Raw genomic sequence first — 144,179 nt, 5'->3', positions numbered from 1 at the left:
TTACCAGATAAGACTAAAATAAAAATATAATAAGATGAGAAAGTAGTCATTGAGATAAATTACCAGATAAGACTAACATAAAAATATAATGCAGAGGAAGGAATATGAAACGCCAAAGTATCCTACATTAATTTGAAATAAGCACTTTTTTAAAAAAAAATGGCTAAAATATCTCAAAATCAGCCATTCCCATGAGATTTCAGTAAGATTCTGAATAATCTTTCTGATAATTTTAATGGAAATTTGATGAAACTTGGCAGCATCTGAACACTGTTGTGCTGTTGCAGCATCCATCCTAGAACCATAAAACCCCTGGAAAAAACAGCATCCAAATAAACCTGTTTCTATAAGCCTCCATCTTACTGAGCTATAAAATCTAAGTGCTTTCTCAGTTCCAGGCCCATAGCTATCAAATAAACATGTCATCACTTCCCTCCATTTTTCGTGATGTAACCCATGGAAACATCAAGTGCAAGCCATAATTTGCTTAATAGCCTGTTCCATACCTTTATCTCCTCTAGAGCCATTTGAAAATAAATCAATCCTTCCCTCTCCTTCTCCTTCTCCTTCTCCTTCTCTTTCTCCTTCTCCTTCTCCTTCTCCTCTTCCTTCTCCTTCTCCTCCTCCTCCTCCTCCTCCTCCTCCTCCTCCTCCTCCTCCTCCTCCTCCTCCTCCTCCTCCTCCTTCTTCTATTTTGTGTATTTAGAGAGAAGTTTATGCTAAATGAATGAAGTCTACAACTACCTGCAAACTTATGTACCTATAAGGTACATAATCTCACACCCACAGTGTGCTATGGTCTGTGAATGTCCTATCATTCACTGTTCAATGATCTCTCCAATGTTTTACATCCTCTCTGGTTTATTTTATAAATCCAAGGAACACCACAGAGGGATTGCTCCATTTGTATCTCCATAGCTAGGGAAAAGTGGGCGGACTGGAGACAATGACACCCAGCACTGCCACCCTCTGCCACCACTAATAACAAAATGACCTCAATAATTCCAAGATAAATCACTCTAAGAATAACCCAGTATGAAGAAGAAGAAACAAAGAGAATCTGATAAATTGCAAGTATTAGTATCCCCTCTGGGCAACTGCTTGGGATGTGTGATATCTAGGGAGCAGATATAAATGCTTACAGTGAAGATAAATAAGTACTTATTTCTATATCTGTTTTCGTATCTTTTTAGCAATACAGTATCTTTTGCTCTCTGTGTATTTCCGAGAAGTGGACAAGAAGATGATGCATTTCCTTAGGTTAATAGTATGTAACTTGCACCTCATCTCCCCATGGGTAGCTCGAATGCACAAACCATGTGCAAAGGCTTGCAGGAGACTAAGTAGCTGTTTATATACAGTATTTCTCTAGGACTGGAAACCTAAGCAGTCAGACACCCAAATGTAATGTCAGGCTCAAACCCAGAGACAAGACTGTGAGATCCAGTTAACTCTAAATCTTTATTTGCCTATGCCTCATAGACAGAATCTTGCCCAGCTAAAGTTATAACCTTCTAAGTTACTAGACAGATTCTAGGATATGGCTATCTTGAAGCACTTCCTCCTTCACCCATCCAACTCAGGACTGCTTGGTCTCTTAATTCCAGGCCCCTTTCTGGGAAGGTTCTGAGTCGGCCAAATCATCCCCCAATACTGCTACAGATGTTACTCCATCACATCTGGGGAGGCTTTGTTGAAAATTCAATGAACAACCCTCCAATCTCCAAGTTTTGCTGCTCAGCAGACCAAAGTACTTGGGGTACCTGAATGCTCAGAATTATTGAGGGAACAATGAACATGCCTTCATTCCTATCACAATTTTAACCTTGTGTGCTTGCAGGCTAAACAATTTCAGAAGATTGATGTCAAGTTTAGGATGATTTATTTGGCATTTTATCAACCTTTGAAGAAATTAAAATGTTGGGCATTTGTACTAGTATTGTCTCAATGAGACTGTGTGAACCTGAGACTTCTCAGGAAACAACAACTGAATGAAAAACTGCTGGTGACCTTCTACCGCTGCACTATAGAGAGTATCTTAACTTCCTGCACCTCTAGATGGTTTAGCAATTGCACAGAGGCAGATAGGACAGCACTCCAGAGGGTTAACATCATTGCCCAGAGGATCATGGGTTGCCCTCTCCTCTCTTTGGAAGAGCTTTATAGCTTCCATTGCCTTAAGAAAGTTCAAAACATTCTCAATGATCCATCTCATCCTGAGCACCCCTTTTTTTGAACTATTACCATTTGGCAGACGGTACAGGATAATAATAAAAACAAGGACAAATAGGATGAAAAAGAGCTTCTATCCCAGGGCAGGAGCTCTTTTGAATTCTGCTGTATAGTGCAGTGTTGGTGCGGTGTTGGGGGTTTTCAGTTCAATGTATGGAGGGTGAAGGATGTGTGTTTGTGTTTATTTTCATGGTCATGGTCATGATGTGCACTGAAGATGGTGTTTGATTTCATTGTACGAGGTGCAATGACAATAAAGTAAACTAAACTAAACTGAATCAGGCAAACTTCCACTGAAATCATTTATTGGATTGATTCTGGTAGCCAAATTGCATTATCAAATCCAATCAATCTAATTTAGATTTCTCAACTGATTTGGAAAAGATTCTTTCTGTGTGTACCTAAATGCAGTCTAATCAGTCCATAGACTTGTGATTCGACAATTTGAACACTTCAGTTTGGAAAGTTGACTCCGTTTGGACATTGGATCAACCTACCTTCAGATGAACTCTTCAGGCTAATTGTCTGCAGAATCCTGCCCCAGATGAGATGGAACATTTACCTAAATCTTCACAAAAACATAGTCAAATTAGCTGGAAATCCTGGAAGTTAATCCCAAATTGATATAGGCTGTGTAGAATTACATCCCATTCTAGTTTATTTTGGCAGCTGCTGAATAGAAGAAATAGTATATATGCTATAGGACCATTAGCTTATGTTTTCCATATTGTGGCTTTGTTTCATGCTCCATTAATGCATGTGACAGTGTGCCATTGTTCAAAAGCTCTCCATCCCTGGATTTTGTCTTAAATCATTCTTACACCTGCTCACCTGATCCAATTTTGGAACACCCTACCTTGTACTCATTGTTATTAGCACAGATCGCCATCAATTTTGAAAGAGAGGGTTGCGTAGCACTAAAGGAGATGATGAAAAACGATGAAGAACGGCTGCCAGTTTTGGCAGGAATTCAGAAGAAAATGGTGGGAGATTTTTTTTAAGTATTATATGTCTCAAATTAGGCCAGGAAAAATTAGGAGGACTTGGCTGAAGGCATAATTTTAATTGAGAATAAATAATGAGCATAATAACACGGTGCTGACCAGGAAAATGACAGAGAGAAGGGTTTTGAAAAATCTTCTTCTCTTAAATGTATTCCTAAAAGTTTGGAACTCACAGATTCAGGTAATGGGTAATTTCTACTCTATACACATGTTGTGTATAGAGTAGAAAAAATGTACAATTGCATGAATGTGGAATTGCATAATTCCACCAGAATTATGATGACCTCAGTGCATGAAACATTATATGCATCCTGTGTTTGGACATAACACTTGAACCAAGTTCGATGTAACTTATTTTTTAATGGGCAGAGTTGTTCACTCAACATTCTGCAGATGTATAGGGAAAAGGAACCATCTAACTCAGGGATAATGACCCATAGGTAACACAAACTATGGCATAGTAAATGTGTGAATCCGCTATTAGACTCTCATTGAATATCATAAGGAAAATGTAATCAAAATTAGCATGCTTCTCTTATTCATTACTGATTTTTCTCTTCTTCCTTCTCCTTCTCCTCCACCTTCTCCTCTTCCTCCTTCCATTTTGCACTTCATATTTCTATCCATACCTATCAAGGTACTCAGACTGGATAATAAATATGGTTAATTGCTAATAAAAAAGAGTCAATGTTTTGGTGTGGATATATTTGTGAGCATGATACATACCTTTTTGTGTATTTTCATTCATTTGCTCTTACTTTTTTCTGCCAAGTTTGTAGAGTCACTGTTTTCATGATACACTTGAACATGACTCATCCAATGGTCTGCAAAGGAAGAGGTAGAATTAGTCATAAATAAACACACAGATATAATTAAGAAAATTGTGATCAGCAGCAAGAGGAAAAAGAGTAAAAACATGAAATGAATATATATTTTTCTTCGTAGTAAAGAAACACAGTGCAAGCAGTGAGACATATCTAGAAAGCTGTAAAAAATGCTTAATATCCCAAAATTTTAACATGTACTTAAAAAAACTACAGTGTTCTTTAAAGATGAGGTTTTAATTTGCAGTATGTAAGCATGTTGATATAACTGTTAATCTTGATGTGGATTGCATAAATCTCAATATTTTGGGAGGGAGGGACGGAGGGAGGGAAGCAAAGGTGGTATTCAGCAGGTTCTGACCAGTTCTGGAGAACTGGTAGCAGAAATTTTGAATAGTTTGGAGAATCAGCAAATCCCACCTCTGACTGGAGATTTTACAGTATCCTTCCCCTGCCATGCCCACCAAGCCACGCTCACAGAACTGGTAGTAAAAAAAATTTGAATCCCACCATTGCAGGGAAGGAAGGAAGGAAGGAAGGAAGGAAGGAAGGAAGGAAGGAAGGAAGGAAGGAAGGAAAGAAAGAAAGAAAGAAAGAAAGAAAGAAAGAAAGAAAGAAAGAAAGAAAGAAAGAAAGAAAGAAAGAAAGAAAGAAAGAAAGAATTAGCCCTCTCATGTAAACCAGACAGGAAACACAACCAAATGTGCTAATTCTACTTTATTCTAAGGTTATATTAGCAGAATCTCGCAAGTCTGAAAATTCAAACTTCCTGCCACCACTTTTAACCACCCAAACAGTTAGAAAGTAAGTTATTTTCTCTGAGCATTATGCCACTCCTTTCTGATTCTTTTCTACAGGGCATCTTTTCCCCTTTCCCCTAAGGTCATTCACACATTCCATTATAGGGTGGGAGGGATGAAGAAGAAAGAAGAAAAAAGGAAGGGAGAAGGAAGGAAGGAAAAGAAAATAATTTGAGGCAAAGTGAATCCATTTTTTATTTTTAAATTTATTTTATTTTTTTATTTTATTTGGTTCATCAATTGCTTACAAGATAATAGATATAAGTAAAAACAGGGATGGTAGGCACGTTGGTGCGCTTATGCACGCCCCCTACAGACCTCTTCGGAAAGGGGTGAGGTCAATAGTAGAAAGTCTAAGATTAAAGTTTTGGGGGTTTGGGGAAGAAACCACAGAGTCAGGTAGAGTATTCCAGACATTGACCACTCTGTTGCTGAAGTCATATTTCCTGCAATCAAGTTTGGTGCGATTAACCTTGAGTTTGTATCTATTGTTTGCTCTTGGGTTGTTATGGTTGAAGCTGAAGTATTCATTGACAGGTAGGAAAATGTATGATTTTATATACTATACTTAGATTGGACCGAAGGCGGCGTAGTTCTAGGTTTTCTAGGTCTAGAATTTCAAGTCTGGTGGCATAAGGTATTCTGCAACGAGTAGAGAAATGGAGAACTCTTCTTGTGAAATATTTCTGGACTTTCTCAACTGTGCTAATATCAGATATGTAATGTGAGTTCCAGACTGATGAGCTGTATTTGAGTATGCTCTAGTTAGTAGTGTAATATTACCAGAGAAAAAGCTACGTAAGATTAGGTTAACAACTCTTAATGCCTTTTTGGCTATGTAGTTACAGTGGGCTCTAGCACTTAGATCATTAGAGATGAGTACTCCAAGATCCTTGACAGGGTTTGGATCATCAACAAGGTCTTAACTATTCAGCTTGTATTTTATTTTCTGGTGTTTTTTTGCCAATATATAGAACAGAGCATTTATTTGTTGAGATTTGAAGTTGCCATTTATTTGACCATTCTGATAAATAGTCGAGGTCTCTTTGAAGGATAGCAGTATTGTCTGGTGTTGAATAGCTTTACATCATCAGCAAAGAAAACACGGTTGCTCTTAATATGATCACAGAGGTCATTTATATAGAGTATGAAAAGAGTTGGTCCTAGAACACTGCCTTGGGAACACCACTGTTGACAGGTACAGAATTTGATGGGACGCTCCCAATTTTGACCATTTGTTGTCTGTTTGAGAGGGATGCTTCTATCCAGTTATGCAGGTGTCCAGAGATACCATAAGATTTTAGTTTTAGGAGTAGTTTGTCGTATACCACTAAATCAAAGGCTTTACAGAAGTCTATGTAGATTGCGTCTATTGCTTTGCCCTGATCAAGTTGTGTAGTCCATATGTTTTTGCAGTGTAAGAGGTGGAGATTACATGATAGTTTTTTCCTAAAACCAAATTGTTTATTAGAGAGTAGGTTGTTTGTTTCTAAGTGGAGGATGATAGATTGGTTAATTCCATGACTTTACAGGTGACACAGCATAATTTTCAACTAGGCTGGAGTCTCCCTTTTTGAAGATGGGGACGACCGTGCCTTGTGACCATAGTTTTAGCAAGGAGCTGGTCCTGAAAGATTTTTCAAAGATTATGCTTAGAGGTTCTGCTATGGCAGTGGATAGCTTTTTTAAGAAGTAGGCACATATTCCATCCAGTCCAATAGATAGAGATGGTTTTAGATTGCGTAGTGCTTTTTCAACATTGTCTTCTGTAAAATCAATATGTATTAGATCATTGTAGTTGTCTGTGGTTCGACTAGGAAATACTGGGCATGATCCATTGCTGTTTACAAATACTGAGCCAAAGAATGTGTTAAAGAGGTTGGCTTTAATGGTATCATCATTGCAGTCTTTACCATTACATCCTTTCAGGGGTGGGATGGACCTTGCATCTTTTAGTTTGTTGTTTACAAAATTGTAGAAAGCGCGGGTGAAATTGGTGCATAGAAGGTTCTCCTCTTGTTTAATGTGATAATTGGTGCTTTCAGTCTTTATCTGGTGGCATAAGTTTTTGTATCAGCTTTTGAAGTTGGCAATATGACCAGATTTGTTTTTCCACCAAAGAGATCTCTTTCTGGATTGAAGCTTCCTTATTGTTATGGGTAATCTGTTTTTTCTGGTTTTTGGAGTTGTTATTGGTACATATAGTTTGATGACTCTTTTGACTTCAAGTAAAAATATGTTGTAATGGTCTTCAACAGTATTGCATCCAGTGAATAGATATTGCCAATCAAGGGATGAGAGATCATTGTCTATAAGATCATAGTTGCCTTTTTTGAAGTTATAACTGGGGATCACATCATTGTGTTGATTTTTGTGTGGATGTATGTTGAGGCAAAAGTCAACAATGCAGTGGTCACTGTTGGAAAAGAGTTCTTTCATTTGTATTCCGTAAATTGAATTCAAACTATTGCAGAAGATGCGATCGAGGCAGTTGTTAAGTCAAGAATTGTTGGTTACTAGTTGTTCCAGTCCCAGGTTTGTTATAGCATTGTAGAAGGTTGCATGTATGGGTTCAGTTTTACATTTGTTTAGGGTCCAGTTAATAGAAGGTAGATTGAAGTCACCAAGAAAGAGAAAAGTGTGTGGGCAGGATGTTGCGCATGTTAGTAGTGAATTTAGCTTGTTTACATGTTCGATGTCATAATCAGGGGCTCTGTATCATAATAAGAATTGAAATGTGATATTTAAGGACAGTTCACAGACAATGGTCTCAGGAAGAGCAAGCTCTTGGGTAACTTGGATGTTTTTTACATGTAGGGACTTTTTATAGAAGATAGCAACACCACCTCCTCTACGGATTTCACAATCTGATCGGTAAACATGATAGTCTCTTACTGTGGTAATGGAGTCAGGGAGAGATGCATTGAGCCATGTTTCACAGACAAATATGATGTTGAATTTAGCCATATTTAGTAAGAGGAGAAATTCAGGTATTTTATTCACAAGGCTTCTTGCATTGAGTAGCTTGCATTTAAGGCCAGTTGTAGTTGGAATTGAGGTAGTTAGGGGTGGGCGTGCCTAGTTTTGAGTGATGGTGGGTTGGATGAGGTAGGATTGGATATGGAGTTATGGGTTGTGTGACTTACTTTTGATACAATCAGTGTGGTAGTCAATGTAGAGATCCTTCTCTCCATTGTCTATACATCTTTTGAGTTCTTCATGGAGTTCACGGGAGCGGATTCTTTGCAGTATGGATAAGTCTGGTCTTGAGCGAAGTTTTTTGTGGCTGGGATTGGTTTTTGCAATGGTATTTGTTGTATGAATGAATATGCGTTTGCTGGACTCATTTTTGCAAACAACTCTACAAAATTTTGGGGCCACCGAGCCATCATTGTATTTGAACTCAGGACCATCTCTGGTTATTTCAATGATATCTTCAGGACAGATGTTTGTTGTATTTGAGTTGCTTATGATATTACAAACTTTGGTGATGTCATCTGATTCATTGGTGTCTTCAAGACCAAATAAGATGGCATTTGGACATTTCTGATCACATTCAATGGTGTCTCTGATGAGTAAGGAGATATCATTTGTGGATGGGATAGTAATTATTTGTGGTTGTGGTTTCGTGGTTACTTTTGGTTGTAGTTGTCATTGTAGTTGGGATAGTAGTTTTGGTAGTGGTTGTTTGGTTGGGATTTGATTTTGAGCTGATAGGTAGTTGCTTATCAGTGCTGTATTTTTTTTTTCAAGAGAAATTAGGCTTTCTTGTATAATTGTTTCAAAACGTGTTGCTAAGCATTTTCTATTGAGTGCATGAGTGATTCTATGCTATCAACTCTGTCAGGCAGGGTACTTTGTTTGTTTAGCTTTGGAAAATATGATGGACATAGACAAGGGAATGTATCTGATGCTTTTAGGAGATCAGCTACGTTTTTGTTTAAGTTTAAGCAGACAAGGTGGGCTTGATTATCACATAGGTAGCATTTGATGTTATTTTCGCTTTCATTGATGGTTTTAAGACATCTGAAGCATGTACAGGAGTCTGGGAGGTCATTGGTAGAGATATTAATTTTTTGTTGTTTGGTAGTGGAGGATTTGGAGATTCTGGAGTTTCTGGCTGGCATGGTCAATGACAATAGTACACTAAACAATTACAATAGCTAATTAATGTGATAGGTAGACAGTTACTTAATGAATGTTGGTAATTAATAAATGTTAATTGATAAATTAGAGAACAAATCAAAAGTAAGGTTACGTATTACTAAAAATCAATCAATCAACTTATTATTAAGAATCAATCAATCAATAGACTAGATAATCAATTATACATATTAAATCTCTATCAGTTCAATGAATCAGTAAATTAGTGGTCATTTAACAATTAATTATTATACTATTATATGATAAATCAGGTATTATAGACAAAGCATTATCTATAAATATTTGGTCTTGAGGTACTGAAATAGTGGAGGTAGTGAAGCATTGGAAGTTTCTTGTGTAAAGTTCCTTTGTTTTTCCATGTTTTCCACGTTTTGGGGGTTTTGTTTTGTTTTGTTTTGTTTAAATCCAGGATTTTTATTTTAGCTGCTCAGTCCCTTTCTCCTGATCTCATCCCTACCCACTATCAGTTTTTGGCATTTCCCTGGTACAATTTGGTGAGTCATATGCCATTTCCTTGTTCTAAACAGTTGGGAGTCAGAACTCCTTAATGATCTGCAGCAGATCTGTTTTATTTTCCATCAACTTCAGAATAGTTTGAAAATACATTGATAAATAGGGCCAATCGAACCTAAGACAACTCTAAAAATAGTCACCCAAGTTCCACCAGAAGATGACAATCTACCTTCTATTTTCATGACCCACTTTTCCCCCCTTTTCAAACTATTTCTCTTTTGATTGTTTCTCTTCCCAGGAAAACCTTTCAGCATCCTTTGCGATCTCCATCATTGTGGATTTCTATATTTAAAACAACAACAATGTTGTATAGATGGGCCAGGGTTTTTCATTCCTTTGAGTAGATGTCTTGAGGACAAAACCAAAGATGGAAACCAGGACATCTTATGTACTTCAACCTACAACCACTTGAACTTACAATGGTACTAAAAAAAAGGGGATTTATGACCAATCTTCACACTCACGACCACACAGCATACCCAGTCAAAATTGGGGTACTTGACAACTGACATTTGTATTTACCATGGTTGCAGAATCCCAGGGTCATGTGATCACCATTTGTGACCTTCCATCTGGCTTCAAAAAAGCAAAGTCAATGGGAGAAGTAGGATTCACCTAAACACATTATTTATTTAACAACAGTAGTGATTCGCTTAATCATCTCCTTTTAATGACCCCATAATCCCTTGCGGGGTGGAGTCTGGGCAACTGAATGGAGATGAGCGTTTACTGGCTGGATGCCCTTCCTGTTGCCAATGCAGAGTTATATTCAGCAGATATATTCTCATCATGCCCAGAGTGAGAAATATTTGCCTCTACCTAGGATCGAACTCACAGCCTCCTAATTGTGAAGCAAGAGCTTCACCTGTAGGCCTCCACACCACCCAGTGATTTGCTTAATAACCATGGCAAAAAAATTAGGTGCAAATGACTGTTGCTTAGCAACAAAAGTTCTGGTCCCAATTGTGACCAGTCCAATAGTTAAGGCAACAGGCTAGAGATCTGGAGACCATGAATTCAAGTTCCATCTTAACCATGGAGAACACAGCAACTCCCCTTACAGGATTGTTGTTGTTGGGGTGGGGGTAGAAAAGGAGGATATGGTTGTCGCCTTGAGTTTCTTGTAAAATCATAAAATAATACAAATAATTAAGGCAGGATACAAATCAATAAGTTTATCTTTTCACATTTAAAGTTCCAGTGAGCCGTGATTAGCCTTAGGGATGAGAGAGTCATTCTGGTTTCAAGCTACACACCGGGATGCAAACAACGCAACTCTTTTAAAAGAGAAGTGACAAACTGAATAAGGAGGCAATGTGTGCCTTCTCGCTGACTACAGAAATGCCTTCAGATCCAATATTATGAGCTGAGCATTCAAAATCAGCTGCTTGAACAAAACAATCTATCAGTTGGTGTCCTTCCATCTTCTGAATGAGATCCTTCCTTTGCCATACATGAGGAAATGTGCCCATATTGATACGTTCAGATAAAATAGTGAACCAAATGAAATTCTCCGCTATTTTATACAGTTGTACACAAATGTCCTCTACAGTGACAAAATGCCATACCTTTTTTATGCATCCAGAAGGCGCACATTTTTTTAAATGTTTTTTAATAAAGGGAAGGAAGGAAAGCTTATGTTAGAGCTTCTTAAGAGAGAGAGAGAGAGAAAGAGAAAGAGAGAGAGAGATACCACTTATTTGGTGTTTACAAATATTGATTGACAGTTTCTATTTATACAGCAGGCTGGTGAGTTAAATGCAATCCACTTCACTGGTGCCATCGTACCTTAATGTGAAGAAAAGCTTTCTCCAGGCAACCTGCACATATAAAATTATTTCTGGATGTCTTTAAAACAAGACCCACTTTGATATAGGGGTTAGAACTTCAAGCTAGAAAACAGGAGGCCATGAGTTCTAGTTCCACCTGAGACACAAAGGCAACACATTGACCTTGGATTAGCCACTCAGTCCCAGCCCTAGGAAGGAGGCAATGGCCAACCACTTCTGAAAAAGCTTCCAAGAATATTACAGGGTCTAGAACAGGTAGTTGACAAGAGTCAACACTCTGCCTTCATGTTTGAGCATCCTTCTATGCAGTGGTGGGATTCAAATTTTTTTACTACTGGTTCTGTGGGCATGGCTTGGTGGGCATGGTAGGGGAAGGATACTTTAAAATCCCCATTCCCTCCCCACCCCACTAACCTGTTTTCCAGCTCCGTTCTCATGTGCAGGGCAACAAAAGAAATCTCAGCTCATCAGCTGGGACTCGGGAAGTAGAGAATAGATGGAGGTAGGGCACTTATTTATTGTTTGAAATGTCTCTCAAACTAATAACAAAAAATAGTCCAGTTGCAATGAATCCAGTTTCAGACAACTTCAGACAACCTTCAGACAACTCTACCTGGATGATTAAGAATCTTCATGCACATTCTATGTGTATTATTTTCATATACAGTATATGTATTTATTGCTTCTTGAATTCATGGCAGACATCTTTGTAGCTCCTGCTATAAATGCTATGATATCAACATCCTTTCTACCACTGAATTTTTTTACCTAACTATTTAACAAGCGGTTTTACCTTTTCTCTTTTTCATTATTTCTTTTTTTTAAAAAAAACAAAATTTGGTTTTTGTCTCTTTTGAGATGGATTTATCTTCCAAAGTAGAAGGGAAATAAGTCAGATTTCCCTGGCTATTATTATACGATTACTGAACTGGGAATTTCACTTGGTTTCTGTCTCCTGTCCTCTTTTTCACTTTACAGAAGAGCAGCAATATGTTTCATATGCATCTTGCCCATAATTGGAGCAAAGCACCAGGTAGAAAATCCATGGAAGAGAGATGGAAGCATGTCAGACCCAAAAACCAAGGAAGACACACTGAGTTTCTTCTAAACAGTTTATTGTTCCCCTCTTATAGACAGAAATCTTGCCAAACAAAGCAATTACTTGCACCGTTAATCATATACTTCCAGAACTATCACAGAGAAGAGCGGGTTAAACTATTCTCCAAAGCACATGAGGGCAGGACAAAAAGTAACAACTGGAAGATCATTAAAGAGAGATCCAGCCTAGAACCAAGGAGAAATTTCCTGACAGTTGGGAAGAATTGGTCAGTAGAATGGCTTGTTTCCAGAGATTGTGGATGCTCCAGCAATGGAAGTGTCAGGCTCCAAGTAATGCAATCATCATAAAATGAACTCGGTGGTGGTGGAATCATATGAATTCAGTTTGACAGGAAGTCTTCAAGAAGAGATTAGTCAACCATCTGTCTGAAATGGTACGGGGTCTGCTGCTCGAGCTGTGTGTTGGACTAGAAAATCTTCAAGGTCCCTTCCAACCCTGTTATTCTATATGCTGTAACTCTTAGGGAGGGATGACTTGACTCTCTTCCTCCCAACCAAACTATCTCAAATCTTGCTCCTCTGGAATGCAGCTCCTCCCTCCTGGGAATCCAGACTACATTTCACCACAGAACAACCCCAAATGATCAAGCTACCGCAGAAATACAGAGAGCAAATGTATGAATTTTTTTAAAAAGCTCTAGATGTTCAACTTTCCTTCTTTAATGGCTCAACCTCGCTGCTATATACGATTCTTAGAAGAAGCTATCCCTTGTTAGGTTTACAGAACACATTAAGCCAAATTCAGAATTTACAAGACTTAGCATGATGTCAAAACCCAGATTAAATGGCAAAATAGTGGTTAATAAAAGGAAGGGGAATTGAAACTGCAGAAGTAAAGAGAATGGAATAGAGTTTACTGAAAAATGTCTTGGTTGAGTGGATTCCTGGAGTTGAGTAAACCACTGTGCGTCATCTTGTTGGTGATATCATTCAAGTCTGTCTACAAAGGAAGATTTTTGAATCTATGCAATGAAAAGCTGTCTAAAACACAGCAACCTCTAATCATCTTTCAAAAATAATGGCAAAAACAACCATTAAAAATATTTATCTATTTTCAGTTTGCTATTGATCCATTTGTGCATGTTCCAAACTTGAAATCTGGAGCAGAATTCAACATTTGTGATGCTTTTGGAAATTCCTCTTAAACTTGTTGTGATTTTTAAAAGAAATAGACATGCTATTTATGTTTGGAGTACATTCAAGACTTGTATTTGGGGGAAGAAGTTGCTTTTCTTTATATATAAACAATTAAAAATATATGGACATTGCACGCTTCCCTCTGAATTAAAGTAAACATCACTATCTACGTTGCAAATGTTTTCCAGCCAAATTATCGACAATAAAATAGTTAATTTTGTAGCAAATTAAAGTGTGTGAGATGTACAAACTGTCCCATTATGAATTTCAGTCTGGATATTTGAATGTCTTTTGAATCAAAAATGGGGAGGAAATTCAACCCTCTTCAAAACCATGTACCATGGAGCCCAATCAGTTGTATCCATTTGGTAGTGATAGCTTCAAACTCAATAATCCCTTGTCATTCACGAATGAATCAATGAGTAAAGAAGCATCCCTTACTTGTGGAAAATATGTATTGAGGTTGAATGAAAAAAAAATGGGGTGAAAAAATCAGAAAGAAACTTTGCATTCATGTTTATGATATAAAGAGAAGAAAAAAGTAATCTCTCCATACTTTCTGATAATAGAAAAGCTGAGGTTGCCAAATATATAAAGGAAAAAGTTTGAGGAAAGCATATTGGAGACTAGGAAATATCTTTAAAGGAAGTGTGGCCATGATTATTGTTTTGTTTTATTTTGTTGCCTTTGCCTTTGATTTTGTATTGGGGAATGCACTGGGAATTAGTTGTTTTTAAAAAATAAACTAGGGTTTATCACTTCTGGGACCCTAAAAATAATGCCATAAGGAACAGTATTATTGAGAAATTGCTGGCTAGCCTAGAGGGAGGGGGTCAAGCAGGGACCCAGCTTGGAATCCTTGCGTAACTACAACAGACATAAGCTTGCTCTTCCCCAAGATCCATGAAGCCCTATCTGGTTGTTCCCAAGGGAAGGCCAGCAGCCTGAGGAAATTCTTATACCATAGGTAGAGACAATGACTTATTCTCACTGTTTATAAGTGGCTCCAGTTGCTTGCATGTACCCAAAGGTGAGGGATGAAGTGGAGACTAATCCAGAATGGAGATAAAGGAAGGAATCACAGCATGTAATTTACCTTGGAAAAGAGACTCTAAAATTTAGCCCAGAGTAAGACAATGAACAAACCAGTTCTCTGTTGTTGCCAAGAACTTTGATGGACATGACTAAAATATTTAGATAAGATTGAGTGACAGCTAAATGAGACTCCTAGGTTGGAAAATACTATGTAAGAGTTTGGAACTTCCATAAGAAAATCTAAAGGTGATCAATTGGCCAGAAGAGAAATTTTACAAGGACACATACAACTGGAACATGGACTGCTAGAAGCTTGAATCAAGTAAACTGTGAAAGTGAAAATGAAATGCAATGAATTAGACATTTCAGGACTAAATGAACAGGCATTGGCAACTTTAAATTATTACTATTCAGAGCATGAGTACACCCAAGTGAATGGAGTGGCAATCACTGAAAAGATCTAATGAGATTGAAGGGAGATAGAATGACTACCCTGAAACTCTTTACAAATGAGATTATAAAATGACAGAAACATTTACAGAAAGAGAAAATAGCCAGGAACTAGCAAGCAAGATATGACAGAAATAGTCCACTAGCAAGGGAGTTAATGACAGAAATAGCCCCAAGTAGCAGGTGCAGATGAAATATTCTCTAAACTGTTTAAAGTTATGGGGAGTAGAAGCAGTTAAAGTGTTAACTGATCTGTGTCAACAAATACGGAATACATTTGTGGATCTCCAGAGACTGGAAATGATTGGTGTAATATCTATTTAGGGGGAGGAAAAAGGAGATGCAAAGAATGTGCAAATTACTGAACCATTACCTAATTCCTGAAGCAAGTAGAGTAGAGCTGAAGTCTGAAAGAAAAACAAAGCCACACATGAAGAAGGAAATGTGTAAATTGAACAGACAAGTTTTAGAAAAAGCAGAGGGATACAAAATTCAAAAACTAGAATAAAATGGATAAGGGAAAAGGAGAAGAAAATAGAAGGAGCTGCACCCTTGTTTTATTTTTTTAATTATAACAAACCTTTGTGTAGACCATGCCTACATGTTCTGAAAAATCTTTATAATAAACAAGAAGTTTCTGTAATGTATTGGAAAAACAAGGCGATTCGATATAAGTTCCTCGCAGATGATATCCATGGAAATTTCTTTTAAAAGCGGGGTTGTCAACTGCTAATTGCAATTACAGAATAACAGAAAATCAATGAGTTTAAACTGATTCCTACTTGGATCAGCCTGTCTCAGTTTAGGGACTAAAAGTGTAGTTTTCTAGTGTCAGTTACTCCTTTATGACTTGCCACAATTATATTGTTTTGATTTATGCATGTCTTTATTCAATTCTACGTATTTCAATTTATTCTACCTGCTTTCTATGCCTTTTTAAAGTTTGATCTCGGGCCATAAATAAATAACAATTGTCTTTCCTCTAGTAATAGAGAAAGTGAGAAAAAGGAACAAGATACTTTCAAATTATAGATATGAAGACACTAAGACACTATATCAAAAGAAACATGAACAACCAGGAAACCTTTTCGGGCAATCCTGGATGAAAGAAAAGAAAAAAAACAATTCTTCCCTTAAGCAACCTATAAGCAGAGACTTAAAATACTTTGTGACGTGACCAGATGACCCTTTGGTGCAGGCTGATGGAAGTGGAAAGAGAACAGAAAAGATAAGATGGTGGTGGGGATGTGCTGTAAGAAATTGCATCACTATCTTTGGAGAAACTTCAAGAAATTGTTGGAGACAGATTGAAATGGTGGATAATACCAAGCCTTGTTAGATGGCATCTACCCTGAAATGGTTTAAATCATGCAAATTGTCACTGAATTTTGGTTGTTAAATCATGGAACACTCCAAAAATAACTCCCTAACCCTTTAAAAAAATGCACTAGAGGCTGTGGTCCCCAATTCCCACTCCTATCTTATGTCCTAAGACACATATTATTGCTGCTGCAAATTGGATAGATTTAATTCCATACTTCAGAGCTACGTTAATCCCCTTTCTCAACTTCACAGAGCCTTGGGAGGAATATTTATCTGTTGTTATTGACCAATGAAATTACTGCATCTTTCTGCATTGCTTTTATATTTACTCCAGATGAAATCCCACCGAGTTTCTTCTCGGACAGAGGTATCTAGAAGTGCTATTTTTGGCAAATGGTGCGGGGGTGGGGGTGGGGGTAACCATAGAGGACGTGATTATGGCACTCATCCTGTCAGGCTTTGCATTTCTGGAAATCATGCTGGCTATTGTCCAGTCCCCAAAATGAAACAGTGCCTTGGAAGAAAAAAAATCCCTACTGATGCTTATACAGTAAATGAACTGCACATAGCAATTTTGCATGGTGATGTATTTCCTTTTTATCATGTTAGGCAGCCAAGTTTCAAATGAACTTTTTTCACTGCAAAATTACTTCCTGTAGTAAGTTCAGCTGCTAAAAAAAAAAAAATCCTCCTTTCACAAGCCAGCTCTGTAGGAAACGGTCTTGCCCTACTTAGATATTTTTTTTCAATACAACTTACTTCCCTTTAGATTTTCTGAATTCCCTCTTCTAAATTTGAAGTTTTTTATTTGAAGGAGATTGCTGCTGAATATAAGGAATCACTGTTTCTTTTATTGTTTTAATGAAGCATTTCTAACAGAATTTATAGGCTACCTGATAAATGTTTACACTAAAATCATCTAAATCAAAATGAAGCACAAAGAAAAGCTTTCTGGATAAGGAGGAAGTTCAGTTTCATATGAAATACCGTGTCAAACTTCTTCATGAGTGTTTTTCAACCTTGGCAAGTTTAAAATATTTGGACTTCAAGTCCCAGAATCCCCCAGCCAGCCATGGCTATTGAAGTCTACAGATGTTAAAGTTCCTAAAGTTGAGAAACATAATGCCAAAATTTTAAACTTGCTGCTACGCATTGCCTGACACATATAAAGACCCATCTACCATAGTAGCCACTCATTTTGATATTTCTGAGAAACTTCCTGTGCATGGCTTGATCAATAGCGAACATACTTGTCTGGTTAAAGCATTTTTGCTGGAGATCTGCTGAGACTCTGCTGAATTAAATAATGGTTAAAACAAAGATTTGGAAATGAATCTCCAGCCTTTAGGCCAGATGACTTGGTTTTTGTTTTGCTTTTTTGTAAATTTTATTTGAGTTTTCACAAAGAGAAAAAAAAATACAAATAAAACATCTTTTTTGAAAGTAGCGTAATCCCGGGTTACATTTCTTCATACAGACACAAATTCAGGTTCATGCTCATTTTTATATTCTATTCCATATCTTATTACTATTTTACATTTTCTGCATAGCTTCTCCCCTCTTTTAATTTTCTCAATTTTATTTTAATTATCTCATCTCAATTCAAATCATTGTATTTATATTTTTTGTCTGTCCTGTTTCAATTATCTATTATCTTTTCTCATTAAACAAAATTTCTCTTGTAGTTACTGATTGGAGTATGACGCCTTTATATCTTTTCCCTAAAGTTGTAACATTCAATATAATACAAAACTTCCATTCGGATTCTGCTTGGTACATTCTTAAAATACACACTGTATTCTTAAAAAAAGAAAAAATTATAAATGTATAATATAATTAAAACAACATTCCATTCCAATTCAATTCTATCATTAATATTAATATTCATTAAAGTCTTAACATCTTTAACATTACTTTTCAATTAAATATCATACTTCTATGGGAACAATTATAAGCTTTCCATAGTTAATTTCCTCCCCCCCCCTTCACTTACATTTTATAAAACATTAACTAATTAAAATGTTCCCATTCCTTCCTAATTCAATTTTCTCATTTATTTTATTTCACTTATTTTATTCACAAACATTTCACTAAATTACACTAACTATTTTATCCCTCATTTTAATCATACGTTGTTTCCAATTTTCTAAAGTTATTTCTATTACTAATATAACAATACAATCTTATGTACCTTTACGGAATCCCTTTTTCAGTTAGATTTTCAACCATTATCTCTAAATAGGTCCTGTTTCTCTATATCTTGCTCCAGTCCTTTGTAACTTTGCCTTTCCTTCTTCCCTCTCTTCTTCTCTCTCCCCTTTTACCTCCTTGTCTCTCTACCTCTATTTCTCTCTTCTGTATTCCCCTTTTCTGTTGCTTTCCAGTATTATACTTATTTTTCGAATTATTTTTCTTTTCTTTGGTTGTTTTTTTAAGTCTTAAATTCTCCATTCTCTTTCTACCCTTTCCTTTTTCTTCCCCACATAAAATTGCTTGTTCATTAAAGATGGCTTCTTCTTTGTCCCAGTCTTCTTGTTTTGCAGTCGTTTCTTGTTGTTTCTCATAGCTCCAAATCTCCATTTCTAAGAATTGAAAAATGAAGCCAAAAGCACCCTTCCCTTCTTGTGCATCTTCTTTGTACTTTTTAAGTTCCATTTTCAATTCATCCAGAAGTGGTGCCATTGTATAAATTTTTAAACAACCACCCAATTGATTTTAGTCATTCAAATATAATAACCAAAAATCCAAAGATCACCAAATAATCCAAATACACGCAAGCTGTTTCTTTTTTGCTCTTTTTTTTCACTTTCTCTTCCTGGGGTTACTATTTATTTGCAAAGTTTCAGTTAAAATGTATCTTTTAGAAGTCTTGTTGAAGTTTTACTGTAGATTCTTTTTAATTCCATGAATAAGAACACAGAAAATAAATAAGATTAAATGGGGACAATAGGACAGATACTTCAACCAAGTAATTATTTATGTGTTATTATACTGTCCCCTGTATCATATCATATATGACATCTTACCCTCATTGCACCTAGACCAATTCCTAGACTAATACAATTAATTATGACCCAATCACATCATCACATCAACCCTTACTAAAAGTTGCTAAATTGGACCTTTTTTATAGTTAAATGTTTCTTTGTTGCATATGAAGTTTATTTACTATTTATTTATGGACAATTAACAAAAAATAGATTCCTGATGTCCAAATATTTGTCTATCATCTTCAAGCATTTAATTGGATGGATGGATGATTACTAGATTGGGGGGAGAGAGAGAGATGAGCTGGGCAGGTGGAGAATGGATAATTATATGTTTCACACTCACATTTTGGCCCTGTTAACTAAACATATTTTGTTAAGAACTCAATAACTAACCTATGTGAGTTTCAGTGTGTGTGTGTATTTATATACCATGCACATACACATATATAAATGTATTCTCCTTTGAATCAAGGAAAATTAAAAAAAATAAGGATTTCTCCTCCTTCCCCCCCCCCAACACACACACACACACACACATACACACATAATGAGCTGAAGGAGAACGGGCGAACAAAAACTTCAGAAGACTTTTTTATTTTGATTTTTTTGTTTAACCCTGTTTTTCTGACCAAAAATACTTTCAGCACAGCATTATGGAAATGAATGAGATACAGGTCTAAGAAAAACTTTCTAGAACAAACGAGCATCAGATCAGATCCCCTTAAGAAGAAATGAGTTATATTTAGATTGGATTTGACTTGGAAGGCTCATTTCCATATGAAGCTATGATGACAGGAGCTTTATTAAAGTTTGGTCAAGTTGTTGCCTAATTAAAGGGAGAAAGATGACAGGCCCAGCTATATACCCTACATTTTCTTCCTTGAAAGTGTGCCCACCAAGAAAAATTGAGAAGTGTGCCAATGTGCTGAGAGCATGCAAAATACATCCATCTGTGTCCAGAACAAGTCATCATGATTTTTTTAAGGGAATTAAAACCACTCAAGAGAAAGAAAAAGGGAAGGGAGGAGTGTGCTGGATCAAAAGGGTCTCCAAATCCTTTTTTTACAAGGATATTGCTCCTATGTCCCTTATGCTTCTCCTGTTTCTCCATTGCTCAATGTTGCTTGTTTATAACGGGAACTGAACATTAGAACAGGAGGGCCATAAGTTGATGGTCCTGAAGTTACAACCATAGTTGGAACTGGAATTTCCATTGCTAACCAAGGTGGTTGTTAAGTAACTTGCATCCAATTTTATGACCTCTTTTGCCATGGTTCTTAACTGAATCACTATGAGGATGCTGCAATGGTCATATGTGCGAAGGCCGATTTTAAGATACATTTTTCAATACCACTGTAACTTTGAACAGTGACTAAAGTGGTTGTAAGTCAAGGGCTACCTGTAATGTTCTACCCCAACCTAAACTTTAGCTTAACAATCCAGAGCTCTAAGTGTTCTGATTCAGAAAACCGTGAAGTCCACGTTGGTCAATATTTTCGATCCAGAAATAGAGATGTGGTTGGAACAATCATTAGTTATTTCCTTGGGGTGGTAGACCGGAGAAATAAAATCCAGTAATCAGGTAATACAATAAGCAGTTCATAAAAGAAAAAGATATAGCAAGACCATAAGGCCAAATTCAATGCAATGCTTCCTAATGATGATCAATATTGTGAAGAATTTAGCTGTTTTCCCAGAGATAACAGTCCACTAATAAAAATAGTCGGATCCACTAATAAAAAATATTACCTCCTCTTCTACTAGATGAAAAAATGAAGTGAAGGGATGAGTAGTTTAGAGGGTCAAATAGCATCAAAAGAACAGTGAAGCAACCCAGGAACAAATGTTTCAAGGGTTTCATATATTTATTTATACTTTTATTAAATTTATACCCCACCCGTATTGCCTTCAATGACATTCATGGATATAGAAAATGGAAAACATGACTGCAACTTCTAGCCTAGAAGGTAGAGATTCCATATGGTGCTCCTTGGTGCTCTCTGAGGTTGTTTGTTTTCTTGCAGATGTTTCATTACCCAAACTAAGTAACATCACCAGTGCTCATTTCCACCCGACAAATATTCTCCTTTATTAGAGATGCCCAATCTTAATGAGTAATCTTCTGCAATATGTATGTCATGCAATTTTTGTTTTAATATTCTTGCTACTGCTTTGGCTCAAGTCCTAAGGGACAGTCTTTGGAACTGGGGTAGTCCAGGAGCTGGATCTTGTTGTTTTGACAGCTGATACCAAGCTGAGTTGCATTTCCTTCCTTCCTCCCTGACACGGCAAGGAGCACAGAAATGCTTTCAAGATTTACATATTAAAGACAATCTGTTAGACCCAACTGTTCCAGGATTGCACAACAGAAATTCCACTGCTGAAAAACACAAACAGAGGCAAACAGTGGCAATTCTATTAGACTTCTTTCTGGGTTTTCCAATCCAGCAACTTGAGCAATAGATATCAGTATTCCCCAAAATAAATAAATAAAAACATTTATTGGGCTACAAATTCCCTGTAAGATGTAGAATAGCAAATCAAAGCTTTTCAGGTTGTGTGTTTGTGTATCTGTTTGAGTGTGTGTGTGATTACTAGTTGGATTCACACAATCCATGATTTAGTTTCTAAACTTCTAAATGCTGCTTTGATCCATAAATTAAATAAAAGCATAGGTTTGCACAACACACTAATCCTCATAACAAAACCTAAGGTTAATACTAGCCATGTTTACCATAATATATGAACACAGCTTCTAACTAACCTCATGAAACTAACCATAGTTTTAACTAACGTGGTCAGCCATGTTGGGCAAACCCAGCAACATGGTCAATGAAAATATATCAAGTGATTTTCCCATAGAAAATAAAATGATACCTGGTCTATAACTTTCATTTGTATATTTCCAGAACACATTTTCCATGCTGATGCGAGTTATGTTTTATAACATTTGGAAGTGGAAATCTACATACCGGGAGAGAAAAATCTGCTTGGAGCTATAGAAACGTACAGAGATTTTCAAAACTGATAGTGATGCAAAAGAAAGGAAACAGAAAGGATAAACATTTTAAATCAGACCTATTTATATACTTTTCCTAAAGGAAATCAGCCCTGACTGTTCTTTGGAAGGACAGATCCTGAAGCTAAAGCTCAGATACTTTGGCCAACCAAATGCGAAGAGAGGACTCCTTGGAAAATACCCTGATGTTGGGAAAGATTGAAAGCAAAAGGAGAAGGGAATGACAGAGGATGAGATGGTTAGATAGTGTCAATAATGCAATGAATGTGAATTTGAGCAAACTCTGGGAAACAGTGGAGAACCTGGGGGGGGGGGGGCTGGCATGCTATGGTCCATAGCGGGGTCGCCAACCTGTTGGAGCTCAGGGACCACCAAACTGATAATTTTAAATCCCAGGGACCACTAACTGGTTCTATGGGCATGGCCTAATTTGTGGGTGTGGCTTGGTGGTCATGTGACTGGCTGGGCATGGCTTGTATGTAAATAATATAAATATTTATATAAATATTGATTTTTTTTTATAAAAAAGAGCAACTTTTACCCAAAATCAGGTAAAGTAGGCAGGCAGATTGAATTGCTCACAGAATCACAGATTCATACAGATATCTGTCTATCTGCCATCAGCTAGCTCAGTCTGTCACATAAAATTTGCTTGCAAGCAAGCTCACAAATTAACAACACACCATGTGTGTAAATATTGATTTTTTTATAAAAAAAAGAAAAAGAGCAACTTTTACCCAAAATCAGGCAAAGCAGACAGGCAGATTGAGTTGCTCACAGAATTATTTAGTGATCTATCTATCTGCCATTGGCTACCTGAGTCTGTCACATAACATTTGCTTGCCGTGAGTCTGCACTGAATAATAGAAGCTTCAGTCCTAAGGGAGGTTCAGCTGTGCTTAAAAGCAGAGCCGAAGATCTAAAGACTAGCTAGAAGGCAAGAAATCCAACCATTTCCTGCTTTCTAGCTAATCTAAATCTCCTGGCACAGCAGAACAACTGATGGTCGGAAAAAGGAAAAATAGCAACTTAGCAGGCAAGTTTGCAGGGTAAGGAGTGAGTGGGCGGGGAGGGTTTCCGCTGGCCATGTGGGCAGCGCAGCCTTGTGTTTCTGCACAGCCTGGATTAATTGCTTTAGGGGGGTGCTCTGGGGGTGAGATTTCTCTGCCGCCCACCAACATTTTCTCGGGGCCCACCAGTGGGCCATTGCCCATCAGTTGGCGACCGCTGATCCATGGGATCATGATTTAATTTTAGCACCTAAACAACAACTTATATAACTGGACTTTCTGATTTTTCTTTGAAGACATTTTGCTTCTCATCCAAGAAGTTTCTTCAGCTCTGAGCCAACCAAGAAGAGCAACTCGACACAGAATTCTTGTCCTAGCTTTTTTTTCTCTTCTATTCTTGATAATAACTTGACAGATATCATTAAAAATAGAGATGCAGGTGCACAGCAGTTATTTTGGTGGAATGAACTGCACACACACACACACACACACACACACACACAAATACACAAGATGTGTTGCCATGAAATAGTGCTTCCGCATCTCCCAAAAATCTTCAAATATGTTTTTCCCCCATGCTAGCTTGCAGTTTCCTCTCACTTCAGGCACTAGGGTCATGTTTTGTATTATTGTGTTATTGGTGGTGTTGTTGTTTTGCAAAGTGGAAAATTCTCATTGGCACAGGAGAAGGAGTGGCAGAACGTGCAGATGGAATCAAAAAAGAAATCAGGCTAGAATCACTACATAGCAACAAGTATCCAAAACCACTTGAATTCTGTTGACTCTGATCTAAGTGCCAAAATAATGCCAACAATTAGTTGACCAGATTCCTGTACATAGGCATGATTAGTAATAATAAATCAGTTTAATTGAAACTTCACTTGTGGTCCTGGTCTTTCACACTTAACACCGCAGATGTCATAGAAGAAGAGATGGGTCTCATTTTGATTCCAGTGACTGGCTGACAGAGAGATGCATACTGACCAGCTAAAATATTTCTGCTCATGTATTTGGTCAGTAAGTCTCTGAAAATAAGTCTTTTTGGTTCTTAGCAAGAATCTGCAACAAATAAATTTTATTTCATATTTGTTTATTAAAGTTATATATTCTTCCCCTCTCCATCTCACTATCACCAAAGCTATTCTGGGCAACATAGAAATGTTTTTGAAGTTGGAGTGGTTCATTCAAACCTTTTCCTGTTTCAAAAAATGAAATGCAAAGGCAAAGGTGATAGAAAGCTTGTCATTTAAAAGTGCCCACAAATGTACAATTTATCATATGTTGTTATTATGTTGTTATATGTGTTAGCCACCCAGAAGCCCTTATGTGAGATGGGCAGCCATAGTAATCTAATCAATCAATCATTATATTTGCATTTCGGTTTACTCTGTCTGTATTATATAGATAAAATAAATTATTTTATAATTTATTTAGAACAGTATCTATTTATTTTGGATGGTGGGGAGATGTTGCAAACTGTGCAACTAAAGAGAAGAAAATACAGTGACCTAGCAAATGTCATAGTAGAATAAGTGCCTTTTATGTGGTGAAAGTTGTGAAGCTGGAGCAAGCAAAATATTTTATGAAAGAGTGAATATGGTACATGACACTTTGCTCTGTCTAGATGATATGTATGAGAGAAGGAAGATGAAGACAGTCTCTTCCTAATAGTTCACAGCGTATATTGTAGATGCAGGTAGTAGAGTCTTCAGACTGGCAAGATTTTGTCTACAGTTGTGAAAACAATAAGGAACTCAGCTTGAAAGAAACATCATATGTTATTCTTGAGTTTGCATCTGGCATCAATCATGCCAGCTGAGAACTCAATTCAAAATTCAGTCAAAAAAGGAATCAGCTGTAAGAGAAAAGCAAGCAGAGAAAAGCCTGGGTGAAGAGTCAAGCAAGTAATCAGACTAGAATCACTTCATAGTCACAAACAAACTACCTTCAACTCCTCTTGAATTCCATTGACCAAAATAGTGCTAGCCATTAGTTGAGTAGATTCCTGGGCAGAGGCATGTCTAGTAATAAAACAGTTTAACTGGAACTTCACATGAGGTCCTGGTCTTTCACCCCCCTTGACATAAAGGATACAAACAAATGGAAATTGGGGATTCAAAAGACACAATCAAAAGTAAGCAAGAAGTTTAGTTTAAGTCTAGTCTAGAGATTCTGAAGAGTAGGTGTAACAAGTAATTAAAAGCCAAGTCAGAGTTCAAGAGTCCAGATGGAGAGCTAAGGCAAGGCTCAGCCTTCACAAGGAAGATAGATAGATTTCAGGGAACTCACTGAAAAACTTTTGTGCAAGAAGATCCCATCTGAACTTACATTTGGTAAAACCTTCAATATCCCTACGTGTCCCAGTCTTAAGCACAACATCTTTCTCTGATGTTTAATGCACACTTTCTCTTCATGTTCTTTGCAACATCTGTCAGACTATGAGGTCACGTGCTTTGTAAGTTAATAGTGGCTGCAAATAAAACCTCTGAATTCTAATAACTTCTATTTAAATCCATATTTCCACTGTGAAACATTCCCCATTCCTAATAATTATGTGAATGATCTATAGACTCTGAAATGGTCATGTTTTTGGTAAGGAAGAAACCTCAACTATAGCAACTAGTGTTATTACACTCTAGTGTTAACACACTATGATTTTCTCCATTATCTTTTATTTGTTTTTCTTTTTTATTTCATATTTTCTGTGCTGATCCCTACCCTCCATCACAAAAGAATCATCAACTCCTAAAGGGTTACATAAATCAGAAGGGGGAAAATAGGGATAATTGTTAGCTATTTGTATCCCAGGTGTTTTGATATTGTGAGTAAAATTCATTGTTAGCTGTTGCATCTCAAATAGTTTGTCTGATTGCTAATCAAACAACTCATGAGCTAACCTACTGGATTAGGGGAAAGAAAGAATTGTTTTTTATTTTCATAAGCTTCTTCTTGTTTTTCCTCCATAGGATGGGAGTATTTGTAAATAGAAAACATTCAAAGCAACTAATAAACATGGATAACAGTAAATCTCCCTTTTAAGCAAAAATCCTGCTGCCTTTATGCAGAATGGTTCCCCAAAATGAAATATTCTGATCTGACTAGACACATAACTCACAAAGTTTTCCTGCACCCAAGTCAAAATCCTTTTCAGTTCAAAAGCTGAGTACAAAATATATTTAAAAGTTGGGGAAGTCACATCCAAAGATATCTATGATGAACAAGAATTCCACTAACAAAACACATGGGTTTTCTTAAAACAAACTGGGAGAATTTGATGGAAGTGAATCAATTGGAATGCCTGTGTAATGCTTTTCTGGAGCAATCTAGAATGATAATGCCTAATAAGTGTGGTACGGAACAATTTTCATGTGTTTCTTTTTTCTACCTATATATTAAAAGATGGTTTGTTTCTCAAATACCTTCAAAAGGAGAAAAGAATTTCACTAAACCTCTCCAAGCTGAACTCTGATATTTGTATACTTTTTGCAAATCACCCTTCACACTTAATAGAGCCCCAAGAGAGAAGGTAAGCATGTAGTTGAATTGTTAATTGTCCTAGCTCATTAATTCTGTGAGATTACATTTAGTGCCAAACAGGCACTGTCTTGTTTAGGACTAAATTAATTCACTTCCAGTCATTTAATTCTCCTTATGTCATGCAGAAAATGTATCTGAAGGTTAGCTGTCCATTCTAATATTCATGATTCTAATGATATGCTAGACAGACTGGTCAAAAGTCTTCTCTCAGTTCTATTTCTGTGCTCATTTGGGGGATTCACCTCCATAGATATCCAGGGGATTGAAAAGGCTACTTGGCATCAATTGGAAGGATACATGGCCACCAGCCAATTGGTAATGGGTAGTTTGCTCAGAAGGGTGAGTTGGGGAGAACTTCTTTAACTCTCATACAAAATGAGATGTTTAATGACCAAGGATTCTATGTAAAAGTCCTGTATTTTACTGAATGGTGAAAATAATTTTATATATAGTCTCATTCGTCATTTTCAGGCTTGTGTCTTCGGCTTTGTGCTTCTTGGAGTAATGTGAACTTGCAGCTACTTCTTCCTTTTAACTGCTAGTGGGGGTGTGACTTGATTGGGTGGGTGGGTGTTCTCATTAGTTGGGGGTTTGGCTGTGTTCTGTGAACACAGTTGGCTGTGAACACAGCCAAACCCACAACCAATGAGAACACCCACCCACCCAATGAGAACACAGCCAAGCCCCCACCCAATCAAGTCACACCCCCACTAACAATTAAAAGGAAGAAGCAGCTGCAAGCTCACATTACTCTGAGAAGCACAGAGCCGAAGACACAAGCCTGAAGATGATGAATGAGACTTCATCGAAACGTCACCTAGATACTTTCAATTTTACGTGGGAGAAAACCCGAATAACCAAAGATCCACATATATATATATATACACATAAACATATACATATGATAATATAATAGGAAATATTATTATAACTTATTATGTAAAATTATAAGAAAACAATTAGCAATGTCACCGATGCTATAAACAGCAGGCTTCACTCCAGACATCCATCTATTAGAATAGTCAGAAACTTACTAGAATCTAGATCAGGGGTCTCCAAGCTTGGCGACTTTAAGCCTGGGTCTTCAATTCCCAGCAAAGTTGGCTGGGGAATTCTGGGAGTTGAAATCCACTAGGCTTAAAGTCACCAAGGTTAGAGACCCCTGATCTAGATAACAACTTCAACCTGCTTCAGGTTTAGAGGCAAGAATAGTCCTCTACTCCTCCTCCAACGAGTCACAACATTCCCTGCTTTATAGCTGGACCAAAAGGAACCAAACTACCCTATAAGATCCGCTCAATCCTCAATAGGAGTAGGACTCAACATGGCATTAGTCTTCTCCATAAATGGGGAAAGTTCTCTTCTTCGGAAGGTAGCAATGGTGCTCCAAAGAAGACAGTGTAACATATTATGGAACAGTGGCCTCTGAGCCACATATCAGGGAAATGCCAGAGACCTTCTGTAGGCAACTCCATCCTGTATTCACTCAGGGGTGGACTGCTGGGGGTTCACAGGGGTTCGGGAGAGCCCCTTGCTAAGATTCTGTGCAGTTCAGAGAACCCCCAAATCCCATTCCAGACTGGCCTCACCCACCCTACCCCTCCCGTCCCCTCCCAGGAGTCTCCATGGGGGCCATTTTGGATGCTGGTAGGGTGCACGCGGAGGTTCAGGGAGGGTGAAAAACGGGCCTCCCAGAAATTCGGAAAGGCCAGAAATGGGCCTGTTTCTGGCTTCCAGAGAGCCTCCGGAGCAGGGGTGGGATTCAATTTTTTTTACTACTGGTTCTGTGGGCGTGGCTTGGTGGACGTGGCTGGGGAAGGACACTGTAAAATCACCAGTCAGAGGTGGTATTTTCCAGTTCTCCGAACTACTCAAAATTTCCACTACCATTTGTCCACTACTGGTCAAAAACTGCTGAATATCACCTCTGCTCCGGAGCCCGAGGAGGCTGTTTTCGCCCTCCCGAAGGCGCGAGGAAAGCCTCCGGAGCCTGGGTGATGGCAAAAACTGCCCCCCACCCAACTGTGGTGCAGAGGCTGACTAGGCCATGCCCACCATGGCCATGCCCACCAAGCAATCGGGCAGAGAACCCATTGCTAAAACTTTTGAAGCTCACCCCTGTATTGACTGTATAAATAGACTACCTTTGAACCTGTAAATAGAGTCAGTAGTTTCCAATAAATAAATAATTGACTTGATGGTCTTCTGATTCCATTAAAAACTAAGGAAAGGTGCCAGAATGGAATTCCTTGTGGATCAAGAAGAGGGAGCAGCCAGGGAGAAAAGTTGCATTACCAAAAGTAATAGAAACCAGGAATGTCCTCTACCACTTCCAAATCTTACTTGGTAAGTTTTATACCCCCCAAAAGTGGGCCTGTTTGCATTATTTTTCTTTCACTAATGCTCTACAGACTAGAAGTGTCATCTGCTAGAAGCCAAAAGCAGTGATATTAACAGTTTCTCTTCCAGGGTTATTCAATTTCCATCTGTTTTCCAGTATCTAAAGTGGGTTTGGGATTCCCACAAGTCCTGTTAGGTATTTAAGTGACATCAACCCATCCCACCCAATCTGGCAGAAAAACGGATGTTGCAGATCCCATGAATTAAAAATTTTTGACTGGTGAGATCTAGGGAGAATCCTCCTCTGCGGTTGCCTTTGGCCCTTCTCAAAGAGCGTTAAGACCTGGTTTTGCCAATTGACATGAACTATACAATTCTGGTGGTGGTTGGTGGCTTGAGAGCTCCCCCTCTAGCTTATTAACTTTTAACTTTCTTTTTCATTCTGTTTTTAACTCTGCTTTTCATTCTGTTTTCAACTTGTTTTTACATTGATGTGTTCCTTTTATCTGTAAAGTGCCCAGAGTTATTTAAAAGAGAGGGATGATGTAGCAATTGGGTAGATAACATGAAATAAGTAAATAAAGCAATCCTAAAGACTCAACAGGAATTACAAAGATTCTTCTTGAATTGTTCATTTCCCTGAATATTGGTGCATCCTGCCCTCCAGATGTTCTGGCCCAGGTCCCCAAAGACGACAAAAGATTCCTTTATTAGGAATGCTGGAAGCCTCAGCAAAAAATTTCTCTTGCAGGCTAACAAGTCTGGCCAGTTAGTTGTCTGCCACACCTATTCATCTCTGCTCCCTGCCTTTTATCCTGAGAGCTAGGGTGGGGCCTTGCTAGCAGCAGTGACTCTTCCGTCCCAAGAGCCGGCCCATAGATTTCCACTGCTCTCTCCTCTCCTCTGCCTTTTGAGCATCCGTGCGTCAGGCATTGGACCCAGCTGTTCCTCCTCTTTCTCATCAGCCACCTCCAGACCTGGGGGCTGTTGACTCTCCATCTGAGGGCTGACAGACAGCCCAGGCTTTACCTCTGCCTCTCTCTCTCTCTCTCTCTCTCTGCCAGCTCCACTCCCTTTTCCCCTCTCAGGTTGCCTTGACGCTGATCCTGGCTCCCACACCTCCTCCTCTGATTTGGCTGCTGGAGGGGCTGGCAACCGACAGGCCACAACACCAGAATACAACTGGAAATGATTCAACAGATCAGATGTGTGGTGACACAGAATAGAATAAGTGTAGCTCGGGATTGAACTATGGAATCCTTGGTGCTTCCTAAGCATGCTTGTTTTCTTGCAGACATTTCATTACCCAACTAGGTAACAACAGCAGTGTGAATATGTGCTAGGTAGATGTTACCTACGTGGGCAAGGAAACATCTTCAAGAAAACAACCAAGCTCAGAGAGCGCTAAGGACTCCAGAGCAGATGGATCCTGAATACCTTTTAAACTGGTTTCAGGAGAATTTAAGAGAGATGGAAATGGTGACTTCTTGAAATAATGCTGATAACTTACTGACAGTTGCATTTAAGTTTGGCATTTTGCTTCTTTGCCTTTGAATTATACAGTGGTGTATTTATGGATACGATGACTTGCAGTATATCATTTAAAAGAAACAGAATATAATCTGGGAGAACTAGCTGGGTTTTGTTCTCGCTGAACAGTACACATTTTATAGAAGAAGGGTTCTAAATGAACAAGCATTATTGTTAGTGACACTTCTCCAACAAGGAGAAAAACACAGCTGATTTTTTGATTCCAGATGGAGTTTGCAATTATGACAGAGTAGCAACCAAAAGAAAAGGAATGCGGGGAAAAAAATAAAGAACCCTTTCTGCTTGTGATATAATTAGAGTTTAATGCTACAAAGAAAGAAAAATAAACAATTGGCGATATTATGCTTCCCCACCCCCAACATTTAATTGTACCAAAAAGTGCAATGTTTTGGAATAAAATCCTTCCAATGGCTGCCCACTGAAGTCAAGATGTGGTGGGGGAAAGAGTTTAACTGAGTGTAGGATTTCTTCCCCAGCTATCAATTGGCTCTAAATTTCCAGGGACTGATCTGCAGGATCATGACCATATAATCTAGAAGAGTTGCATTGAATAAAGTCCAGCAATGTCGACTGTTATGTCCTGAGAACTCTAGGAGTTCTCACTCAGGTCCACTCATTTGGCGTGGGCGTTCTTCCCTTCACTCATTGGTTGGTTCTCCCCAGCAGCCAGCTATAAAAGCAGGCTGCGGGGTCCAACCAGTTGCTGATTGCTGCAAGCCAGTTCCAGGCGTGGCAAGCACGGTCAGCCCGTTATTGTTATAATAAAGTATTGTTGCACTCATGCTCTGGTTCAGCCTCTCTTTTCCCAAACTTAACACTGGCGACGAGGATGGGATGGCTACCAGAAGCACCATGCAACCGCTCAGTCACTAGCCGCCGATCTGCAGCCCAGAGAGAGTGATCGGCCGGCGATAAGAGAAACGCTGATCCGCAGCCAGAGAGAGCGGTCAGCAAACAAAAAGAGCAAACAAAAAGAGCAAACGCTGATCCGCTGACAGAGAAAGCGGCCAGCAAGCGATAAGAAGCGAACGCTGATCCGCAGCCAGAGAGAGCGGTCAGAATCGAAAGTTAGAAGCGTCTGTAGCCGCTTGTTAGCCCAGCTACAGGGAAAGTGAAGCGCTGCAAGCCGCAGCCGCTCAGTATCAGGCGCGAAATTCAAACGGTTGTCATTTGAATTTCAAACCTAAAAGGTACAGCACAGCGCTGTAGCCAGTCACTGACGCCCACACGGGCGCGAATCCAAACGCCGTCAACGGCTAACAGCCAAACGTGGTTAACCCAGAGAGAAAGAGAGGATTGCAAACAGCCTCTCCTGAGCTGAAATCATTTGCCCACCACGGACACTAAAACACTGTCTGCTGCCCCAGAGAGATTTTTTCCACAGGTTGTTCAACCGGTCCCAGCACCATGAGTTCCAATCCAGTTTTCCCGGCGTTCAAACCAGACGAGGAGAAGTGGGAATCGTATAAGAACCGCTTTAATCATTATATAGATGCAGTTGGCCTGGCGGATGCGGGAGAGCATCGGAAAAAATCGTATTTCCTAATCTACTGTGGAGCCACCGTCTACGATACTGCCACGGCACTTGTGGCTCCTCGTGAGTTGAAAAACGTTCCGTGGTCAGAGTTACTTGAAATCCTCACTAACCACTATTCCCCCAGGCCCTCACAGATTGCCAGGAGATTCACCTTCCGTATGAGGAAGCAATCGAGCAAGGAGACCATCAATCAATATATGGCCGCTCTCAGAACAGCAGCACTGCATTGTGGGTTTGGAACCTACCTGGAGGATATGCTCCTCGATCAACTAGTATGCGGGGTCAAGGACCTCCACCTGCAAAGGCGCCTTCTCGCCAAAAAAGACCTCAACCTCGCACAAGCAGTCGAAGAGGCCTTGGCAGCTGAGCTGGCAACGAACTCAGCCACCGAAATCCAGGGCCCAAGTGCCAAGCTGACATCACTTCCAGTCCACTCCGAGGAGGTGGTAGCAGAGGAAACCATCAGTGATGAAAGCGAAGTCCACCGCCTCTTCAACGACAGACGGCCACAGGTAGGAGCCAAACAAGAAAACATCGGTCCACCCAAGCATATCACCCTGTGCCTAGCCTGTGGGGGATCTCATCAGAGGGCCACCTGCAAGTTTAAAGGAGCCACCTGCAATAACTGCCATAAAAGGGGACACATCGTGAGAGTCTGCCAAGCCCCCCAAAGCGCAGCACAAAGACACCCCCCCTCGCACTCGGGACCACAGAGGCAAGTATTGAACTGTCGCACGCACCACCTTGCCAAGCACACTTGCCACACTGTTAGTAAAATTTCTCTCTCCGTTTCCCTAGAAGGTAAACCGTGCCGCATGGAGGTTGACACAGGGTCAGCGCTCTCAATTATCTCGTGGAACACCCTCAAGAGGTGTTCCAACCAAGCCTATCCACTAGCCGGCTCCAGAGATGCCAGTTTGGCCTGAAGGACTACCAGGGGAAGACCATTCCTGTAATCGGCAGAGGCAAATTCCTTGTCAGTTTTAAAGCTTTTAAAGGTCACCTACCTCTAGTGGTAGTTAACGGCAATCTACCCACCTTATTGGGGCTCGATTGGTTTCCCCATCTCGGCCTAGGGCTAACAGGAGTCCATGCTGTCTCAACCTCAGACACTGACTCCTTATTCGCTGATTACTCAGATGTATTCAGCGAAGAGCTGGGGTGTTATAACGGTACCCCCATCTCATTCTCAGTTGACCCCCAAGCAGTTCCAATCAGGCTAAAACTGCGTAGGGTCCCATTTGCTATTCGGCCAAAACTAGATGCGGAATTGGATAAACTGTTAAAACAAGGGGTCATTGAGCCAACAGTTTTCGCCAAATGGGAGACGCCCATTGTCACGCCCCTCAAAAAAGATGGTAGCCTGAGAATTTGCTCGGACTACAAGACAACAATCAATAAATTTTTACAAGTTAGCGCTTATCCGGTGCCCGTCATTCAGCATTTATTACACACATTCGAACCAGGCAGCATCTTTGCTAAATTGGACATGTCTCAAGCATATCAGCAGTTCCCTGTTGACAACCAAACAGCGGCGCTCCAGACCATTGTCACTCACAGGGGTGCCTTCCGATGCAAGCGTCTCCAATTTGGCGTAAGTGTTAACCCAGGTATTTTTCAATCCCTCATGGAGCGGATTTTGCAGGGCCTCCCTGGTGTAGTACCCTACTTCGACGACATCTTAGTCTCGGCCAGGGACAGACCCCAACTCTTCCAGAGAGTTCGAGCAGTGTTAGAAAGGTTCAGACAGCATGGTCTCAAGTTGAAAAAAGAAAAATGTGCCATTGCCACTAGACAGGTGGACTTTCTAGGTTATAAAATTGACGCCTCTGGCATTCACCCCCTGGAGTCCAAGGTTAAGGCAATCCACGAGGCACCCACTCCAACCTCCAAAACTGAACTACAGGCTTTCTTGGGGCTATTGAACTTTTACGCGTCCTTCTTGCCCCATAAAGCATCAGTAGCCGAACCCCTACACAGATTACTGGATAAAAAGTCGCCCTGGCACTGGGGGCACAAAGAAAACCAGGCGTTCCACGCCGTCAAATCACTACTCACGTCAGAGGCAGTACTTATTCAATTCGACCCCAACCTGCCTTTAGTGCTGGCAGCAGACGCATCCCCTTTTGGAATTGGGGCGGTCTTAAGTCACAGGCTTCCCAATGGCGCCGAGGCTCCCATCGCCTTTTTCTCAAGGACGCTCTCTGCCACGGAACGCAATTACAGCCAGATCGATAAGGAAGCCCTAGCAGCTGTTGCAGCCGTGAAGAAATTTCACGAATTTCTCTTCGGCCATTTTTTCGAACTGGTCACAGACCACAAGCCCCTCCTGGGCCTACTGGCCGGGGACAAACAGACCCCTCAAGTCCTTTCCCCTAGGATGACAAGGTGGACCCTCTTCCTAGCAGCCTACTCCTACAGACTTATACACCGCCCGGGTAAAACACTGTCCCACGCTGACGCTCTCAGTCGCTGCCCCTTGCCGGCTCCGGCTGAAGACCCTGCTCCGGTCCACGCTATTTTCGAGATCACCCAGTTGGACCTGCCCATCACTGCCCTTGACATTGCTGCTAAAACCAAGGCAGATCAAACGCTCGCCCAGGTGCTCGACTGGGTGAGGAGGGGGTGGCCAGGGGGCAATGTTGAAAACAAATTCACACCTTTCAAGACTCACATGCAGGAGTTGTCCAGTTTGCAGGGCTGTCTACTATGGGGCACTCGAGTGGTCATCCCGACCTCACTGCGTACCCGAGTTCTGGAGGCATTGCACGAGGGACACCCTGGCATTGTGAGAATGAAAGCATTAGCACGCAGCTACGTGTGGTGGCCGGGTCTCGACGAGGACGTTGTCAATTGGGTAAGTTCCTGCAGCATTTGCCAGGAATCCCGTCCTGCTCCCCCCATTGCCACCCCTACCAGATGGGAAAGCGCCAGCGCTCCTTGGTCCAGAATTCACATCGACCTGGCCGGCCCCTTGCATGGGAAGATGTTCCTAGTGGTCGTGGACGCCTATTCCAAATGGATTGACGTAGCACAGCTATCCACGACCACCACACTAGCAATCACCAGCGTGTTAACATGCCTGTTCGTAACGCACGGGCTACCCGATTCCATTGTCTCCGATAATGGCCCACAGTTCGCATCAACCGAGTTCAGCCGTTTCGCTGCCAACCTGGGTATCCGCCACATTTTCACAGCCCCATTTCATCCTGCCAGTAACGGATTGGCTGAAAGGGCCGTCAGGACCACTAAAGAAGCCCTGGCTAGGTTCAGCAAGGATGACTGGCACCACAAACTCTCGCGGTTCCTGATGAGCCAACACTCAACTCCTTGTTCAGTCACCAATAAGTCCCCAGCTGAGCTCCTGATGGGCAGGCGTCTGAGGACTGTATTGGACAGACTTCACCCACAATACTGCCCTGACTCTCCCCTCGCTTCCACATCGGGGGTTAGACATTTTATCTTACAGGAGCCAGTATTCGCGAGGAACTTCACTGGAGACCCCCTGTGGATCCCGGGCGAGATCGTAGCAATCACCGGGCCGCGATCGTACCGGGTCAGACTGGAGGATGTGTTCGCATCTGGGGGGGAAGGGGTGTTATGTCCTGAGAACTCTAGGAGTTCTCACTCAGGTCCACTCACTTGGCGTGGGCGTTCTTCCCTTCACTCATTGGTTGGTTCTCCCCAGCAGCCAGCTATAAAAGCAGGCTGCGGGGTCCAACCAGTTGCTGATTGCTGCGAGCCAGTTCCAGGCGTGGCAAGCACGGTCAGCCCTTTATTGTTATAATAAAGTATTGTTGCACTCATGCTCTGGTTCAGCCTCTCTTTTCCCAAACTTAACATCGACCATTTTCATAAGGGACAAAATATGTAACCCACAAATGAAGGTGAACATACATGCCCCGGGCTAATGGTGTAGGATCAAATCTGGGTGTCAGGGTTCCAAATCATAGGTTCGTTGCAAGTAAAAACTCCAAGGCAGGTGGATTCCTCAAATAATAACTTTATTGGAAATTCATATTGGTACATATCTGGTGAAAGCCAACTCTAAGAGGCCCCTTGGTTTTTGCCTAATTAAAAGTAGACGTTTTCCTCTCAACCCCAAACAATCAGTCATATCAGAGGTGGTATTCAGCCAGTTCTGAAGAACCAGTAGCAGAAATCTTAAGTAGTTCAGAGAACCGGCAAGTACTACCTCTGACTGGCTATTCTCTGACTCCCGAGTCCCAGCTGATTGGCTGGGTCTTCTTTGGTTGCCCTGCCCAGGAGAATGGAGCTGGAAAGCAGGTTAGTGGGGTGGGAAAGGAATGGGGATTTTGCAGTAACTTTCCCCCAAGAGTGGAGAGGGAATGGGATTATACAGTATCCTTCCCCTGCCATGCCCACTGAGCCACACCCACAGAACCAGTAGTAAAAAAAATTGAATCCCACCACTGAGTCACATGGCCCAATCACAGCAGTGTCTGCTGGTCTGGTGACATCACTCCTTCTTCCTCTGGCCAGGTGTGAGAACATCCTTGGTACCCAAGAGAAAGCCTTTTATTTTGACTATACAACCCCAGCTATCTCTCCCCCACCCACATCCCTCGCTCTATTGTGGCAGCACTGAAGGGTTGACACTGGGTCAGTCACCAGGAACAGAGGTTTGGTCTTCTGAGCTTTTGGATTTGTACTGGAGCCCATCTTCAGGAAACTTCAACAAGAGTCCAAAAGCTCGGATGACCAAACTTCTGTTCCTGGTGATTGACCCAGATTGTATCCCACCAATATGTAACCCATGGTTGGATGGTTGTGTTCTTGGGGTTCTCCAATATGTTTTTTCCCCCTCTGGACTTTTCATTCCCACCTAAGTAACATCATTAGCACCACTGGTGGGATCCAAAAAAAAAAGGTACTACTGGTTCTGTGGGCATAGCTTGGTGGACATGGTGTGGCTTGGTGGGCATGGCAGGGGAAGGTTACTGGAAAATCCCATTCCCTCCCCACCCACTAACCTGCTTTCCAGCTCTGTTCTCCTGTATAGGACAATAAAAGAAGACACAGCCAATCAGCTGGGACTCAGGAGGCAGAGAATAGATGGGGGTGGGGCCAGTCAGTGGTGGTATTTTCCAGTTCTCCAAACTACTCAAAGTTTCTGCTACCGGTTCTCCAGAACTGGTCAGAACCTGCTAAATACCACCTCTGATTAGCACATAGGGGAGTGTGGTGTTTATAAGGTTTATATATGGCAGTTTGTTTTACTAACTTTGCCTGGAAATCTATAAACGTCTTGACTTAGACCAAACCAGATCCCAAAATACAAGAGAATTCTTAGAGGCATGATAACCTAACAATAACCACATTGAAATAAGCTCCATTTTCAAACTACTGTAAGTAAAAATGAAGCAAGCAAAAGTCAAGGAAATAAGCGCACCAACGTGCCTACCGTCCCTGTCCTATTGTTTCTTTTATATTTTTTTAAATTTTTCTTATGTGTATCCATGTATTCATAACTATGTTTTACTTATACCTATTATCTTGTAAGCAATTGACAAATAAAAATAAATAAATAGGGAAATACACCTAAGAACACCCTTCCCCATTGCATATCTATTAACCTTTTATAGAGTCTCAACGTCTTTTTTATAAAAGATGTTGAGACTCTAGAAAAAGTACAGAGAAGAGCAACCAGGATGATGAGGGAACTGGAGACTAAAACATATGAAGAACGGTTACAGGAACCGGGCATGTCTAGTTTAGTGAAGAGAAGGACCAGGGGAGACAGGATAGCAGTCTTCCAATATTTAAGGGGTTGCCACCGAGAGGAAGGGGTCAAGCTATTTTCCTAAAGCACCCGAAGGCCAGACAAGGAATAGTGGATGGAAACTGAACAAGGAGAGATTTAACCTGGAAATAAGGAGGAATTTTCTTACAGTGAGAACAATCAATCAATGGAACAGCTTGTCCTTTGGAAATTGTGGGAGCTTCATCACTTGAGACTTTCAAGAAGAGATTGGACTCCCATCTGTCAGAAATGGTGTAGGGCCTCTTGCTTGGGTGGGGGGGTTGGACTAGATAACCTACAGTGTCTTCCAACTCTGATTATCTGTTTAAAAAAATCTGGTAAATCTGTTAATCAATACCCAGATAAGCAGGAAACCTGCACTAGATATATACAAGAGCAATCAAAGAAGAAAATACCCCAAGCAAAAGGCATTCAAGAAAGAAACACACAAGGATGATTTATGAACTACCTTAAAAATATTTCCTGGCAACTTTGAAGAATAAAGCAGAATAAACAAACTGACTATTTTTACTGGCAACTAAGCTTGATTGTCAAGTGGAAAAGACTGTCTTAAAATGGCGAGCTCAGAAATAAAATAAATGGTGCACTACTAAAATAATGTCATTATTTTTTACACTGCACTTCTGACACATTAGTTCTAGTTATATAAAATAATAATAAGGGATGGTGATATTTTGATTCCAGGAGAAAAAAAAAGCAAACATTTTGGAAGGCCTTTCCTTCCACTCTACTAAATTTTAGTTTTTCTGAATTAAAAAAGACATATATTTAAAACTACTAGATGGTGGATCTTTTAAAATATTGTGCAAGAATTGTCCTGTTAGTCAAATAATAAAATTCTTTTTTTTAAATTTAGCTAAGAAACTGACATCTCATCCTGTACAGTATTAATGCATCACATTCAGATAGTGGTGATTTATTAATTGGTACTTTATCCATCTTAGATGTTGTGATAATATTATAAATTTCCTGGAATCAGTCCTCTGAAATTGGCAAGACTACAGTTCTGGTAAATAGTTTGCAACAGTCATGGGAAGATGTCAAATTTACAGTAGTTCCAATGTATTCCTTAAGGTTTGTTTTTCTTAGAATTCTTCTTACGAAAAGCTCAAAATAATTCATGTTTTATACAAGGAATCTAAATAAAGTGATATGTTCCAGAAAGCCTTGCTTTCTCTGGGCTTTGAAGAAGAGGAAAGACAGGATGGAGAGAGAGAGAGAGAAAAAAGATGGTTTCACAAACCAATTTTGATAATTTTTCAAATGACTTTGGAATTATTTCAGATCATTTCCCTACTTTGTTATATGTATCCAACAATTTTCTTTATCCTTAGCAAATGTAAAAAGTGCTATATTTATTTATTTTAAATGTGTCTCTGTGTATGTTTGATTGTAAATCAGTGAGATAAAGCCTCCGTATGCATAATCCCTATCTTTTTTTAAAAAAATATCAAGTATACAGATACAGATTAATAGAGTTGGAGGGGACCTTGTAGGTCATCTAGTCCAACCCCCGGCCCAGGTAGACCCTACACCATTTTTTGACAGATGGTAGTCCAGTCTCTTCTTGAAAGCTTCCAGTGATGAAGCTCCCACAATTTTTGAAGGCAACTTCTGTTCCATGGGTTGATTGCTCTCTAATATATTTTTAATATGAGAAATCATATAGGTGTAGTTATGATCCTTAATACCAATTGTTGTTTTATTATTAATTGTACAGTCCTTAATGTTGTTCAGAATTAGAAATATAATAAATGTGTATTTAAAAAAAATAACAAAAACACTTTTCACACATCTTAGTGGTCTCCTTTTTCTTTATGATATTTTCTAAGGACTTGGGGCAGACTTTTTTTTTACAAAGCATATTCTATTGTGCTGAGTCATGCTTCTTCATCTTATTTTGCCTAATCCACATGTCACTGTTTTCCATGGATTGGATTCAGTCTTAGATAATAGCGCAGTCTCATTTTAATGGATGGGAACTGGAGGGGGAATGGGTTGCCTTTCTACATAACACTCTCCCACCAACACTAACAGGACAGGAAACCTCTTTTCCTACTACACTGAAGATGTTACCTGGTAGGGTAATGAAATGTCTGCAAGAAAACAACCAAACTGAAGGATCCCACTGTTCAACAGTGAATTACAAAAGTTGTCTTCTCTAGATAACTGTCTCATAAATCAAACATTATTCATCACAGCCCTATGCACCCCTTATATGACAATAGAGAATAGAGAATTCTTTATTGGCCAAGTGTGATTGGACACACAGGGAATTTGTCTTGGTGCAAATGCTGTCAGTGTACATAAAAAGAAAAGATACATTCATCAAGAGTCAAGAATCATCAGGTATAATACTTAATAATAGTCATAGGGTACAAATAAGCAATCAAATCCTACTCGGAAACAGTCAATATAAATCATAAGGATACAAGCAACAAAGTTATAGTCATTCAGTCACAAGTGGGAGAAGATGGGTGATAAGGAGTGATGAGAAGATTAATAGTAATAGTAGTGCAGACTTAGTAACTAGTTGGACAGTGTTGAAGAAATTATTTGTTTAGCAGAGTGATGGTGTTCAGGGAAAAACTGTCCCTGTGTCTAGTTGTTCTGATGTGCAGTGCTCTATAGCGTCATTTTGAGGGTAGGAGTTGAAACAGTTTATGTCCGGGATGTGAAGGTTTTGTAGATATTTTCACAACCCTCTTTTTGACTTGTGTAGTATACAGGTCCTCAATGGAAGGCAGGTTGGTAGTAGTTGTTTTTTTCTGCCATCCTAAATATCATCCCAAACATGACACCAATTGGATATATAGGAAGCAAAAATGCATTTCTTCTTACACCAAGAACAAAATTAAGAAATAGAAAATGATGGATTTGTCCCTCCAGGCAGTGGACTTTGGATGCTTCTCCCTTAAACATCTGGATCTGAATTTTGACTGAGTTTCTGGGGTCAGGTTTGACTTGGTCTTCTTTTCCCCCTTAACAAGCATGGCAAAATAAAAAAAGGCTTATAAATTGGGGAGGATTAACTTAACAATCACTTTGCTTAGCAATAAAAATTCTGGTTCAACTGTGGTCATAAATTGAGGAGTATCTGCATTATCCATGGGGGTGTGATTTCATCTTACACCTCTTACACCTGTATTCATCCCGGGCTTGCATTACAGATGCCTTAATGAAATCTATGCACTTCCTGCTTCCTTCCCTTTGCCTGGTTGCATGGGTTAATGCAAGAACCCATGGAGTGCTGATTTTAAAACCTTTCATTCATATTGTTTTGTTTCAGCTCCCTTGGAGCAATCTTTAATGACAGTGCTACATCAGTTAGCCTCAGTTACAAGGGCTCTGCAAAGAGCATTTTCATTGTATTGAGGAAGCTTCAAGCAAAGCTGTCATTCAAAGCTCTTCCATCAAGCAAAGGGTTCCGGCTTTTCAAGAAGGGGTTTGCCATGTTTCCCTATGTTTTTTCCAACAGCCTCCTTGTCAAGGAACATAAACCTGACTGTGGGAATCCTAAAGGAATGAACAAACCATAGCAGAAATTTTGTGTGTCTCTTGCCTCAGGGTGACCAGAAACAAAATCACTACCAACATTTACATTCTCAATCACTTGCACAAGTCCCAAAACACTAGAGAATTTCTAGAAGCCTGGCACATTGACCAATTAGCCATCAATAGACATACTAACTGCTTATTGTTTACAAACACACAAGTTTGTAAATAATAAGCAATTATCTTGGAAGATTCCATACAAAATCCACCTGAAATTGACTGGAAAATAAGAAAAACAAGTCAAAATGAGGTGTGTTTAAAATAAACATGCAGGAGGGAAAGTTGCTGTAAAGGTAATCTGCTTGATAGTCTGTGACTGTGGCTACGTTACTGGATTCTCTTTTTTTCTGCTTCTGCACTGACTTTATTTTATTTATTTATTTATTCATTTATTTAATTTATATTACTGCCTATTCACCCATGGCGACATAATGTAAAACCATATTTAAAACTGTCATGTCGCCGATCGCAAAAAGGAGACGCGAGACTCAGTGACCTTTTTTAAGCTCTTTTATTTAGTTCTGAGATCGGCTCCGGCTTTCCCTCGGATCGGTGGCAGCTTATATTGAACTTGCCTTGCCAGCCGCGGCCAATGACACCGTTTCGAATCCCCCACGATCGGTTTCCTCCAAATGCGGGCGATTCGCAACGGCCAATCGCTGCGGCTCACTCAGCCAATCCAAGCGCCGTGGGTCCTAGCCAATCAGGACGAGGGGTTACAAGAATGCTAATGTAGCAATGCAGAACAAAAACAAAAAAATAAAAATAAAAAACAATAAAAACTAACAAAAAAAATCAAACAAATTAGTAAAGTACAATAGAACAAAAGTTGGGAAAACAAACAAAAACAAAAACAAAAAAACCCAACTCCCACCCCTATGACTTCCTAACATATTCGGGAGAGAAGCAAAAGGAGAAAGCAATCAAGCAATGGAATAGCTCACCTTCAGAAGTGCGGCTGCTCCTTTCAAAAAAGGGACTGGACAACCATTTGTCTGAAATAGTACAGGGTTTCCTGCTTGAGAAGGGGTTGGACTAGAAGACCTTCAAGGTCCCTTCCACCTCTTTTATTCTATATTCTATGCTTAATAGACACATACTGCACAAAAGAGACAACCAGCAAGCCGAAAGGGGAACCGAGAGACCAAAACACCTCCCAACCAACATACCTAGATGAGTATAGATTAGCTCCAAGTTTAATATCAGACTAGCAATCAAATAAATGATACCCCAATCAAGGATCTGCCAAATAAATCAGCAGTAAACAGCCCAACCAAAGACCACCCCCATAAACTGACAGAGCAAGCCACTAGAATACAAACTGGGAGCAAACCCCATTCCTTACTAACAATGATGGTGTTACCTAGTTTGGGTAATGAAATATCTGAAAGAAAATAACCAAGCTCAGAGAGCACCAAGGATTCCTTATTTCAACCCGGAGCTACGTATATTCTCCTTTACTGGAGAAAGTTTCCACTGTTTAGCTACATAATCCAGGAAGAATTTACAAGCTGTAAAAAAAAAATCAGATTAAACTATTTGAGGGACACTTAAGATCCTAGATGTAGGTTTTTCACTTCTGTTTTAAATACCTTTAAATAACTCCAGTTTATCAAAGAGATGAGTTGCCACTCCATAAATACTCCATAAAAACTTTCACATGTACAGCAAACATGTGCCCTAGTTTGGGTAATGAAACGTCTGCAAGAAAAACAAGCAAGCTCAGAGAGAACCAGCCTCACATGTACAACGATCATATTTAGACCATTCATTTTTATTCTGAAAGTCTTTTTATGAATAACATTCCGCCCACTTTCATGTTTCAGTTGGAACTTTATTCTTTCAGTTGAAATTCTGGATTTGATTTGTGAGCTGTCTTGAGATCCCTTTATTATTTTTAAAAAGCATGAATATAAATAAGAATTACCAATAAATCATATATTTGTACAATATATACTCCTGTGGACTGGCATTTATTCTTCTCCTGGGGTTCGGCTTCCCTTAGATTTTTGCTAGGAATGGCTGAACAACTCATAACATGGAAGCTGAAAAGGATACAAGTGTACAAAAATGCATCAGGGTGACCTGACTAACATTTCTTCACGGATTTCAATGGCTTATTTTATTGTCTTATTAGCATCAACAGGGATGACCTTGCCGTGCTAGTCTTGACTTTCTGCCTCTCTCCTTTTTCAAGCTATTGCTTGAAATCATAAGTACAGGGAGGATGTGTGTTTGAATGAGGAAGAGAGATCACAAGAGCCTTGGCACATAATTCATTATACCCCCACTGCTTTTAATTCATTATACTTCACATTTTCTGAAGCTGCACAAACTCTCTCCACCCACACAAGGTAATTTGACCCTTTGCATTTCGTGTGCTGTCATGTTCTCCCAAGGCAAAACTTTCAGCAGGTTATCGACAGCAAAAAGGGTCTGAAAAAACCACTTCAGCTCTCTTGCCAAAGCATCTAAAGGCAATTTGTCCTAGACCAGATTTTATTTAGTTATTAAGCCCCTCCCCCAACTTATACATGGGTAACTGGGCAACTTACAACATTAAAATTCACAATGTAAAAACTCATTTAAAAAATCCCAGCCCATCCCCCTACATTCCTAATATCCCAATTTGGCAGAGTATTTCTTCAAATGAGGCTGAGGTTATTTCTGTAATTTCTTCTGGTTTTGATGCTCTCAGCCTGGAGAAAAACTATTAGGATGCTCCATTGTTCCATTAATGATTTTTGCCCAAAATATCTGCAGTCTTCCAATATCCCTCATTGTTTATTTTACTCTGTGTCTTAGCAAATTCGATGATTAAAAATAGGCAAATCAGACGGGTATATCACTGATATTAATGATACAAATATAACTGTGTGCATTGATAATACTTCAAAAAAATGATTATTGAGCTATTACATCAGGATATCTCTGTGACGTCTTAGCAACAAATAGGAGGGCTTGGCATATCAATTAAATAGTGCACAAAACAAATCTTCATGCAACCGAATGAAGGCATTATTGCTTTATTGCAGTGTTTTACCTATGCATGGCTTACTATTTAAAAAAAAAAAAGGATTTTATTATAAAAAGACTGTAGTAAACTCTACAAATGTTCTTTGTTCTACAAATCATATTAGATGTTCTTCTGATGAAGACAAAATCCACAAAAAATCACGGGTCTAGCAGGATAAACTCATAAAACAATATTTAAAAAGATCTTGTTATTGTTATCTGATACCAGTGGTGAACATGACATGATTATTAGGGCATGCCAAAAAACCCAAGAGAGTTTGGAATAGACACAACTAATTTGTTTTGTGGTTGTTATATGCCATAAACCTGTCCTTATGTATGTCTATCATTAACTTGATGAGTCTTCTTGCCAATAACCCTAGAATATGTCTTGACAATACTCAACATATTGCTTCTTCCAGTTTCTACATTATATATATATAATGTACATTATATATATATATAATGTACATTATATATATATAATGTACTATATATATATACACACACATTTCTAGTCCATAAGCAATATTTGTTATCTGCATACCAATACATAGCCAGGTTTCTAATTGCAGTTATTCTGAGAATGCAGAAAATGTACTTTCACAGCTGATTTTTTTTAAAAAAAACAACAACCCACCAGCCATGCATTCTCAAAATGAGACTTGCTGTAAGCACAGATTAGTCATCCAAAATTCATCTCAAAATATATGCAATGCAGTAGATTCATACTGCATTGAGTTATAAACTATTGCTTGGAAGGAAAATCTTCTTCCTCATGCTAGTCTCGTTGGAAATGTGGTATAAAACTGAAAATTGAATGAGTTTGCACATACCCAAAAATACACTTTTAGTGAACTGTGGGGGTGTAAAAACCCCTGATTTTAGATATGTGAATCTAATAGAAACATTTTAGTAGCAGGCTGTTGGGTTTAGCTTGGTGTCATGCATATCAAGAGTTTAGTGCTGGAAATGTTGGAAGGAAAAAGAGGATAACCAGCAGCAAGGTGAGGGACTCAGCTATCCTAGTGATGGATGGGCTGTTGGAAATACCAACTGGAAAGAATATTTGTAGGTCAGGGTTGAACTGTGAGGTCCTTGTAACTCTCTGAATCTCATTGCTTTCTTACAGACATTTGCTAGCACTGAAGATGTTACCTATTTGGATAATGATACATCTGCAAGAAAACCGAGATGGACCGGTTGCTTTCATGGTGTGGAGACAATAACACCAATAAAACCCAGGAGCTTATAGTGGACTATAGAAGGAACAGATTAGACATCCAGCCCTTGCTTATCAGTGGAGACCGAGTGGAAAAGAGGACCTGACCTGGGGCGCTCACATTGCAGCACAAAAGGGCCCAGCAGAGATTATACTAACTGAGACTTCTCAGAAAACAACAACTGAATGAAAAACAGCTGGTGACCTTCTACCACTGCACCATAGGGAGTATTTTAACCTCTGGATGGTTTGCCAATTGCACAGTGGCAGGTAGGACAGCACTCCAGATGGTTAATGTCATTGCCCAGAGGATCATTGGTTGCCCTCTCCCCGTTTTAAGAGAACTGTATAGCTCCTGCGCCTTAAGAAAGTTCAAAACATTCTTAAAGATCCATCTGGGCATCCTTTTTTTTTTTTTAACTATTACCATCTGGCAGAAGATACAGGATAATAAAACAAAGACATATGATAAGGCAGGAAAAGGTACAAACTGGTATGTTTCGGTAACTATTACTGATCCCCATTGTCACTGGATCCCAGGAAATATGTACTTAATGGTACTTGGTATTTTCTTTAGGATTAGCCATCTCAAGCAGGAACAGTTTTAGAGACTCCCTCCAAAAAATAACGGATAGGACCACAGCAAAAACTCAAATCGATTTCATTTGATTAAATTTAATTAAAGTTAAATAAAGATAACAGAATCACTTTGCAGTCAGGTGTAATTATTTCCCCATTTTGTCACATTAAGTCATCCAGTTTAGAAGCAACTTTAGGAGACTTTTTTTTAATTTATTTTGTCAAGCATGTACAGTATTAGATAACAGGTATATGTATAAACATAGTTATGAATACATGAAATTGATATGAATAAAAAGGAACATTATTATGGGGACAGTAGGAAATGGGTGAGGTCAACAATAGAAGCCTAAGGTTAAAGCTTTTGGGGTTTGGGGAAGAAAACACAGAGTCAGGTAGAGTATTCCAGACATTGACCACTCTATTGCTAAAGTCGTATTTCCTGCAATCAAGTTTGGTGCGATTAACCTTGAGTTTGTATCTATTGTTTGCTCTTGTGTTGTTATGGTTGAAGCTGAAGTATTCATTGACAGGTAGGACATTGCAATGTATGATTTTATATACTATACTTAGATCGGACCATAGGCGGCATAGTTCTAGTTTTCTAGGTCTAGAATTTCGAGAGTGGTGGCATAAGGTATTCTGTTACAAGTAGAGGAGTGGAGGACTCTTCTCATGAAATATCTCTGGACTCTCTTGATAGTATTAATATCCGATATGCAATGCGGGTTCCAGACAGATGAGCTATCTTCAAGAATTGGTCTCACAAATGTTTTGTATGCTCTAGTTTGCCGTACAATATTATTGGAGAGTCTATGTAAATAGTGTCTATTGCTTTGCCCTGATCGAGTTGTGTAGTCCATATATTTTTGCAGTGTAGGGGTTGCAGATTACAGGATAATTTTTTTCTGGAACCAAATTGTTTGTTAGAGAGTAGGTTGTTTGTCTCTATGTGGAGGGTAATGGATTGATTAATAATTGATTCCATGACTTTGCAGATGATGCAACATAAAGAGATTGGTCTGTAATTTATATCTTGTAATTTATATATTTATCATTTATATATTGGTCTGTAATATATATCTCTATGGATATAGAGAGTTTCAAAAGTTATGGGCAGTCATGGGAACTTGGTGCTTTAACCACCATAGAGACAGTGGTTAGAAACTGGGAGAGTATGAGTTCTAGTTCTATCTTGGGCCCAAAGTCAGCTGGATGACCTTGGCCAGTCATTCTGTCTCAGCCCTGGAAGGGGGGAATCATTATTATGTGTGTGTGTGTAAGTGTTTGTGTGTATATAAAAGAAGAAACAGACATCCTGCGATCTCCGGAACTTAAAATTACATTTATTGTACTTACTAAGCTTTTGTCAGCTTCTGCTGACATCATCAGAGTACTAAGCTACCATTACAGAGATCTCTGCCTTTATATATCATTAATCAATTTAGCCCTTGCAAATGTGATAGGCCCTTTCAACCCCTCCCATCTGTAATTAGCTCTGTTGTTTTTGCTTCCATCATGTTGGTCAAAGAAGGCTTATCTCTTGTTATTGTTTCCTCCCTTGTCCAACCCAGCCTGGACTGCTTATCTCTAGGAAGTGGTATTAAACTGCCAGCTATTGCAATTTGTTGCTTTGCTCATGACCTTGTGTTCGGCCTGCTCGTTCTTCATTAGTCCTGTCTGTTATAACTTGAGGCAGCTCTGCTGGATTACTCTGTAGTTGGACAGGCCTGGCTGTGCCTTCATAGGATGAATCCACATGCCCAGGGATGGGGGTACCATCGGTCTCTGCTCCCCAATAGGAAGTAGTCTCTGCCCCTCTTGCAGGATCTTTCCTGGTGTCTCAGTGCTTGGTAGGCTGGTGGTAGTTCGATATGCCTATTGATAGAATTGCTGTTGGAAAACCAGGCTTCTTTTAGAAGGCATCCTCCTTTAGTTATATCATGGACAACAACCTCAGCCTCTTGAAAACTGAATGTGTGATTATGCTCCTGCATATATGCCCAGATCTGAGAGCACTGTTCTTTGCACCAAACAGCCAGTTCATGTTCGTGTACTCTGGTCTATAGCATCTTGGCCATTTCCCCTACGTAATTGCTTGCACAATCACTACAGTTGACGCGGCAAACAACCAAAGATGTCTTCTCCTTGGGTAGTGTTTCCATCACTCTCATTCTTAGAGTTTGGTCCAGTTTGTGCGCCACCTTGACACCTTGCCCCAGGAGAATGCATGCAGCAGTTTCAGATACTCCCCCGTGTATACTGGAGCACCCTCCACATAGCTGTTCCACTGGCACCTTCAATGGGTTGCCAGGCCCTGGGTGTAGTACACCTTCAGATGAAAGTCCATGGAATAACCATTGTGCCTGCAGACCTGATAAAGATATGCCCACTCCTTGGCTTTGGCTGTCAGTGTACTACAATGAGTACCCTACTAAACAGTACCTGAATACAACTGACTTTATGTGCAATGGGGTGATTGCTCTCATTGTGTTGGATATGGTCTGTGCTCGTGGTTTTAAGGCTCCCATCCAGGTTGCGGCTGACTAGCACATCCAGGAAGGCCAGTGTGTTATTGGTTTCTTCTTCCATCGTAAACTGGATGTCAGGATATATGGAATAAAGGATTCTGGAGAGTGGTAATCTAGTTTCACAAATAATTAACATTCCATGGCTTTGTGACATTCACACATTCAATCTGATTTCTTTGAGGGTACCAACGAAGTGTTCCATTTTGTTGTTAGATTCACTGCAGCTTCAGCAATGCTGATAATTAAGTTTGGGGAGGGAAGGGCTGACATTTTGCCAACCGGTTTCACTGCCACTCCATTTTCTCACTCTCTAAATTAATAAAATGACATTAAATTATGAACTACACTTGGAAAAGGAAGAAGAAACAGTAGAGAAAAGGCACCACATTTGTTCCACAACTTGCTGGATCATCCTCAAAATCTAGGAACACCAAGCATGTCTCTTTCTGCTGTTTGTATCTCTTAGCAAATTAATGTGTCGCAGCTTTGAACATAAATAAGCCATAAAAAAATTACTTCTCCTGGAGTCTGCCTTCCTACTCTTGGATATCTTGCCCTGATACAGATAAATGATGGTTGTGATGATGGTGGTTTCTATTCAACTTTGCATAGATTAAAAAAATACTTTAGCAATTATTATGCATTATTTTAGACAGTCAGCTTGCTGTACTAGTTAAGGCTTTGGGATAGGGAGACCATGAATTTTAGTTTCCTCTTAGGCAACTGGGTGACCTTGAGCCAGTCACTTTCTCTCTGTTCTGGGAAGGAAGAAGCACTGGCAAACCACTTCCGAAAAACCTTGCTAAGAAAACTGCAGGGACTCATCCAGGCAGCCACTAGGAATCAACACTGACTCGAAGGATTGGGGGGACGTATTATTCCAGCAAGAAATGAAAAAAGAACAAAATACTGAAGTCTACAGAGCAAACAAAGCTGGAAGATGATGATACCACCAGTCACATTTTGAATCAACCTGTTTAATAATCTAGCCCAGTGTTTCTCAACCTTAGCCACTTTAAGTTGTATGAACTTCAGTTCCCAGAAATCTCCAATTAGCATGCAATTCTTGTTATTATTTATTTATTTACTTATTTATTTAGTATTACAACCTGTTCTGGAAGGTTCCCAATCACAAGATTGGCTATTTTTGTTTCTGTCTTATTCTGAAACAGGCCACTGAGGGAATAACACCATCAATTCGGAGCTTATCCTCCTCAGCTCTGCTGTATTAACTTGACAATCACAGAATCATATCATATCATAACACACAAAGTGTTCACTGACAGGTCCTCACCCGATTAACCTTACAACTTGAATTTTGTGTAAAAAATTTTTTATTATTATTATAGTCAATAATTAACTATCATTCATGTCAGATGGCTTTTTCTTCTCAAAGGACAAAATATGAAAGTTAGTATACTTAGTCATGTGTAAAGTGACGCAATTAATAACTGAAGCTGTATTCGGTTTGCCTCAAAGGGGTTTTTTTTGCAAATAGTGGGGTTTTTGATAACTTCTCTTTCTTTTATTTTATTTTTTGCCTTCTTTCCTTTTTCTTACCAACTCAATTTCTCTAGGCCAATCAGATGATAGTGATGAGTCAGCATCGGTTGTTCCAATGATTCAAATCAGGAACTGATTGTACAGTGATGTGAGCAATGCATTTCCCTAGTCAAAATAGTTTCACTTTGTATATGAAGAATGAAGCAACTGGTTCTTAGAATTCTTGTTACAGTCTGTTCCTTTTTTCAAGCAAATGAAATGTGTACAGTTTCAGTGCTGAAGAAGCTGTACTGTGGGATTCTTTAAAACTGTATTCTTACTGTAAATCATACCTTATGGACTATAAATTTGAGCTAAGTCATTCTGTAAGAATGAGGTGGTATAAGGAAGCAGTAAGTGGAGAACAGAATTAAATATAAGACTACAGTAGGTTTAGCTTTCATTCGTAAGTCTCTTCTGACTTGGATATCAAAAACCAAAGTTGACAATGAAATGCATATTTTTGAAGGATTTTTTTTCTCTTTAAACAAGGGAGAAGAAGAAATTATTTTTCACAATCTTCTTGGACCAAAGGAGCAAGACAAAGAGCAATATTATTGATTTTTTTTTTCTTCTGACGAGAAAAGGGTAAAAAAAAAAGTTGCAGGAAATATATCCAGATCTCCTCCGATCTAAACTTTTTTCATGTTTGAGAAGAATCAGATCTCAGCGTCCTGCTTCCAAGGTCAACTTCTGAATTTGGCGGGAGGAACAGATATATTGTCTATCCACAGGCAGCCTTAGTTATCACTCCAGTTCTCATGGCATTTTATCCAAAATGCATTCTGACTTTAAATAGACAGGTTTGCAATGTTTCCCATTTAATAAATGGTATCATGGCATTTGCAGAAATGCCAATTTGAGGGTCTTTCCTATGTTAGTTTGAGAATGAAGTTCAGATAGGTTGAAGGATTGAATAAAATCGCGGAATATCCCAAATTCAGGATTCCAATTGGAGAACTTATGACTTTGATAAGCATGTCAATGTGAGGTTACTGGTCTGTTTAAATATTCATAAGGATCATAGGCCCGTTCAATTTAAAAGCATCGCATACAAAAAAAAAAGGCTTCTCTAAAAATCTGAAAAGTCAACAAGTGCAGGGGACATATTTGTTCTGACCTAGGCTTCCCAAGATCATGAAGCAGACTCCTTGTCCTGATAAAACCCCTTTTATTTAGGATAAAGTGAATTCCTCCCCAGCACAGTCCCGGCAAACAATCTTTCATGAGATTTCACAACTACAGACCTTTATCAGGCTTGAAGAGCTGCCAGGCCAATATCTTCCAAACGCCATGCTGTAGCAACAATTGTTTGGCAAGAGGTCAGGAACAGATATTCACCCTAATGAATTGAACTAATTGTCTCCTGCAAATACCACTTCCCTTTCACTCCTATTTATTCCCAATGTATTAAAATTAGTTCTAAATGGAAAATATAATTAAGTTTCTAGAATTCTTGTAATTGGGATTAGGTGACAATTATGCTTGGAAAATGTCCATAGACTGTGACATTATTACTGAACCTCAAAAAGGATGAAAACTTTCTCTAAACATGTTTTTCATAGATAAGTTCTAATTAGAGCAATGAAATAGAGCTTACAAAAAAAAAAAAAGGCTGGATTAGTGGAAGGTAAAAATACAAAACATTTAATAGTACATCTCATATCAGTCAATAAGCTGCAAGCTAATGTACATAATAAAGTTAATGCTATGTGAATCGTTGTTGTCGGTAGATCTATTTCCTGATTGGAATTCCCCAAATGAAAGTGATAAATATATATACACATATAGAAAGGTAGAAATATTAAGAAAGTGAAACCTCCAGTAGAGAACCTCCAGTTAGATTTTTTCTCTCTCATATCTCCTTATCTGTAGAATAGAATAGAATAGAATAGAATAGAATAGAATAGAATAGAATAGAATAGAATAGAATTCTTTATTGGCCAAGTGTGATTAGACAAAGAAGGAATTTGTCTTAGTGCATGTGTTCTCAGTGTACATAAAAGAAAAGATACATTCGTCAAGAGTCAGGAATCATAAGCTACAACACTTAATAATAGTCATAGGGTACAAAGCCATCAAATCATACTAGGAAACAGTCAATATAAATCATAAGGATACAAGCAACAAAGTTACAGTCATCCAGTCACAAGTGGGAGGGGATAGGTGATAAGGAGTGATGAGAAGATTAATAGTAATAGTAACGCAGACTTTGTAAATAGCTGGACAGTGTTGAGGGAATTATTTGTTTAGCAGTGATGGCGTTCAGGGAAAAACTGTTCTTGTTCTGGTGTGCAAGGGTAGGAGTTGAAACAGTTTATATCCAGGATGTGAGTGGTCTGTAAATATGTAAATATATGTAGTTGTTAAACCAGCAACAACTTCACAGCTTTACCTGTGAAGAATATGTATCCATTAAAAACAAGGCCAAATTTCCATGATACCATGTAAATTGAACATAACTCTTCCTGATTACCTGTCTCATGAAGTCCAGCTGACCCAGGATATAATTCTTCTCTGCCATCCACCTCTATGGTACATCATCCCCACTCAAGGGAAGATTGGCCATGACTATGCTGATTTTTCAGAAAACTCTTTTCTGAGCTTCTTGACCAATCTACATTCCTGTTGAACACTCAGCTGCCTTTAATTAAACCAATCCTTTGACTGAGTCTTTTTCTCCCCTGTCTCCCAAAGTCATTCCCTCATGTCATTACAGTACCATTATATAATAAATGGAAAATCCAACTTTCTAATATCAGTTCTTTGGCAATATCCATTTCTATTGTATTTCAGATTCCCATGGTGTATATAATTTTTTAAAAGGAGCTTCCAAAGAAACGATATTTCTTTAGGATTAAAATTAAAAATCATGAAATAATTTCTCTGTAACTGAAAGGGATAATTGTGGTGCTGAGGTTTGAGCTTTACAAATCTATCACTTAAGTAAACCCACCATTTCCTCCTAACAATATGTATAAATGGATCCTATGGGTTCAAAAATATTACTGAATTCATCATAATTTTAAAGATGGAGAAATGTGACTCTAGATGTGCAAAATGCAATATCTTCCAAAACAATCTGGAAACCCAAATCAAATCAATTTGCTTGAATTATGCAATTTAGATACCTAAAATGCAGACCTATTTACTGAATTAGATCATCAATTCAAATCAAACTTGCTTATCCCTCTAAGCTACAGGGTTGGGCAGAATTCTCATCTCTATCATCTTCTGAAAGCATTGCTGCATCTAAGGAGAACAACTAGGCACAAGTCTTCTGTTCTGCAACCTATAGATTGCATTGAATCAACTTGATCTTGATCTACCTGATCCACACACTGCTAAAAACAATAAGTATGTGCTAGGCTTCAAGCATCTGTTCCTAAATGCACTGTATACATTTAAAATGTTTAAATTACATAGTATTTTCTGGTCACTGCTACTAAGGGTGTTGAGAGGACCCTGTAGTTAATGAACTGACTAGTTCTTTCTACATTCACTAGTTCCTAGGAGTTCTTCTTAAGGTCCAAAAGGTGTTTTTTTCAAAAGGCAAATGGACTTTGTTTTTCCTTGAAGACATTTCACTTCTCATCTGAGAAGCTTCAACAGTTCTGAAGAACTAAAGAATTTTCTGAAGAACTAAAGAAGCTTCCTGGATGAGAAGCAAAACATCTTCAAGGAAAACCAAAGTCCAGTTGCCGTTTGAAAAAACACCTTTGGGACCACTGTCACCTGGATGACTGAGAATCCCCACAGACATTTTTCTCAGAGGGGAAAGGTGTGAATTAAAAAAAAAGTCAGGAGAGAGAAATCACTGTATGTTCTTAGACCTGCAGTCAACAGTGCTACTTAAGACAATAAAGTTAGAATGGCATGTTGACATACTGTAGATGATAGAAGTTTCCACATAGCATGGAAGACAACTTGCATCATCTTATAATTTAGGGATGGGCAAACTGTGGGACTCTGGTGGTTGTTGAAGTACCACATCGCTTGGAAGCACACCCAATGGTGAGGAAAGCTGAAAGTTGCAGATCAACATCCTACCAGCAGTTATCCATCCTGCCACCTTTTTGTTGTCGTTGTTATTGTTCCCAGAACATCCTGTTGTCAGTCTTAAAATTGCACCCTTGGCCCTTGTTAAGTTTTTGTTCAGTACAATTCCTCTTTCATGGTGTTTGATTTTCTCCTGCCAAATATTGGTCTCATGCTGCAACCTGCCCTCAAACTTTTAAGATGAAGAACAGTTACTTATTTTTTTTTTTAAAAAAAAAAAACAGAAATAAAGACATGGCTGGAAAGGGTATTTTTCTCTGCATTTTCACAGTCACCAGTTTTATGGTTGAGCATCACAAGAATCATCGGTTCTTCAGCTTCGGGGGGGATTAAGAACTCTGAATTCCCTGCATGAATGCTCTTGAGAATTCACCAACCCAAACACCAAGAATAGCCTAATGTTCCTTGAGTTTTCCTTTCTTGTGTGTAATTTAAAGCGTAACAATGAATGGGCAGAAAGTCACCAAATTAAATTTTCTGGCGACTTAATAATATATCGAGGCTCAAATACATCTTAAGACCTTCAGAAATGTCTATCCTCCAAGTATCCTGGATTAATTTACTAGACCACAGTTCCAGCAAGAACAAAGGCACAATAGCTATTAAGCCATAGTTTCATGATTAATAAATAAAAGGTGTAATACAGCTGAGAAGAGGACAACAGGAGTTAAAGGTGTGTTTGCTCAGCTTTTAGCAATAAAATAACTCTAATCATTTTGCAGTGTTCAGTTGCCTATGCAGGATGCTTCATAAAATCAGTTCTTCCCCTAAGTACCACCATTCAGAGGCTTGGCAAGCTTTACCAAAAAAAGTGGCATCATTTTCTATTTTACATACAACCCTATTGCATTTAGGAAATTACTTACAAAAGCATACTGTGCAATCAGTATCAGCATGCGGTAGCTGTCAGGAGGCAGACTACGTCAGAAACGGTCCTACTTTAAATTGCTGCTTACCCATGAATCATTCTGAATAACTTTAGGTCACCTGCTTTCTTAACCAATGGACAACTGTCACAAGATTATTATGAGTAGCAGTGTGCAAAGATTTGAAATCTGAGACATTTCAGTGTGAAGCACTCAAGGTGGAGTTCAAAATTGCTGCTGTCCAATTTCCAATTTGTTCCATCCGTTTCAAGGTCAACAATGGTCTAGCTTCACGCTCAAAATATCTTTTTTCAAACCCCAAACACTCCTAGAAGGGTGAGGACAAGCTGCTGCAAATTCAAAAGCAGTATTTTAAGCCTGAAATATTTCAAATATAAAAATGTTTTGCATGCCACTAATTGCAAGGATAGAATGAATAGAGCTCTCTGTACTAGCCTATGCATCTGAATGAAAGGCGGGAGATAAGTACGATTAATAGATACATCACACACAATATTTGCCAGGGATATGAAATTGGGCCTTTAGAGGAAAAATCAATAGAACTGAGATAGATGTGAGAAAAAGAAGAAAAGGAGAAATTTCTAACATCTTACGAAGATTATAACTCTGCAGCTGGAAGTCTTGATAGCCTTATTACAAAATAATATATTCTGGATGAGGTCAAGCATATGTCCACTTACCAGAAGCAAATCCTGCTTATTTGTATTTGCTTGCATATTTATTAGAATCACATCTCAACATTCCTCTAGATTTGTATAAGGTTCAACCGTACAGTATTGTTTTAACACTGCAACAGCTATAAACACCAAATTGCTGGAGAAAACATTTTGACTAGTATAGGTGCTGCCTTATGTGTACCAGAAATAAATAATACAGGCATTTCATTTGCATATTTTTTTAATTTGCATTTCCAAGTTTATCTTTCAAATTAGCCTTTCTGGACAGAGTGTTACTACATGGTGGACATTGTGATGGTGATGCTAGGGATGAGGACAGCTCAAAAACAATGTACACTTTTCCAATTACAAAAATTAATAAAGCCGTAGTATTTTAAAGCATGTGTATTAGCTGTAATAAAATCATTATCGCAAACTCAAGTGATAAAGCAACTACTTTGGCCAATAAACGTCATGTCTTAAAAGCCACTTGTCTTCATTCGTTTTTAATCCCAGAGACCAAAATATGAACTTCATCTTGAAAAAAAGCCAGTAATAGCCATGGCCATTCATGACTGTTCCATTTGTCTGTAGAGATTCATGTATGTATTAATAGGGAAGATTAATTTTATTAGCTTGGGTACTGGATCTCTGTCATGGTGATATTCCAGCATAATTGTTCAGAAATGGAAATTTTATAAATCAAAGCTGTATTCAAAGCTTGGTCTCCAAGGCTATATGAGTAATGTATGGTGGATAGAGGCTGGGCACAAAATGCAAATTCACCGGTCACATTTATATCCCACCTTTCAGTTTTAAGGTTTCTAAAATGAGCTTGCAGAGTAATGTCAACCAGTCATTAAGGGAAAGGAGCGGGGAAAGAGAAGAAAGGGAAATGAGAGAGTCCATCCTCCAGTTCTTCATAGTTATGGTTCCTATGATCCTCAATTATGGTGAAAACAGCCTTTCCAAGGTAGACCAATAAATCCACCACTTATGGGACAGTTGGTCTTGTACCTTCTTTTCACAAGGTTGGGATCTCAAGAGTGTCTGAGAATAAAATGTGCCTGTTTTTGGCCTCCCCGGCCACCAGTACCACTCTGCCTGCCAAAAACAGGCCCACATGACCACCTAGCCATGCCCATCCAGTCACATGGCCCCCTAGTCATGCCCACCCAGCCAGTCTGCCCCCCAACAGTCTGAGGGACCGTGAATTGGCCCTCTGTTTAAAAAGTTTGAGGATCCCTGTTATAAGGTCTCCTGCTTGAGCAGGGGGGTGGACTAGAAGCCCCCTGAGGTCCCTTCCAACTCTGTTCTGTGTTCTACACTCTACCAATCTACTTCCTCTTTGCCATGAAATTCAAGATGCTAGTTGTGACTAAGAGTTTCCTGATGCAGGCCCAGGTTATTTGCAGATTGCCTCTCTCTGATTACTTTTGCCTGACTCATAAGATCAGATGGGATGGACATGGTTCAGATCCCATCAGTTAACCAATGTCATCTGATGGGACTCTGCCCTGTGGTTAGCAGTTCTCCTGAGATGGATGATCCTGAACCCTACCTACCTTTCAAAAGACTCATAAGACCTAGCTTATTCCCCAGGCACTGACTCAAGAGGTTGTATCCATCCTGATTGATCTGGGTTGGATAAAGTTGACTTGGGTGAAATATTCAATTATTTAAATATTTATTTATATCCTGCCTTTATTATTTGTATAACTCACCCAGAGTGGTGAACATACCTAATACTCCTTCCTCCTCCTATTTTCTCCACAGCATCAGCACTATGAGGTGGGTTGGACTGAGACTGAAGGACCAACCCAAGGTCACCCGACCGGCTTTCAGGTCTAAGGCTGGCCTAGAACTCACCGCCTCCTAGTTTCTGGCCTAGTATCTTAACCACTAGATTAAACCAGCTCTGTTTGTTTTCATGTATATTTCTCTTAAAAGCTTTCTTACATTTTTTAAAATATATTTGTTTGTTTTTAATGTTTCTTTGAGTTGTTATGCATTGTTTTTCTTTGGGCACCCTTCCCTGAGCTACTTATCAATTGGGAAACAATATAAATTGATTTAATAATAATAAAATAGATGAATGCTACTACCACCAATGTCTGTCTTTGTAAACCATAGAGAGTCTACTGGGTTTAGCAGCATGCACACCAAATAAATTTAAAATAAAAAAAATAATTGAGACTCAATTTTCAGCCTGCTTAGTTTGTTACTTATTGATGGAAGACAAGAGAAGGCAGGGGAAGAGGAAGTGTTAATTTTGGTTGGGTGTTTTAGCCTCAATATAACAAGTGTGCTACAGAAAAAAAATATTCCTATCTGTTTTACTTACTATGTCAATTTAATGAAAAAAATGTTGTGGGGTCCTTGGTGCTCTCTGAGCTTGGTTGTTTTCTTGCAAGGATGTCATTATACAGCTACGTAACATCATCAGTGCTAGAAAGATATTTTATTTTTGAATATTCTTTCAAAAAGGGAAGAGCTTTTCAGTGAAATTCTGATGGGTGCTGTAGAGTGCTTTTGCATATTCTTGGTTATGAGGTGGAAAGAGTATACTGAATACGAAACCCTGTTTTTCACTCTAAACTGGTCTCCCCAGGAATGTGTAATTCAAATACTACTACTACTAATAGAAATAGTAATAAATTCAGTCCCAGTTGTATTGATAAAATCTAAAAAAAAAAAACCTGAAGAAGGAAAACTCACTAGAACTTTAGATCTCATCTTTTCAGGCAAAGTAGTTGTCTGGTGTCATTTTTTCATTCTTTGCTTCAGCTGTGAGGTGGGAAGGATTCCAGAATATTTTTACTGTAATCCAGATGGAATCAACTTTTTATGAAATTTGAAGGAATTTCACTGCAGGAATGGCAACAATCTTTTGGCCATCTTCATGGCTTGAATTACTAAGCCAGGGATTGCTATTCACATTTATTTACTTCATTGATTGAAGGCATTCTCTTCTCGGCATTTGGATCATTTCTATTAGTTGGATTGATGATGCATAAAATCATCAAAAGGAGCAGATGAAAATGTGCTTTTCTTTTGAATTAGTGAAACATTTCAGGGGCTTGGCAGAGTACACTTATGAGGTAACTGTGAATGAAGTAGTTGAGTTTCAGGAAGCAAAGACAAGCATGAACAGAGAACAATAGGATTGGTAGGAATCTTGGAGGTCTTTTATTTCAACTCCCTGCTCAACCAGGAGACTCTAAATCATTCTGGACAATAGCTGTCCAGTCTTTTCTTGAGAACTTCTAGCATCCACAACTTCTACAGGCAACCCATTCCACTGATTAATTGTTCTGTGAGGAAATTTCTCCTTAATTCTCATTTGGCTCACTTCTAAAGATCTATCATCCATCACTTCTTCTCCTTGCTTTGGAGAATAGGTCAACCCCTTCTTCTCTGTGACAGCCCCTCAAGTACTGGAAGACTGTTATCATATCACCCCTGGCCCTTCTCTTCATTGGACTAGACATACCTAGTTCCCTCAATCATTCATTGTACACTATAGCTTCTAGACCTCTCGCCATCTTGTTGCTCTTCTCTGCACTCCCAACGTCTTTTTTGTATCGTGGTGACCAGAACTAGATGCAGCATTCCAAATTTGGTCGCAGGTGAGATATCTACGTCCCAGATGCGAAAAAGTTTTAACCCAAGTCGGAGGCATATATTTTGACCTGGAAAAAGTTCCAAGATCAATTGCTCAAACTATCCTTTAGAACACTTGAAAGAAATTGCAGCTGGTTACAAAACAGTGGTAACTAAGGTTAGAAACGGTTAGAAGCTGTGAGGGAGCTGAGCATGTACATTCTTCAAAAGGAGTGGAGATAAGATACCACAGTCCAAAAATCTGAAGGGATGTCACCTAGAAGGTGATCCAAAAGTAGAAAAATTGGCTTAAAGTAGAATCTGGCTGAACATTTGAGAGTTTTCTAGCAATTTGTCAGAGAAATTATGGTTCTTCTTTCTGACTTCAAGCATGGCTAGAACAGTGTAAAATGACCTCCACTCTCAGAATTCCCTCAGGGGAAGTTGGACTCTGTCTAGGTGTACATTCTGGTCCCTGATGCCAGACCACATCAGGTAAGGCTTATTACGAAATTTGGAAGAGTTACTCCTGACTCATTGGGACCAACCTAGGTGAGATCATCCAACAGGTTGCTCTGACCTACAACATTTCTGTTGATTCAAAATGCTTTCAAGCAGACTCAGCCTCCGCTTCATTTCCCACCATGCTGGTGAAACCTGCAGAGTGAAGCCTAGAAGATGCCACCTGGACCCTCGATAAGGCACATCCTTCTGGAACGGCAGGAATCCTCACGTTCACCTCTTGCAGATCTTCTACCCCATAAGAGAAGATCTTGAGGAAGAACAAAGAGGACCTCCCCCATATCTGAAAAAAGCCAAGACTTCACCCACACTGGTGGCACTGGAGGTTGTGTGTGGATGCCTACATATGGCTCCTCATTTGGAAGCCCACCCCAAGACTTTCTTCTTCTTCTTCTTCTTCTTCTTCTTCTTCTTCTTCTTCTTCTTCTTCTTCTTCTTCTTCTTCTTCTTCTTCTTCTTCTTCTCATTTCTTTCTCCTAATCCTCCTCTTCTTCTCATTTCTTTCTCCTAATCCTCCTCTTCTTCTCCTTCTCTCTCCTCCTCCTCCTTCCTTCTCCTCCTTCAGGTGCAGAGGGATTTCTTTCAGCAAGGCGAGCTTAGGCTGGGGAGGGGTGGGCAGCGTGGGCAACCACAGCATCCAGAAAGAGACCCTCGGCAGATCCTGCAGACTTTCCACAGGCCCCCTTCCCCCACCCCCAAAAAAGCCAACAAACCCATCCACCACACCACCCTCACCCCAGCTCCGTGGGGCGAGTCAAGGCTGCCCAGGACCGCCCCGGGCGTCCAAAGTGGCCCCAGGTGCGGGGTGGAGGTGGGTACTTTGCCCGGGCTCTGGAGGGGGGGGAGGGGGGCGGCGGCGAGGGCTGCGGGAGAACCCGCCTCCCTTTTTTAATCCCGTCGCCCCCCCGCCCTCCCCACCCACCCCGCCTGTGTCGCCTGGGCTGGGGGTGGTGGTGGGTGGTGGGGAGGTTCCTGAAGGCAGCGTCTCACGCGCGCGCGCGCGCGCGAGGGCGCGCCTTTTACCCTCCCTGGCTCACACACACACACACAGACACACAACACACACACACACACACACACGCACGCACACACACGGCACCGCCGGAGCGCTGCTCTCTGCTTCCCCGCCGCCGCTGCCGCCGCCGCCGCCGCTGCTCCCGGTTACGCCAGCCTGCCAGCCTTGCCTGCCTGCCTGCTGCCTCTCGCCCTCTGCCTTCGCCTCCGATTCTGCGCACAGGAGCCCCAAAGCCTGTCATTCTGCACGGCGGCACAGTTGTTGTCGGGTGGTTGTTTTGTTTGTTTTTTTTGTTTTTGCTTCTTCTTTTTTTCTTCTTCTTCTTCTTCTTTCCGCTCGGGTCGGCGAGCGAGTGGGGGAAAAGACACACACGCACACCCTCGCACCCACCACCCGCCAGCAAGCCCACGCAGAGCCAGCCAGCCAGCCAGCCAGCCAGCCGCGGCGAGGAGAGCGGCGCCCAGGAGAGCCCCGCTGCTGCCCATCCAACCCGCCCCCCCCCTTTTTTTTTTTCTCCCCAGCCCAGCATGGCTTCGGGGGACCTTTACGAGGTACGTCGCCCGGCGGAGCTTGGCCGGGCTTCTCCCCGAGGGCGGGCAGCCAGCCAGCCAGCCAGCCGGCGACGGGAGGCGGGCAAGGAAAAGGGAGGGGAAGGGAAGGGAGGCAGGGCGGCTTAGGGCGAGATCGAGCCCCGGCCGAGGCGGCTGGCGGGGTGGGGGGCGCTGGGGCTGCGGGCAGCTGGGGCGGCTGTTCCGCGAGCGGGGTCTCTTCGTCGGAGTTGCAGAGGAGGCGAAAAAGGCAGAGCCGGAGGAAGAGAGGGAGCGATGGAGCCCTCCCCTCCCTCTGCTGCTACTCTTCCCCTCCCCACACTTCCCGTCGGGGGAGGGGGAAGAGGCTGGGGCACGGAGTGGGGGGAGATCCCGGGATGGGGAGGGGGCAACAAGAGCTGGAGGGGAGCCTGGACGACCCCGGACGGGCGCTTTCCCCGGGGCGGAAAAAGTCCAGGTGAAGTGGCCGAAGGGGAAGCTGCGCCTGGCCGAAGTCTTGGCTGGCACCAAACTCTGCTTCTTCTTCTTCTTCCTCTTCCTCTTCTGGGAGGGCGGGGGTGGTATTGGGTGGGAGGGGGGCTGTCGAACCTTGCAAGGCAAGGAGAGTGGGAGGGGTTGATCGGGTGGGAGGAGCTCCAGGGGTACAGATGCATGCTGGATATTCGGGGTTCCCCTCCCCTCCCCTGGGGGAGGGCTCGGGTTGCAAGGAGGGTGGGGGGAGGGGTTGTCCCAGGTTGGCAGTAGTGGTTGGGAGGTCTCAGAAATGAAGGCTTCTGGGGTTGGGTGGCAGAAGACCACCAAGGGTATGGCTTTGATTGACTCGTTGGTGCTGAAGGCTAGCCTGGACTTCTCTCCATGGATTTCCAATGTAAGGAGGAGTGCAAAGACAGGAATCATCCACTGTCCAGTCTTATGGAAGGTGCTACCTTATTTATGGCTAGATTAGGTCAGTTGTGCGTGGAGTCAAGTCTTTGTAGAACCCGTCTTTGCCATGTCTACCAACAGAAAAGAATATTTGTAGCTCAGGACTGAACTGTGGGGTCTTGGAACCTCTCTGAGCTCATTGGTGTCCTTCAATCCGATCGTGTTCTTTCTTTTGGATCAGCCTTGGATCTCACCATGGTTGCCACCTCATGTGACGTAGGGACATCCGCAACCCAGCTAAAATGTCCTGCCATTATGTCTTGGGCCACTACCAGGGCACACTTGTGGCCGCATTTTTCTCTTGAAGTACCATCCCATTTGACCTCATAGCTCATCTTATGGCCTAGTTTACCTCACCTCTTCAGAGAAGAGGCAACAGATGTTCCATAACATGGAATTATATTATATTAAATACTATAATATCAGAAGTTGTGGGAGCTTCATCACTGGAAGCTTTCAAGAAGAGACTAGACTGTTATCTGTCAGAAATGGTGTAGGGTCTCCTGCTTGGGCAGTGGATTGGACTAGATGACCTACAAGGTCCCTTCCAACTCTGTTATTCTATCATTTGGGATGGTCTTCTCCATACTTTCCACAATGAAAGAGGGACTTCCTGGGAGAAGAATGATCTAAACAATTTTCCCTTGTTATCCCTCTATTTCATTCATTCATTCAGTTTTTCAGGCAACATTTTTAATTTTAGCCAATTATTGGATCAACTACTTGTTAATATTTTACTTGTGATTAATCCCAGTTGGACGTTTAGGTCATATTTTCTATTCAGCTCATGAGAAATGTGTTTATAATTCTAGAGATAAATACCCTACTTGATTGCGACAACTACTTCAAATAATTATTCTTTATCAAAAAAGTAATCTGTGTCAAAGGTGACAAGTGATATTAAACATGCCTGTATAACAGATCATGGTCTCAATCAAATATCATCCTCCCTGAGTCTATCCATTTCCTTCACATTATCTTTTAATAAAAAAAACAAAATATGCAGAGTACACAAAGAGTAGTGGATAGTAAATGAAAAAAATTAAAAGCATAAAACTTAAAAAAGGAAAGAAAAGGAAATACAGTTTACCTCAGTTTACACCAACATATTTACTATAACTCTCCATATCTTTCTCCTATTGCAATCTAGTCTTAATTCTGCCATGTCTGTACATTGATTTATCCACTGTATTATTTTTTAAATCATTAGCTTCATCCAACCACTGATTCCTTGGCCTTTTCTCTTTATCAATTCACTTTTCCTACACAGAGGTGATCTGTACTTCAAATCATTCAGGTTCCCATCCAACAACATGGCATCGTCTACCTATAAAATTATACACGCAGGTATAGCCCTACCAAAAAAACCCAAAAAAAAAGGTCTCCGAATCATCACAACTTTCCAAGTGTTTATCCATAAATACATTAAAACAACCAAGAGGACGCCCCACATCATTATCTTACCACACCAAACCAGTTATTAAGTATTCTATTTATCCTCACAAGTGTTTATTTACATTGTATACCTGCTACATCTTATTCAGCAACCAGTCCCCGGACAAAACATTCCATAAACTCAAAAGGCCTATTTATTTTATCATACGCGTTTTTTAAAAAAATATCAAATACTATACTAAAGTACAGTGGTGCCTCAGTGGGAGGCTATAATGGATACTAAAATCAAACCAACCAACCAGGGGACTTACCACACGATGCTTTGTTTTGGCCAGGAAAAAAACGTTCTACCTGCCATTTTTCCTGTCAGGGATTTTTCCAGCATGGCCGACTTCCTGTCTGCTCTCTGCGGCTGTCTCCCACTTCCTTTTGCAGGCCGCTGAATACCAAAGAAACTGCCTGAAAAACATTTTCGCATCAAAATGCATCAAGTAAATTTGAGGAGTTTTGAAGCGGCTGAATACTGAGGGGCCCCTGTACTCTAAATTTTCTCAAATTCATCTCTTAGCGACCTCCCCAAAAACAGATGTCTGTTCTGCCCACCACTCAACTAACATAAAACTACATTGTGTTTCCAAATGTTGTTCACTCCCATTGTTTCTACCTGTTCGATCAGAATTCCGCCAAAGAGCTTCTCAGGCAAATTTAATAGATTTATTTTCCTGTGGCTTTTTGTTTACGTTTGTAACACTCTTGGTATTGAGGAACAATAATGGTGTGCTTTCCAATTAAAAATAAATGCAGTCATCAGAAACGCATGAACAAAGTTACAGAAAAGAATTTGTATTGTATTTTGTATTTTATTTTATAACCTAATAAAATGTTTAAAAATAAATTTTAAAAAATCCCAACTAGATATACAACAATAATGATAACAATAATAACAATGACAACAACAACAACAACAACAATAATAATAATAATAATGATAATAATAATAATAATAATAATAATAAACAAATAACCTAGGATGCTGGCAGCAACCTGTATAAGTGCCAGTCAATAATATTTGTGACACATTTTTAAATATTCAGTTGACTGAGTTTCATGTTTAATGAATAAAGTATAATAAAGTTACAGAAATACTCCAGAAGATAACATCCATATTTTGAACACTTCTCCAATTGTTATATTATCATTTATTAAATTTATTTGCCACCCATCTCTCCATAATCCATACTTAGAATCTTTTTATTTCTCACAGTATTTATTTTTGGTTCCATCATTTGTCTTGAACGTTGAGTGATAACATTATTACCATTTTATTCTTCATCATGTCTCTGTAATTCCTATAGAAAAATTTTAAATAGTCCATTCAGCATTCACTCATTTTAGTTTTGTTTCAAATCATTTAATCACTTCTGTTTTTAATTTGACTCACTCTGCTGAAGACTCCTTGTTTACTCCTCTTTGCTCTCTTACCTTTTTTTTAAAAGTTCTGCAAAAAAGTTTCTGTATCTGTTTTTATTTTATTCAAGACAAAGTTAAAATTCAAAACTCCAAAAAATCCAAAAAAAGAAAAAAACACAAAACAATTAAGACATTTAAAAAGGTGCATCAAAAAACCCCAACATATATAAACATATTATCCTCCCTAATTAAATACTGATTAACACATTATTACAAAAATTGGTTTGCATTTACTCTGTTTTTTAGTCTTATCTTTCTTGCTGTCCTTGACATTAGTAGCTAATTTTTCCCATATGCTTACTATGCATTATCTTTCTCTCTTTCTCATATTTTTCAGTAATCATTTCCTTGCATGTGTTTTTTTCTCATCCACAGTTTCTTTCACTTCATCATCCTATCATGTATTTTATTAATTTTTGAAATCCATCTGTCTTAAAAGTTGCTAAAGTTGAGAAACGCTGCCCTGGATGACAACAAGAAATTCCTTACTGCAGTTTCATAACTCTTGTACAACTAAAGAAATATGTATTGATAATAAAGGCATGTGGAATGATTACTAACTACTCCTGCCATAAGCATTTGTCATCTTTCACAAGAAACAGTGTTGATTAAACCCCAGATTTTTAATGATAACTTAGTCAAAGTTCTTCATATAACTGAAGCAAAACACTCAATTTTTAATAAGGTGGTATTGAACATCAATCCCTTTTTCCTGAATTATGCTCATTTATTCCTAATTCCAGTGGTCCAAAATAATATAACATGTATTTATTCCATCAACATGCAAGCTCTGTGCTTTTGTACATGTTGCAATTTTACATCAGAAGCAGGGTTTTCATTGTAATACACAATGCATGTTTCATCACTTCTTCCACCTGTATATATCATCAACTATGCATGAATTCCTTGTTTTGAATTAGTTTGCATTTGAGCCTGTAAGCTTGTAATGAAAACCACAACTGGATGTTTAGTGGAAGACAGCTGTAAATGGAAGCACCTCTATCAAATTAATTATATTTCTTCTAAGCTTACGGTTTGTTTGTTTGTTTTTCTGAAATGAAAGAAGCATAGGCTTCCTTTGATAATTATTTAAGCTTTCTACAAAAAGCCAAAGGAGGCAATATGCAGTATGAAAGGAATATTTAAGATACAGTTTTAGCGTTGTGTTGTTCATTGATGTTTGCTTTTAATTAGTTGTGTGACCAATTGATATAACTTTTGATTTCTTCTGGACCAAACAGAAGCTTTCAAAGTGGCATTTCTTAAAAGTTACTATTCTCCAGTGTCATTAATGTCATGAGGTCCTCTAACCCAATTCCTTCAGTTTTTCATTGTTCATTTCTTTATAAAGTTTGTTAACTGTCTCAATCCCAGAAGATTTCAGGGGATTCCATAGAATTATGATCTTAGTTTGGTTTATCAAAAAATAAATAAATGAGATCCTTGTTGTCATTTTAGGCAAATGATTTTGCAAATGTTTATATTATTTTGTAATTTGGCGGTATTTCAGCATAGATGTCTCACCCATTTCTAAAATAAAGCATGCTTCTACAGAGTTGACATGATAGGACACTGTCCTCACCACCAACATCCTAATTTTTTAGAAATATTAACCGGTATTGTGCTTAAGGAAAGAAGAAGATTGATGGTTGATTTTATGTTCCATGTAAAACATCTATGAACATTGAGTGGAATTTTTATGTGCATGCACCAGTACTGATAAGCTTATTTGGCTAACACCAATACTAGCAAAATGCTGAGTCAACAGCTAGGAATATTAATAGATTTTCAACTTTGGATTATGCTTTTTTCCCCCTCATAAAGTCTGCTTTCAGTTATAGTAATGTGCATGTTGGAAAGCCATAAAGTAAATAAAACTCTCTTTCCCCTCTCACCTGATAATCACAATATCTAAAACTATAGCTAAAATAATATCTCAGAGTCACTGGGAATCAGGTGGCATATAAAATTGATTAATAATAATATTTTTTTAAAAAAAATCCGAGATAATCCATAACATGGGCATCAATTTATATAGTTCTTACTAAGGCTCAAACCTTCAAACCCTTATATAATATATAAGAAAAGGCCTTTCACACTGAGATACCCACATTGACTTCAGATAAACCCTATGAGGAGTACAATATCATATTCTATGGCCATGTATAGAGAGATTAATGTTTTACTATGATTGCCTTCAAGAATTATGGAATGAAGGGTCCTTGATGCTCTACCTGGGTTAATTTTTACTCCATTCATTCATTACATCCTCTTTGAAAGTGCCTGCCAACCAATACCTCCTGACAATTACCATAGATTATTTTGCTATATGAAATTAATGAAAATTCACCACATCCTGAGCCATAAGATATTCAAAGTCACCAATCCATAAAATGCACACATAGAATAATAGGTAGGTTGAGCAAAGAATATGTATTCTACAATTATTTTTCTATGTTTTTCTAAAAATATGAGAAGCTGTTTCTGCAGTTGCTGCAAATAGCTGTCAAACTTGTTCAAAACTAGATACTTTTGTTCATGTAAGCAATCTGTATCTTTTCCAGTTATAAGTTTATATGAATGGATGAAATATCTTGTGATAAGTATGTAGCTCCAGAATAGCACCTGTTGGCCAGAATTCAAGAGTAATGGAAGACATTTCCCAGTCCAGAGTACTTATTTGATACAGGTGAATATTTGTAGGTCAGGGTTGAAATGATGTGATGAAACTCTTTAATTTCACAAGATATGGACAGATTTCACGGGAAACCATGACCATCCTAGACCAAGCCAAGTCCATAAATATCGTCTTTTTTCTGATTAAAAAAAAAAGTCAGCAAATCCCATCATCTTCACCAAACATTCCTCTATTTTGAATTGCTGAATCTTTCCACCTTGGTGCATATAATAATTTCATTGCAGTTGTCATATTAAAAAAACCAACGTTCATGAATGTTTTTCCCACTGTCTGTCCATCAGTCCCAAAAGACTTCTAACCCCAATTGTGTATTAATCTTTAAAATCTTCTGAATCAGTGTAAGAATTTGAATCCAAAATTTTCTAGCATTTTTTTAGATATCCACCATGATAATATATCCCTTGCTTCTTCATAGTTCCAACATGTATTTGAAATCCCTTTACTAGGCAATTTCTCCAGAAACATATACCAACAATACATCATATAGAAAATCTCTTTAGGATTATAACAATGTAAGTTTCAATCCTTTCAATCACATATTTTCCCACTGATCCATCAATATACCATAACCAATTTTTAGCCCACTTTAAATCTTTTCACCACTTCTTCTGTTTCAAATTTCAACAGAGAAGTTTATACATTTTAACAAGAAGATGTTTATCTTTTGTACATAATTCCATTTCAAACTCAATCTAACCAATAACTCGATGCAGATACTTTCTGATGCAGATTACTGCAGGTATTAATGATAAACCGAATTAGTAGCATTGTCATAAGTGGTAGATTTCACGTTGCTGATGGATGCTTATTTAAGCTCTTGTAATTGACTTGGAAAATCTTTATACAGCCTCTATATTGCCTTCTGCTCTGTCATGTTAAGAATAATGAGTGACTCAATCATAAAGGTATTTGATCAAAAAAATAATACAGAGCAATTGTGATTACAGATATTTGAACATTTCACTGGTAAGCTCTAAATGAGGGAGGGAAATAAAAGTGTACTACTGGAAAATCACCATTAGGGTTATAAACTCAGGATTAACAATCCCAGTTTCATATCTTGACAAACAGGTATCTCTGTTTTTTAGTTTTTTGCAAAACTAACGGCCATTTAATCAGGGTATTATTAATTCACCTGCTTAAATAAATGCCGGGATTGGGCAGGCACATTAGTTTTTAAATCTGATAGTTTTGGAATAGATACGAGCATTTTTGGAGCAGAATTGAGAAGCAGCAGAACAAAAAATCCCGTTTTCTTTCCCTTTCCTTTTATTCTCAAAAAATCATTGAGAGAAATGAAAGCAGCTGATCTATTGTGTTGCTCCAACTCTGAACAGATTATCTTGCATAGTAATATCAAGCTTTAGAAAATAGCATTGCTGGTAATGGAATGCAGATCTCAAATTTGGTGGAGGTGGTTGAGCTTAGTGTGCATCTCAAGCCTATAACTTTTCTTATGATACAAAAATTTGGCTTCGGGCATCACTGTCACCACATCTTTTCATGCCACTGATGTTTACAAGCTGGTTCCTAGAAGAATAGAACCATTCATTCTGTATGGTCGGGTTCTTGAAGTAGTGAAGTTGTCTTCCTTCCTGAATTTTTTACAGTATAATAAGGTTGATATTTGTTAGTCCTCCCGGGGGAGGACTAACACATGATGATGATGATGTTGATGTTGATGATGATGATGATGATGATGATCACTTTAAACTTAATGTAAACTGCTTTAAATTTGATTGTAAAATATTTTTTGTAACTGTTCTGACCAAGGCTTCCTAAGACCATAATTAAGCACATGCTTAGTCCAAAGAACTCTTGTTTTATTTCATCGCTGGGAATTATGTTCATTCCCAGCCCGTAATGAGTCCCAAACAGTCCCTCGAGATAAGCACCCACCTTTCTCTCCTTTGAATTGCTGCCCACAACTAGAGTGCCAGATGAAGTGTAAAAAGCCAAACGAAATACAAAGTCCACACAAAGTTTCCAGGTTTAATCTGAACAGAGTGAACAACTTTGCTTCCTGCAAAGGTTTCTCTACCTTGGCACTTCCTTTATACCTTATGGGAGGGGCAATCACCTCCAAGCCTTACTCCCGAGTTACCCATTTTGTCTTTAGCTGCTCTTGCCTTCTGGGAGCTCTGTGCACACGCACACTGGGAACAGCCTCTCCTTGTTCCTCTGCCTCACTGCTACCAGATTCTGGAGGCTCTGGAGTTAGCATACAACCCTCAGATGCTCCTAGCCCCATCTCTGTATCAGAAGCAGGACCCTTGTCCAAGTCCTCCCCAGATTCCCTTTTCTTTCCCACTGTCTGATTCCACTTCCGGCTGCACCGGCTGCCAGTGAACCACAGCATTAACAGAGTGTTGAAGTCTGGAATAACTTACCCAGTTCAGTTGTTTCAGCTACTAACTTTCACAATTTTAATTCCAACTTAACTTCTGTGGATCTCACAAAATATTTAGCAGGTTCCTAAGGGGGCAAGTGTAGGTGCTAATGTGCCTATCACCCCTGTCACATTTTAGGGTGGGTTTTTTTTTTCTTTTTGTTCATTCAAATTTGTAATTTTTGTTAGATGAATAAATAAAAAATGATGATGAGGATGAGGATGATGACAGTGACTGGGGAAGACTGACCAGAGGCTCAAACATTTGACCTGACTTTGCTCTCCTTCTCTTGTTTTTGCTTATTTTTGTCCCAAGCATCACTGGAAAATCGCACCATTTTTATTGTGATCTTGGAAACGCTGAATGCTGCAAACAAGAGCTCAGGGATACGGATATATGATCTGCAGGCCGTTGTTGTACATCTCTGCCTTTTGACAAACTTCTGAGCTCCATCAGACAGAGATAGCCTTGCACTCAAGTCACCGTCATCTTTTGCTCCCCCCACCCCCCCAAAAATAAATCATATCTAGGAAACGATCCAGCTGGATCCATCCGTCAGCCAGAGTTGAAAATAATACAGAAGTTTAGCTAGCTGGCTGGTTTCCGCTCTCTTTGCTGACTATCCAGAAAGACATTTGGGATACTTGTGTGATTTTTGACTATCTTTGTTGTGAATTTGCTATGCTCCATTTATAACATTTTTATGGGGGTTGACATCTGTCTCCTGTGTTTTCCCCACGCTTCTTCCATCTTTTGGCTTTGAAAAGAAATCCATTGATGGAAGGAAGGAGCAGGCAGCAAAGCTAGGAGCTGTTCTTCTAGAAACAGTAAATACTACTAGTCCTGAGTCTACAAAGCTAAAAAGGAAACATGTTCAGGTTCTTTGCATCAGCAAGTGGACCACCAGATTGTATGTATGTGTAAAGTTGTTTCTCTTTGGCAGCACAGATGTTATAGAATTCCCCGTCCTCCGAAATCCAATTAATTCTTACCTTGTGAGGCCTCAGGAAATTCTTAAAAACAGAATTGCTTAAGAGGACTTTTGCTTGTGGAAGCTTTCATCTACTTTTATTGCTTTCTTGCTGTTTGGTTGATGATTTTTATTTGTGGCTTAATTTTTCCTGTTGCATACTCTGATGTAATTGTACCTTGGAGTTTTTAGAGTTATAATTGTAACCCATCAAGAGGCTCCCGCTTGCAGGGAACAAGAAATCAATTGATCAATCAATCAATCAATCATCTAAAAACAAATAATTCTAAAAGTTAGCTGGTTGAAGGGGAAATAATGTATTCAGTACAATAAAGCTTTAAATAAGTATAGTCGACGTACTAAATCTTCAATCCAAATTCAACTAAACTCAATGCTTGTAGAATTGTGACATTGCTAAAAAGTAAGTTGAAAATTACCTGAACTAAGGATTAGCTGGTTTTTATGGTAATCTCTCAAGTTAGAGTTAGTGTCCTCCCAACTTAAGAAAAGAAGAAACCCAAACAATACTTTGAAAAATAGTCAAAAATCACACAAGCTTGGGAGGTTTCACGAGGTTTGCCATCTTCCTCTGAAATTTGCTGAGATTCCTCCATGGAATTTGAGGAAATATTTCAATTAATTTATGGTGTATGAGATTCGGTTTTGAGCTTTCAATGGACCCAACCAGGAGAGTTTTACAGCTGTGCATTAGCCCTACGGTCAGCTACTGATTAAATCAAGAAGGTAAAGAACAGTATATTTAACAAGTTTGATGAAATGCTAGTCAGGCTTGTATTTCTGAGAGCTGTTGCCTTTCTTTTTTAAAATGCATCCATTTATACTTGAAAGAACCCGTTATCTTTCTTCAAGTCCTTGGAAAAAAAACACCTTTGAGGTTGGTCTGTTTGTACATTTAATCAGCAAATGAAGTTATAAATCAAGCAGTTCGTAGTGTTTTCAGAAGATCTTCATTTCACTGCCAGGGCTAGTTAAAAACAGGCTAAATTACGGAGATGACTGTCCTAGCTCTAGTTAGGAGTTTTTAGAAATCTGGGATGAGCATGCAACACAGTGGATCCAAGTCTGGTGCTTCCCTGGGAAGTGCTGGACCAGAGACATTGCCTTGCTGGCTCAGAGGAAAACAAGTATAGCTCTGTAAAGAACTGAAGCCTGCGGCAGTGAGAAAAGCTGAGACAGGCAAACAAGAAAAATATTCTGCACTGAAGATCTGCAGGACACTGCAGCGAGAACCTAGAATAAGGTACACTAGTGCAAAACCTGGAACTCCATCCAGGGAGTATATACTTCCACATACTTCCAGAGAGTGTATGAAACCCTTAGTGCTCTCTGAGCTTGGCTGTTTGCTTGCAGATATTTGAGAGTGGCAGACTCGCTCCTCTGAGGAATTGGGACTGAATAGGAAGCATGAGCCTACCAGTTGTTAGAGGTGAGAAAAATTAATTCCAAATCTAAAGTTGTTGTTGTTCAGTTGCTAAGTCATCTTTGCAACCCCACGGACCATAGCATGCCACTGTCTCCCCAAGTCTGCCCAAATTCATGTTCATTGCATCAACGACCATCTAACCATCTCATTCATTGCTGTCCCCTTGTCATTTTGCCTTCCATTTTTCCCAACATCAGAGTCTTTTCCAAGGAGTGCTGTCTTCTTATTTGGTGGCCAAAGTATTTGAGCTTCAGTTTTGCTATCTGTCCTTCCAAAGAACAGTCAGATTGATTTCCTTTAAGGTTGACTGATTTGATCTAGCAGTCCAAGGGATTCTCAAGTCTTCTTCAACACCACAACTTGAAGGCATCAATTCTTCGGCATTCAGCCTGCCTTATGGTCCAACTCTCACAGCCATGCATTACCATACCTTTGAATATCAGTCCCTAATGTAATATACAATAACCATAAAGTTAGTTAAGATATTAGGCTGCATCAATAGAACGGTTGTCAAATCACAAGAAGTAATAATTTCATCCTGTTTGAACCTGGCCAGTTTCTACACTGAACAGTGTTTCCTTTTCTGGGTACTATATTTTAAGAAAGATCTACATGAGCTTGAAAACATGGAAGGACTGACAACAAGGATTATCCAAGGACTAGAAATGAAAGGCTTTGAAGAGAGATTGAGTGAATCTGTTAAGTTTCACCTTGGAAAGAAAAAAAATGAGGCTGGATGTGGGAGAAGTCTTCAGTTACATGTGTCACTCAGAAGAAGGCATCTTCACTTATCATCCCAGGATGTGGGACATGGAATCATTGTCTTTTGCCAACTGAATGTTAGGAAAAATATGCTAAGTAGTAGCATTTGGACATAGGAACCAGTTCTTATGAGAGTTGTAGACTTTCAATTACTAGATAATTTCAAGCAAACACTAGACAGCCATCTTTTGAGGGTATTTTAACTTGGTCCCTATATTGAGGTTGGATTAAATGACCTCAAAGGCCCCTTTCTATAGCTTGATGAAGCCTTGAACTCCCTGAAAGATTGTGTCTTTCCATGTGGATATCATGTCCTTTCAGATCAGCTGCTCTACATCCCTTATATAGAGATTTAATTCAAAGCTATATAGGTGGGAATATGTGAGAAAGCTCCCTTGTCCCACTTCTTTAGAAATTTGTGAACCAAATTAGTAATCTTTCTCTTTCAATTGCCAGTCAGCGAAGGCATTTCCTTTTAGAAATGCAGTTGATTCTATTCATGCTTGGTATCTTGACTTAGTTTAGCTCTTTGTTGTTCTTTTTCTGGTATTGGTTTCACTTAGAGAACAGTTTGGTGTCATCATTGGTTAGTTGTTTTGTGCTATTTATAGTTTGTAAAGCTAGTTAGAGTGACTACCTTTTTTTTAAGATAGGGAAAAGTGGGGTAAAAAAAAATAATCTTAATGGAATGAAGGACCTCTGAGTTGAAAGAATCAGAATTTAATTTGAATCCAGTTTAGAAAGTTGGGGCATACATTAAAGTCTTGGTCATTTTGGATTTAGTTCTGGGCTACATAATAAAAGTCATAGGAGATCTTAGCAAATAAACTCCTTTCTTATCTAATATACCAGTGATGGCTGCCAAGTTTATGGAACAATTACACTGAAGGTTTTTCATTGCTGAATTGAACAGGATCTGATTATGGTAGGAAGAAGTAGGAGGTGTCTTTGCTGAAAAACAGTTTAGTAATTGATGTGCAGAGATAGAAATATTTACCTCAGCGTTAATCTACATTGTTCCATATGAACAATGTGGAATATTAGTCCACCCCATTGTTAACAAAGATTCAAAGGTCTACAAAAAATTGACGTGGGACTTTATCTGGAACACAAATTGCAAATTCAAAAAGAAAGTCTATGTTCAATTAAGACAAGGGCCAGGGAACATTATGAGAGAAGGGGTTTTCCCCCATTTTTTAGTTTCAGAAATATCTGTAACACAGTTTTCTTAACATTTCTCACAATATTTTTGCCTCTGTTAGAAAACCACAATATTTTGTTCCTCTACCCGTTCATTCTTTTTCTTTGTTCTCACAGATTGCTATCAAACACACACACACACATACACACACTCACACACACATGTTACACAATAAAAACCATAACATATACATATGAAATGATGACTTATGGTGGGACATGAGTACAGAATTAACTAATGTTGAGGCATCCCCTACTTCTAAATTATAAAATTCAAATGTAATCAAAATTAGGCTTTTTCTAATCAAAAGGATGATTATGTGACAAAAAAGAGCTATGGAAAATTCTTTTGTCCGTTCATTAGAGTTTAATGGTATAGCATATTCATAGCTTATTTATTTATTTTTTCAACGGATTAATAGGGCTACCCATCTTAAGCTACTCTGGGTGGCTCACCATAATAAGAAAAGCAATAAACAAAACAATTATAAAACAATAAAAACAGTGAAAGAATAATTTGCTTCTCTCTTTCTCTTGTTATTCATTATATTGGGGAGAAGTCAACGTTATATCTATTTATAACATAAGGATCTTGGTTGTGTCAACCTTTTTTAATAAAAGATGAATTGCTCATTATTTTGAAGAGCACAAGAATAATCAGAAGTTAATAACCAATTATCTCAACAGATGAAAACAAAAGCATGTATGGAGCCATGAATATATTATGGATAGTCTTATTTTATACACATCAAAAGTAGAGTTTTGTTTAAGTTTTTTAAGTGAAAGAAGTTATTTAGAAGCAAATTTTATCCAGCAATTAATATAATGTCACATTTTCTTGGTCTACTAGAAAACGAAACTGTAGAGCATATCATTCAAGACATGCATTTTTTCTCTCAATTTTCAAAATTTGTTCTTCAACTTCCCACCTCAATTTTCTTACCTTGGTGCATACTCATTCCACAGTTCTTGTATAGGCTTTTCCTCATTTTTCCAGGTATTGTGTTATACTTTCAGTAATCCTTGGGTTCTCTTTTTTTCTTGCCTATGCATGGATACTGTCATGTTTCTTAAGAATTTTGTTAACGTTTTTAAGTAGAATTTGCAGCTAGCTAACTAACTTAGAAGCATCAGCTTACAAAGTCCTTCTCTGAGATGTACTAGTAAAGTACTTTTAGAATCATGGTCAGCTGTTGATTTAGTTGACAAATCCATGTGGATTTTTAAGATTGTGCCATGATAGTTGGCCAATTTCATTCCATTTCTTCTCTGGGACATTATTGCGTCCACTTTTGTTATACCAAGCATGTTCAGTTCTGAAAAGTTATCTGATTTTTCAGCATATCTTGGGAGGACAATGGGTTCTCCACCCTAAAAACACAAAAGTGTGAAATTCATTTTTCAGTAAATGTAGTGAAATATGAGTGGAGATATATGGTTCATTGCTCCACTGTCTTTGTTTGTATGTGTGTGTGTTCATATGCATGCATGGGTACACATTATATATCTACATGTATAAGTGCCAAGTAGAAAAAAAAACTCTTGCATTTTTCATGTCTAGATCTCATTCATTTGGATGAAAGACAATTTGTTGCAGAATAATTTTCAGGCGAGAAGAACATTTCTGAGAAATTCTCAGGGACAGAAGATAGAGTTTCTGCACAGGTTTCAATATGACACTAAAAGTACCTGTATGAATATCTCATCTTTCATTGTATAATTGACATCTCCAGATCCCCTGGCTACCTACACTTCCATTAAAACCCAAGAGAAGACATTCCAAAGAACTATTTTGGGGAGGCTTTTTCAGTAGTGGAACCTATCTTTGAGGTCCTTCCCTTGACAGGTGTTTGGATAATTTCTTCTGCTCGTAGAGAAATTTGCAGAAATGTTCCACCCAATTTCTCTAGCCATATATTTGGGGGAAAAGTTAGTTCCCTGTTATGATGTTAATTGCCCATGACTAGCATTAAGAGTGAAAAAGTCATTCCAAAGTTATCTGATCAGAGGTAGGTAAAATAAAGGGTGCTTATTATTTAAGGGACTTTGTTTTTCCTACAGATATAGTTCATTTGTTAAAGCTCATAATTCATTAAGGTGGTAGTAAAGATGATTTCATGCATTGTCCTTCAGTATAGATCAATAAGATTATTTGACTACTCTGATAGATTTACCTATTTCAGTTTGGTCAAGAAGGAGCTGATGAAAACAGTGGTAAGCAAGCAAGCAAGAAATCCCACTGCCAGACTTTACAGAAAGCCTGTTATCCAGAATAAATTTATTTGGGAGGGATAGGATCCTAAATATGGTCAAGAAACACAGAAAGAAAATATGAATAGCACTAAATACTTCAGGCTAATAATAACAACAGAATTACATCAATAATGGGGAGTTAACTTTATAAACCAGACGGGCAACTAACTTCATTTACCTGTTTTCAAATATACTAAGACTCCCAAATACTGTGGCCTAAAAACGATCTTTTCTTTTCAGTAAGGAAATCACAGAAGTGAGCCCAACTGTACGAAGTGAGGTGCACTTCCAGATATAGAATTGCCTGAGGCTCAACTTTATAGCAGAGGCATTCAAGTTACTAGTTAATCCCTTAAATTCAAATGAGACTGGTTGCATTGGAAGAAACATCTCATTCAAAGGCTCTGATCTGCTGATCAATGCAGGAATACAAAAACATCTGCAATAAATGTTCAATTAGCCTTTGTTACAGCAAACCTTACTATAATCCTGAGTGATGATGTCATTGTCTGTTCTTAGGACTAGGTGGAATCCCAAAGATCCAATCAGAATTCTATAATGTAAGACAGTTATTCTGTGCATTGGGTGATAGGTACACAAGAGTTAGATTATTCTGTTACTGCTAGGTATTGAACTGGGGGTATTCATATTCATTCATTCATTCATTCATTAAATTTCTGCAGCTATCTAACTCAACTAAGTGACTCTGGCCAGCTCACAATTATAAAATTATAGAAAAATAAAATAATAAAAAGATCCAAAAAATAAATACACATAGCAGCTGAGATAATTAATCAACTAACAGTAAAGCCAAGAAAAAGGACTCATATGCTTTTGAGTTGTAGTCTTTCACATATTGAGCATATTGAATGAGATGAGTGGACTGTAAAATGAAAAATAAATACATAAACACATAAACATTGTGTTATATATTCATAATACAATATGCTTTTGAGCCATGGTCTTTCACCTTGCCTTGTTGTGCCTTGCCTTCAGCACCTAAACTCCTTATTCGTCCTTCTGCTACTTGCTATGTTTAATCAACACACACTGGAGAGAGAGAAGGCCTTCTGAAAAATTGGAAGAATTGTATATATCATACAACTGTTTGCTGTAGATTTAATTTAGACTTTTAGATGGATTGATGGGAGAACAGGCTTTTCCTCAAATATTTATTTCCTAGGCATCTGTATTGAACATACTAGTCTTTAGAAATGGCACAGATACAAGTAATATCTTCCAATACAGATGTTGTAAACCCTTGTTTTTTGTTAACAGCATGCCTATTGAGAAGACTGATGATTCCCAGATTTACGTAATTGGTTCTGGCAAATCAATAAAGCCTATCATAATTTGCAGGAGCAAATTGTATTTTTACTATACTGTGGGGTTTTTTTACTGAAAAAAGTTATATCTTCTAGCAACTTTAAGAATTACTGTGCGATGAGATTAGATTGCTTTGTTGAAATCAGTAGATGCATTGAATCATAAAGAAGGCACTTCATTTAAAAAAAAGCTTTTTCAATATATTGTCCTAATTGTGAGGATTAAATGCTGTTGTGCATATAAAGATATCTTCCAAAAAGGGCCCTTTTTAATATGAGAGCATTTAGGGAAATTGTGATTTTTAGAAGTCACCAAGGAAACTGACGCAATACATCCAATAGATGGGTTGAAGATTTCTTCAAGGATCTCTTCAAAGTCAGTATGTGAATGATGAAAGAAGAACCGGCATTGATCTTTGGATTACAATATTGTTTTTCTTGGGCACATCAGCATAAATATGCACTCATGCTCTCTGAATGGAATGACACTGTTGGAAAGGATTTTGTGGTCATGTCAAAAATGCATGATTCAGAAAGCACACAGCCCATGCATTCTTCTCCTCTCACTCTTCTCACCACTTCTGGCCAGAGAGTGACCTACTAACATACAGGAGTCATCACACATTCTATTTAGTGAGGCTCTTAAATGATGCATCAGGCATGGCGTTGTTAGTTGAGACTCTAGAAAAAGTGCAGAGAAGAGCAACAAAGATGATTAGGGGACTGGAGGCTAAAACATGTAAACAACGGTTGCTGGAATTGGGTATGTCTAGTTTGATGAAAAGAAGGACTAGGGGAGACATGATAGCAGTGTTCCAATATCTCAGGAGTCAAGCTATTCTCCAAAGCACCTGAAGGCAGGACAAGAAGCAACAAGTGGAAACTCATCAAGGAGAGAAGCAACCTAGAACTAAGGTGGAATTTCTTGACAGGGAGAACAATTAATCAGTGGAACAACTTGCCTCCAGAAGTTGTGAATGCTCCAACACTGGAAGTTTGTAAGAAGAGATTGGATAACCATTTGTCTGAAACGGTATAGGGTTTCCTGCTTGAGCAGGGGGTTGGACTAGAAGACCTCCAAGGTCCCTTCCAACTTTGTTATTCTATTCTGTTTGACATCAAGCAAGGCGTTTTCCATAGTACTTAACACCAATTGTTTCAGAAAGTTCTGACTGTACTTTTCGTCAGCTGTCCATTTACAGCCCCGGGGGAAAGAAGATATTATATATATTTTTAAAAAAAAAACAATATTCTGTTTGCTCCATGGAAGCAAGAGAAGGCATTTGTTGGTTTCTCATTGTCCTCCAGCAGAAATTAAAGGTCAGAGCTGCTGCTCAGCCAGAACAGGGAAAGAAGGAAGCTTCAGAATGACTTCTGAGGAAATTCCTTGCAAGACCTCCAAAGGCTGATTGAAAAAGATCCATTGGGAGGATCATCCTGCCTCATTTCCTCCAGGCAAAGAAGAGTCAACTTCTTAGTTGCTTCAGCAGTGACATGCAGTTAAGGAATCATATAGCATAACTCTTGAGCCTGAGGGCTACACCCAGACTTTGAGGGATTGAATCAGAAGATAGGGGCAAAACAAATACATGTATTTGTTTTCCAAAAACAAATTTCTACTACCCTTTAAAATATCTTTTAAAGTTAAAGTAATTTTGAATCCAGTCAAATTAATTACAGAGAGATAATTTGATTTGATCACAAATCACACAGTGCTGTTCATGTGTATATATTGTATGTGGGTAGATTGCAAACAACCACTCAGTTCATTAGGAAATTTTCTTACCCCAAACAAAAAGAATCTGAACAAGGCATAACATGAATTGCATTTGTTCATTTTAGACTCCAGTGTTCTCTTTTCCCGATGTATATATGGTTTATTATATTTATATCTTAGCTTTCCTCTGGGATCTCAAGATAAATATGTTGTCCTTCAATTTGTCTCCTCAACAAACTTGTGGAGCGGGTTGAGTTTGAGTGATAAGGACTGGCCCATCATCACCTGATGAGGTTGAATCAGAAATAGAACATAGAGGTCTTCTCCATCTCAATCCAACACCTTAGCCACTTCATCACTCTGGATTTCAGTATTTTCAAAGAGAAATGAGATATATTTTTTTTAAAAAGGGGAGCAAATTACTACTAAAACAAAAGAACTGATTGTCCCCTCCCCCCTAATGGAAGTGACCAACCCAGCATTTCTTCTGCTGGGGGAAATTCTAATCCATTTAGAAATCTGGGGTCAACTGCCATGAGCAGTAGAGAACCAACAATCTACTCCCCAAGGAAGGACTTCAGTGTGAAAGTTCTGGGTGGAAAGACTCAGCATTCTTCCAGAACTTCCACGTGATATCTTGGAGAAGATTTCGACAAGCAGAGATATCATGGATAGGAAGCTCGGGTTCCGTGTGACTGGGGATGAGGGGAGGTCCAAGGGGGGATTGGAGGATCCTCTCAAAGGATTGGTTGGCTTGTGGGTTGGTTCCCAAATCAGAACATTCCATTCTTTAAGCTATTTACTCAAGTTATGGACTCTAGCAGGGCTGTCGTCCAACTTTCCTCTATCTGCATCAGCTCAGTTTCCTTGGTGAGGAAATATATTTGGATTCTTTTAGATTTTACCATTCTATTTTGGATACAACTGTTGAAATGATTTGGAAGCAGTAAATGAAATCTGTGGTCTCTTATCGGGCTTATATCAGTAGTATTCAGCTATCCAAAAAAGAGCAAATATTTCTTACTAGCGTATGCTGACCTCAATTTATGGCATCATAAATAAGTATCAGGTGTGCAATTTTACTATTTACAAGGAGATGTATTTTCTCAGCACAATACTCATAACTCTGGTCTGTACCTTTCTTCATTCTATGGTTGGTTGGTTGATTAGTCAATCTATTTATTGTTTTGACCACCAGTCATAACAAATAAGATAAAACTTGCACAACAGTTGCCACACATTAATAAAATACATTAAAATGCACAAAAAATCAGAACATTCAGTGTTATTAAACTCTTTCAATAGCAAATACAATATTAAAAAGCATTAAAACTTTTGATAAATTATTCTCTGTTTGCAAGCAGCCTGTGTAAAGCTTGCTAATTTCCAGAGCGATGTCTCCTTGTCTAAATTTATTAGATTAGGTTTTAGGTAATTCCATTAATTTTTTTCCAGTCCTATAGTACTTGAAGTATAGAGTTCTTTCAAGCCTATCCCCCCCAAAAAGGAAGAAATGGGTGATCTCTCGTATACATAAGCTGAGACAAGCTTCCAGAAATGCAAACCTACCATTGAAAAGAGTTATTATGTGCTACATTCTCAGAAGAAGCACTGGTGTTTTTATTTCCAGCTGAAGTAAATCTTAGATTTTATAGAATGCTTAATGTACTTTACATGCAACAGATAAATGTTGAGTTCAAGCTTTGCCGCCAATAATGGACAAAATCTAACGTATCTGAAATAATCCAAGCCATTGACATAATTTATTTAACTTCCATCATTTAGCATCCCTGATGTAATGCCTAATTGACATCATTTGTGAGAGTCACATGAGTAGGCAGTATGCCAAGTAGGGCAAATAATTGCAAACTAACCCACATTATATATAATTACATCCATTACACTTAACAGACATTCAAATTCAACATCACCCCTTCTTTCCATATGGCCCATTAGATTGAGCTTGGACTGTAGTTGAATAATGATTACATCTAACATCAGAAATGGAAAACATGGCATCTTAAGTTATAAGAAGGTGGATTCTGATTGAATGTTGCAAACAAAAGCTTCCCAACAGTAAATTCAGTTGGAAGCATTTATTTGTTTGTTTGTTTACCTTACCCTGTTTATAAGCCTCCCTAATCAACTAAGAATCTGGATGGCAAGCCACTCAATGGGTATACACAATTAAAACTAAATTATGAAGTCCAAACAAATTAAAACTAAACTCAAAATGTATAAGAAGTACCTGCAGAAGGAGTGGCAGAATCTGGGGGTGGAGTTAAAAGAGAGATCAGCCTAGAATCCCTACGTAGCCACAAGCGAACTAAGTCCAACCTCCCTTGAATTCAGTGGACACTTATCTAAGTCCAAACAGGTGCTAACCATTAGTTGGACAGAGTCCTGTGCATAGGCTACGTAGCAATTGGACTTTTGTACCTGACAGCACTGGAACTAACAAGAGGGTCCACTAGAATGCCCATTAGAATAACATGGTTTTAAATTGCATCTTAAATGCATAGAGGGAGAGGGCCATCTCTATCCTAGGAATAAGGTGTTCCAAAGAGTAAGGGGTGCCATTGAAATACATTCGAGCAAAGAGAGGACAATCATTTATCAAGGATGGTTTAATTTGAATTCCTGCATTAGGCAAATATTAGACTCCTACATAAGCTTCCTGTGTTGGGATTCTAATGTTGACTAATATAACTCACTCATCCCAGAACCACACCCAAAACCTGTTCCCCAGGTGTCATATTTAATTTGACCAAAAGGGAAGCATTAAATATATACAGAATAATCATCTAGCTGTAATTCACTGCAGACTACATTTGAAATGAAATCAGATCAAAATGTTGTTTTGTCCAGACTAGTCCAGACCTTGGTGTGTCATTGGTTGGTCAATCCCCTACAGATTGCCCTTCTGTAACAGCAGAGAAATTATTTGGTGGAATTTTCTATAAAAAGGAGAAAACACGATTCTTCACAGCAAGCTCACAATTTCATTTTTTTTTAAAAAAACCATATTTTTATTTCATGTTTTTATTGTTCAGACTTTTCTACAGATAGATCAACAAATTAAGAAAGACATCAAGTCTAGCCAGTAGTAGTTGTGGAGATTGTGGGTCCATTTGATCAGGGAACTAATGGCTAGGCTACATGAGATTCTAGTAGCATGATTACTGTTAACATATTTAGGCTGTAAAATTGAAAGAGACCCCACTGGATTAAACCCAAAAGACATGAAGTTTCCACTTTCTGCTTAAACCATCATTTCCCACATTATCAGAGGTTACTATGCCCTCTCAAGGTTAACAAATAGGAAGAAATAAAAAATAAATAATAGTAACAGCAGTGGCTTTGGATACGGAGCTGTTTCCATGTATATGGTGCAGAGGAACAAATTAACCCATGCCCACCTATTAATGTTATATTCCCTAAAAAAGTTGTTCATTATATTTTTAAAATTGCCAATTATTGTATGAATATATGAGTCATGTCTTGTTTTGATAGAAAAAAAAAATAGGAGAAATTTAAACCAACACAGGATAAGGATAGGAGAAGCCCGGTGATGATGTCAAGAGAGGAATAAGCCTAGAATCAGTAGGTTCCCACAAGCAACCCTAGTCTAGTCCCCCTTGAATTCCACTGACTCTTATATAGCACCAGTTTAGTGCTGAGCATTAGTTCGCTAGATTCTTGTGACTCTGAATCAAGTCTTTTAGGCTCCTCTTCTAGAGTCTTTTGATATTGTTTCTTTTTCTTCTTCTTTTTTCATTGTATAAGTTATAGCTAACCCCCTAATATATGCTTTCGCTGTGTCCCAAACATTTTGTAGTGAAGTCTCTTCTTTCCTATTCTCTTTGAAGAAGAATCCCATTTCCTTTTCCATCTTATGTATATATTTTTTGTCTTTTAATATAGATTGGTTCAATGTCCATCTTACTTTTCTCTTTTGTCCCTTCCAGCTAACATTTATTGGGTTATGGTCAGCCCATATGTTTGTTTCTACCCCTATCTCTTGTACCTTTGCTCTTAATTCTGCCGACATCCAAATCATACCTATTCGAGACCATTGCATAATTCTGTGCAGGATGATCCAACCAACCCTTTCTGCAAAATTAATGATAGCTTACAAGTTTGCTAAAATTTTGTGTGAGAGCCCCAAGCTAGCTTAAGATAACCTACTAATCTGTATGCAGTGTATAATTTTAGGAGGAGTATGCTTTTTAAGATGTTTACCAATTATTCAAAGTACGGTCATGCAAAACCAGAAGTCCATTCTTTTTACTCTTCCCCGAATGATCCATTTCCATTGCTGTTAGTGAGATAGCAGATAAACAACCACAATCAGCACACAGTCTCCACTGTAAGGCAGGGAAAGAATGCAGTCCATTAAGAGCACTTACACAATCTCTCTTTCTCTCAAATTTAATAGTAGAAATGTCCGTTGGGTTAAATGACAAAATTCCTTTTGCTTTAAGAATTCTCTTTGAATTTAGTAGGATGCTTGAGTTGCCCTTTTGTGATATATGGCCTAGGGAGATTCCACTGTAGGGTAGTCAAGATTAGATTATCGTATTGGGTCAACTGAATTGTAATTGTACCCAAATGGTTTTCATGGGCAAAAATAAGGCCTCAGTAACAAGTACTGCAGTCACCCAAAAGAAGCGGCCTTCTCTTTTCGGTAAGCAAAGGTGGGAGAGCAATAACTTCATTCACAAACTACAACGTGAGAGCTAATGGAAGTTCAAAATCATACAGATCTTTGGCAACAGTCAACTATAGTGTTGTGGAACTATTTAGGTAGCAAAACGGTCATATATATATTTATTTATTTATTTATATGTTCATTTATTTATTCATTTACATGTACAAGATAACAAGTATGAACATAAACAAAAACAACGAGAGTAAATGCAGATAAATGGGGACAGTAAGACAGGGATGGTAGACACGCTGGTATGCTGATGCATGCCCCCTTTAAGGACCTCTTAGGAATGGGGTGAGGCCCATAGTGTAATATCATATAAAAGAGTAACAGAATAGCAAGAGTTGGAAGGGATCTTGGAGGTCTTCTAATTTAACTGTGTAGGAGACCCTATACCAGGGGTGTCCAACCTTGGCAACTTTAAGACTTTGGACTTCAACTCCCAGAATTCCTCAGCCAGCTTTGGCTGAGGAATTCTGGGAGTTGAAGTCCACAAGCTTTGCTGGCTGAGGAATTCTGGGAGTTGAAGTCCACAAGCTTTGCTGGCTGAGGAATTCTGGGAGTTGAAGTCCACAAGCTTTGCTGGCTGAGGAATTCTGGGAGTTGAAGTCCACAAGTCTTAAAGTTGCCAAGGTTGGACACCCCTGCCCTATACCATTTCAGACAAATGAGTGTTCAGTCAGTTTGCTGCCTTTAAAAGACTGAGGAAAATCCTCAGGGACGACTCACACCTTGGTCAGCCCTTCTTCACTCTCCTACCATCAGGTACAAGATATAAAAGCATAGCCAGCTACACCAACAGGATGAAGAACAGTTTCTACCTGTGGGCTGTCAGACTCCTGAACGGACAATAACTTCATGTCAACATAGTATGATAGACTTGCAGGTCCGGCGCGTTGTACAACGAGCTCACATAGTGGGACTGGGTTAGGGACTTCTGTCCTCACTGTGAGTTGTATGTGTGTGCAGGGTGCACAAAGGGAGGCTCAGCCAATCTCATTGTACACATGTTCTACTCTGACAATAAAGGTAATTAATTACTCTTTTCTTAAAAACCTCCAGTGATGGACCACCTACAGTTCTAGAGCCAAGCCCTTCTACTGATTAATTGTTCTAACTGTCAGTAAATTTCTTTTTAGTTCTAGGTTAAATCTCTCTTTAATGTCTTTCACCCAGTACTTTTTGTCCTGCCTTCAAGTGTTTTGGAGAATAGATTAACCCCCTCTTTGTGGCAGCCTCTTAGATATTGTAAGACTGCTATCATGTCACCCTTAGTTCTTCTTTTCATTAAACTAGACATACTCAATTCTTGCAACCGTTCTTCATATGCTTTACCCTTCCGTTTCCGAATCCTCTTTCTTGCTCTTCTCTGTCCCCTTTCTAGAATCTCAACATCTTTTTTATATTGTGATTCTTTCATATCTGTGAGACTGGTAAGATTACAGGAAATGTTAAGAAATAGAGATCAAAGAAAAGATATGTTCTGTATCTGCTGGGTCACTAGAAATGAGAGATATTTTAGATTCTAGTAGCTGAAAAAAATCAATCACTCTTACAATACTGTCTCTCAAGCGCAGAGGTGTACAAACTGGAGGCCTAGGATTGTTCACAGTTCTCACAAGCTTTGAATAGGATCTTGGTAGTTTATCATTAGAATTGTCACACATAGAGTCATCAGTGGAAATTGTTTTCATTGAATGAAATGATCAAGTCTGTAGTTTGTTCACTCAATAAATTTCATTTTTTGCTTCTTCAGGCTAAATGGTTGGTCTCCAGAGGATTTTTAGCTGTTAAAAAACTTCCAGATATCTTAAGCTAAAAAGTATGTTCTATATACTTTATGATGCAAAGTTTATTCATTTTATTTTAACTGTTTAGTTAGGGGAATGCCCTGTGTATTGGTGATTATTCTCTTTCCTTGTTCCTTGAACTTTATGTCATTTTGTTTTCCAGTAAAACAATAAAGTTCAATATAGCTCATCAAGATTTTCACTTTGTTGAGGTGAAAAAAATCCAGCTTTTCCAAGTTTTCAGGACATGGTCGTTATTAGTTTTGCTTGAGATTCTTTTCCCATATATGTTTTCCCTAATTCAATATTCATTCAGTGTGTGTTGAGAGCCATCTATATATCCAGGGGTGGAATATTCTCAAGAGATGTTTGAAATCTGTTTGAAATTTGAGATCTGTTGAAACAGATGTTTCCTTGCCTCACTAGTTTGCAAGAAGTGTAAATTTTTGGGAAATTTTGATGCAATACAGAAAGAAAGGGTGGGTCCTTTCTTCCCCATATGGATTTGGGGAAAATTAATCTATATTTAATTTGTAATACATTTTACTTTAGCTTTCATATATAAAAGTCTCCATAAAATATGAATCAATAAATAACTGGATGGCCATACATAAAAATGAAAAGTTGGGTTCTTTCAGACAGTTAAGGTAGTTTGCTGAATATTTTAACCATTTCTACAAATTGCACAATGAAATACTGAATTCTAAAGCTAGTCATGTACCTCAATTTTAGCATGTTTAGGAGAAGACAGAAAGTTTGTACACTGAAAACAAAAGAAACAATCAGTATTGCAGTAAATCAAACAAATTTATATAATCTATTTGCCTTCCACAGTATTATAAATATACAAAAACATATTAGAAAAAACTGAAAGGGGTAGACCAGGGCTTAGAATACTTGCTTTGCAATGTAAAATCTTTAATGAGTTCCATTTCCTGATTTTGAATTATTATCACTTATCAACAATTTCAGTATATTCTGATCGATTGTATTTTTTTTATCATATTCATTAATTTTGGGGCCATTGCAAGTTTCTCTATCTTCTACATTTGATTTGATGTATTTTCAAAAACAGTTCAATTTCTATGATTCCGTTCAAAATGAAAATATCCTTTGGAAATTGGAAAATATAAACACTGATGTTTCTAAAATTACAGAAAAAGAATAGCTATGGTGCTTTAGGAGAGCCATTAAAGACAAGATTTTTGATAAAGCTCTGAGGGATGTCTAACCTGGTCTAACTTAGATCCCCGTAGCTTGGAAAGCTGTACTCGGAAAGTTTTGTTCTGGGTGATTATCATTTCTTTCTTAGTAGCTTTTGTTATTATTTATCTCTTGTTATTCTCTTGTACTGTGTATTTCACACTTCTACCATAAAAGTTAAAAAGTCAAAGAAATGTAAGTTATTCAAGCCTCCGGACTGCAGTGATAGATAAACTCCAGTACAGAAGCACTAAGTACAAGTGTTAAAATACACACTATGTGTTTTAAATTCACATTTAAACATGCCAAGTTCTATACTTTTAACTGGGAGTGTACAATATTATGCTTAAAAACTCTGCTAAGCTTCCCTGGATGTCATTAATTTTTAATCATTTGTAGCATTCTTAAAAGCTACCACAAAACACCAAGGGGGATCCTCAGAGTTGTATCATATGTTACCAGAAAAGCTGGAACAATAAATTTGACCACCACTCTCCTTAAAAAGTAGCTATGATGAACCAGTAAATACTTTCTCTCTGCTTAGAACCAGTTGAGAGAAAATATTTAAAACATTCAAGTTCATAAAGAATTCTGGTAAAAATAAAGACTTCTGGTATCATTTATGGTCCAGAAAAATCCATTCTCCCTTAGTGTTACTTTAATCTCTTTATTTATTTTTTCTTATTTGTATTATAATGTTGTTTTATCTTTGTTTATTTGACTGTGTTATTGCACACCACCCAGAATCATGTGTGTGAGATAGGCAACTATAAAAATTTAATAAATAAAAGAAAAAAGAAAAATGGCACAAACTAGTTCTAACAATAAAGCATCTGTAGACTAGAGTACGTTTTGTACAACACAACTTGGTGACTTGAATTAACCCATTTTCTGCTTTTACCAATACGTCACAACAACTTAATGTTTATATCACTATTTTAAGGAACAATTAAGAATATTTGTGCTTGAATTTTTACTTACTCCACTTTTTGCAATTAAAATATTAATTGCAGGAAATTGGATTAAAGGACCTCCAAGGTCCTTTCTAACTCTATTATTCAATTACTCTGTTAATTGAATTTATTTCCAACTCATAACAATAAATACACCTGACTAAATTCAAAGGCTGTGTGTGTATGCGAATTTTACACTAGGTTAGTAATTCACACTGTATCATAAATTAAGCTGGCCTGGAATATGGACTTGTAGATAACTTTCTTTGTATGCCTTTGTGATTAAGTTCACCTAACATTAGACAGTTAAAAGAAGCATTCTTCCTGCTGCTGGGAATGAGTTGGGAATCTAAGCTGACTATGCATATTTCAAAAGTAAAGAAAACAGATATTTTTATTTATTTATTTATAATTACAGTGCTGAATTGGATCCTTGTTTAGCATGGTTAACATATCTAATTAGATTAATGAGATAAGTTATCCATGATTGAATGAACTTCCCGTGATGATAGTGAGAACGGAATTCATTCTGGATGCAACCTGTTGTTTCCTCTCATGTACAAATTAATGCAGATCAATTAATCAACCGAAATGCACAGAAGCCATTGATTTAGGCTCATACATGTCAAAGTTGAAAATGCGCCTGAGGGCAAGGACATGAATGGAAGTCCTACCTCCAATGGTGTCTCTCACCACATAGAGTTTTGTTCAGAATCTTTCAGGATGCTTGCTAAGTTCTAAACAAGGTTCCTGTCCACAGCTGATGGACAGTCAAAGATGATTCTTTGCTTTTAAAAGAAATCTTGCAGTTCTCTGTCGGCCACAGAAAATTTCAGAAGTGCTCAGGAATAGCCATTTGCAGAGAAAGAAGGGGAGGGAAAGTCACAAAATACCTTGTGATGCAAATGATGTCTCTTAGGGTACTTCCATGTAACACTGCAACGCAAGTACAAAAGTACAGGGTTTACCTTTCACTATCAAAATGATGCCTGTTTTGTCATTTGGTTTTTCTCAGGGGTAGGAATGTCTCACAATGCACCCAGGAATGTTTCAGCAACAGCTCAACCCTAACCTTTGTCCTTTCCAGATTTTGAATCCTCACCTGGATAATTTATTTATGGAGTTGTTGTTTTTCATTCTTTAACCATGCAATGGGTTTGCTTATTGACCAAGTTGTTCTATCACTATTCATATGCATATTTTCTCAGAAATAATCCCCACTGAGGTCACTGAAATTTCCAAGTTAACATGCCTGGGATTACCAACAGTTATGTTGGTAAACTGCCAGCCAGGCTAGAAGGAGGAATTAAGCAAGGACCTTGACTGGAGTTCTTGCACAGTGGCAAGAGGTATAAGCTTCAACTCCCGCAGGATCCACGAAATCTTATCTGGTAGTTCCCAGGGAAAATCTAGCAGTCTGGGGAGATTCTTGTAACATAGGCAGAAGTCAATCAAGTTGCTAACTTAAAGCTATTCATGAATGACTCTAGTTGCTTATGCCTGACATGTTATTATTTATTTTTTGCCTAGCAGATTACATTTTTTTCCTTTTCCTATGTTTTCCTGTTAGGTTGAAAGGATTGTAGACAAAAGGAAGAATAAAAAGGGCAAATGGGAATATCTTATACGGTGGAAAGGTTATGGAAGCAATGAAGACACATGGGAACCAGAGCATCACTTATTGCACTGTGAGGAATTCATTGATGAATTCAATGGACTGCACGTCACGAGGGAAAAGCGAGCTAAACATGGGAAACAAGCCAACGTGCCCAAATTTTTACGTGAAAGCCGGGGGTCATCTCTGGACAAAATAACCCACAGACCCTCAGACTCTGGGAAAAGCAAAGGACTCTCCCATAAAAGGAAGCGCATGACTTCCACCTTTCAGAAGCCAAAAAAAAGCTATGGAGCGAAAGCTGCCTCTTCCAACGACAGAGCTGCTAAAACCGTATCATACCGGACTACGCCCAGTGGCTTGCAAATCATGCCTCTGAAAAAGCCACACAACGGCTTGCAGAATGGAGATGCCACTTTTGAGAAGGATTCTGCTCACTTGGGAAATGGCTCTCAAAAGGCCAACGAGGATCTGAATGAACCTGAAGGAGAAGCCAATTTGCCCGGCATTCTCGAAGAGAACAACGAGGCGCCCATCATGAATGGTATCAGTATGTGGATTACCTTTATTTGAAGCCATCTTAATTTTTTCTTGTAACTTGGAATAGTATTGCAATAATGATGTAATACTTTAATTGATTGAGTGGTTGTGTGCCATCAAGTCATTGATGACTCTTAGCAATCATATAGTTTTTTTTTCCAGGTCAGTCTGTTCCTAACTTGGTCCTTCAGGTCTTCCAACAATACATCCATCACCACTGTGACTGAGTCTATCCACCTTTCTGCTGGTTGACCTCTTCTTTTTCCTTCCACTTTTCTGCTAATTTGGCCTATTGGACAGCAGGTTAGAAACCAGGAGACCGTGAGTTCTAGTCTTGCTTTAGGCGTGACCTTGGACCAATACCTCTGCCTCAACCAAACCCACCTCAGAGGTTGGTTGTTGTGGGGAAAATAGGGGGAGAAAAGAGTATTATTTATGTTCACTGCCTTAAGTTATTTACAAAAATAATAAAGATGTCAATATCAAATATAGAAATGAGATAAATAAATATATCTAAAGGGCTTTGCTTTATTGGATGGATGGATGGATGGATGGATGGATAATCAATTGGAGAGTGAATGGCTAGAACTTTGTCATGATGATCTCTCCTCAGCCACAGAGGTCCAGGATAGTTATGATGTCATGGAATTGATTGAGTCTCCCATTTTCAGTGGTTTTCTTGATGTATTTTGCTGATTTAAGTAAGGACTTGGTATTCTAAAGTCAAGTGCATCTTATTTTTTTAGTGTCCTGCTAAAAATTATAGGAAAATGGACTGCTGGTTTTGGATAATTTACCAAAATTCAGTAGTGTTAATCTGGGTTTTCTCTTGCATTTGTGACCCATCAAAAACTCGTGGACATGAATTTCTGTTTCTGTTCTACTGTTTCATTTTGAGACTGAGCGGTTTTCTTTGCCATGAATCTCACAGATTCTTCTCAACTTTTAAAACTCAGGAATTGACTTGAGTCAGGAGAAATAGCTGATAGTTTCCCTTTGGGGAGTAAGGAGGGCAGAAACCACGTGTCAGCTGGTGCTCCATTCAAAATCCAAGAAAGAAATACTTAGACTCCTTTAATCAGAGAAAAGATATCTTTTACTGGAAATCAAATGGTAGCAACAAAAGAATTCTGAATCTGAGAAAATGGGCATGTAAATCACATATACAAAGTAATGGCAACATTCCCACCCGCAATAGTTCAATTGGCTCATCCAATTAAAAGTTGTGTATATCAGCATGTGGGCATCTCCAGGTGGTGATGAGGCTTCTGTCCGTTGACCTTGACATAGTATGATAAAGGGCTGCAGCTGCACCTAGCTTAGGATAGAAAACTAAGCAAGAATGTACCCCCCGCCCACACACACACCTTATACAGTTCTGGTTTGTAACACCTCCATCTCACTTCCCATAACCATTCCCGCCTCCTCCCCCCGTTACTTATGACAGCCGAAAGATGCAAAGGAAAGGGAGAAAAATCTTGAAGGAAAAATCTTGAAGGCTGACACCATGATGCTTCTCGGTGGTAGAATCAACCCTCTGAAACACTCTTGCAAGTAAAATCAAAGTGCTCCCCTACCTGATTGCATTTAGGAAAATGCAGAAACAGAACTCCTTTGGAAAGCATCTTTGGTTCAAAATTAGCATGTGTTTTTATTTAATTAATGTGTTTGATTCCTTTATGATGTGTTCATTTTAGATGTTTTTAATTAGAAGAACTATAAATGGAGTAGGCTTTTTTGTATAGTATCTTGCAAACTGTTGAGGACCATTCTTGATTGCAGGAGAATATGCATGCAATTAATTAAACTGTGAGAATCACTGGTTGACTATTCTTTTTTCTTGTGCTACCCAATATCCAATTCTTGTTATGTTTTTTTTTTAACTTAGTTGATCTAATCTTTGCTAAACTGTTTTTAAGATTCACAATATTATTCTTTGTATCTTTTTAATCAACATTGAGCCAAAAAAAAAAAAAGATGGGAAAGAGAAAGTGGATGTAAGGATAAGAAGGGATCAGCAGTCAAATGTCCAATGATGGCAAAATCCCAACACGGATGAATTATTGTTTCACTGTGAGCATAATAGTCTGTGAAAAACCTGACCAAATAGCTTTATGCATGTTCACACCTTAGCGTAAGTTGTCAATGCATTGAGTGACAAGGAAAGAAATGTTTCAGTTACCTGCTGTATCAGCAGCATGGATTTTTCTTTCAAAAATGTTGCAAAATGAGCTACTAGGATGTATTGAAGAGACATTCATCTCTAAGAGCTAAATAAACATGTAAAACTGTGGCTTCCTACCGATCACCATGGAAAGTTTTTGACAGATCTGTTTAGACAAGATGTGATAAAACTTCAGAAGGAGGCAGAGTTGCATTAAGGAAAATGTTCTGTTCTTGCCATACCACCAAGTTCTATTATACATAAGGCCTTCAGTTTCCATTATCTCAACCATCATGGTTAATGAGAAAGGAACAAAGAAATCATAGTCACACATATCAGAAAATCGCCCTGTTGCTCAACTATGATCCAGTTTTTAATCCCAAATATGTGAACAGTGTTGCACGGGACATTTTTTTTCGACCTAAATTCATATAGTGTTGAAGGTTGAAATCACATAGTTGAGAGAAAGTGTTGCTTCAGGGTGAGCCTGCTTCATATCTGGCATATAATTAAGATCATTGTCCGCATCCAGAAAATGTAATTTTGCTTAGACTTGGTCTGCAGCAATACGTCCTTGAGTTGAGCGTCAGAGCCAATGTGAAAACATCAGTTGGGATGGAGTTGTTGCTCTCAGAATTTGATAATGGCAATTCTACAAACATCTGGTTGGTCTCCTTGAATGTTAGATAAGATGGACTTTTGTGGTGATGAACTCTTTCAGAAGGGTCAGTGCAGTGTGTAAGTTCAGTAGTCAAAGGTAGATGAGTCTAAATCAGAAGAAGATTAGGCCAGAGAAATAGCAGTGACTTGAGATTTGTAAGGGCAAACCATGCTAAGGATATTAGCATTATTTTATTGAGGGTCATCTAGGAAGATTTGGTGCTGTACATTAAGTTCTGCAATGGAATAAAAACAAAGGTAAATGAATAAGGATGCAGCAGAATATCAGTTGAATTGTGATTTGTATACTCACCATTAAACTCTCACAAGCTCTCCAACCTCTTCTCCAACACTACTGACATTGAAACTTTTCCAGCAGGGGTGCAGTGGTTAGAGTGCAGGACTGAAGGCTACTTCTGCTGCCTGCCTGCTGCCTGCAATTTGGCAGTTCAAATTTCACCAGGCTCAAGGTTGACTCAGCTTTCCATTCTTCCGAGATGGGTAAAATGAGAACTTAAATTCTTGGGGGCAATATATTGAAGTCACATGGCCCAATCAATGGATCTATCACTTGAAACCTTGACAGCTGACTCTGTAAACCTCTTAGAGGGGGCTGTAAAACTCTAGAGTCCTCAACGCTAGCTATATTGATATCTATGAGCATGGTGGTGCAGTGGTTAGAGTGCAGGACCTCAGGCTACTTCTGCTGCCTGCCTACTGCCTGCAATTTGGCAGTTCAAATCTCATCAGGCTCAAGGTTGACTCAGCCTTCTATCCTTCTGAAGTGAGTAAAATGAGGACTCAGATTTTGGGGGGCAATAGGCTGGCTCTGTAAACCACTTAGAGAGGGATGTAAAGCACTGTAAAGTGGTATATAAGTGTAAATACCATTGCTATTGCCCTTCCTTCCTTCCTTCCTTCCTTCCTTCCTTCCTTCCTTCCTTCCTTTTCATCCATCCATCCATCCATGCGGTATTGCAGGCTGACTCTGCCCACTGCCAACACTTCAATCCTGACCAGTTCAAGGTTGACTCAGCCTTCCATCCTTCCGAGATGGGTAAAATGAGGACTCAGATTGTTGGGGGCAATAGGCTGACTCTGTAAACCACTTAGAGAGGGCTGTAAAACACTATAAAGTGGTATATAAATCTAAATGCTATTGCTATTGTTATCTTTGGGCCAATTACTTAATTTTCATTTTGACATTATAATGTATCCATTTCATGATGAGTTAGTACACAATTCCAGGTAGTACCTTGGTTTATCTAGACTATGCAATTATAATGATGATGAAATTGTTGTTAATAGTTGAATCCACACTTAATCATACTTAGCAGGGACTTCTTGAAACCATTAATATTTAACATAATTATGAGTAGCGAGTCCCGTTGATTTCACTGGGTCCACTCTAAGTATGATCATTTTTGTTTGCCAGCAGTCCAAGTAAAACTATTGGTTCTCATTTTCCAGCTATTGGGCCCTATGTAACTTGAAGCATCAAGGAAGTTTGCTATTTTTAGATGGCTTTGGAGCCTGTTAACTGACAAAAGGCTTTCCAGCATGTATTCAGGTGAAATGTCCTCTCTTCTTCACACTCCTACTCTATTTGTTCCTTCAGAACTTTATGCTTGGCTGCTCTCATTCAAGTCAGTTCACTCCTGCTGGTAGCCACAAAAGGGAAGCTGGATTCTTTTATTATCATTTTTTATCCCAACTTCTCTGAGGCAGACATTTTCCTCATGAGGTAGGACGCCAGCCTGCAGAGCTTGCTTTGGCCAACCATGCAGTCTCGTGTACAAGAGCACAGCCAAAAGGAGAAAAATGACTCCACAAAATGTAAGAGGTAAGGAAGAACAAAGGCATCAGAACGCCACTTGAAATAAGGGAGGGGAGAACTCAGGCACGTATTAATTAGCTTAATTCATGAATGATGGCGCTAATTTTTTACCTGATTTTATTAAAAAGCCACTCAAGGGCTGGGTGAGCAGTGAAATCAACTAGTGTGGAGAAGAGTGACAAAGATGGTTTTATTTAAATGATTTTTTTTTACACATCTCTTCACGTGAGCAACATGATTCCGGATTATAACACTTGTACATAGTCATATTTTCATTTCCATTAATCTTATATAGTATCATCTCATATCATTATCCATTTCACTCATCTTTAAATAAAATTGCATTTCATATTTCAATTCATTAATTCAGTATCAATATCTTTTCATCCACACATAGGTTTTCAATTCTTTATCCCCTATTATTTCCATTTTCAGCTTACCACCTATTTTATTTTACATTACACATTGTTACTATCCTTAATTTTCTCTAAGCCGATATATAATAAACAATCTAAAAAGAGTAAAAGTAAAATAAAGTCAATATATTTAGGATCCACATGGTATTTTTCATTCCCCTACTTTAATCATAATAAAATACTCTCATTGTACACTTCTAATATCCATTAAATAATCAACTGTATATTTTAAAATGTATATATTTTGAAGTATCCCCTCCAGTAAATCGCTAAAGTAACTTCTTAATATGTCTCATTTTATCTTCACTTTACTTATAATCATTAATAATCATATTTTTCTTCCTTTCCACTTTGCCAAAGTTTATCTATATATTTTACTTCATTTCTATTCCCCTGTTTTTAATCCTCCAAAGAAAGATCTTATAACAGCATAATTCATATACAATTCATATTCATGTATATGTATATGTATATGTATATGTATATGTATATGTATATGTATATGTGTGTATATATATATATATATATATATATATATATATGTGGATCTTTGGTTGTTCGGGTTTTCTCCCGCGTAAGATTTGAAGTATCTAGGCAACGTTTCGATGAAGTCTCATTCATCATCTTCAGGCTTCTGTCTCCGGCTCTGTGCTTCTCAGAGTAATGGAGATTGCAGCTGCTTCCTTCTTTTAACTGCCAGTGGGGGTGGGACTTGATTGGGTGGGGGCTTGGCTGTGTTCTGATTGGGTGGGGTTGTGTTCTCATTGGTAGGGGTTTGGCTGTGTTCTGATTGGTTGGGGGTTGGCGTGTTCTGATTGGTTGGAGGCGTGTTCTGTTCAGGTGGGGGCTTGGTTGTGCTCAGGTTAGTCTTAGTTGCTGGGGATTTGAGCTGGAGAGTTGTGATCTGGCTGTTTGGCTTCTAGTTCGTGGTCCTGCTGCAGGACCACGAACTAGAAGCAAACACAGATCACAACTCTCAGCTCAAATCCCAGCAACTAAGACTAACCTGAGCTGCAACAAGCCAATCAACCCACTGGAACAGAACACGCCAACCAATGTATACGACCAGCCCCAACCAATCAGAACACAGTTGCCTCAATCAACCCTCCCTTGCTGGCGGTTAAAGAAGGAAGCAGCTGCAGCTCTCCATTACTCTGAAGCACGAAACAGCAAGCCTGAAGTGATGAATGAGATCATCGCATTGCCCTCAGACTGCTGTGAGCGCGAACAACAAGATCACACATATAATACCGCGAGAACCTCAGAAAACATATATATATATATATATATATATATATATATATATATATATATATATATATATATATATATATATATATATATATTCTGAGGTTCTCTCGGTATTTGTATGTGGATCTTTGGTTGTTCGGGTTTTCTCCCGCGTAAGATTCGAAGTATCTAGGCAACGTTTCGATGAAGTCTCATTCATCATCTTCAGGCTTCTGTCTTCAGCTCTTGCTTCTCAGAGTGATGTGAGATTGCAGCTGCTTCTTCCTTTTAACTGCCAGTGGGGGTGGGACTTGATTGGGTGGGGGCTTGGCTGTGTTCTGATTGGGTGGGGGTGTGTTCTCATTGGTAGGGGGCTATATAAAAGGCACTACAGACAAAATCAGCAAGATCCTCCAAAAACACAACATTAAAACAGCATTCTGCACAAACAGAAAAATATCCACCATCCTAAGAAACCCCAAAGACAAAATCGAATTAGAAAACCAAGGAGTATACGAAATCCCCTGCACTGCCTGCCCTACCACATACATTGGACAAACTAACAGAAGAATAAGTGCACGCATTGAAGAACATAAGAACTCAATCAAAAAAGAAGAAACGACCTCTTCCCTGGTCCAACACCTCAAAGCCACAGGACATGAAATTGACTTTAAAAATGCCAGAACTATCGCCAAAATCGAACACTTCAACAGCAGAATAATCAGAGAAGCCATAGAGATAGAAAAACGCCCACACAGCATGAATAAACGAGATGACACCTCCCGCCTTCCAGCCATTTGGAAACCCGCCCTCATGAACAGACGAGTACCCAACATGAAGAATGACACCAGACCCACACCCATGAGAGCCACACAAGATGCCACCACCACACTTCCATGTAGAAAACAGACTCACACCCACTCAGAAGATGAGACACGACCATGGACCAGAAGCTGCACCGCAGCTGCATCACTACCCACTTCAAACCCCTCCGAGCCATACATGAAGCAAACCGACACCCACTATGAAGATGCAGCACGACCACGAACTCGAAGCCAAACAGCAAGATCACAGCTCACCAACTCAAATCCCCCAGCAACTAAGACTAGCCTGAGCACAACCAGGCCCCCACCTGAACAGAACACGCCTCCAACCAATCAGAACACGGCCAACCCCCCAACCAATCAGAGCACAGCCAAGCCCCCTACCAATGAGAACACACCCCCACCCAATCAGAACACAGCCAAGCCCCCACCCAATCAAGTCCCACCCCCACTGGCAGTTAAAAGGAAGAAGCAGCTGCAATCTCACATCACTCTGAGAAGCAAGAGCCGAAGACAGAAGCCTGAAGATGATGAATGAGACTTCATCGAAACGTTGCCTAGATACTTCGAATCTTACGCGGGAGAAAACCCGAACAACCAAAGATCCATATATATATATATACACGTGTATATGTATGTGTATATATATATATGTATATATATGTGTGTGTGTGTGTGTGTGTGTGTGTGTGTGTGTGTGTGTGTATTCTCTTAAGTCTTCACGGGTACTTATCGTATTTATCGGCGTATAACACGCACTTTTTCCCCCTGAAAATAGGGGGCAAATGATGTATGCGTGTTATACGCCGATGTCCCGTTCCCAATAGTGCTTAGCGGCGGCGCAGCGTCGTGACGCTGCGCCTGCCGCATATTAAAGGGAATGCGTGTTATACGCCTGTGCGTGTTATACGCCGATAAATACGGTACATTTATGGTATTCAGCTTTGTTCGGGTATTTTCCCACGTCATTATAGTTGTGCTTTTAAAGTTGTAGCAACATTTCGGCAGAATCTCATCTGCCATCATCAGGCTTCTGTATTGTGTTCGTCTGTGAGTCAGACTTTCACAGAGTTTCAGTTTTAAATTTGGGGCTAGCCTACTGCTGTGCCAGAATGGTTTTTTCTTCATCCTGATTGGTTGGGAGTCTTGGTCTGTGTTTATTGGTCTTGGAGTTTGCTGTGTTCTGCTTGATTGCTGTTTCTAATATCTTCTGTCTGTTTTGTGGCTTTTTTTGTCTTGATTGGCTGGCAACATTGTGTTTCCTGTATTTTATTGTGTTTGCTGAAATTATTTTATTGTGTTTCCTGAAATTATTATTTCTTTTAATTTTAACCAGCTTTCCCTTTTCTAAGTTTCCCCGGTCTTTCTTCTTTTTTCCTTCTGGTATTATTTTTATTCCCCTCTGCCTGTCAACCATGTTTTCCCCACCCTTTCCAGTTCTCTTTTTTGCGGTTTCTTCTTATATAATTTCTTCTTCTTCTTCTTAGTCTTGGGAGCCTTATCTCTTTTATTTGTTGTCTCTGTTGTCAATGTCTCTATTTTAAATCCTTTTATATCCTTTGGCAATGATCCTTGTTCTCCATATTCATCTGGGCTGTTGTTTCCCTCTTCCGGCTCGTCATCTCTGAGCTTTCTTTGTTCTTCTGCAAGCTGCAATGCCATTACTTTACTAATCATTGTGTCCAGCAATTTCATTCTTTCTTTTAACATACCTCTCACAGTTTGCAGCTCTGACTTAAATTCTTTGCTTATTTCTTCCATTTCTTTATTAAAAATCTAATTTTTCTATTATAGTCCTTGCCAAAAGTTTCCATTTCTCTCACTTTCTCTTTCTTCTGTTTTCTTGTCACAGTCAACTTCCAACAGTCCCAAAATATTGTATTCCTTTATATTTTATTATAGTCCCCATTTTATAAAAAAAAAACCCTTCTGGGATTTTTGTTGTATTAATAATCTTTCATTCCATTTCTTTTCTCTTTCAAATATTTATGCGACCAGTAATTCTCCGTAAAAACATAAAAGAGAAAAATCTTTAACCATTAGGTGATGCTCTTTATCACTTTCTTTTCAAAGTTTTTTTTAATTCTCTTTTCTGTAGTATTAATGTTAATTTTTATCCATTTCAAATAAGTCCAGCATTTTATCCAATGCCTAATTAATGTCCAGTTCTGCATATCAGTTCAAATTTAATATCTGATTTCATATAATTCTTTTATTTCTGGTTTTTCCTTTACCTTATATTTTCCTCTTATTCTCCATTCACCGCTACCATTCTTCCAAGCAAGGACTCTTTCCATTTTTTGGGTTTTTAAAAAAAAATATTCAAAGTTTTTTATCCAGTTACACGCCGCTCATCACTTCCACTCTCCAGCAAAACTTAGGTCCTGGCAGCTTCCCGTCTTCAGGGCAGCCATTAAACTGCCACTTCTCCGTGTCTTCTAGAGGAGTAAGTACCAAGCCAGGGAGGGGAGATGTGGCTCCCCTCAACCCAGCTGGTGGTCTCCCCCTCTTCCCCCACCGCTACAAGGTGGGTCAGATGGTTCTGGTCCCTCAGGGACCCCTCCAATAGGGCAAGCAAGGATCAAAGCCGCACACGATCGCGGTCTCTGGTCCGGAAGTCTGACAAAGATGACTGAGGAGCTGAAGGCTAAAATGTATGAAGAATGTTTGCTGGGATTGGGTATATCTGGTGTAGAACTAGGGGTGACATGATAGCAGCCTTCCAGGATTTGAGGGACTGCCACAAATAAGAGGGGGTCAACTTATTTTCCAAAGCACCAGAAGGTAAGACAAGAAGCAATGGATGGAAACTGAGCAAAGAGAGAACCAACCTAGAACTAAGGAGAAGCTTTCTAACAGTGAGAACAATTAACCAGTGGAATGGCTGGCCTCCAGAAGACGTGTGTGCCGCAACACTGGAGGCTTTTAAGAAGGGACTGGACAACCATTTGCCTAAAATGATATAGGATCTCCTACTTGAGCAGCGGGTTGGACTGGGGGGTTGAAGACCTCCAAGGTGACTTCCAACTTTGCTAGTCTGTTATTCTGAAATTAATCCAGCAATTTGAGGATGAATGTTTGCTTTAATTGGTCTTTCTGCCACTCTTTGATAACTTTCTGCTTTCAAAGGGCAAATTTTCCAGGATGTTTCTTATTCAAACAAAGAACCCTTTACAAAAATATTGATCCTGGCAATTCAAATGTAAAAATAGCACTGGATGGGTACACAGTGGCTTAATCTTTTTTACCCGGTTGCTTTAACTCCTCGGTCCTTTCATTGGAAGAACATTTAAGATAATGCCTTCTGAATAAAATGAAGTGCAGGGCAAATGTCCAACTTAACGAAAATCACTCCAGAAAGACCCTCCTAAAATTTTGCTCACTAGCTCATTTGTTCTTAAAATCCACTTACCCCTGCAGCTAGTTATAAAAAATTTAAATTTCATACATACAGCAATGTCCTTGCGACTTATCAAGGATTTTACTTATCCTTTACATCTCCAAGCTAATTTGTCCAAGTTCCTCCTGCTGACTGCTCTGCAGCTATTCATTGAATGAATGAATAAACTATTTGTGATGGCAGCAGCCATTCTGAAGTTCTGAAGAACCCCAAAGTATCTCTGAACCAAATTCTCTGGAAGAGAACCATCTTCTCAAATGAATTTCACACCCTTCCTGGAACAAAAGAGCAATAAAAAAAAAACTTCTTTACCCATTCAAAACACTGTTAAATAATAATGACAGTCCCTGGTCCACTCAATCTTCTGTGATGTGTTTCTCCTTTCTAAACATTGTTTATTACTTTAGGAAATCTTGATGTAGCTCCACATCTGCTGATGGACCCCAGATGCTACTGCTGTCTTGGCAATATCAGAATTTGTCTTGGTTCCAAGTTTCAGAAATAGTAAGAAAGATAAAAAGAGAAGCAGATTTTGCTTGCAGTGACATTGTGGAGAAGTAGAGGAAGAGGAGGAAGAGCAAAGTGGAGTACGATGATCACCCTTTGCAGCTCAAGGGCTTTACAACCGGTTTCTGCCCTAATGACTTCTTCCAACAACAAGTTCACCAAACTTAACAACCAGTTCTCCCGAAGTAGCTCATACTGGCTGAATCCCACTACTGTAATAGGGGGGGGGAATGCTTATTGAACCAACTGAGGATTTTCAAAAGAATGTGAAGATTTTTAACTTTCCAAAAAGTTTTAGGAGACTAAATAAATTTAAAAATAGAACATAAGCATGTGTAGACGGGAGAGACTTTCCTGTAATTGACAGCTAAAGATGTTTTAAGTTATCTATTTAAGGATTTATTTTAATAAATCTTTTTCAGCATTAAAAATAAAAGGGTGACTAGAATGTTGATTTTAGAAAGTTATAAATGGACTACAGGTCCAGATGGATTTAATAAAATTTGAAAATTTATTACAAACCTTCCTATTGGAAACTATTGGAAAGGAAAGGGAAGGGAAGGGAAAGGAAGGGAAATGGGAAAGGAAAGGGAAAGGGAAAGGAAGGGAAGGGAAGGGAAGGGAAGGGGAGGGGAGGAAAGGAAAGGAAAAGAAAGGAAAGGAAAGGAAAGGAAAGGAAAGGAAAGGAAAGGAAAGGAAAGGAAAGGAAAGGAAAGGAAAAAGACGTTGCACTATTTAGAAGATGGTCTCAGTTGCCTTGGATTCTTTTCCTTGCAGCAAAGAGAGAACTTTGTCCTATTGTCTCTGGGCATAACTTTGATCTACCTTTCCATCACCACCATACATAGGTGTATTCAATATTTATTTAAGACACAGCCGGCCACGACCCACTACCATGTGTTTGTTCGTAAGCTCTCTGTTTTTCACTTTGCCCAATTAAAAGAAATGATCACCTGCAGGTGAAATATTGCTTGAATGCCCATCAATGGGGGTTGCTGGCTGAGCTTAGGGTTGGGGAAGCTTTCTGGCCCTTTATTCCTTTTTTTCAATCACTCAGTGAGCTGCACAGCTTTCAGCAAATGAGGAAACAACCAATTATAACGATAAGCTGATTGATGAAAAGGTTTATGTTGTGTTGCATTTCCCTCAAGGATTAACCCCCCCTGCCCTCTTCTGTTACACTCCATGTTGCCAGCAGCTGTTGCTTCCTCTTCAAAAACAAGTCGATACTCACCACCAGAAGCCTACAAGTCTATTTTTCTTCCATTGTCCTGCTCGTTTGTCTTGGCTTTTTCCCTAAGCAGTGCAGATTTTAGACAGTTTTGTTTCAGTTTCATTATAACTACCGAGCCACTTAATTTTTTTTTTATTGAGGGCTGTTGGTCACCTGGTTAAGGAAATCTTATTCCAAAAAACTGTGTGTTGTCAGTCATTAAAAAAAAAGGAGGATTTTTTTGTTGGTTTGTTTTAAGGGTCTTGCTTCTAAATGCTTGCTTCCCAACCAGGATTGTCCTTAGTGAAGACTGTTCACTTATACATGGGAAATGACACTGTTGTTTTACATCAAGGGTCTTCAAACATGACAGCTTTAAGACTTTTGGTCTTCAACCCCAGAATTCCTCCTCTAGTCATGTTAGCTCAGGAATTCTGGGAGTTGAAGTCAACAAGTCTTAAACTTGCCAAGTTTGAAGACCCTTCTTTTACACGATGCTTATTGCCTGTTATTCATCTTAAACTTACTATTTTTAAACAGTGTTTTTTTTACGGGTAATAAACTTTCCATCTATCAAAGGATAAATGTACTTCTCAAAGGATGGGAAGGGTTGAGTTTGACTATTGAATTTTATATTTCCAGAATTGAGAGAAGCAGAATTATTGGCATATTTCTCCATCTCAGAAAATATTGAAAGAGTGATTGGTGTAAATGAGCACTACAACCTAGTCCTACAGAAGTCCTGTTCTGCTGTAATATGGCAGACACATAACTTAATACCACTTTTTTTCCTTTAAAATATCTGCCTAACGGACAGTGCTTTAAAGCTGTTTCGTCAACCTTCATTTTACTTCAGAAAGATAGTGCTGCAAAACACATTTCAGAATTTTTTTTCTGAGCAGTATTTTGCTAGTATTTAACACTATCCTCCTGTTCTCCAAAGACTTGAGAGTAGTCCTTCTAATGGAAGAAGGATGGTCCCTTCAGGTTTTGACTTTGGGCTGAAGGCTTAGTAGCAAGTGTTCTTCTTACAAAGAGAGGAAGGGCAGCTTCTCACAGTGTTGCCTGCAGGGTGGACAAGGATTGACAAGATGGCAGGTGGGGTCTTGAGATGAAAGACCGGCCCATTTTGTCCATGTGCAACCAGCTCCCCAACAAGTAGTAGTGGACCAGAAGATACCGGAAAACTTTGGGTTCTTGCTCCTTCTCTTTGTTCCCTTTTGCATTTTTGCTGTTCTGCTTGGTGCTCAGAACTGTATTTGCACAAAATTGGAAGAGTGAAGAGATACGTACAGATGAGAATGTGATTGGGAAAATACTAGAATATACGGAAATGAATAGCTTAACATTGGCAATTAAAGAGAAAGAGCAAACTGAATATTTTATGGTATGGGATTTATTCTTTCAATGATTACATAATAGAAATGGAAGTTAGAAATAAGGAAACAAAATAAAGATGATGTGTTAAAAGTGATAAGTTAATATAATGGCAAATATGTTGAATATTACCATGTTAATATTGTATAATTAATTAGTGTAATTAATAGGTGATTATGTTGAATAGGTAGAATTAATATGCAATGAAGGATGTTACAATTTTGATTATTATTTAGCAAAGATACTGTTCAACTGAAGATGGAATGATTGCATAAAAATAAAAAAACATTTTTTAAAAAAAGAACTGGCCAGGACAGAGATAAAACCTTATCTTGTGCTCATAAATTACAGTTTATATATGAGAACCAAAACAAAATTTAGCAATTTGGGATGTCCCTCTTCAGCGATGAAGTCACTAGAGATGGTCCAAAGTACTGTATTATGTTACCCAGGCTCCATTATGTCCCGTCGCCCCCATTGCCACTTATTTCTATGGAAACCCAGCATGATCCATCTCTGGGGAGAGGGGGATGAGAAGGTCTTTTTGGATCATTATTTCTCTGAAGTAATGTTTTTCTACTTGAGGAAACCCCGTGTTTTCCCTAAGCTGTCCAATTCCTTTCTCTTGTTGCCTAGCCTGTTGTTTTATGCAGGCTTTTGCTAGCCTTCAAACTGCATCCATTGTTGAAGGGTATATAGTGATTATCTGAAGAGTGTATTTTGAGACTGGAAAGGAATACTCCCAGGGTGAATTGTTTTAACAGGTTTACCAAAGTGAGTTTATGGAGGTTCTTGTTCCTGAGGGACCTGGCTCTCAAAAAACATCTCACAAAATTTCAATAAATTGTTGTTTTTTCCAGCAATTGTCAGGAAGTTTCAACTTTAAAGTGTTTTCTCCCATTTTTACTTTCCTTATCCTTTATCCTATATAGAGAGAACATAAAAGTGGTTTCAGCAGTCGTATCTTGTACCTCACACCAATGGCAATTTTATTTTTATTTTTTTATACTTCTAAACATGCCACAAAAGAAAAGATATTCTTTCTTTCATTTTTCCACGCAGAGCTTTGTGGTCTCATGCTATTCTTGAAAGAATATAATGAACATCATGTCAAGGAGCACGCTGGCACCAAAAACATTGGAACAAGGTCGCCAAAGACTGTTTTTCAAATTGCCATTTTTAACAACAGAAGTAGAAAATTCTTAAATACCATACATAAGGATCAATTGGGTGAATTACATTCCATTAGTGTAATTTAATTTTTACAAGATTTAACAATATGAAACTTTGGTTTTGTCCTGCCCTACACTCTGTAAGATACTTAGAGTCAGGTATATTTGTGGGTGTGGGTATGTTGGATGGAGACTGGCAGGGACAGGGGGAGGAGTCAAACATGGCATCAGTTTAGTAGTCACAAGAGGATGAAGTAACTCTTCTTGAAAACCATTGACCTTTATCTAGTTTTATCCAGGTTCAAACTGTTAATCTGAGAAGATTCCTGTGCATAGGCTTGAGCAATGAATCAGAGAGAAGGATTGTCAGCTCTTTGGACTCATATTGTTTGGTGTGATTTACCACTGAGCTTTGGCATGCTTTGTTGCAATTTCCTCCTTGCTAACCTCTGTATTAGTTTGCAAACTATACTGTACATGATGAGCTTCAGAGTTCCTTACTTTCTGGACAATGCAGTGCCCCCAGCGAGAGCCTGGAGATCTTAATTTAAGACAGACTGAAAGTAGCTCTTGCCAACAGTTATATTAGCGTTTTCACATCCCCAGTAAAACTTTTTCCAGCTGCACCAATGGCAGAAATTGCTATGGATACAATCCCAATCTAAGCACTGTTGTTTTTTCCAAGCATTGAAAGGAGCAAGTACTGTCCTAGGAATGATGAATAGTGGTCAAGATGGAGGGAATAACCTTCTGTGACCAAGCCATAGGAGACCAACCCATATGTCCTAATAAGGTGGCATTAAAACCCTGGACAAAGGAACTCCAGAAGAGGAGATAAGGCAAGTGTACCAAAGACTTAAGAAAGTTCAAAACATACTCAAAGATCCATCTCATCCTGGGCATCCTTTTTTTTTTTTTTGAACTATTACCATGTGGCAGAATAAAAACCAGTACAAATGGGCTGGAAAACAACTTCTATCCCAGGGCAGTAACTCTGTTGAATTCTTCTGTATAGTGCAATATTAATGCAATATCAGAGGTTTTCAATTCAATGAATAGAATGTGAAGGATGTGTGTTTGTGTTTATTTTCAGTCATAATGTACATTGAAGATGGTATTTAATTTCATTGTATGAGGTGCAATGACAATAAAGTAAACTAAAGTAAACTAAACTAAACTATATTCTTATACCCTGACAAATGCTTGGTGGACTGGAAAAGGTCTAAAGAGCATTAGATGATCACAAGGGCATAGAAGATTCCAAATCTCTGCTACCGTCTTTTGGTCATCTTAATTTTTGAAGTTCATCAATGCTGGCAAACACTTTTCCTTCCTATTTCTGGTCATGGTGAAGAATTGAAGAATATGCCCTTGATGGGGTATATTTTGATTCCCATCCCAGTGCTTTAAATCAGGTCTGTCCTACCTGAGACCTACAGGCCACATAAGGTCCTGCATTTGATCTCACAAAATCGTAAACATTTAATATTTTTATGTGATTTATGTACATTAGCACATAATATATATGTTATATATTTTATATGTGATTCTCGACAATTACTCTTTACTCAGTGCAGCCCAGGCAAGCCAAAAGGAAAAGAGAAAAAGCTGTCACTTTTGATCGTGTTTGTCAAGCCATAATACTTTGTGTACGTACGGCTGTGAAAGTTGCACCATAAGGAAGGCTGAGCGCCAAAGAATGGAGACCTTTGAACTCTGGTGCTGGAGAAGAAGATTCCTGTGAGTCCCTTGGACTGCAAGGCGATCCAACCGGTCAGTCCTGGAGGAGATCAACCCTGACTGCTCTTTAGAAGAGCAAAGATGAAGATGAAACTCAAAGACTTTGGCTACCTAATGAGAAGGAAGGACTCACATGGGGCGAGTGGGGCAAGTTCCTCCCTCCACTCTTTCTCTCCTCCCCTCACTACTTCATGTTGTTCACAATGCAAGTGATGCAAGCCTTGTGTTCTCATGGGCCATGTGGGCGGCGCAGCCTTGTGTTCCTGCGCAGCCTGGATTAATTGCTTGGGGGGTGACATTTCTCTGCAGACCACCAAAATTTTCTTACGGACCATCAGTGGTCTTTGGCCCACTGATTGGCAACGACTGCACTAAACGAACGCTTGTAAGTCAAGGCATTACCTGTACACAGTCATTCTGTGTAAAATCATGACAGAACACCTCAACAAACCTAATCCATGGACCATGTAAATTTTGTGCAATTCCCAAAAGCACAGAATTTATTTATTTTTTTGCATTCTCTGACAATGAGCTCTGCAGTGAAAGGACCACTGCTTCCCTGAAAATAAAAATGTGAACATTTTAAACCAGTTCCCATTCCCGCTCCGACTGCCTCTTCAGTGCAACAGATTAAATGCCAATGTTTTTCCCAGCGTGATTCTGAAAGGTTGCACTTCTCCGTCATTCTATTTTATAAGCCAACACTACAAACACTCTTGGATACATGAGGTTTTATACACACATCGTATCCACTTTTTCACCGTAAAGAGAGCTTGTGCAAAAACCAACATCTACATGATTACAGCTAGCAATTTGAACTGGGAGAAGCACTGATAAGAAATGGAGATTACCTGGAAATAGTTGTTGAAATGAGGGCAGGATGTCGACCACTGAGGAAGAATTCTGCCAGAATTGCTCCCAAAATGATCAGATCTGCAAAACAGAACCCACATTTTACTGTGAAGGACTTGCTGATTTTTTTTTAATGAGCCTGGAATCCATCTATCCTTCCTTCCTTCCTTCCTTCCTTCCTTCCTTCCTTCCTTTTCTCTAGTATCTCCCCCTCCTTTCCTTGATTCTCTCCTTCCTTCTTTCCTTCCTTCCTCCATCCCTCCCTATCTCCCTCATTCTCTTCCTTCTTTCTTTTCTCTCTTTCCTTCCTTCCTTCCTTCCTTCTTTTTTTCTTTTCTTTTCTTTCTCTTTACAAACAAAAAGAACATTCTCCAAAGTGCATAACAGCACAGTATTGAATCAGACTGAAACAGCAGGAAAGATGTTTTAATCACATTGAGGAATGTGAGGAAGGAGATGGTTACGGGAGTAAAAAGTTTTACAACATGGGGGCATAGGGCTAAATTAAAATGGTCTCCCTATTAATTAGGTCCCCTAACTTCCCATTCAGTGTGAGAACGCAAAGCTCGAATATTCTTACCAGGCGATCGGAAAGAAGCATTTTATCCAATCAACTCATAAAAGTCATTGTGTGCAAAAATAAAACCTTAATGAGCCTGAAATATTTTGGAACAAATGAAACCAATATTGAATTGTTAGCCAAAACCTCACATTAAAATCTTTTCTGGAGGGAAAGCATACCTCTTTGAAGAAAGAGACACCTTGCTAACCATTAAGTATCAACATAGTTTTATTATGGATTGAAGCAGTGGGGTGCAAGGAAAAATGGATTCAACTAAACAGCAACATATCCTAAAAGATAATGTCCACGATGAAATTGAAGCTAAAAGTAAGCTGGATATTTCTGCTACAAATCAATGATGGAATACTTACAGGAAACAGAGATGAAAATTTTGGAGAGTGTTTTATTGAAAGCCTATTGGGAAGATCAGACCATGCTATACTTCTGCAGGAAAAGTTTCAAAATATTTCTAAGCCAGATAAGTTCTCCAAACAAGAGTGAGAACGTGAGAAAGAAATTGAAAAGCAAGAACTGAAAGATTCTTAGCTGGCTACAAGAAACATTTGGAAACTATACATCCTATCTGGGAAGCATTACAAACTATTGACCGAAAGTGTGTATTCATTTCTGCGCTTCCTATGGTCACTGTTTGCAGAGAAATGTGCATGCGTAAAAATGTGTCCGGCTAGTCAGGAGAGAAGAGGAATTAGGGGGGACATGATAGCAGTGTTTCAGTATTTGAGGGGCTGCCACAAAGAAGAGGGGGTAAAATTATTCTCCAAAGCACCAGAGGGCAGGACAAGAAATAACGGATGGAAACTAATCAAGGAAAGAAACAACCTGGAATTAAGGAGAAACTTCCTAACAGTGTGGACAATTAACCAGTGGAACAGCTTGGCTTCAGAAATAGGAAATTTTAAACTTGAAATTATCCACATTCAAAGCTCATGAACATCATCGATGAATAAATACTCAAGGTTTTCTGCATAGGCATATAAAACTGTCAACTATGTGTCATATTCCAATATTTTAATGTTAGCTTCTTATATTATTTTTTAAAAGAAAATACAAATACTAGCTTGATACCTGTGGTTCTCTATGAAACCATGCAGTCGGGCTTAGTTTTGGGGGAGGAAAATTGGGTGGCGGGAGAATTCTGCCTCTGCCTACCAGCATCCATCGGTATTCATCTAGCTAGCGTCCTGTCAGTGTGTGAGAGAGTTGAGGGCTGTTTGGAAAGTGAAACCATATTTGCTGTGTGAGCAAGAAGACAGTAAGGAGCCTGGGTGTGGCTTAGCTCAGCGGTTCTGTACTAAAGCTGCTTGGTGCTGTGAAACTAAAACTGAAACTGAAACTCCTCTCCTCTGCTTGTGTTTTGCATTTGGAACAGATTCCTTTTCAGGTGGAGAGGGGGAGTAGAACTCCTTAGCATCAGAGCGTGTTAATAATAACATAGGAAATACTGATGCTCTGATGGTCATTTCGAAAAATCCTTTCTTAGTGAGCACCTAGAAGCCAAGAGGAACATACGTGCCAAATTTCAAGTTTGTAGGCTTTTCGGTTATGGAGATTTTGTGATGGTACATGAGTGGCATTTCGCTTTTTTATATGTAGGTTTATGACATCTGCAAAACACTCCACTTTTGGCTTAATCTGACTTTATTTTTATTTTTTTCATCAACTTACTTTAACTTTTGTCTTTTTGACCTGTAGAGTCCTCAAAGTTTCTCTTCCAAGTTTTGCTAGAAGATCTACAACAGGAGTCCCCAAACTTGGCAAGTTTAAGACTTGTGGATTTCAACTCCCAGAATTCTCCAGCCAGTTGCCAAGTTTGGAGACTTCCGATCTAGGAGATAAATGAAATGGGACTTTCGGTCTTATTCGCGTATTCTACTTGCTAATAACTCTCCTCTTGTTCGGCTTTATTACATGTGAACTATATTTCCATAGCCCATTTAATTTTGATATTAAGTTTAAAACTAACCAAGCTGGACATTTTTGCGTGTGACTACAATGGCTGCTTCTTTAACTAATCTAAACACGCTGGACAAACACATGTGCAAGATAACTCATAGTACCCAACTGTAATTTGTAGATTATATCAATGACATTATATGCATCAATAAATCACATATTAGTGTTCTTCCACTTAACACTTGCGGAAGGGAAAGGAGAGGATAATAAAATTTCATTACTAACTTCAGATGGACTCGTACAAACTAATTGGAGAGATTCCTCTGTATGATTAATAATCACCATCTGTAATCACTCCATAAACTTATTCAAATAGGACTCCATTAAATGTATTGCATATTTCACTCAGGAGAAGAATTAATTAAAGTCTGCTTGGAGAGATAGAAGGAATTCTATAATAATAATAACAATCAAGTAGATGAAAGCTCCCTGGTACTGGATGTTTAAACTAACTTCAAAATAATGTAATGAGCATGATAATGGTGAGGAATAGTCCAGTGTATTAAGTTAGATGCACAGTTAAAATGGACCCATTGAAATCAAGTTTGTTGAAATGGAAACAAATTCGATTTGTTGCAATCAGTGGGTTATTCTCAGTATGGGTCCAGTCCTTTTCTTGCTGGAATGTAATACTTCTAGAGATGTCAATGTGTTTTGGGATTGTGCAATCCACAAATTCTATTGACACCTTTTTTCTTTCAACAGCCTCATAGGACTGTAGTCAGATCCCAGTTATGTTAAGTGAAAGACTTCTATTACCTTTGGTTATTCCCAGAGAGACTAATTTACTTTGAATTTGCTTAGCAGTCCATCTGGTCTTTAACTAAGCAAAGATGAAGCCAGTTCAAATCAAGATCCCACTGGTATAACATTTGATGCTAACTGAAATTACAGTAGACTATTCATCTTCATTTGTTCCAGCTCAATATGTATAAAGCCTCCTTCAGTTGAGTTTGAGTCTTCATCAAACGTCATGATGCACCAATGCAATTTTCTTGGAATGTTGTTGATGTCCAGTTTAGAAATAATTTTATCAACTTCCCTGTCTGTCTCTCCAGTGACTCTCTTCTAAGGAGCCCAATCCACCAAAGTTCTCCCTGTCCAGACAAGGATAACTATTTCATAAGATCTAGTGACAAACAATTAAGCTCAAGGTGAATACAAATCCATTAAAATATGTGTTGCTTAATATATTTCTAGCCAGGCTTTTATGATAGAACTATTCTAATTTGTACAGTTTGTAGAAATCAATACGTACATCACAAATTAGGAAACTAGTATATAAATGATTAAAGAATAGCAATGAAATAATAATCAAATAAAGCTATAATGAAAAAAAACTTAATAGCTAACTGTAGTAATCTCTTGTAGAACATTAAATATGAACCATCACTGAAAACAGCTTTGGACATTTATAAGGGATGGACAAATTATTCATTCATAATTTATTTATTCATTAAATTGATTGTATCAAAATATTTTACACTTTCTACTTTAAAAACATTCAAAGGGGCTTAGACATAATCTTCCATACACGATTTTATTTAAATCTGTACAAGAGTTCATATTTAAATGCATATTCTCTAAATGCATTTTGCTCGACCTAGATTAAAAAGTATTTCACACTAAGTTTTAAGAATGTTTCAAACACACATTTCAAAATGTGTCCCTCCCCCAAGACATATTTTGGTAATTCTTTGGATTTCTTTAAAACTAGCTGCCTTACAAAATTCAGAGAAAAAATAATATGCAGAGAAGTAGCCATATTTAGACCAAATGTTAGACCCACAAAATTGGATTGGCTCTTGAATACTTTACAATCCTGCTTTCCAACAGATTAGTAGATTATTTAACAAACTGAAGTCTCTAAAATGGCTTTAGTGGCCAGTGCTTTTAATATATCGACTATCTGATACATAGATATGTATATATCAAGATTATAAAGAACAATAGTAAATAGTGAAAATAGAAACAGAAAACAAAAGGAAAGGAAAATAAAGACTATAAAGAAGCAGCTTCTGATCTTCTTGACAGTGGTTATAAATACATTTATATTTTGCCCTCATTCTGTGAAGCTAACTCATCATTTCCGTTCTTCCACAAGCTACCATTTCTAATCTTAAAACCCATAAATCTCAAGTTCATGTTTCTCTTTTTTCAGCAAGACTTCTATAAAGATTGCATTGGGGGCCACTATCAATTGCCCTAATTTATTAGGTCAATCTCTATTTATTGGGACTGTAAATTCCTCACTGCAACGCAAAATGAGAAAGAAGGAGATGATCAACCTTACTTATCAAAAGTGGCATTTTGGGTGAATTGCTCTTTGATATCAAAATATCAAGGGAAATTAACATGTTCCTGTTTTCTGATCCAGAATTAATCCACACATGCCTGCATTTTGAAGCAGGAGACATACCATCATTACAGTGGCCTGATTAATTGAAGATAGTACATACCCAGGAAGGAAAGAAAACCCAAGCCATCAGTCCCATTCATTGTGGGAACCTCACATTTTACAGCAGCACCTCATCATTGGTTCATCTAGTAGACAGTCAAAAAAATATCTAGTGTAGTGAAGACCCAAGCCAAATAATTTTCTTTTTTCTTTTAATTTAAATTTTATTGAATTTTCACCTTTAAAAACAAATTCTATATACATTTTTTGCAGTTATTTGTGGCATCAATTATTCCATTTTCCTGTACATACATACATACATACATACATACATATATCCACTATTTTCAATTACACTTTTATACTTTTACTTTTACACTTTTATCTTTACTTTCTATTGTCTAACCAGACATACCATTTTTCCCAGATTGTATAGTATTTTTTTTTCTTCCCTCTGCACAATCCATTACTTTTTTTATGATCATATTATCTGTGGGACTAATTTCCAGTTTTGAGCATATAGTATTCTAACCGCTGTTAATATATGTATTAAGCATTCAATATCCTTTGTATATTCATCTTTAGTTATCCCTAGTAGAAATGTTTCAGGTTTGGGTACTATCTTTGAGCCTGTCATTTCCTCTAATCAGATCTTTAACTTATTCCAAAATTTCTTCGCTTTTGGGCAAGTCCACCTCATGTGAACGAAGGTACCAGGGGTTTTGCATTTCCAACATTCTGGTTTTAAATTTGGGTAGATTTTGGCCAATCTCACTGGCGTTAGAGGCCAACGATGAAACATTTTGTACAAATTTTCTTTATATGAGGCTGCCAATGTTTCAAACCAAATAATTTTCAATGGATGGGATTGTCGAAGGCTGAAGCAGCATCATTTCCACTGACTATATTTCCACTGATAGATAGAACATGGGTTGACTCCCATGCACTAGTGAAGAAATCTATTTCTGTTGGTTGGAGTAAAGTCAAATGAATCAAAAGCCAGAAAGCCAGAAGTTTATGGAGATTCTCAATCATCCAGGTTATGGTTGTCCCAAAGGTGCTTTTTCAAGAGACAACTGGACTTTCTGGTTTTTCTTTGAAGACGTTTCGCTTCTCATCCAAGAATCTTCTTCAGCTCTCTTATCAGCAGAGCTGAAGAAGCTTCTTGGATGAGAAGCGAAACATCTTTAAAGAAAAAGCAGAAAGTCCACTTGCCTCTTGAAAAAGCACCTTTGGGCCAAAGCCAGAAGATGTTCAGAGAAGGTAGAACTTGTTTAGGTTGAACTTCCTCAGCCTGATGCCTTCCAAATATTTGATGTTGATATTCATTCAGTCATGTCCAGCTCTTTTCTTCCCCCCAAAAGCCATCGCTCTGCTAAACAAATAATTCCCTCACATTGTTCAACTATTTACAAAGTGTACTATTACTGTTAATCTTCTCATCACCCATCCCCTCCCACTTGTGATTGTAGGACTGTAACTTTGTTGCTTGTGTCCTTACGATTTATATTGACTGTTTCCTAGTATGATTTGATTGTTGATTGTACCCTATGACTATCATTAAGTGTTGTACATTATGATTCTTGATTCTTAACGAATGTACCTTTTCTTTATGTATACTGAGAGTATTTACACCAAGACAAATTCCTTGTGTGTCCAATCACACTTGGCCAATAAAGAATTCTATTCCATTCCATTCCATTCTATTCTCTTGGCAATTCTACTGAATGAGCCAGGTCTCTCTATGTCTTCCGATCTTGCAGTACTTTTTTTGAGTTTTTCTACACTCTGGCTGGTGTCCTTTGGCAGCCTGGTTTATTTCTACTGCTAACTCTTCCAAGCATAATTGCTTTCTCCAGTGAGTTCCTTTGCATGATGTGGCCAAAACAAGTGAGAGGCAGTTTTGTGATTTTGCCTTCCAGTGACATGTCTGCTGTTAATGCACTCCAGTATTTCCTTGTCTGGGCATTTATAGTTAGTACAGGTACTTAGGACAATAAATTATTTCCATCCTGAATTGGTGATGAGGGATGAGATGAATAGGGAATCAACCCCAAAAAGACATTGGCAGGGTTGGGCTGCTGGGTGTTTGAAGGAGTTCAGGAGAGCCCCTAGCTAAGATTCTGTGCAGTTTGGAGAACCCCCAAATCCCACCCCTGGCTGGTCCCGCCCATCCTACTCCGCCCCTCCCAGCCCATTTTGAATGCAGGTAAGTGCAGGGCACGTGTGAAGGATCGGAGACGGTGAAAAATGGGTCTCCCGGAAGTTCAGTAAGGCAAGAAATGGGCCCATATCCCGTTTCTAGAGAGCTTCCGGAGCCTGAGGAGGCCATTTTCACCCTCCCAGAGGCTCAAGGAAAGCCTCCAGAGCCTGGGAAAGGTAAAAGCGCCCTCCCCCCAGCCATGGTGCAGGAGGACGATTAGGCCATGCCCACCATGGCCACGCCCACCTTAGCAGCTGGGCAGAGAACACTTTGCTAAAATGTTTGAAGCCCACTCCTGGACTTTGGGCAAGTTTATCTCTACTTTGGTTGATTCAACTGAGACATTAATTTGTGTTTCTACTTCCCCTTTGTTCGTTTGTTTTGAAAGGTTCCTCTCTTGCAAATGGAGGCCTGACTCTTCATACCACTGTGAAACGGAAACTGGAGAGTGAAAAGGGTTACGTCTTCGATAAGAGACTCAGGTACAGCGTGCGTCAGAATGAAAGCAACTGTCGGTTTAGAGACATTGTTGTACGCAAAGAAGATGGATTCACACACATCCTCCTGTCCAGTCAGACCTCAGATAACAATGCACTGACTCCAGAGGTACGCAGGTGAACATCCAATCTGTCATGCCCCTGTTAAAATCTGACTCCGAGGGAGAGGAGGAACAACTGACAGGGAGTGGGAGTGTGGCTTCGGAGGTTGTGGAGGAAACTGGGGAAGGGCACAGACTGGCTGGGCATTCAGAGGAAGACCCAGGCCCATCCCCTCTTCATTTTAGGGCACACAGGGAGGAGCAGATAAAGGAGAAACGTGAATGGCGTGGTCTATGGGGGAGGAAAGGGCCTTGATCCCCTTCATGGGCTGCAGCTGGGAGGACTGTTTAAAAGGCCAAACTGCACATGGCCTGGTGCTGGAAGTAAAGCGTAAAATAATTCTAGTCTGTTCTTATTTGAGTTTTGGCATCCTTCCCAGTATGTATATTTCGATATCTGCGAACGTCTTCAAGCCCTTATCCTGTCTTGTCTCATTAATTGCTTCAGTGTGGTTTGTGTGGTTTTTTCTATTTATAATTTATATGTATTTTGAGTTTGAACAGAATTTCTTCCTTTTCACAACTGTTCATGGGGGAGTTTTTTCTCCAGTCAATGATAATTGGACCTTGGAGACCAAGTTGAAGGAATTAAAAGGACTTCACCTATTTTTGTGACTTTGTTGCTTTTGTATCCCACCCTGGGTCATCACACAATCGAAGAGAACAGTGGGAAGTGATCAATAGCCGTAAAAGCATCCCTCTGTTGATAATTTATCCCCTAATGAAATAACTCCCTCAAATTCCATTTCTGATTTTAATTTTGAAGGGAAGACCGAAATGGGGGCTGCAGATTTGAAGTACATGCACAACTTTTTCAATGTTTACTTATTATTTTACCTTTTTCATGTCACATTCATATGTAGAAGTTAGATTCAGCTCCAGGTATCAAATTCTTGAGGTTTCCTATAATTTGGATTTATTTATTTTTTTGAGCTTTCATTCTTTATCAAGGGTGCGAAATTGATCTGAAGGACATAAATATTGGAGAGATTAACTGGGAGGCAGAGAAAAAGTTAACTCTTAGGACAATTACAAATTAGATGTCAACTTGTAAAACATTCCTACACTTCTTTCCAAGTTGGCGTAAGAAAGGGATGGGGGGAAGGACTGGAGAAGCATATGGCAAATGAACTTAGAAGCACATTCCAACTTTATATTTAAAAAGATTGTAGCTAAGCAGTGAAGCTTTTGCCCACAAAAAACTTTAATTGGAGAACATGATGGATGACACCTCGCTGGTGTACATGCTTAATTGGAGAAACTGATTTTGTGGCACACCCGGGGTGGGGAGCAGGGTCACAGGTGACTATAATTATGTATGTCAGAATTGGCTTCATACAGGTCATGCCGGTATGTTGCGCCGAATGAATTCTTTGAAGTTTGGCCCGAGGCTCATGATTTAATTAGGGCAATCGCTGGAATCCTGACATTAGACTTACACTGGTTGAAAGCATGTCTGTCTGTGGGGATATTATACAATTACTAATCCTTCTCAAAGAGAAGAACTAAAGGTAAATTCATAACTGTCTTCCAGTACTTGAGGAGTGTGATTGAGAAGAGGGGGGACAATGTATTCCCCAAAGCCTCTGAGGACAGGATAAGATGTAATGGGTGGAGACTTGTTAAACAGAGATGCAACCTAGAACTAAAGGGGAATTTTCCCGAAAGTGAGAATAATTCATAACAATTGCTTCATAACATTAAGTAATAATAATTCATCAATGGAATAGCTTGTCTTCGAGAGTTGTGAGGGCTCCAGTGCTTGGAGGCCTGGACAGCCCTTTGACTGGGTTAGTATCCTGTCCTGAGCAGGAGGTCAAGAAGTCCTCTGAGGTTCAGCTACAGATACAGATAATCAGAGTTGGAAGGGACCTTGTAGGTCATCTAGTCCAACCCCCATCCCAAGCGGGAGACCCTACACCAGTGGCCCCCAACCTTTTTTTGTACCACGGCCCGGTACAAAATGATCCACGGACCCATGGACTGGTACCGGCATCAGCATGCACGACCAAGGCAAGGCGAGCTGAGCGACCGGCCAGCCAGCCATCCCCCGCTTCTCCCCAACACCTTCAACTCCTCCTTTGTACCTTCTCGTGGTCAATGGGCTTTTCGGGCTGTTTCTTAATCTCCTCCTGAGTAACGCGAGACTCCACCGCCATCGGGACGGCTCTTCGTTCGAAGCCGACCCCCCCCTTCGACAAAACTAAGGCGCGAGGATTCCTTCAGCACCCAAACGCCGCTTTCCAACCGATGAAACAAGATGGCGGCGCCCAAGCAAAATAGGCGGCCTGGTACAAAATGATCCATGGACCGGTACCGGTCCGGGGCCCAGTGGTTGGGGACCACTGCCCTACACCATTTCTGACAAATGGTAGTCCAATCTCTTCTTGAAAATCTCAACTGATGGTGTTCTCACAACTTCCGAGGGCAAGCTGTTCCATTGGTTGATGGTTCTCACTGTCAGAAAGTTTCTCCTTTCTATGTTCTAACACAAATTACATCATGTGCATGATGATGTGCTATACATTACACCCCTGTGGCTTCTGCAGGATGTTTCTGGCTGGAAGAGAGGCACCATCAATCAATGATGAATAATATTGAGGCCCAGCTGCCATTCACCTTATGTAAAATAAGGCAGTTCCTGTAAATCACTATACAGGTAGTCCTTGACTTACAACAGTTCATTTAGTGACCGTTCAAAGTTACAACGGCACTGAAAAAAGTGACTTACGGCCATTTCTTGCCCTTACGACCATTGCTGCATCCCCAAGATCACGTGATGTTTGGCAGCTGGACTCTTATTTATGACGATTGAAGTGTCCTAGGGCCACATGATCCTCTTTTGCGACCTTCTGACAAGAAAATCAATGGGGAATCCAGGTTTCACTTAACAACCGAGTTACTAGCTTAAGAACTGCAGCGATTTGCTTAACAACTGTGGCAATACAATGGGGCAAAATTCAGTTAGCAAGTGTTTCACTTAGCAAGGGAAATTTGGGGCTCAGTTGTGGTCATAAGTCGAGGACGACCTGTATTTGCAGGCATGAAGGATACGGTGTGCGAGAGTCATATTTATGGCAAACTTCATGTAATTGCTTCTCTCATTATCAAAACAGCCATAGGTGACCTAAGTCTGAAGTGTTTCAGAGGCACTGTCCTATCACACTTGCCCAATAAAGAATACTATTTCTATTAATTCTATTGCTATTGCTGTTTTATTTTATTCTATTGCTATTCTATTGCTATTGCTATTTTATTGCTATTCTATTCTATTGCTATTCTTATTTTTATTTTATTTATTTATTTGTCAAAAGCTTACAATATAATAGAAACAAGAATAAGCACAAGTTTAAATACAAGAAATAGGAACTAATAATTGGCGACAATAGGACAGGGACGGTGGGCACGATTGTGCACTTATACACGTCCCTTATTCTGTTCTATTCTATTCTATTCTATTCTATCCTATCCTATTCTATTGCTATTCTATGCTATTGCTATTCTATTCTGTTGCTATTTTATGCTATTGCTAATCTATTGCTGTTCTATTCTATTGCTGTTCTATTCTATTGCTATTCTATTCTACTGCTGTTCTTATTTTTATTTTATGTATTTATTGGTCAAAAGCTTACAATATAATAGAAACAAGAATAAACACGAGTTTAAATACAAGAAATAGGAACTAATAATTGGGGACAATAGGACAGGGACGGTGGGCACGATTGTGCACTTATACACGTCCCTTATTCTGTTCTATTCTATTCTATTCTATTCTATTCTATTCTATTCTATTCTATTCTATCCTGTTGCTATTCTATTCTATTGCTATTGCTATTGCTATTCTATGCTATTGCTATTGCTATTCTATGCTATTGCTATTCTATTGCTATTCTATTGCTATTTTTTGCTATTGCTATTGCGATTCTATGCTATTCTATTGCTATTCTATTGCTATTCTATTGCTATTCTATTGCTATTCTATTCTATTCTGAAAAGGGTATTCCTATCAACAAAGCAGCTATGCCTATAGAGACAAAAAGTTTTCCAAACACCCTCCTGAGGCTTACACCTTCGAAATTAAAGCTCTTCATTTGGGCTAAGGCAGCAGCCCCCAACCTTTGGGGCACTAGGGACCGGTTTTGGGGAGAGACATTTTTATCGTGGACTGGAGGAGCTGTGGTTTCACATGCTGCCTGCCTCCCACGGATGGGGCTTCGCTTGTTTGCACGTCCCAGTTTCTGGCATGTTGCAACCCGGTACCATTCCATGGACTAAGGGCATATTGCTGAAAACCACTTTCCAACCTTTGCACAGTCCTGCTGAGCAAAGATCAAAGCACTCTTGGGTCCTTCCCTTGGCCTCCTCCTCAGTGGTGGGATTCAAAAAAAAAAAATAGTACTGGTTCTGTGGGTGTGGTTTGGAGGGCATGGCAGGGGAAGGATATACTGCAAAATCCCCCTTCCCTCCTCACCCCACTAACCTGCTTTCCAGCTCCATTCTCCTGTGCAGGGCAACAAAAGGAGACCCAGTTGATCAGCTGGGACTCAATGGGAGGCAGAGAATAGATGGGGGTGGAGCCAGTCAGAGGTGGTGTTTGCCGGTTCTCTGAACTACTCAAAATGTCCGCTACCGGTTCTCCAGGACTGGTCAGAACCTGCTGAATACCACCTCTGCTCCTATTCCTCCTCATCTGGGTTGCTGAACTTTGTTGCCTTGAGACACTGGACGCATCTCAAAAGCGGATATGAAATATAGATTTGGAAAACGTTTGAGAAACAGCCAGTAAGGAAGCAAAGATGCTGTTATCCTGAGTCCGATTCGAAGCCACAAGAAAGCCAGAGTAAATATTCCATGATTCATGTCAAAGAACTGGACGGTTGTTTGTTTCTCTACAGATTATGAAGGAGGTCCGAAGAGCTCTTTGCAATGCATCCGCTGATGATAGCAAGCTCCTGTTACTCAGTGCCGTAGGCAGTGTGTTTTGTAGCGGCTTGGACTATTCTTACCTGATTGGAAGGTTATCCAGCGACCGAAGGAAAGAAAGCACCCGGATCGCTGAGGCTATAAGGTGAATTTGGGGTTTTGGAATCCTCCAGTTAGAAAAATCCAGCCAACGGCAAAGGATATGGTTTTATTTATTTTAACATTTGAACTGGGTTGGTTAGGCCAAATGAAAGAAATATCTGATATTTAGATTATTTTGATGTAATGTATATATTTGCTCAGCATGCTTCGCTGGGTTGATGCAAACTTCTTAATATTCTTCTTCCTGTCTGTAATTCTTTAGCTGCATAGTCTTTGGTCTTGTAACTCAGTTGAAGGTAGAAGAAATAATATAGTACAAAATCTGAGAGATGTTATCTTTATCCAATTATCAATAAGTCTTTGTGATCTAAAATGTAAGTTATTATTTTGCCCAAAGCAATATGGGCTAAGACGGTGCTATCATCATCGTCATAAAAATAGACTTTCAGTAGCAAAGCAACCAAACAGAGAAATAACAAGGAACTGTTCTGACCCAGCCAAATTCCCCGAGAGCAAACACAGATCAACTCAAACTTTCACAGCTTTAATCTACAAATAAACCTCTTTGTAGATAACAGATGGCTTGCAGCCAATTAGTCCAATTAGAAAAACCTTGGCAGAAATCTTCCAATAAAACAGAGTCTGTAATCACCACACTAAGTCCTTAGAATGTTTTTTGCCTTTTGCAAAGGCAAAAACCGTTTGAAATCAGGCTTATATTCCGTGAAGGGAGGGGCCATTAATTAGCATTCTTACTCCCGAGTCACCTGTTCCATGAATCATCCTGCTCTCACTCACACCTAGCACAGGCTCTTCGGGAACGTCCTCCTCATTGCTGCCGGCTAACCACAACAAGAACCTATTCTTTACCTGTACTTATCCCTTATATTTGGTAGGCTACTTAATATTGCATAATTACTTATAGGTTGTTCATTACAACATATGCCAGTCCAAATATATCTACACAGGCACTCTAGAAGGCTTGCTTCTTCCATATTCCATTCTGAAATTCATGTTCCAGAACTTGTGAATGGTCCATCACTGGAGTTTTTTAAAAAGAGACTAGAGAACCATTTGTCTGGAATGGCATAGGGTCTTCTGCTTGTGCAGGGGGTTAGACTGGAAGACCTCTAAGGTCCCTTCCAATCCTAGTATTCTATGTTTTATGCTAGGTAGCCTAACATATCTAGAGCATATGACATTGTAACATTTGGAACTGCGATCCCATCTTGTTCTCTTGAGCTCTGCACATTTTTTAATTTAATCCTTGGCTTTTTGTTGGAACACATATAATTTGTTACTTGTCTGTGCCAAACATTTAATATTTTACTTTCATGAATACTAGAATCATTTGAAAAAGGAAGTTTAGTGTTGGAAGAACATTCATATTGACAGCTGGGATTCTCCTTAATTAAGACAGATGTAACTTTTTTCTATCTAGAAGTGTCTCTTGATATAGTTTTCCAATTTGATGAATAATTTTTCTTTTTAAAAAAGTCTTCTTTGTCAAAAACAAATTAGCAAAACTGTTAAAGTTCTATAGGCATGTTGCTCTTCATCCTCACAAATTCCATACCAAAGTTTGAGGTTTTTTTCCCTTGGTTAGTTCAATAGACCAAATTCTAGATGCCACCAACAATATTAAAGATTCTCTCGGTTGAGTAATTGTGAGCATATCATGAAAAAATAATTACAGCTTATGTTCTTCAGTAATTGATTTGACTCTTGAAATTCTACATTCCACAATTTGAGGTATTCAAATTGCCCGCAGTTGTAGTTCTAATCAGAACAAAGATTATATGAATGAAAGAATGAAGGTATAGGATTGCCTGATTGAGCAGGGGGTTGGACTAGAAGATCTCCAAGCCTCCCTTTCAACTCTGTGATTTTATATTCTAAGAAAAAGAAAGGGGAGAACACTGTCTTGTCCTTTTCAGTATATTGTGCATTGCTCCAAGATGAGGTCATTCACTATTGACTTTTTGTCCTTTATAAATACACTGTATTGATGTCAAAAAATTAGAGCTGTAACCCATTTTCTTCAGAACTGCAAATATGAAACATTATTCCAAAATTGTCAAAGGCTTTTTTAGCATAAAGGAAAATCAAAGCCTTTTTTTTTGTTCTTTTGATTTGTCTTATCAATAACATTTATGATACGCCTGATATTATTTCTCTTTGCAGTACTGCCATATAAAGTTTGTAGTCCACATTCAAGTAAGGAGATAGGTCTGCAAAATTCAGATAAGTTGAATACTTCTTTATTTAAAAAATAAAAATAAAAAAGATATGTTTCTTTCCATGTCAAAAGAAGTTTTTCATGTACCTGAATTTGATTTATTGTCTAGATTACAGGTTGGTCAGAATATCTTGGAAAGTTTTATACAAAATTGCAGAGATATTATCAGGTGCTCTAGCTCCATTCAAATCCAATTGTTTTACTGTTTACTCAATTTCATGTCCTTTTGCAGATAGATAAAAACCATTTTGTGTTGATCTGTTTTTTAAGTGGTACTTCATTTAAATAATCAGTTTTCTTTTCTGAATCAAATTGGCTCTTCCTTTCTGGCAGACACTGTTAATTCTTCCATTTCTCTTTAGAAAAATCAGTGTAAACTGGGACTTACAGTGGTGAAACTCTGAGAAGTAGAGAAAAAGTTGAACCCTCTGACTTCCAAACACTGCAATTAGTACTTTATTGATTAGTTGAAGATTGTCTGAATTCTCCTACCTCTGGTTTGGCTATCCATCCTCAGGTTTTCCCTGAATTGTTGCTTTCCAAATGTAGTCTGATATATTTAGAAGGCAGTGAGTAAAAAGAAAATTAAGAATTGCTAAAATTCTAAGCCAACATAGGTTTGGGCTCCGAGATTTCTAATTCAATATATCTGGAGAACAGTTTGCAGAAAACTACAGCCATCTTTCTCTTAACTCACTTTTTGAATTTTGTTAGCGTTTTTCTATGGTTTGATTCCATCATGTTTCTGCTCTATTCGCCAGACTTCTTAAGGCAACGTTTGAAGATTTTTCTTCTTAAGGAAATGACTTCATTTATATGCAAATAGACTCTCAAAGTTAAAATATTGCCTTCTTCTCATACATCTCACATTATGTCCAATGCCAATCTACATAATATGAAGGACAGATTTTCAGATGCAAACTGTGGATTGTCCTATCCAATTTGGACTCATGCCACACTTCCGCCAGTTGTAGCCATGTAAAATCATGGTTCGTTTATGTCAATTATGTTTATACCAAATAACAATATATTTTCATTTGCGAAGGCATAATACAGCGCTGCAGCATAAGCTGTATATATTCAGAAGATTCCAGGGTTTCGACTGTAAGTATCTGAACCTGGAATCTTCCATGTGTCCTCCTGGGACAAGAAAAACTGCTGGACAGCAACCAACATTGAACTCATCAGACCAAGTTCTGTTTTGAACTGTGCCAAAAATTATCTCTAGTTGTAGAGAATACAGAATAACAGAGTTGAGAGGACACTTGGAGGTCTTATTAAAAAAAACCTGTAAAATAGTGTATGTTCTTTTGCTAAGCAATAAGGGAAACTCGGTGCTGTAAAATATGTTGATCTAAAAGTCCATTATAGCTGAAAAGCAGGTAACAAGTGATTTCCAAACATGATTAGAAAAGGAAGTATACAAACTTGGTGTTCTTGCAAAGGTACCAACCATGGTTTCCACAAAATGGCTATTCTCTCATCTCCCAGAGCTCTAAAATCACTGGAGACCATTGCTTTACAATCTCCTCATGAGGAGTGATTGTGTGGAGCGCTCATGGGAAATCTCAAGTCTTCTCCTTGTCCAGAGAGAGATTATAAAAAACCACTCTACTCTCTTGCTCTTCATTCTGCCACACTCATCATCTTTGCTTTTAGATTAATATTTTGATATAAAGGTAAAGGTAAAGGTTCCTTTCACACATACGTGCTAGTCGTTTCTGGCTCTAGGGGGCGGTGCTCATCTCCATTACAAAGCCGAAGAGCCAGCACTGTCCGAGGATGTTTCCATGGTCATGTGGCAGGCATGACTAAATGTCAAAGGCACACTGAACACTGTTCCCTTCCCACCAAAGGGGGTCCCTATTTTTCTACATGCTTTCGAACTGCTAGGTTGGCAGAAGCTGGGACAAGTAATGGGAGCTCGCTCCGTTACGTGGTGCTGGGGATTCGAACTGCCAAACTGTCGATCTTTCTGATTGACAAGCTCAGCGCCTTAGCCACTGAGCCACCGTGTCCCCTAATATTTTGATATAGGAAGGAACATATAAGGAGAAAGGGAGAGAAAGAAATAAGAAAAAAACATCTTAAAACTCAAAATATCAAACTGTTAATATTCAGGGAGGGATAAGACAGCTGAACCATTCTTGATGATGATGATGATGATATCGATATCCATTCAGTCATGTCCGACTCAGCTATTTTGTGGGCCAGGTCTCACTACATCTTTCAATCTTGCACTACTTTGAATTTTTTGTACGCTCTGGTTGGTGTCAACTTTGACGGTATCCACTCCCTGTGTTTGTTGATGCCCTGATTTCCTTATAACCGCTAACTCTTCCAAACATAATTGCTTTCCCCAGTAAATTCCCTTGCATGACATGGCCAAAGTAAGTGCGACAACCATTTCTGTAGTGCATGCATATCAGTTGTTCATATTGTAAAGCCATCCATGGAACTTTGAAAGGCATCAACCACGGCTAATAAAAAACCCTCCAATTAATCTTTAAGACAACGATCCAAGGCAAGGTGGAGCATTATGGTTTTGATGGCACAGCCTCGCTCAGAAGTATTATCTTTCTGCTTACTATGTACAGTGAGAAAAAAGTGGGATGAGTTATTGATTGGCCTTTGGAGAAATACGCAGGGTTTGACTGCAGGGAGTCCTGCCTGGTGCAGTGACAAAAGTTCTCATGAAACAAAATTGTCGTTCATGGTGACTTCTGTCCATCTCTTCCATTTCAGGGATTTTGTGAAAGCCTTTATTCAGTTTAAGAAGCCCATTGTGGTTGCCATCAATGGCCCTGCTCTTGGCTTGGGAGCGTCAATTTTACCACTCTGCGACATTGTGTGGGCAAGTGAAAAGGCCTGGTTCCAAACACCCTACGCAACCATTCGGCTCACTCCTGCAGGCTGTTCGTCGTACACATTTCCACAGATATTGGGTGTGGCTCTGGTAAGATTTCCTTGTTTCAGATTTCCATGGTTCCACTTCAGTTAAATAGCTTGATGCCCATGGTGCTGTCCTACGTGTGGTTTTCTACTCCAGGCATTTCCTTCCTGACCTAATGGATGAATATTGCACCTGTGTATGGTTTGCTAATTGCACAGGGGCAGATAGGACAGTGCTCCAGAGCAGGGGTCTCCAACCTTGACAACTTTAAACCTGGAGGACTTCAACTCCCAGAATTCCTCAGCTGGCTGCGGAATTCTGGGAGTTGAAGTCCTCCAGGCTTAAAATTGCCAAGGTTGGAGACCCCTGCTCCAGAGGGTTAATGTCATTGCCCAAAGGATCATTGGTTGTCCTCTCCCCTCTTTGGAAGAGCTTTATAGCTCCTGCTGCCTTAAGAAAGTTCAAAACATTCTTAAATATCCACCTGGGCATCCTTTTTTTGAACTATTACCATCTGGCATATGGTACAGGATAATAAAAACAAGGACAAATAGGCTGAAAAACAGCTTCTATCCCAGAGCAGTAACTCTATTGAATTCTACTGTATAGTGCAATATTAATGCAATATCAGGGGTTTTCAATTCAATGTATAGAATATGAAGGATGTGTGTTTGTGTTTTATTTTCATAGTCATAATGTACACTGAAGACAGCATTTAATTTCACTGTATGAGGTACAATGACAATAAGGTGAACTAACTAACAAAGAAATTAACTTCTCTTCACTTTGTAGCAGACCTCTTCCAGTCATTTGGTTTCTTTCCCCTCTAGGTTTCTGATTTGTATGTGCAAAGCAAATACTCGGGGCTGCAAGTTGTCTGCTATTGAAAAGCAGCTGAATGAGTTGCTTGCAAACAGAATTATCGAAATGTGCCATCTTGAGCCTCTTTTGTGATCAAGAGGCAATTTTCTATTTAAAGCTCCCATTTTTAAGTAGCTCTCCAGTCCAAATCAGGTTTAAAAATCAAATAGGAATGGAAAAGAAAGATCTTTGGTTAACCCATCTACAATTCCCACTAGACCACAGACAAAAGAGATTTCAGAGTATTTCATTTGATTCATTTTTTTCCCAGTGTGGTAAGGTAAAGGTTCCCCTTGCACATATGTGCTAGTCATTTCCAACTCTAGGGGGCAGTGCTCATCTCCATTACAAAGCCAAAGAGCCAGCGCTGTCCGAAGACGTCTCCGTGGTCATGTGGCCAGCATGATTAAATGCCAAAGGCGCATGGAACAATGTTCTCTTCCCACCAAAGTGGTCCCTATTTTTCTACTTTTTTATGTGCTTTCAAACTGCTAGGTTGGCAGAAGCTGGGACAAGTAATGTGTGCTCACTCCATGATGAGGCACTAGGGATTTGAACCGCTGAGCTGCCAACCTTTCTGATTGACAAGCTCAGTGTCTTAGCCACATGAAGCCCTATTTTCTATTTATCCTACTTTTGCATCTACCGCTAAATAGGTCCCTACCTGTTTTGTGCAAATCTGTATGCACTGTCACCTTGTGTTTTGTGCTTGCTCTTTGTGGAGGAGGAGAATAAGTTGTCCTCTTCTAATATATTTGATCCTTGCAGGCCAATGAGATGTTGTTTTGTGGAAGGAAGCTGACAGCGCAAGAGGCTTGCAGCAGAGGACTCGTCTCACAAGTCTTTTGGCCCACCACATTTGGGCAAGAAGTGATGCTGAGGGTAAAAGAAATGGCGTCCTGCAGTGCTGTGGTAAGAAGAATATGAGATTTTATGGAGAACTTTGGAGAATGTCTTTGTTTGTTGGCCACCCATCTTACCTCAGGGTAATTCTTTGATGCCAACTTTATCCCACCCCATCTCTTTCAGAAACTCCTTTAGAAGGGACTCCCTCTCTTGCCTCTTACTTATTTTTTTATTAAATGCACAGGTCGTCCAATTCCATCCCAACTAGTGTAAAACCACGAGATAATCAAAAATGGATTCCAGAGATATTCCAAAGCAAACAAGAACACCAACACCACAAGAAGAAACATTCCACAAGAAATCCCTCGCCTCTTTAAACATGGGGATGAAATTGTAGGTCTATTTCAGTGGTGGCTGACCTTTTTGGGCTCCTGTGCCAAAAATTGTGTGTGCGCTTGCACACTCACGCTTGCGTGCCAGCACCCAGAAGGCAATGCGACTCCCCCATGCCCCCTATGCATGCACGCGCAATACCCAACCACCCACCCACCCTTACCTGCACTGTGCCTCACAGCTGATTTTCAGCGAGTTTGAGGCCTTTTTTGGACTCCCAAAGGCTTCAGGAAGTCTTCTGCAGGCTTTGCAGGCCGAAAACTAGCCCTGTGTCATCACTTCCGGTATTTTCGGAAAAACTAGAAGTGATGACACGGGGCTAGTTTTTGGCCTGCAAAGCCTGCAGAAGCCTTCTTCAAGCCTTTGGGAGGCTGAAAAAGGCCTCAAACCCACCAAAAATCAGTTGTGAGGCACGCACATGTGCAGTGAGGTAAGTTTGCCTGCAGTTCGAGTGCCAGAACAAATGGCTCTGCATGCCACCTTTGGCATGCATGCCATAGGTTCGCCATCACGGGTCTATTTTATACAGACAATGTCCTGAAAAAATTAGGGCAGTGTTGTTCAACCTTGGCAGCTTTAAGATGTGTAGACCTCAACTCCCAAAACTGATGGCTGATGGTTGGCTGGGGAATTCTGGAAGCTGAAGTCCACATGTCTTAAAGTTGTCAAGGTTGAGAAACACTGGATTGGGGGTCAAAATATACTAAGAATTGCTGGTGTTTACCGGCAATTTTTCCATGAAAGGGAGTGGATGATCCTAGACCTTTTGATAGCTCCTGGAATGCTTCCAACCATAATTGCTGAAAATCTATGGCATAGTTAGCTCCATGAATAAATAAACACGTTTAAGATAAAAAAAATGCAGGCAGCTATAATGTTAGCCTTCAATAACTTTTATGTAGGTGACCTTCTTAATAAGGAAATGAATGGACATTTCTAGAAGTTCTCATATAAAAAGCTAGAAGAAGCACACCAGAAAACCATGATCCTATCCAGAGTATGATATATTTTTTCCCCATTGCTTACTGCTATGGTCTTCTCAGCCCCCAAAATTGTCCAAGATTGTCTTCAAAAAGGTTGTCCAAGGCAAAATATTAAACTCCTGTATTGGTGTGCTCAACCTTAAATTATTTTTTTCACACATTAGGCAAGTTCTGACTTTTCAGTGGAGAGGAACCTTTGTAAGCTGATAGAGAAATATTTTTCCCTTCCTCCCTTTGTATGAAAGATTGTAACTTGATTCTCTCTGCAAAGACAGAATAGCTTCCCTTTTCGCTTGAAAGACCAGCAGTAAAGCACCGGGGACTTTTAATTAAATGTAATATAGATTCTATCTCCTTCCAAAATGTTTGGAGGGGGGAAAAAGAGACAAAAGAAGCACATATTACAAAAGTATTGTGTGCCTGTCTTGGATGAGCCAATAAGGCTCTTGATCTGATGAAAACCCTGGACACATCCTGTACTCTCCTCCATCTTCATTTCAGCTTAGGTTTTTTTATAACATGCGGGACTCAAGTCCTCTAGATCAAGAAAGTCATAAAAGCGACTTCCGGTTTGGGTCTCTTCAGCGACAGACTGAAATCAGCGATCATGCGTGGTTTCGATCTGCGCTCACCACTGGAGCGCCCCGATCCTTTGGATTCGGGGCTGAAGCCACCCCGTAGAGGAGGTAAAGAGGGGAAAGATTGTTAGCCGAGTGGAGGGGAGCCGCATCTCTCCTCCTTGGCTGGTCTAAACTCCCTTCCCCGAAGACGGTTGAAGCGGTGGTCAGAAATGGCCACCTCAAAGAAGAACCCGACTGGATAAGATTGTGCAGGAGGAAGACAAAGAGGAAAGCAGGACAGACCGGGCTAAACAACAGAGAACATCTAAGCAAGGTACCCTGAATCTAAAAGTACCTAGAGGAATACTTCTGAAAGAAGATCTTTAAGCGGTGAAGGAGAGAGAAAAGGAGGTTAAAAACCCCTTTTTTACCTTTATATTGACAATTACAAATGGTACGGAAAGAAATTTATGTTAATCTATTTTGACACTAATAGGCAACCTTAAGCTGAAATCTAAGTGTCAAAAGGAGAATAAAGATTTTTTTCTTGGTCATTTTAAAGCCCTAAAAAGGAGAAGAGTGGAGGCAAAAGGGTGGGACTTGGAATAATGGAAAAATGGAGTGCCACCTGGAAAAATAAAGAGGATTAACAGTGAAACTTTGAAAAGACTCCCGAGGTTACATTGTAACTGAAATCTTATTAGTAACCCACGGAAAGGAAAAGTAAAGGAAAGAAACAAGAAGGAACAGTCTGGGATCATTTGGTGATTTTAAAAAAAAGTTTTTGGCATTGATTTTTTTCTGTCTTTTTCTGTTTTTACTTAAAGTCAATCGGGTGGTTGTTCAAAAGTGTTTAAAATGCCATCACTCCTGGAGGAACTGAAGATGAATCTTAAAAATACAGAAAGAAGATGCAGAAAGGGGAAGAAGATCCTTTGGCTTCATATTTGAATTTTTTGAAATGGAGATCTTGAACTATGAAAAGCAAAAGGAAAAGCTTCAAGAGCAAGAAGAAGGGCGGGACAAAGACGAAGTCATTTTCAATGATCAAATAATGCAAATTGTGGTAATAAGGGGAAAAGGGGGGAAAGGAGTTGAAAGTTTGAGATCAAAGGGAACAGCCAAAAAGAAAAGTAGTCTGAAAAAGAAGTATAACAGCAAGGAGAAGCAGAAAAGAAAATTACAGAAGGGAAAATTAGAGAGAGAAGGGTATAAAAAAGGGATGAGAAAAAGGGGGGAAAGATAGAAAGGGAAAGAACTCATGAGGAACAAAAACAGGAAATAGAGAAAAGGGGAAAACGTACTAGGATTAAAGGTTAGCTAGAAAACACAGAGACAATGGTTAAATTAAGTTAAAAGTGAGGATTCTGCAAAGGTACAAAAGATAGTGTTGTGACAGTAGAATACTGTAATGAGTTAGAAATGAAATAAGTAAATAATCTATGAGATAAAACTGTACTGTTATGTAATGGTATGTTTATTTATAATTAATGCAATAATAAAGAAGAGAGGGATACATTGCAATTGTTTCTAAAGATTGATAAATATTGAAAAGAAACATGAAAGATTTACAAGGTTCATACCAGTACTACAATGATTTTGAATAACTATTTTGTTTACTTATGTATGTATGTATGTATGTATGTATGTATGTGCATATATATGTGTGTGTGTGTGTGTGTGTGTATGTGTGTGTGTTTTCTTAAGTTTTTGTGGGTACTTACACGTATGGTATTCAGCTTTGTTCTGGTATTTTCCCATGTCATTATAGTTGTGCTTTTAAAGTTGTAGCAACGTTTCAGCAGAATCTCATCTGCCATCATCAGACTTCTGGCACAGCAGTAGGTTAGCCCCAAATTTAAAACTGAAACGGCCGTAAAAGTCTGACTCACATACGAACACAATACAGAAGCCTGATGATGGCAGATGAGATTCTGCCGAAACGTTTCTACAACTTTAAAAGCACAACTACAATGACGTGGGAAAATACCTGAACAAAGCTGAATGCCATACATGTAAGTACCCACGAAAACTTAAGAAAACACACATATATATATTGTTTCTGCTGTGTTTTTAGAATTTTTCTTTTTACATTTTCAAGGGGAAGTACCAAGCAGAGTCTGAATGATGAGATCTACATGATATAAAATAGATATTAGAAATTTGAATGTTATAATTTTAGAATGCACAAATTCAATGTTTATTGAGATTTCATATAATAACAATAAGATTTAAAGGTGTTGCCCTTCGATTGGCAATCATAGGGGGAATTTTGCTTCTTAAGAATGTTGGAAGAGAACATATGAAATTGTAAACAAGACAGATGAAAGTATAAGTACAATGAATAAAAAGATATAGAAATTTAGGTAAAAGAAATACAATTGAATAAGAAGGAAATGAGATAACCATAAAAGAAAATTAAGAGAAGTAAAGGGAGAAGTAGTGAGAAGTTGGAAAAAGAGTAATAAGATGTGAAGTTGAATACATAAGATGAATATGCATAGGAAATTGTGTCTGTGTGGAAATGTTATAACCCGGAACGATGCTATACTCAAATAAGATGTTTTATTTGTTTTGTTAAAACTCAATAAAACTTTATTTAAAAAAAAAAGAAAGTCATAAAAGCAATAGAGAAAAATGGCCAGTGAAGTTAAGAATGAATGCTTCCTGCTTATCAAAACCTTTTTAAAAATTGTTATTTAGATGGTTTTGTTCTACTATGATAATAACACAAACCCGCTTTCAATTGTTAAATTAAGATCCAGCAGAACTAAAAACAAAGCATCTATTGGAATAGTAAAAACAAGAAGAATATAAAACAGTTACAAGGCATGAAGAGTGATACTTCCAACAAAAAAATAAATTACATTTCTATATGTAATTTATGGAAGGCTAGAAAAAGTGAGCACTGTATGAACTCAAGATTTCCTACTTTTCACTTCATTTTTGTGAACTATTTTATTACTCTGTAATATAAAGCCGCCCAAAGTCACCTAGTTAAATTGGATGACTATAGAAATTGAATGAATGAATGAATGAATGAATGAATGAATGAATGAATCTCAAAGGAAAGGAGTGTTCATGGGAAGATCAAAGAAATCAAGATGGTGGCCAAAGAAGATCTCTAATGAAGCCAAGAGAGCCCAACAGGTCTCTTCACTCTAAACTCTTCTTTCTCTAGAAGACATTTATTTATTCATTCATTCATTCATTCATTCATTGAATTTATTTGCCACCCATCTCATAGCAAACGTCTTTGGGTGGCTTGGATGACAGGGCTATGCACCTATCAGAATTAACATATTAATTAATAATTAATAAGTTAATGGGAATGTAATTGGTTTCTCTTAGGTTTTAGAAGAATCGAAATGCCTGGTTCGGAGTTTTCTAAAATCTGGCCTTGAAGATGTAAATGAGAAAGAATGTCAGATGTTAAAGCAGCTCTGGAGCTCTTCCAAAGGACTAGATTCATTGTTCAGCTATCTCCAAGACAAGATCTATGAAGTTTGACATTGCTGAAGGAAAAAAAAAGAATGTTCTGGGATCAAAGAGATTTCAGATGTCTCCGGGTTTGAGAAGAATCATATGAAAGCCAAAACCAAGATCCAGCAAATCCTCCTGGAGGCGTATCTAACATCTCTGAGGTTGCATCGGTTTCCTTGTTGTGTTCAACAATTCTTCCTAGCAGGATTGATTTTTCTTTGTGGAAGGAAAGAAAGAGTTGCATTTGGCAAGAGTTGCATTTGAACACCCATGTGGCTGGAAAGAAACATACATTCCATGTGCCAGAAGCGCTAGACACACCACAAATCTTACTCCTTTGGTCTTCTTTTTTTATTATTATTATTAATTAATTAACTTATTCCCATTTGCTATAAGCAGTTTGTCATGGCATCAGTCCTTATGACTCTGTTTAGAATTCAGCTGTTTATCTGGCCCGCTTTAAGATGTCCATATTTTTGGTTTGTTCCACCATTAACAATCGAAGACGTGGTATGTGGGGGATATCATTTATAATGGCTGATGGATAAAAAAATAATAATGTTGCAAAAAAACGAGGAAGAAGAACTTTCAAAATATCCTACCTGGATTGGATCGCTTTCCCCTTTTGGTTCAATTTATTTAATTAATTTATTTATGTTTGTGTGTCTCTGTGATATGGATATGAATATATGGGGGGGGGGAGTGTGAGTGTGTATGTGTATGTATGTATATGTATATGTGTGTGTGTGTGTGTGTGCCTCTTTATTAATTATCATTGTACTTACCTACCAGATAGGTTTTGCACATGTGAACAATCTCCCTGATTGTCTTTAAAAAGATTGTACTATGTCAGCAAAGACAAAGGGTAGTGAATCAGATAATGCCATGGGCTGTTGTGGCATTTAAAAAAAATAATAACTCCATCTGTGATTCATATTCAGAAATTGTCCTCCAAGATGGGCACTGTATTTGAATCGTCCTTGAAGAAGAACGGTGTAATGCTGAAACTGAGTGTAACACAACTCCTCTTGAGAACTTGAGGAATAAGGCAGAGTGTACCTTCTTTTTTTAAAAAAAAATAGAAGAAATGTTTACTATTTTTTTCTAATCAGTCGAAAAGTAATAACCATATTGCATCACCCTAGAGAAGCAACAAAGAATGAAGAATTCCTGCTGACTTAAGAAGCTACCCCCCTGATAAGTGGTATAAAATTCTTAAAAATGCCTTTGGAAATGCTGCTATTAGATGTTCTGGAATTCCTTTTATTGTCCAGCACTCTCCTTTCCATTAGACAAATTGCAGAAAGGCAGAGCTTTCCTTTGGCTCATTCTATGCTCCTTCGCTCTTAGGATCTGGCCCCAATACTTCCTGGAAGCACTGCAAAGATTCGTCTGTAATTGCATCGATTTAACACCTTTACACTGTCTGTGAAATCCCTTGAGAAGTAATGAAAGGACTGTTTTCTTTTTAAGTCAACAAGGCCCAATCAAGGTGCATTAAAAGGAGAACATTGACATGAATGGGCTGTTTTATGAGATGACCTTTCATTTTCCAGCTACAAAAATTGCAGGGGGAAAAAACGGAACCAGAGTGTTAAATATCTCTAGGCTTAAGTCCATTTCATGAATTCTGACTTCCACGAATTTCTAAAAGTTTTGGTTGTTTTTCATTTTGTTCTTCTTGGTTTTTTTGTCTGTCGTGGTTTCCGTTTAAGTTCTAAATTCTTATTAGGTGTTAGAGCTTCCAAATGGGGTATTGAATTCAAGGGAAGAGAATATTTGTAGCTCAGGGTTGAACTGTGGAGTCCTTGGTGCTCTCTGAGCTTGGTTTTGTAGATTCTGTCAATTTTGTAGATTCACTACCCAACCAAGTTTCTCAATGCTGTTGATGTGATATTGAATTCCTGGAGATGGGAGATGACTTCCTTTTTTTAAAAAAAATGCATTTATTTAGCAAACATTCCTCTTGGCAGGAAACCTCTGTAAAGTTCTTACAAATCAGTGCACACTCTGGCTTCAAACCATGTTCTTATCAGAATGCATTGAACTTATAAACCAGGGTTTTCAGGGAGGGGGAAATAGAGAATGTTTGTTTTATTCTTTGCTATGGATGGCAAAGAATCTCAACTAATTTATAAATCTTTTGCTCCTGGAGTCCAGCTGTTCTGGACTCAGGGATAAAATCCTAGAGGTGTATTATACCAAGCAAATGAAAACCATGGGAAAATATATATATTTGGGAGCACATTCACTTATTCAAATATTTTTCAAAATGTGGTCCAGTCCCTCTTCCAGGAATGAATTTAATGAACTAGCAGGAAAATGTTCCCACACTGAAACTTCCTTTGAATGGGAAGAATTCTTGGGATCAAAAACATCTGGATTTCCAAGTAGATCTGATTTTGAAATGTTAATTTTTTTTCACAGCTTCTTCTACATATTCTTATTTTTACATTTCAGTAGCTGAAACAGGACAAATATAATTCCTTCATTTTAAAAAATGAAATTCTAAATCTTACTTTTGAAAAAACAACAACCAACCATATAATTATTCTAATTTCAGGGTTTTTTTAAACAACTTTATGGTCAGTAATTATTTTTTAAAAAAGCTTCCTCATCTGGTTTTATCTTTCCAGCATCACTTGAGTATTTAGCTATAAGGTGTGCTGTATATACTGGGTTGAATATCTTGATTAATATCCACAGTATTTAATAAAATGCAAAATTTGCTGTTAAATATGTCATATGATTTCATGTAAATGGTTTTGTACAAATCTTTAAAAGATTCCCCAGTTTTTGCATTTGTAGATATGGAAAAGTAAGCAATTTAATTTTTTTCTGTTTGTCTTGCATGTGTGCGTATGTATGTATGTATGAGTGTGTGTGTGTGTGTGTATGTATGTATGTATGTATATACGTACACATATATATATTGCTGTATATAAAATGTGTGTTAGTTGGGTGCCCTTCTGTTTCAATGAATAAGCTTGCTGATTTTAATACAGTATATATTTTCAAATATACATATATATAAATATATAAACTTTTTATATTTCTGTGGTAGATTAGGGTAAGCGTTCTAGGCAATCTTTTTACACAATGATTTAACTCTTCTTTTAATTCTCTAGTATTCTGGGATTGATGCCAATTGTTTTTTCACTTACAATAACACACTGTTTTACTGTTAGTAATATATGCAGGCGGGTTTTTTGGTTTCCTCCCTTCCTTTTTTCCAGCCTTGAAATAAATGAATTTGTAGATTTGCTGCATTTGTGAATAAGCCTTACCACTAGTTTGAAACAAAGATTGTGAAAATTCATAAGGAAAATGAAGAGTCAACTCTCTGGGGTGGCAGAATAGCAAGGACTATAGCATCTTTTAATAATCTGCATATTCCAGGAGTTGTAGGCGCAACATATCTGGAGGACACAGGGTTGCAGACGGTGGCGTTGGGACATTTGATCCTGCCTTGCAAACGTGGAGCAAATGGGGACAATTCCTATTGAAACTTTCCCAACCCCAAAACTCTTTCCAGGCATAATTTCTCCGCACTTCAAGTTCTGACCAACCTGTAGAAGGCTTGAAGAGTGGTGGTTTCAGGGAAGGAAACTATGTTCAATGGATTTCACCCCCATTCTTTGGATGAACTTTTAAAGAAAACCCCTGGCCTCCAACAGCTGCATTCCAACAGTTGACAAAGGTAGAATGCAGGGCCATAATGTTTTTTAGTGAAATGGAGAATACGGGTTGTTCTGGTTTTATGTACGTGTGTTCGTTTCAGACATAGCTAGGCTCTTTAGCATGGGCTTTGTTCCGTAGTCAGGGATAGAAGTCTCTAGCCCATGGGTCTAATCTGACCAACTCTAATCTAAGCAACCTTAATCACACTCAGGTTCTTTGGGTGGCTCAATCTGTATAAGTCAAACGTGGTTGAAGCCAACTCTGTTTGGAAGACCCTAAAGTTTACATAAAGATGTAGAGACAATCTGAATTATGCATTGAAATGATTCATAACGTGGATGGATGTATCTCTATTTACCCTATTAGCAGTATGTTTTGAAGCCGTTCTTAATATCTTTGTCACTACTTCAGGTATACACAAGGAAAATCCTTCATGTGATTCCACTCGCATTTTCAAACAGGATTTTGGCTTCTAGACAATAATATATATTGCATGTAAATATCAAGCTTCCATTAAAAATAGTAAGGACCAAAGAATTCCATTTTTCCAGTCATGCCTTTGGTTGTCACGTCCCCTTCAACTTGCATTTTTGTATCATCTTTAATTCATTTTAGGGAAAGGAAAAGGGGCAAGGTAGCCAGAGTAAGTGTATCTGCTGAAGAAAAAAAAAAGAGGAAAATGAAAAATAGATATAAGTAAGGAGGTATCTATTGGTAAGGCTTATTACCAAACTAAATAAAGATAAAGCAGGTAACCAAAAAAAAAGAGAGAAAAGAATTAAAGTATAGATTTTTTCAGATACAGCCCATAAGTTATTTTGTTGTCTAAATGTCATGTTTCCAATATTTGTGAAGACTGCACAGTATGACCAATATGAGGGTATGGGGCACCCCTTAACCACAGTGTTGTAAATATTTCAGAAATTAGTTCAGTACCGAGGGATGCATATCTTCTGATATATCTGATATCGTGACTGTGTAGATCAAATTGTACACAAATTATTTGTCCATGGTCCTGTAAACTAGTGTATGAACACATTTTTCTGGGTGCCTTAGAAGTTGTATTTTTCATGTGTGTTAATATGCAGTATTTATACATTGTGAGAAGCTGCTTTGAATAAAAACATTGAAACTTCCCTTTGGTGGACCGATGAGGCTGTGGCAATCTGTGTCAAGGTGGGGTGATGTTTTCGGCATGCTATTACATTAGAATGTTTCCAGAACTGTTATCAGATAGCTTGATGATGATGATGATGATGATGGCCATTCAGTTATGTCTTACTCTTGGCGATTCTATGGGCTAAGTATCTCCATATCTTCCCATCTTGCATTACTTCACTGAGTTGTCCCATGCTTTGGTGTCAGCTTTGATGGTATCCAGCCACCATGTTCTTTGACGGCCTGGTTTCCCTTTACCGCTAACTCTTTCCAAACAAAATTGCTTTCTCCAGTGAACCCCCCTGCATGACATGGCCAAAATTACTGAGGTGTAGTTTTGTGATTTTTTTTTCTTTCCAGTGACCTGCCTGGTGTTATGCGCTCCAGTCCTCATTTGTTAGTCAACCTTCACTGTCCAAGGAAATAGTTGGATTAGAAGTGGGTAATATGTTTGGACCAAGTTGCATTGGACCTCAACTCCCAGAATTCCTAACCAGCATAGTCAAAAGAATGACTTTGGTCATGCTAACTGGGTTTTCAAGGAGCTGAAGTCCAGCCTACCTTGAACATCAGTTGAGGGAAGACCGCTCTAGAATCTTATTATATTTGTATCATCCTTTACGAACCAATGCCATATAGGTGAAGACTACTTTTATTGTAATAGCTATAGTAACAGACATCAATGGCAAGGAGCGAGCAAGGGTGAATGCAGCCTGGATGCATTGGCGAGAACTCACGGGTGTGTAATGTGACAGACGAATGCCAACCGGTCTTAAATCGGAGATTTACAAAGCAACCATCCGCCCTGTTGCACTGTATGGCACTGAATGCTGGGCAACAACAACAGGGACCGAAACCTATCTCCATACCATGGAAATGTGAATGGTCTGTTGGATATCGGGCATCTTCTTGACCACATCACAAATGACACCATTCAACAACATTTTCGTGTGGCACCAATACCAACTAGAAGTCAATGGCTGGCAACTCCATGGGTGTCCAGGACAGAGATGGCAAGACACCATCAACAAATATATGCAAGTCGTGGGCCTGTACCCTGAAGATGCAGCTGACCATGCAAAGGGGCATTCAATGATCCAAAAAGCAAACCCTACACCTGAGGGAATACGCTAGGATGAAGAAGATAGTAGCAGATCTTGCCATCTGCATGTGTTTCCCCTCTTTGTCTTGTCTCTTTGTCATGTGAACAAGGAAAGGACTAGTCTGAGATGCTTCCTCAATTTATTTTCTTGACTCTGGCTTAAGCCCTTCTTATCTGACCATTGCTTTGGACTTTTCCATCTGTCTTTCAAGGCCTTTTCTGTGGAGCTCTCACCTCACAATCAGGCGACTGTGAGTTCAATCCTAGGTAGAGGCTAATATTTGGAATAGAGTCTCCTGCTTGAGCAGGGGATTGGACTAGATGACCTCCAAGGTCCCTTCCAACTCTGTTAGTCTATGTGTATGCCTCTACAATTAGGAGGACAAAGGAACTGTAACAGGCAGATCTCATCCAGAGGTGGTATTCAGCAGGTTCTGACCAGTTCTGGAGAACTGGTAGCAGGAAATTTTGAGTAGATCAAAGAACCAGCAAATACTGCTTCTGACTGGCCCCACCCCCATCTATTCTCTGCCTCCTGAGTCCCAGCTGATTGGCTGGGTCTTCTTTGGTTGCCCTGCCCAGGAGAACGGAGCTGGAAAGCAGGTAAGTGGGGTGGGAAGGGAATGGGATTTTGCAGTATCCTTTCCCTGCCACGGCCACCAAGCCACACCTACAGAACCAGTAGTAAAAAAATTTGAACCCCACCAGTGATCCCATCCCAAATGTGGCCACCACACTTTCTTCATTTAAATTCCTCAAAAAAGAAAAAGAAATGCATATATTCAGGTAATCCACAACCTATGACCCAATTGGGCCCAAAATTTCTGTTGTTAAGCGAGATTGTTGTGAAATTTGTTAAGTGAAATTTGCCACATTTTACAACCTACCTTGCCAGAGTTGTTAAGTGAATCGCTTCAGTTGTTAGGTTAGGAACACGGTTGTTAAGCGAATCTAGCTTCCCTGTGGACTTTGCTTGTCTGATCACATGACCCCGGGACACAGCAACTGTCATCAGTATGAGTCAGTTGTCAAGCACCTGAATTTTGATCACGTGACCAAAGGGACACTACAATGGTCTTAAGTGTGGAAAACAGCCATAAATCACATTTTTTCAATGCTGTTGCAAATTCAAATGGTCCCTAAATGAACTGTTGTAGATCGAGGACTACCGTTAGTGGTATGATAGAACATGGTGAAGTAGCTTCACAGCATAAGTTTGGCAAACTCACAATGTGGATTTTTTTTTTCTTCAAACAGCTGAGAAATTCAAGCAAGCCAAGGTGCAAAAGAATCAGTTAGATATAGGACATAGGGGACTGGAGACTAAAACATGAAGAATGGTTACAGGAACTGGGCATGGCTAGTCTAGTGAAGAAAAGGACCAGGGGAGACAGGATAGCAGTCTTCCAATATTTGAGGGGCTGCCACAGAGAGGAATGTGGGGTCAAGCTATTTTCCAAAGCACCTGAAGGCCAGAAAAGGAATGATGGATGGAAACTGAACAAGGAGATTCAACCTGGAAATAAGGAGAAACTTTCTGACAGTGAGAACAATCAACCCATGGAACAGAAGTTGTTCTCAGAGGTTGTGGGAGCACCATCACTTGAGACTTTCAAGAAGAGATTGGACTGCCATCTGTCAGAAATTGTATAGGGCCTTCTGCTTGGGCAGGGGGGTTGGACTAGATACCTATAAGGTCCCTTCCAACTCTGATTATCTGTTAGCTGTTATTAACAGGGATGGTACGCACGATGGTGCACTTATGCATGCCCCTTACTGACCATTCCTAAGAGGTCCGTAAGGGGCGTGCATAAGTGCACCATCGTGCCTACCGTCCCTGTGCTACTGTCCCCATTTATTCGTACCTATTTCCTGTATTCTTACTCATGTTGATACTTATACCTATTATCTTGTAAGCAATTGACAAATCAAATAAATCAAATAAATAAATATTCTGCCCTTTCTTCTTCCTGCTTAATTATTCCCAACTCCGGATAACAATAACAAAAATGAAAGAAACAAAAATCAGGTTGTTGTTTTTTAAATTCTCTTTGCATAGGTGGAAGAAGTTAGACAACTCCTATATTTTGGCAGATGTTTCACATTTCCTGAAATGATGCTGTATTTTACCTCAGCATGTAAAGATAACACAGAATTGCATGCAAGTGGTGTCTTTTGTTTAAAAAGAAAGAGTGTGAAATATGCCAAAATGTAAATACGCCAAAATTGAGCTGTTTAAACAGTACATTCATGGCTTGCCATATTCCAAACATACCAAAGTAAACTTTTTTCCTCAGGCCTTCCTTTAGTGTCATCTATCATACAAAAAGCAAAAGCTAAATTTACTTGAAAGCCATTATAAATTGCTTTACTTATTCAATAATTCAGCTAACAATTGGTTGCTTCAAAGGCAGTAAAACCAGTGAGGTCTGCTAGATAATCTGGATCCTGTCAACTAAATGTCAACTTTCAGGAAGTGTATCTTCTCATTGATAATTCCTGCCCTCCAGAATGACATCCTCAAGATCTACATTATTCCTACCTTACTGATTATTTTTGTCAACTGTTAAAAACTAGCTTTTTCTCACAGGCCTTGGGACATGCTGGTTAGCCAAGTTCCTCTCTTTTGTTTTGTTTTTTCTGTTTTCTGGATTATTTGTGTGATGGGGTTGGTCTTCTGGTCAGTGGTACCCCTCTTTTGAAGTACTGTATTTCCCCATGTATAAGCCACCCCTTTTTTCCAAAATTTTCAAGCCCAAAAAGTAGGGGGGTGGCATATACAAAGCAGGTACACTTTTTATACGTGAAAAAATGCATAAAATAATAAAGTAGGAATAAACTGGTTTTCCAGCAGTATGCTATACTTTTTGTAAAAATTGTACGTGATGATACGATTACGAGTGCGAGTACGCGATAGAAATGCATACGCTAGGCATGGGCCTGAATGCTTGCGTTCCTACTCTCGCCCGATGCGTAGATTGCTAGCGTCGCCACACCGCTCGGCGTCATGACCGGTTGTAGATCTAGATGTCGAATTTTGTTTCTTTGTAAATTTTCTTTCTTCATAACTTGTTTCTCTAATAAAATATTTTTTTCAAAACTTCACAGTCCAAAAATTGGGGGGGTGGCTTATACAAAGGGGGTGCTTATACATGGGGAAATACGGTAGTTTTGTTCAGAGTTATTGCAGCATAAATTCAGTGCCAGAAAAACACAGATGGCGAGAAGGAAGGGAAGGGAAGGGAAGGGAAGAGAAGAGAAGACAAGACTTTACTGGCTGAGGCTTCATTTAACTTCTTTATAAACATATAAAGTAAATTTTACAATACCAGTTTTAGATTTCTCCAACATAAAGCAAACTCAAACAGAAGCAGACATGTTACAGGTTCAGAGCAGAACAGCAACTCAGTAGCTCAGAAACAGACATCAGTTTCACTTTAGTTCAGCAGGCAAGCAAGATACACAGCAGAGGAGAGAAGCAGTTTCATTTTCAATAGACAGACTCAGAGCTCAACATAGCTTCAGAGCTACAGAGCTTAATATAGAGCCACGCCTAGGCTACTTCTAGTTTCAGTTTCCAAACAGTCCTCATTGGCTGACTTAGTTGCCGTGTCTATTCATTGGCTGACCTTGTTACCATGCTCTATTTCACTTTATGAATATACTCTGACACTTTTAATTGTGTATCACTCAAGAGTTTTAGCTGCCTCAATATTGAATTAAATAAATCAATGTGCTTGGCATAAGGGAAAGGATCATCCATGACCTCGGGCCATTGCAACCGTCTTAAATACATGCCAGTTGCCAAGCGTCCAAATTTTTATCACGTGACCATGGGGATGCTACAACGGTTGTAAATATAAAAAATAGTCATAAGTCGCTTTTTAAAGTGCTGTTGTAACTTCAAATAGTCACTAAAAAATCGATTGTTGACTCAACCTTCCACCTTTCCAAGGTTGGTAAAAAATGAAGACCCAGATTGTTGTGGGCCAATATGCTGACTCTGTAAACCAATTAACAGAACAGAATAACAGAGTTGGAAGGGACCTTGGAGATCTTCTAGTCCAACCCCCTGCTCAGGCAGAATACCCTGTACTATTTCAGAGAAATGATTGACCAATCTCTTCTTAAAAACTTCTGGCGTTGGAGCGTTCACAACTTCTGGAGGGAAGTCATTCAATTGTTCAATTGTTCTGTCAGGACATTTCTCCTTAGTTCTAGGTTGCTTCTCTCCTTGATTAGTTTCCATCCATTGCTTCTAGGCCTACTCTCAGGTGCTTTGGAGAATAGCTTGACTTAGGGCTGTAAGGCCCTGAGAAGTGGTATATAAGTCTAAATGCTATTGCTATCGTGGATTTTTTTAAAAAAAAAATATTCTGTGTACAGACTTCACGAGATCTCACCCTGATGTACCTTCCCAACCACAGTTCACACATACACACAGGCTGAACAGATGATGCTGGCAACAGGATTCCCATCATCATAGGTTACATAAATCAAAAGATCTGTCCCAGGAAGTAACTGGAAAGCCACGATTCCACAAAGCCTCAACATTTTCTTTGGCAGATGGATTT

The 144,179-nt window shown here is 38.9% G+C and overlaps 1 protein-coding gene and 3 long non-coding RNA genes across 5 annotated transcripts; 1 reads left to right on the top strand and 3 right to left on the bottom strand.

The window, feature by feature from the left end:
* Positions 1 to 49,221: 49,221 nt before the first annotated feature.
* Positions 49,222 to 65,775, bottom strand: LOC148124829 (uncharacterized). Its single transcript, XR_015744946.1, has 3 exons — positions 65,454 to 65,775; positions 64,525 to 64,668; positions 49,222 to 49,372 (listed from the first exon to the last, which is right to left on the bottom strand). It is a non-coding gene; the product is annotated as an uncharacterized LOC148124829 (long non-coding RNA).
* CDYL2 (chromodomain Y like 2) lies at positions 61,379 to 138,481 on the top strand. Of its 2 annotated transcripts, none has more exons than XM_087940560.1 (7): positions 61,379 to 61,897; positions 90,670 to 91,258; positions 116,172 to 116,389; positions 121,277 to 121,449; positions 126,391 to 126,601; positions 128,168 to 128,311; positions 133,533 to 138,481. In XM_087940560.1, exons 1-7 carry the CDS (start codon positions 61,874 to 61,876, stop codon positions 133,689 to 133,691), a joined length of 1,518 nt encoding a protein of 505 aa, XP_087796686.1. In that variant the 5' UTR covers positions 61,379 to 61,873; the 3' UTR covers positions 133,692 to 138,481. The 2 variants fall into 2 exon arrangements, with proteins under 2 accessions (XP_087796686.1, XP_026569928.1); XM_026714143.2 differs by having other exon boundaries at positions 61,385 to 61,897; positions 90,670 to 91,264.
* LOC148124828 (uncharacterized) lies at positions 92,325 to 99,437 on the bottom strand. The gene is made up of 2 exons (XR_015744945.1): positions 99,313 to 99,437; positions 92,325 to 94,314 (listed from the first exon to the last, which is right to left on the bottom strand). It is a non-coding gene; the product is annotated as an uncharacterized LOC148124828 (long non-coding RNA).
* Positions 104,447 to 121,287, bottom strand: LOC148124827 (uncharacterized). Its single transcript, XR_015744947.1, has 3 exons — positions 120,862 to 121,287; positions 108,646 to 108,727; positions 104,447 to 104,758 (listed from the first exon to the last, which is right to left on the bottom strand). It is a non-coding gene; the product is annotated as an uncharacterized LOC148124827 (long non-coding RNA).
* Positions 138,482 to 144,179: the final 5,698 nt, after the last annotated feature.

Source organism: Pseudonaja textilis, chromosome 11 (genome assembly GCF_049901715.1).
Source record: "Pseudonaja textilis isolate UNSWEBS1 chromosome 11, rPseTex1.2, whole genome shotgun sequence".
Classification (NCBI taxonomy): Eukaryota; Metazoa; Chordata; class Lepidosauria; order Squamata; family Elapidae; genus Pseudonaja; species Pseudonaja textilis.
The sequence above is the reverse complement of the archived record's forward strand: the minus strand, read 5'-3'. Positions and strand labels throughout refer to the sequence as shown.

What these genes read in the sequence shown, in the direction of transcription:
- CDYL2 (XM_026714143.2), top strand. Translation starts at nt 61,874, where the DNA reads ATGGCTTCGGGGGACCTTTACGAG. An exon ending in ACAATGCACTGACTCCAGAG is followed by an intron (nt 116,390 to 121,276) that starts GTACGCAGGTGA and finishes GTTTCTCTACAG; the next exon opens with ATTATGAAGGAGGTCCGAAG. An exon ending in TGGCGTCCTGCAGTGCTGTG is followed by an intron (nt 128,312 to 133,532) that starts GTAAGAAGAATA and finishes GGTTTCTCTTAG; the next exon opens with GTTTTAGAAGAATCGAAATG.